The sequence below is a fragment of the Rousettus aegyptiacus genome, unplaced genomic scaffold (genome assembly GCF_014176215.1).
Source record: "Rousettus aegyptiacus isolate mRouAeg1 unplaced genomic scaffold, mRouAeg1.p scaffold_m13_p_11, whole genome shotgun sequence".
NCBI lineage: Eukaryota > Metazoa > Chordata > Mammalia > Chiroptera > Pteropodidae > Rousettus > Rousettus aegyptiacus.
The window spans coordinates 52,050,253-52,194,431 of NW_023416286.1; the positions used below are offsets into that span (position 1 = coordinate 52,050,253).

At 36.8% G+C, this 144,179-nt stretch overlaps 1 long non-coding RNA gene across 1 annotated transcript; it reads right to left on the minus strand.

Annotated features, from left to right (window-relative positions):
- Window positions 1–21,186: 21,186 nt before the first annotated feature.
- On the minus strand, window positions 21,187–112,939 carry LOC107497603. Its single transcript, XR_001593856.2, has 4 exons — window positions 112,761–112,939; window positions 101,560–101,663; window positions 98,498–98,564; window positions 21,187–21,485 (listed from the first exon to the last, which is right to left on the minus strand). It is a non-coding gene; the product is annotated as an uncharacterized LOC107497603 (long non-coding RNA).
- Between the last annotated feature and the right edge of the window lie 31,240 nt (window positions 112,940–144,179).

Consider the following 144,179-nt stretch of genomic DNA (forward strand, 5'->3'; position numbering starts at 1 on the left):
CCAGTACATTATTTTATATTGTATTATAAATTATTGTGTTATTTTATAATGAAAGCTCCAGATCCTTTATGAAATATTTTGTTCTTAGATCATAAACAGAATAATTAACATGACTTATTCCAAAGAAAAGCTGTGTGAGATTGGGTGGGCAATATTTCATAATATGTGACATCTTTATTCTGTACAATTACTGAAAACTCATCTTAAACGTACTTCATCATTTGTAAAAACTGATCCTAAAACATTTTTGGATAGTTACTTCTTCCTTTGGTCATAAACAGAAATGATTTGAAATCCTTCTAAAGGAATTTCAAAGATAAGTGCTTTTAAAAATCACAAATGACTATTAACTGTTCATAAAAAGGAGCCCATATGTCCTGATGAGAAGCCAATCATGTTTAGACAAATTTAGGAGATGACATTCTAGACCTAGCAACACCTAGAAGATCTTTTCACACATCATTTGTTGTTGTTTTTTTTTCTTTTTGATGGGTGGATGAGCAAACTTTAAGGAGTTAATGGGCAGATAAAAGTTGAAATGGGAAAGGACAGTAATGTTAAGACAAGTTAAAAGCTCTTTCTGACACCAGTTTCCAATGAGACCTCCCCAGCTGTTTCCCCTGTGAACTTTTTGTGTTTCATTCATTTTGCTGGAATTGGAAATGGAGAGGCCAAGAAAAGGCCATATCCTGCTTCGTTGACTAAAGCTATCCTGTAAGTGAGTTTAATGGGTTAGAAGTTAATACCATTGACAGTTCTAAGAAAAGTTACCGAGAGTTTCAGTGTCTGGAGAGACTCCCTGTGGCTCTAACTTCTTTGCCTTTTCTTCTGCTCTCTGTTTCTCTTATCTGTGGATGCTTCCAGGACAAACCAGGAACATCTATTAGGAAAGAAATCCAGGAGCTAATAGAAGTGTGCAGAGCCTCATTAACGAAGAGTCTGACAAAGAACTAGTTCTAATTACAACATACTTAAAAGTGGTGGTCACATGAACAGAAGCTCTTTAAAAGAAAAATCAAATTTCCTTTAAATTTACAAACTAGTGTTTTTCTTTATTTATCCTCCAAAACGGAGTCTTTCTCTGCTGTGATATGAGCCCTCTGGGATACACTCACTTTCTCTGCATGCTTCTGTTTTGACCATTTTTTTATATCATTTTCCCATATGATTTCTTTTAAAACATAAAGAAAGTGGCCACAGAGCAGTGAAATTCTGTCACCTGAGCACAAGAAAGGACATCTTCTTCAACTTTGTCTAAGTATATGCTTTGTGATATTTATGTTACTTTTTCGATGTAGTATTATATACAAGAGAAAAGTGTACAACTCAAATGCACAGATCTCTGAATTTTCGCAAACTGAAACTTCTCATACAAGCAGCACTCAGGCTAAGAACAGGACACGGCCAGCACATCAGTTTCCTAAGCCTGCCAAAACAAAGTCGCGCAAACTTGTGGCTCAACACCACAGAACTTTATTTTTTTCAATTTTTGGAAGCCAAAAATTCAAAATCAAGGTGTTGGTAGAGTTGGTTCTTTCTATAGGCTCTGAGAGAGAATCTCCTGGGTGCCTCTTTCCTAGATTCTGCAGTCTTTAGTGTTGCTTGGGTTATAGATGCATCATTTCCATTTCTTCCTCTGTTTTCACATGGCCTTCTCTCCTGGGTATCTTCCCTTCTTATAAATACACCAGCCACATGGGAATAAAAGTCCATTCTAATGATTGGCCTAGACTTGATTATATCTGCAAAGACCCTATTTTTAAATTAGGTAACATTCACAAGTACCAGGGGTTAGCACTTCAATATTTGAGGGGAAGGGGCATCACAATTCAACCCATAGCAATCAGTGTTCCGGACATCCTCTCATCTTCCCTCTAGTCACTCACCCTCATCCCAAAGACAATTGCTATCCTGACTTCTAACAGCATACATTTGTCTTTTGAGCTTTATTTAAATTATACATACCACTCTTTGAGGTTTGATATGATTTTTAGGGTGGCTTCCAAATGCTGATAGTCACTAAGCTTCTCTGAACTGGTCCCACTGTTAATACTACTGACCAACGATCATTTAAATAATCATCAATATATAGTTTTAAACATCTGTTAACCTATCATAAAATTATTATGCAGTTATTATGGAAGTGAGGAGGTTGAGAACGTGTTGCCCCCAAAATATGACCCTTTGGCATATTGAATATGTTAAGCTGAAGCAGTTTGAGAAACTGATCTCCTAGTCTCTTCTATGAAACGAGTCATAAGACTTCCATATGAAAGGTAACTTCTCTGTACCCAGATGAAAGGAGCCTCCTTATTGCTAAGGTGGAGGGATGCAGAGAAGAATCTGAATGAACAAGACTTGTTAAGTTTCCTCCAGTTTACGACTTACCTAAAACACCTTGACCTAGCATATCTTTCCACAACTGTCCACTCTTCATCAAACCTAGCATAAAAACGTTTATGTTTAATCATTTCTTGGGGTCTTTATTTCCTTATGAAGTTTCCTGTGACACATAAAACATATTAAATAAATTTGTGTCTTTTTTCCTGTTAATCTATCTTGTTGGCCTAATGTCACACTCAGCTAAAGGCCCCAAGAGGGTGAAGAAAAACTTTTTTTCTCTCTGAAGATAAAAACAAAGTAAGTTTGTTTATTAGCAATGATTCTACAGCAATAGTAACACTTTAAAGGAATGAATCAGATGCATTCAGGTCAGCTCCCCAATGTTTTTAGTATCAGATATACCAGAAATGCATCTGTCTACATGTCTTAAAAACTTATCTAATTTCTTATTTTGATCTAGTATTCCACCAGAGCAATAGAACCATAACCTCAGTCAATTTATATTTCCTGGAGGTTGAGTCTAAGTTCTGAAGCTATGTGGTGGGAAATCTAGCAAAGTGTTCGTGGATCTCTCAGGTCACCTGTCTGTGCAGGTGTCTGCTGAGACACGCATGGGCCTGTCCGATTGAAAGCTGTTAATCCACCTTGGGCCACGAAACTACTAAACTCTTACAGCCCTCTCCTGTATTACCTAGTTCTCCAAGACTCTTCCTGCAACTTCTAGGCCATGTGAAAGCCCTGAAATCTTTTGGGATCATTTCTTTATTTCCATTTGTTCTGGGCCTTGCCACCTCCTAAAACTCCAGGGGATGGATTTTGTAGAACATCTCAATTCTCTTCCTCTTCTCCTCAAGCCATTCTACACAGCTCGGGGAGATGGGAGGGAGGGGAATTCTACCTTGTTCTCGGTCTTGATGACTCTCTTAACCTTCTTGACTAAGCCTTAACTCCCGAATTCCTTTGAAGATTTGTTTTCAAATACATCCTTTCTTTAAAGTAATGAACATAATGTGGACAACCTGGTTGTGTAGCTTTGGATAAGTTATTTATTCTAATTAAAGATTGCCCTGGCCTGTAAAGAGGAGATAAGAACACTTTAAACCTGATAGATTTTTTTTTTTTTTTTTTTTTTTAGGGAAGGAGAGTTAAATTAATTGAGTTTTTCTGTGTAAAATCTTATAATTATGCCTGGCACATAGACTCTATAATGTCAGTTATTCATTCATTCATTCATTCACCGATTAACATCTTAAATGGGGAGGGAGAGGGGCAAAATAATAGGAATAAAAAAATCTATTTGCAAAATAGAACCAATAGGTATTTTTTAAACTTAGTGAAATCATTCTAAATCCAATAACAAGATAGTAGAAATGAAGAACTGCAGTGAGATGTCAAGAATGGAAATGTGAATTATGCTCTATTTACTTCAGTATGGTAGTAAAGAGAATTGGGGAAAACCTTTGCATGTGTCCTAGACAGAGGACTCTCTTCTAGGAGGTAAAATACCTCATAGGCAAATAAGCCAAACAATAATTATTTTTGGTAAAGTTAAGCCTCTCCAGAAAGATGAAGTTAAGTTACCCGTTTCATTTAAAATATAGAAAAAGAAACAATGGCATCGTGAAAATTATTATTAACTTTTCAAATGACCACAGAATTAGTCAGTGAAGTAGAAGCCATGAGTTGTCAACACAACAATTAATCCTCACTGGCTGAGTAAACACAGATGGGAAAGTAGTCACCTCTAAATGGTTTTTCATTTTATCACTTTCGGTGGTGTCAAATATACTACAATTAAGACTTAAGTAGCACGTTAAGTGACACTGGTCTCACTGACTCTAAAGATCACTTTCACAGTAAACACTTTGTTTAGAGAGCCATACACCCAATGGGGAAGAATAAATATTAAATGGAAATGATACTGACACCTATCATGTGTCTAACATGTTGACGGTCATCTCAGCTGGAATGCATGGAAGCCCAACTGGATGTCTATTCCACTCTGCAAGTTATACTCATTAACAAGTTGAGAAGCACTTTTTTCAGAGAATTGGTGACCAGCTGTTCTTCCTCTGCATTAAAATGAGAGGGGAAATGTAACTGTGATACAGCAGGAAGGATGTAAGTCATACGGGAGATCCAATGAGCTCAAGGACAGTAGAAGCTGTTCAACACAGCCAGGTGCTGGCAAAGGCTACTGTAGCATCTACTTTAAAGAAATTTAAAAATCAGTGACAAAATCTATGAAGATTCATGTATACTGAAGCTTCAAATTAAGATACACAAACTAAAGTGAATAGATAATAGGTGAAGTGGGTGAACTAGGTGCTCTGAAACTTCTGTTCTGGGTACCACAGCAATTTTAAGAATGCAAATATTGAAAAAGACATATGTCACTTGGACTTATCACGAACCTTCTGTAAACGTTAGGAACTTAATTCCAGATTTAATTATTGCAGCTACTTTTTACAGCTACTTTCTGGGTGGGAAGTCACTACTATAAAATAATTTAGCGAATATTGCAGAGACTAGCAATAGAAAAAGTATTTGAAAATTCCAATTGGGACATTAATTTATTACATGTCCTGTGCTGTAAATCATGAATTATCCAGAAAGTTTTTTCCTGATGAGTGACTTAACAAGAAAGTTCTAGTTCATTGTTTCTTTGTTAAGATTAAATGTTTATTAAAATAGAATTCAATACAGTGATTAGTATTGTGTAGAATAATATATAATGGGTTAAGGGAAAGTTTGTGATAAATTTGTCTTTAAAAAAGCACATTACTTAACTATACAATTTTTATTTTTTTAAGAAAACATAGGTTTATGAGCACAAGAAAAATAAAAGAATAAAGTTAATAGATTGTTCAGTGATAAAATAAAGATAGCTTTTCTTTTTTGAGTTTTCTAAACTTTCTATGTTTAATATGTATTATTTTTATAATGAGAAGCAAAAGCCATTATAAAAATAAAGAACATCATAACTTAATAGTGAAGAATAGATGAAAATTGTCAAAAAGAAAATGCTATTGAGTAGCAGAAACGCTATCTTGATGAGTCTAATTTGCACCCATTCATCCCCTACACCTCTCTCTTTCAGCCTGGGTGGAGGCAAGTATATTCTCTGGACTGAAAGGACAGGTGATAATATCTGTTTAAAAATATCAGTTGGCTTAAGCAAATGTTGCAGAAATAGCCTGGCATTTCAGGGTCTGATGAATCATTTGGGTGGGAATGTGCTCTCATGAAATAGAGCTACCCTCACAAAAATTGTGCCTCTACACCTAAACTTAAATGTATATTACATGCTGAAATTTACTGATGTATACTCCAATAATGTAACATTTGAAAACATTGTAATAAGAAATGAGTCAAAGTTTTGCCTTAGCAAAATCTTTCTCTATATTACCCATGAATTATAGGACTAATGTTTAAAATTCATGAAATACGTTTCAAACAGCAACACTTTTTATTTATTAAATCAAGTTACTTATGGAATAAATACGTCTTGACCTAACTTAAATTATATGTACTTTGCAGTAATATATTGTGTTTTCCATTCAAATATAACATAGTTTTTAAGTCATTAATTTACATAAAACCTTCACATTAGGATCATAGTATGACCATATAAAGGTTTGAAAGGGATGTTATTTGCTATTTAAGCATTTTCAAAGATCACCAGCGAAGGCTATCAAACTTCAGCCATGTGTACTTTGTATAACAGAAACTAACTGTTGATATTTATTTTTTAAACTATGGAAAAGAAAGTGGAACGTGATTGAGGTCTATTGCCTGGACTTAGGAAGGGACCAGCGCTTTATTCCCGGAGCATCAGTCTGTGGTAAAAAGCACAGAAATAACAGCAGCTCCAAGGGAAACCTCAGGTTTCCTTTAGGGAAATGCAGGGATGTATGTTTTATTCTCCAGAATTTAATTGCAAGAGGCTGTAGCTTCTTGGAGAAGCCTCACTGCCAGCAGAGTTTCTGAGCTCTAAAGTAGCAGCTCTCTCCAAGGGTGGTCTCCTCCAAGGACATCATCACCTTCACCTCTGAAATGCAGATCTACTCAGATCTACTGAGTCAGAAACTGCAGGATGGGGTGCAATTCTCAGCAATCCATTTAGCAAGCTCTCCTGGTGGCTCTGTAACTTAAGAACCACTGCTGTGGAGTAACAATAACCAAGGGAGGTGTCGAGCAACACGGCTGTGGATGTTAGGAATAATTAACTCTTCCCCAAATATTTTCTATTCTCTTCCTGGGCCTGAAGTGGGATTGTATTCCCCTTATCCCAAAAGTGAAGTGTGGCCATATAATTTGCTCGGACCAATAAAATGTGAGCATAAATGCCAAGTTTCACGTTCAAGATGACACCTGCAACATCTGTTGGGTCCAGGAGGGATGTGGAGCAAGGATATTTTACATGAGCAAGAAATAAACTATTATTTCTTTAAGTCACTGATCTTTGGAAAATATCTGTTACCACACATAACCTAACCTATCAGGACTGATAAATGAGGTCTGAAGACCATGCACACTGCCTAGACCATCCTACCAACATGATTGATGACGCTGCATACATCTCAGGCAGTTTTATCACCAACATAGCATTAGAGCATGAATGTATTTCCCAAGAAAATAAGTACAGGGCAGAGCAGAGAAGAGAAGTAAGCTGAAAGAGGCAAATAGTACATTTGAAGATATTAAAATGTGATTCTCATGACCACGGTTTGCAACAGGGACAATAGGTAACTGCAGCTAATGCAAACACATGAAACTCAAAGGTGAGGCACAACTGAACTTCTCAGCAAAAGAAACTGGTGAGAGGCCTCTCTCCACTGGTGGCATAAAGATGTGAGACTTAGCTGCCACCTAGAAGGAAGGAATGCAGAAAAAAGAATGGAGGCAACAGGAAAGACAGAACATTTATATCAAAATCATAATTGACAGGATTAAACTGTGGTTGACTATATTTCCTCGAATTAGTCTTGTCTACTACAGATGTAAAATTAAGGCTTGTAATCGTGTTAAAGAGAAAGGCAGAAACCTACCTTTGTGCACAGGTGATTTTTATTATAATTTAAAAAATCCTCTGCTTAAGGAAACAAAATATACACATTCATAGTGTCAGAGGTGACAAGGCAAAAGTAACATGGCAGTGAGATAGAGAAGACTGGGGAGATGGAGTCACCTGATAACAAAGGGGTTCTGGAAAGTCTATTTGGGAATTGACACTTTCACTATTTAAACTTTTGAGCTGAGCTCTGATGATGAGAAGCTTTTTGAGGCTCTGGGGGAACAAATCCCCACACAGCAAAGAACACATTCAAAGACCTGGAGGCAAGTATTAGCATTCAGTGGCAAGGAGAATATCTCTATGTCTCCACTTCTTTCTAGAAACTTTTTTCAAGAGAATTGCCAAGAGAATTAAGCCTTATAAGAAATTATCTGAGTGGTAACTTTCTAAATTCTCTCTAGACACTCAGGAGAGACATCCTGATATACATACTTAAGGCACTATGGCTAGTTCTCATGTGGCCAAAGCTGAGAAGGGCTAGATAGAAGGTGGGATGTTGGAGAGAGACTTCGATGAAGTAAGTGAAGTAGGCAGCAGCCAAGAGAAGATTTAGGGTTTTATTCTATGTGTGGTAGCAAGCATTGAGGGTTTTAGGCAATGGAATGCTATATTCTGACAACATTTGTAAAAGATCACTGGCTGCTACTTGCTACTTCAAAAATGGACTAAAAAAGATAAGAGAGAAGGCACTCAGTCAGGAGGCTTCTTTGTTATTCCAGATGAAATATAACAAGATGAAGATTGCTGGGAGACAATGAGAAAAGTCAGATTCAGAATATGATTTTAATAGAGAGCCAGACTTGTTTACAGGTTCCATATGGGGCCAGGTGAGAAAGATGAGATTAGAGAAAATCATGAGTCAAATATGATTCCTTTTGTGATGCCATTAAAGGATATGAGGAAGACTAGAGGAAGAGTAGTGTTGAGGACAGGAGAATTACGTGGTGTTGCCAAGTCAACAGCTGAGTAGATGTATTGGGAGCTCAAAGGAGAGGCAAAGTCTTGATATGTATATAAGGGAGTCGTCAACATATAAAAATATTTAAACCACACAAGATCACCTAACTCTATTAATTTTTATTTAAAAAGTCCCTCAAATTCACCTTTTTCTCTTATTTCTACTGCCATTAATCTTTGTTTTCAGGAACCCCACTGCAATATATCTGTACCTAGTGTGTGGTCTTTCTCTCCTCAGCAGTCCTTCTTGTTCATAACTATACAATTTATCATCCTGTTACACAAATTAGATCATTCTTTTATTCAATAAAAATTGAGTATGCATTATGTGCAAACCTCTCAGTTAGGTGCTTTGGTGACTCAAAGATGAATAAGAAATAGATTCTGATGTTAAGAGCTTGTAGTCTACAGAAATGACAGTTTTGTAAGAAACTATAGTTCAGGGTGGAAAGTGATAAAAGCCTTATGAAGGAAAAGGAAATAATGTGAGAATTTTAGGAGATTGGAGAGGTGACTTTAAGCTTCATGGATCTAAAAAAGTCTTTGTTAAGAAGGTTGTATTTGAGTGGGAAGTAGATACCAACATGACGTCTTGACCTTGTTGACTGAGTTAATGGTCCTCCATAGTTCCTAGTCTTTCAGGATCTCCTTAACAGGTTCCTCTTCTACTCTCTGACTTTTAATGTTGGAGTTTTTAAGTGTTCAATGTTAGGCTATCTTTTCTTGGTGCAAGACTCATTCCCTAGACAAGCTTGTTTATTCTGATGGCAAATCTATCATGTCCCTCCAATTTATTGCCAATACAACATTTTTTAAAAATGCAAATCTGATCCTGAATGTGCTTGCTCAAAGGCTATCAACTCTATTGCAGTTAAAATTAATGTCCCCAAACTGATCCCCACTGCTCCGCCCCATCTCCTGTTTGTGCCCTCTTCACTCTCTGAACTCCAAACACTCCAAGTTCCTCCAGTAAGACACACACACTCCACTCTGCATCAGGGATGTTAACCCTGAGACTTCTGGAGTTTGTAGTTTCTTCATTTCCACCTTCTATATCACCCAGTTCAATTATACTATTTCTCAGATTAAATGATGACTTCTGAAAGCCTTCCCTGAATCCACAGGGGCCCGTGGCAGTTCTCAGCTGGCTTCTGCCTCACCTGAGCCTTTGCCTTTCATGACTAGTCCTGCTGCCTGAACTCACCACCTTCCCAGACTTTTTGCTCTTTACTCAAAGGTCATTCTTTCCTCTCAGCTAACCCCAAGCTGCATTCCTTCCCTTGGTTGTATGATGCTCCTTTATGTATTTTCCCACAGAAATTGCTGTTAAGCATTTCCACAGAGCCTGTATTTTTCTTTCATTTTACTGTCAGAGCTACAACTAATTTATTTATTTGTGCAATATCTGCTGTCTTCCTCTCTATCTCAGTAGTCTATAAACATCAGCATACCTGAAACCATGTTACTCTTATTCAACACCACATCCACAGTACAAACAAGAGCTAAATCATAACAAGTGCACTTTAATTTTTACTAGTCAATGCTTACAGGTATTCCACTAGTTCCTGATTTGACTTTATCCTTCCTCATTTCTTGTACACTCCCCACTATCTACCACTTCAATGCCATTTCTTCTGTAATGTTATACTTCTTATTTTAGAGGGCCATTCTTTTTCCCCCTTGACCATGAAGTTCCCCTGTCTACACCTGTCTGAGATGGTCTTCTACGTGGATCACTACTGCCAAGTTTTGCAATAATTTGTATGCATGTGTTACCTCTGATTTTCATATATTCAAATTGTCAGTGGTAAGGAATATGCATTCTATGACTTTGTATGTGCAGACAGCATCTATCATAAGATTTTAGAATTTGAGAAGTATTCAAATCACAACTTGCAAAATAAATGATTATACCCCCTTAAAAAAAAAAAGGTGGCATTTGAGGCATTAATATTAAATTATTTGGAAAATTCTCAAATAGAGAACACCTCATTTCTGCATGACATCATTCTTACATGTGGACTGTGGGTTCCAAAGAGCTAAAAAAGAATTTTACTATTCTCTGATCTTAAATAACATAAATCGTTGTTCCTAATCCATTTGTTGTCGGGATAATGGGATTTGCTAAAGTAATGACAGCCTATATGCCATCCCATAGCCAAATGGTCAGGGGACTTAAACCATATCATAGAGAGGCCAGTTCTAGGTATGTGGCTGTTTAGTTCATTAGTTCAATATGAAAGAGAAACAGGCATCCTGGTATCTTCAAATATTAGAAAGGTTTTCTGATAGAAAAGGCATTAAAATTAATCTACATAGACCCAAGAAAACTTTCTAAGAATAATAAATAGATATTTCAAGGAGAAGGATATTTACTTAAAATAAAGGTGAGCCTTACGATATTCAGAATTCTGCAATAATAGAATGAATTACCTGTGAAGGTAGTGAGTCTTCTTTCCTTGAGGCATTCAAGAAGTTATATGTTTAAGAGGAAGGTTATAGGAGATTTCAAACACTGCAAAGATGAACCCAGCACCTTTCATACTTGAGATTCTGTGTTTTTTTTTAAATCATAATAACAGCTAAAATGTACAGAGCATTAACCACACGCCACATCTTGTCCTAAGCATTTTACATGTATTATTTCATTTCATTGTCACAACAACTATTATTATGCCTGTGATTAAAGACAAGAAAACTGAGGCACAGACATTAAATAATTTACCTTAGTTCCCACAATTAGTAAGAGTTTGATACCAGGAAAGCTTCCTTCAGAGCCCAGGCTTTTATCGTGCCTCTCATAATCATATGACAGATGTGAGTCCAAAATAGGAAAGGGCTTGCCTTGAAAAGTGAATAATAAGGTAGAGAAGTAGGATGATCTCCAGAAGGGTGTGTTACATCGTCTTATGAAACGATGGCACAGACATTCATGAACAATGAATTCAAAGAACGGCTGGAGGCACTTGCTTAAACTCTCATGATATGAGCACTGACAGGCCACTAAAACACACTGCTTCACAATGTAACCCAGGTTGTATTTTGAGATCATGAAAACAGTTTATTTTAATTATACATCATTTTTTTTGCATCATTAAGACTAAGCTCTGAAGCTTAGTGCCGAGAGAAAAGGTATCATCTAAAACCAAGAGAGTACACAGGTAGAGAAGAAAGGGGATATGATGTGGGGATACAGCAAGGAAAAAGAGCAGAGCTAATAGTAAAAGAAGCCTTATACAGAGGCCTCACATAAGTTCAACCCTGAGAGATTTAGAAACCCCAGATATGTTGAGAAGGATGCTGAACTCAGAAGGTCTCTTGCCCTGCTTCCTATTTTGGACTCTAGGAGGAGACTGTCATACCCAATGTCTCTGTACCAGCACAAGGGCAGGAAAGAGAAACCTACTGGGACCTAGATGTTACTGAGTATTCCTAATGGGGAACATGGAAAATAACCGAGTCAAGAGTCAGAAGGGCAATACAGAATTTTCTATCATCAAGGGTGAGGTTGCCCCCAGAAGCCGAAGGATGAAATGCCCACCTAGAGGCTAGTTGGAGGGCTTAGCAGAGACCCACCAATGATAAATGCCCATGAGAGAGACTAATTGACAGAATAAGGGATTGAAAAAATTGATTACGGTCAATACCAAGATGAACATATTGATCAGAAGGGTGCAGCAGGCTTAGGAAGGACCAGAGATGGCAGGAGCTACTCCATACGTGACATGGAATATATTCAAGGATTCAGAGAAGAATATAAGAACTTGTGCCAGGACCTGAGTCTTATTTAATTACCCTAAGGACATTCAACCAAATGAGGTTTTGGAAGAAGGATCATGTACAAACACTAAAACAATAATAATTAAAAAAAAAAGTCAAATCTGAGCATTTAGACAAAAGAGTCAGAGTTAATCGAGATGAAGTTAATTCAAAATCGACACTGTTCAGTTTAATTGTTGACTTTAAATATTTTCCCTTCACCATTCAGTAGGAATCCACAAGGAAGTTTGGATCAACAGCAGATAAATAACAAAGGATTGCATGTCCCCCCCCCCCTTCAATGTGTTGAGAGTTAAATTGGCCCCTCTAAATGCTCGATTAAAGAAATAAAGTTAAATTTCTTGACTATTTGTGCAAGAGGTTTTAATTTATAAAAGCATTTAATTTATTTGGATATTTCTCACTGTTCTATTTGAAGCAAACCTCGCTGGGGGGGAGGGCGCCGCGGGGGGAACCGGCATCAGTGTGTCTGCTAATGTCCTCATGACATGCAGCCTCCTGACTTGATGACAACACACTGGGGAGCTGCATCAAAGGTAAATTGCAGTTCTTTATGCTTCAGACTTCTAACATTTGCCAAATGCATTCTTCGCTGGAACCTGCAGAGTTGCCCAGCGAGCTCATTTAGGACCTATCACTAAGTATCTTTGAGCTCACATATGGTATTGAAAGTGTGAGACTGAAATAAAGATAACTTTATTTTAATCCTGTAATCCACTGGTGCTTATATTTTGCTGTCTCATTTCAAATTATTGCACTTGCTAGAAAATTGTATATATAACAGTGTAAAATGTTTGAAATATGAACCTTCCGCAAGTACAGTTTAAGCATATAGAAAACTGTTTCTTGTGTTATAATGAGAGATAATATAATTTATATTATCTATATAATTTAGAGAAAATTAATATTATATAAAGAAAAATGATGAGTGAGATATGAATTAAATCCCCATGGCAAGCTAGGTTTTAAAAACATTTCACATTAAGTACCTTTTAGCAAAAAGTTTGAAAAGATCTAATATAGTGTTGCAAGCAACAAGGAGAGGTAACTGCGGCCAGAGGAATGACAGTTCTGAAATGACGCTTTAATCAAACAATCGATTGCTTTTATCCTAAGTGACATTTATAGTAGACAGCTGAAGAGCTATTTTGTGGCCTTACCTGATGAGCATTTTTGTGTCTTGCTGATTTTTCTTTTAAAGAAAATAAATTAGAATCTACTTACAATTATACTGGGTGATGAAATTTTTTATGAAAAAAATGATTTCCTTTTATCGTATCACTTGTGACACCTCATGTATGGCTTAGTTTTCCTGTTATCGTAACTCCTGCATTAGTATTTTGATGTTCTTGTGTGTTGATGTTTATAGAAATCCCTATTTTGAGCATGTTTGTTCTTCCTGTTGAAAACGTTTGCTAAGTCAACTAACACTGGCTACTTTGAACAACTTTCTCAAAAATTATATTTACTCACATGTCAGTGCCTCCCATGTAAACATGAGTGCAAACTCCTTATTAGGACAATAAAGTCACTCATACACCTTACCTCCTCACTGAACTCTTGTACTGACCAATACACACCATGGAAGTTTAGCCACATAGAATGTGTCTTTCTCACCTGTGTGCCCTTGCAATTCTTCCCTTTTTCTAGTATCCCTTCCATATCCCTGGTGAACACTGGTTGATGGAATTTTTTGAAAGGCAAATTTAGATGTTTAGTTAGGTTTCTTTCTATTGTAAGTTACAGAAACTCAGTCTAAAGGGAAAAAAAAATTAAGAAAGAAAACTTTCTGGCTTGTGTAAATTAGAAGGTTCAGAGTGACCCACAGGATTTGAAATATATTATTGGGATTCCATTTCTTTCTCCATCCGTCAGCTTTGCTTGTTCTCTGACTGCCCTAGTTTAGCATTACCTTTGCCTTCACTATCCACAGTTCCACCGAATGAAGTGTTTCTGCTGATAGTACCAGCAAAAATCCTGTGGAAAAACATCGATTGGCTTGATTTGGGCCATGGTCCATCGATTCACTGAGGACAGTCATAAGACACTTCACTTGGCCAGTCTGAGAGCTAGAGACCATCTCTGTAGTGGAAGACAAAAAGGGTAAGCAAGAAATCAAATCACAACTAAACCACATAAAACACGAAAGGAGGGTGTGGTTGACAAAAGAAGGGAGAGATGCAAATGAAAAGGCAGATTAAAAACTATAAAACGCATCAGTGTACTTCATTAGCTAGGCTCTTAATCACATTTAATGAAGTTCTATACTTGAATCCAGAATGAAATAGTGTGAAAACAAGAAAAGGAAAGAAATATGATTTTACACCTAAATGCGTATAAAAGAGGGACATTTTAGTGACTGTGAACTGAATCAGTAGAATCTGCAGTGTATTGCGGCTATAAACAGCAACAGCAATATCTGATTCAAGTGATCTAAGGTTGGGAATTTTCAATGCAAGCGCTTTGGAAGAACAAAAGGAAAGAGAAATGAGGGAGGCACAGAAGAATGGCCAGAGTGCTTGTCCTTGTGATTTACATTGAAGGCTTGGAGTACAGGAAGAGAGAAAAAGAGCTGAGACAATGAGTACCTTGGTGAGGTCAAAGATCTGGAGCCATGGGAGGAAAAAGATGGGAGGAAGAGGGACTAGCAGGGCAAATGGAGAATTCTAAGTTTGAGTTGTAAATTCCACATGTGCAATCATTTGATTTCTGTGTTAGTCCATTTGGGCTACTATAATAGAAATACCATAGGCTGGGAGGTTTATAAACAATAGTAATTTATTACAGTTCTGGAGGCTGGAAAATCCAAAATCAAGGTGCTAGCAGATTCGCTATCTGCAGAGATCCTGCTCCCTGGTCCATAGATGATCATCTTCTGACTGTGTCCTCACATGGAAAAAAGGGTGAGAGAGCCCTCTGAGGTCCCTTTAATAAGGACACCAATCTGATTCATGAAGGCTCTATCCTCATGATGTAATCACCTCTCAAAGACCCTACTTCCAAATACCATTGGGGTTATGATTTCACCAATACTTTGGGAGTCATGATTTTAACATGTTAATTTTGGGAGGACAGGGACATTCTGTCTATAACAGACAATAAAGCCAAAGGCATGGTATTGGTGAAGTAAAGTGAAAAAAAAAAAAATGGTTCAGATCAAGTTGGCCAAGGAAGTTGGATACTAGGTATTGGACTGGATATCCTCATGGGCAATTATTATATTCAGGGCACAAAATATGAGTCAGGAGACAAAATCTACAATGATTTGAGGGCATGTTCAAGACGTTGATCATTGAAAATGAAAAGAAAAGGTGCGTGAGGGTATAGCTTGAGGGCAGTAACCTCAAAGGAGGAATACATTTTAAAAGTGAGGTAATAGACAACCAGTAGCATATTGGTTCCTTAGGGATGGTATATTCGTTCCTTAGGGTTGTTGTAACAAATTACCACAAATTTAGCGGCTTCTCACAACAGAAATTTCTTCTTTAACAGTTCTGGAGGCCAGAAATTCAAAATAAGTCTTCCAGGAATAACATCAAGGAGTAAGCAGAGCTACACTTCCTCTGGAGACTCGGGGGTAGAATCTACTGCTGTCTCTTCCAATTTCCAATTGCCATTGGTGGTCCCTTGTTTCGTAGCCCCTTAACTTCAATCACTACCTCCATACTCACATTACCTTATCTTCTTCTCTCTACACTTTTTGTCAAATCTCCCTCTGCCTTGCCCCTACAAGGATAATGTTTTGGGACCTACCTGGATAATTCAGAACAATCCCTCCATCTTAAGATCTTTAATCGCACCTGCAAAGACCTTCCTTCCCCCATCTCCACCCCCATCCTTTCACCCTCTCTTTCTTTAACCATGTAAAATAACAGTCACGGGATCTTTTGATCTTTGGGAGCGCTTTTGTTCAGTCTACCACAAATGGTGAAGTAGATGTGGCAGCAATGTTCCTAGGAAAGAGCTCAAATTTCAGCAGAGCAGGGAGTCTGCAAAAAACAGCCTGCAGGCTAGTGCCTGTTTTTTGTAAACAAAATTTTATGGAAGCACAGCCATGCTTTTTCTTTACATGTCTTCTTTGACTGCTTTCCTGCCAAAGGGCAGAGTTGAGAAATTGTGAGAGTAACTATACGGTCCTCAAAGCTGAGAATGTTTACTGCTTACCCTGTCACAGAAAAGCTTGCCAATCCTTGGATTAGAACAAGAATGAGATGGAATCGTCCCAGGGAGATGATAAGGTTTTCATTCACAACTGATCAATAGTCATGTGTAGATAAGAAGGTCAGTGGGAGAAAAACAAAACACCATAGAATTTTGCAATCAGACCTTGAAAGTTTGGGATAAAAATATTTTATTAAAATGGTGAACATAGAAAACAGGTATTAAGAAGAAAAAGTTAAGAAAATGGATGTTAGTAAAATAGTTTGCAGTTTGCCTAACAAAATATATTAGTTCATCCTATATATTTATATAAATATACATATATATATTTAGTAATCACATATTTGTTGGCAAAATATACTTCCTTGGAAATATTTTTCAAGAAGTTTGTGTATACAATTAAAGGAAAAAATTAGAATAGGATTAGAATTATAACAGCGTAGCAAGATAAAAATAAAGACAGCCTTATAATATAGCTTGATTTAGTCAAGAAAGGCTTAAAAATGTAGACACAGAGAGGAGGGAGAGATCGAAGGAACAAGAAGGGGGTGGGGAAGATAATGAGTAATGCACAAGCCCAAAGAAAACAGAGAGGCTGGAACTGAGACTTCAGGGAGAAGAATTCGCATGAACAAGCAAGATGGAGCTTTGTTCCTCTCCAGAGCACCAAGGAGGAGGAAATGAATAGAGATACTGAGAAACCTGAGGTAGAGATACAAGCAGAAATGGAATTCTGAAACCTTATAACAGATGGAATGTGTATAATCACAGATTTTAGAAACACAGGGGTCTATATAGGATCCTGATTAAATTGAGACCCTAGAGGATTTGGTGAGAAATTTTATGAGAAACCCAAAGAGTAGGGTCATCTGCTGAATGTAAGGAAGTCAAGACTGAGGCTTGACTGTAGAAAATCTGTTTAACAGCTGTTGTAGGGACTGACTTAGGGATTTCACGAAGGGCTGAGGAATGATTTGAATACCACTGGGGAGCACAGATTTTACCCAGTCAGTAAGGAGGTGCTGGTGGTGGTGGTGGTGGTGGTGTGTGTGTGTGTGTGTGAGAGCGAGAGAGAGAGAGAAAGAGAGAGAGAGAGAGAGAGAGAATGTGAAAGACTGAGAGTGAGAAAGTGAGAATGTATGTGCAAGTATATGTGTGAGAGTGTATGTAAAAAGAGAGAAAGAAAAAGATATACACAGAGAGACAGACAGTGACAGACAGACTGAGAGAGAGAGAGCAAGCAAGACTCTAAGTGCTTTCTGTACAACTGGATCAAGAGCAGCTGATGTATGAAGTATGTGGAGGGAGAACTTCTTTCACTGCCCAGTTTACTGCAGCAGGTATGGCCAAAATTTAAGAGCAGAAGGAATCCTTAGAGATAGGATAGAATTACAATGACTGCTTTTATGTCAGTGAAGCAGAAAGGGGCAGGTGCTTGGGGAAATAAGATTTCTGACAGGAACTCTTTTTCTTCATTTTTGTATCCTTGGTGCATACAACAGTTCCTGGCACATGGTAGGTGCACAAATATTTGGGGAATTAATTAATGGAAAATGAAATTTTTGAGAGCCTACGAGTCCCCCAATAGTGTTATTATTAGCGCACTACACTCAAACCTTACCATCAACTGATGAGAACACTGAGCCCAGATTGGTGACAGGATTTGCCAGAATAGATAGTAAGGGCCAGAACTGGGATTCAAACCCAGGTCCACCTGACCCGGAATCTTTTTCACTCCCTTAGGCTTCCTGCAATAAACCTGCAGAGGTCCAATAAGGCCTACACACAATAGTGGTGAGAGTGGTAGTTGTGAAATCTTCTGTGGTTTTGCAGCTCTGAGTTTGCAAATTTTATGAAAAGTGGTGTCAATATATATATCCTTCCACATTTTGCTACCTACTTGTATAGTTTGCTTGTCCAAACTTCCTGGTGAGCAAAGACCCCAAGGTGTTGCAGTGAGGGCTGCCCCTTGCAGGGGGAAGAGCTAGAAGCCATGAAACAATTGAAACAAAGAATCACAAAGAAACAATTAAAAGGGGCTGGGCAGAAAGTGAAACTCCCATGGACACTCAGGGAGGGAAGCTGGGGATGGCGAAGCCAGTGAGCCTTGGGATATTGAGGTCAATAAGAGGCCAAACATCAAGAACGCCGAAGGCTTCACTCCCCAGAACTAAGCCATCCTGAAGGGGGCTTCATTCTCATCAGTGGATTGGAAGAGGAATCAAGAAATTGACCAAGTCAATTTGGACAATACTAAATGTAGCTCCTCTTGTCCTAGGTGATGCCAATAATTTCTCTGTGCTATAATGCAGTCTTCCTCTGCATCATTTTATAACTCATGACTATTTCTTTTACTGTAACCAGTGTCAGTCTCTGAATGGGTTTCTCCCCTATGAGTTTGTCCTCACAGCTTGCTATCCATTGCTTTGTGGATGGAGGGAGGAAGATCCAGGGTTGTATGACACTTTCCCTTTGTGGTAAAGTGCAATCGACCTGGCAACACTGATTGTTTATATTCCACAGAGCTCATTTAGGGGAGGCTATTGCACTTGACTAAAAGTTGAGTTTTCCAGGAGTGTAATTTCCTCACAAGTATGGCCTTATTGAGTCTGTTCTGACCTGAGTTGCTTAAACAGCTCTAATTATACTGTTGAGGCTGCGAAACTGGGCCTTCTCCACCTCTCACCTTTAGTATTTGCAACAACAAGTTAGCATCATGGTCCTCGTCTGTGTCCATGGTCAACCCTTCCCACCTCAGCTGGCCCCTGCTTTCAGGATGCGTCTGTTTTTGATCCAGGAGAACTTTTGAAAAAATTCAGTAAAGCAGGAAGTTTTATTTATTCTGTTCCAGTCCCTCGTGGCCACTGGATATTGCAAGTCAGCTACACTTCCGAAGAAAATGTAGCTGAACAAACCAATCAGTATCCACATCATAATCATTCACCTTCGGAGTATGCTGCTGAATGTCAGCAGTGTGCACAGACCAGACATCAGAGTCCTGAGTGGAGAAGAGGGAGAAGTAGCATCCACATCACAAATCAATCAACCTAAAGGTTTCTCAGGTGAATAAAAAACACAATCGGCAGCCAGACTCTGATCTGTTTTCTTCTCCACGTCTCCCTGCCCTCCCCTGCTTTCAAGTGTATGCTGGTGTCTCTACAAACAAAAATAATAAGGGCACTCAGGTCCTTCAAACAAAGCAAAATGTGATCCCTTTGTGGCTGCTGCATCAATAAATGAATGGTGCTCCCTAGACTTGAGAAGAGCAATATCAGATGTGCTTGGGGATCTTAATAATACTATTATTAAGGACTAGACCAGTGGGGAAATTTGTTTTTCCTGTAACACCTGGAGCAACAAAAAAAGTCCAGAGAGAGCAGGGGAGGAGGGAGATAGTTTTTCTTGGGTCTGTCTTTGAAATTCATTTTCCTTCTTTAGTAGAGACCTGTCAATCAAATCCCTAAAGTAAGAAAATGGTGTTTTTACTAAAAAGCATCTGAAGGAAAACTTGGAGTTTTACTTAAGTAGAAATCAATGTTTTTACCTACTCAAGAAAAGGGGGAAATATCTTAGTGATGCTTTAGGATGTCTTTTTGAGAAAATTAATATTTTGTGAATGCATAGCTAATCACAGAGTAATAAAGGCAATTTATGTCTAACTTAGGTGCATGCATCTTCTGCTTCTGGGCCGATTCTATCACCTAAAACTGAAATTTCACTGAGCCCTGCTAGAATTTCTGCTCCTAGAAGTTCTCATTTCAGATATAACAGGAGAAAAGGTTTCATTCTGATCCTTTCATGTACAAGGGAAACACCCTCATATTTCCTTCCTCAGTCCCGTGTCCCACCCCCTATCCTTCCTTCTGTCTCTTTCCATTTGATAAGGGAGTTATAGAGTTTTATAAAAACTCTGTATATTTTAGAGAACCATGGAATATTAAAGTTGGAAGAGATTTTAGACATCAAGTTCAGTTCTATTCTTTTATAGACAAGAAAATTGAGAATCAGATACATTGAAACTTATCCAAATCCTACACCTAGTTAGTTGGAAAGCCAGAAATAAAACACAGGTCTTTCAGCATCCAACACAATGTTCTATCCACTACACTAGGGATTTCCAAAATTGCCTGATTATCCAAATTACCATAGGTCCTTGCTAAAAATGCAGATCTCAGGTCTTCTCCAGAGAATCTGGCTTATTGTAATAACCTTCCTAGGTGACTCTTAGGACCAGGCATTGTTTAGGAAATACTTCATGAGAATATGATGCTTTATCCTTTTTCCTCAAAGGGGGATTCTCTTTCACCATCTGCAGTGGATGCCTTACTTAGATGGAAGAACAATGTGGAGAGGGAGGGAAGAGTTTGATTCGTTCTGACTTCTGGCAGCCTTCTCAAAGAGACACAAGCAGGAAATGGAGAGTAACTTCCAGGCATGACCGCTACAGCCCCCAGTGGTTTTTTCCTTGTCCAAATTCCCATAATTTATTTTTTCTTTGGGCAGTAAACATTTGTTGCTTATTATTCAGTTAGTTTTCTATTCATATTTGTATTTGTGGGAAATGTAGAATTTGAATTTGTCCTTGTATTGGGTACATTAATAAATTGAGAGATTATTAAAAAGAGAAAGAATGTCTAATTAATCCTTACTTATCTCTTAGTATGTAACACTATGCCCTGTTAATGAATTCATATAAGACCTATTTTGACTTACAATTTGCAAGACAAAACACAAGACAATATTTCCTTCTTCGCCTGTCATAGTCACCCAAAAGCAACCAGGAGAATTACAAAAAGAAGTGTACATTCCATTATTATAAGAAAAAATACACCTGGAAAATCAATAATGTAAGAGAAAAGGCTGTCAAATACAGTGGAGGTCAAATAGAGGGGCTTGAAGATATAGATGTTTGTAGCTACAAACTTCAGACTCAGTGAGGAGAACACTAATTTTTCTAAGTATCTGTCACATCCATGCCCTGATTTAGAGCACTGCGAAGAGGCTGGTGGTAGGTGTTGCTCCAGAGCTGTTTGGCTATACAGAGGAGCAAGGCAGGAAACTGAGTGGGGAATCCTGTGTGCACGCCATGTTTCCAGGAAGCAGTATGTAGTTGAGGCAGATTGGAGGAAAGAGTCTCTGCGTTGTGGGCACCCTTTAGCTCCTGCCTCTGTTGAACAAAGAGAGGTAAAGGTTAAAATAACCAGATCATATATATATAATCTTCTTTCACGAGCAGAATTACTGCTAGCCTGGAGCTCACCTGATCCAAAGATGAAAAGGAAGTAGAAGAAGAAGAAAGAGAAGAAGGAAGGGGAAGAAAAGGAGAAGGGAGTAGAGAGCTGTACAACTGCAAGAAAAAAGAATAAGCAAATGAAGTCATCAGAAAAACAAATAAATAAACAGATAAAAAAAATGACCAAAATATATAGCCATACACATGCTCAAAACAAAACAAACAAAATTACCTAGATCATGAAATGCTTCTGTAAAACAAAAGTTCCATGTAGTAATATAAAAACTCAGGAAAGACATGTCAGGAAAATAGGAAAAGTTGAAACTTGAGCTAGGAGACATCAGAAAGTAAGAGGAAAATTACAGAATACTGTCTCAGAGGTGAAGGCCATATTAGAAGTAACAATATACCCCATCCAGTTCATCATTCATACCAACATCACACTGAACATTCTAGAACTTAGAAATGATCTAATTGCTCCTGAGCTAAAAGATTTTTCCATATTTTCTCATCACCTACAAATTAAAATCTAAAATTCTTTGTACGGCATACAAATCCCTGTCTTTACCTTCACCTTTCCATGTCCTAGCCACTAATTTTTGTGAATTAATTGATCAAATGCTACAGACAATTTGGTGATTATTTGTAAAACCAAGAAGCTGTTTCTTTGCTTTAGTCTTTGCATTTGTCATTCTATCCTCTCAAAATGTGTCCTAAAACGACTAAAACCCAACTCATGATTGCCTCCACAGTGAGACTGTCCCTCACAAACTGTCTCCTTCACCAACACTCAGGCAGGCAACCTCAGGCCTTCCTTTCTCTATTCTCTTTCTAGAACTTGCTATAAAAATGCTCACCACATTGTTAACGACTCTTGCAATAGGTGTCATTTCCTCTCATGATCAGTTTAAGAGAAGGAATGAATTTGTGTTCCCCAATACCCAGTACCATGATTTGCACATAATTGGAACCTAATAAAGCTTTGTTGAATTATGGAAGGTTCTTTTCTGCTTTCTTGCAGGATTTGGGAACCTACTCCATATACTTTCAACTAACTTGTACTGTCCTCTTCAAATAGCATGCTATCTAAAACTTTGGTACCAATATTTACCATTCTAGAGGGCATGCATACAGGAATATTACGATTAACATGTAAAAACTAAATTCACCACTTTCCAACCAATTCAGCATCATTTCCCTTTCTTCTTCCTTTTTCTCATTAGCATTCCTCATTGGAAGACTTAATATCTTAGGATCCATCAGGTTCATCTTTCTGTTCGATCCCTTCCTTAACACTTATTATTCCACAAAATTTCCTACATTACCTTTTTTTTTCTTTTTCTAGCGTTACCACTATTTGCTCCTTTATTTCAATAGTTTTCGAGGTACTTTCTTTGTCTAAAGTGTCTGTTATGTGATTGACCCAGACAAAATATACTGAAAGGACTCTTTCATAAAGTCATTCTTTAATTCTGAATTTAAACATTTCTATGCATATCTGACATTAAAAACTCTCAGATCTTTTATAATTTGCCCCAAATTTAAAAATTCAACCTTGTGCAATGTAAACCTCCATATTAAAGCTTTCTCTTTTTTTGAGTTAGTCTCATTACCACCCCCCACCAAAAAAAAATACATTTTCACCTGTGTTCATGCTACTTTACTCCAAAATAGCCCACAGCTTCACACAAATCCTACTCAGTCTTCAAGGACAAATTCAAATTCTACATTTCCCATAAAGTCTATCTGAATTCTCCATGTAGCACTGATCTTGACCTTCTCTGAATTCTTGCATCACAGCTTTAACATATATATATTTTATCACTTCCTAAGTATTGTTCATATCTTAGTCTTTCAGGGTTCTACAACAAAATACCACAGACCAGGTAGCTTCTAAACAACAGAAATTTATTTCTCATAATTCTGGAGGCTGGAAGTCCAAGGTTAAAGCCAACATCAACAGGTGAGGTCTCTCTTTTGAGTGCAGACTTCTTGTGACTTCACATGCCGGAAGAAAAGGGACCTCTCTAGAGCTTCTTTCATAAGGGCACCAATCTCCTTCAGAAAGGCCCCACCTTCATAACTTAAGCACTTCCTAAAGTTTCCAACTGCTAATATCATCACCTTTAGGGACGATGATTTTAACATGTGAATTCTGGGGAATGGGGGATGGGAGACACAAACATTCAGTCCATAACAGTTCAGGTGTTCATTGTAGAGGTCATAGAATGTGTGTGTGTGTGTGTGTGTGTGTGTGTGTTGGGGGGTAGTGAGTAGAGATAGTAATAACTATTTCATTGATTAGAAAAAGATAATAAAAGAAGAAGCAGCTGGAGCTGTGTTTATTGTTCCAATACTCTCTTTTAAAGCTGAATCTTCACCATGTTAATCAGAGAGCCACAGAAGTAATTAACACTCAGCAAGTCAGGTAATTGATTCTCAGTAAGTGGCTAACATAAGTTTAGAAGCTTTAGTTAAAATGGATATTGTGTATAAATGGATAACTTTGTGCAGATTTAGCTTTCTATTATTTCTAATTTGCTTTGACATACTTGGAGAATAGAGGGCCCCATCCTCATCCTCAGCACACATATATCATTTTGTGCTGAATGATATTATCATTTTGTGTTGAACGATGTTTTCATTTGAGTAAAATCATTTGAGGGGCAAGGCAAACACTTGTGAAACTTTCATATGTGGTTATGAAAACTGAGAAGACACATTAATGCTGTAGCTATGGTGTTTGGGTTTAGATGGTAAGATACCAGGTCCGGGGAGAGGTCCAGTGTCATCAGAAACAAAGACAAGGTCATAAATCAAATGGATCTGGGTGACAATGGTTAGACTATATGTAGAAAAGGGATAGAGTTGTTTTGCACAATGTCTTGGTGTTACCCAACACACTGGCCAGGAAACATTGCCTGTCATAAGCCACTATACGGACAAATCCCTTGTCAGATTGTCTGTACATCAGCTGCTTCCCAGACTTCTGGGATGGTCCCTTGGGGATATTTCTGACCAAGATTCCCTAATTTCTGTGGGTCTCCTTGATGGTAAATACAGTCTTGATCCTGAGATGTTAATTTAAGTCTTACATTTCTAGAACTCTTACTGACATCAACAGGAAAGCTAAAAGGTACACTTATGATTTGGCTAATAAAAAGTTTCTGCACATCTAGGTGATAATGATGTGATGAAATCAAAATCAAGTTAGGTTAAAGATGTATGTTTCATTGAATATTATTTAATTTTTTCTTTAATCGTGTGATTTTTATCTACTTGAAATGACATCAAAAAAGAAGAAGATACATGGTCCAGTGCTCAGGAGTAGATGCTCTGGGTTAAAATCCAGGAAACACTTGGACTAGCTCTGTGACCTTGGACAAATGATTTGATGACTCTACTGTCTACGCCTTCTCCTGTAAGATAAGAAGGCTATTAGTACTTACTTCTGAAAGTTGTGTCATGAGGATTAAAGAAGATCACACATGTGAAATAACATCTAGAATAGTGCTGGTTAGTTATCATGATAGCATTCTTATTATAGATCTGCTAAATATCTTCCAATTCACCTCTGAGTTTAAGGTCTCATATACAAGATCTCATCCACCACACTACAGATACAAGCTTTCTTCCTTGTTTATAATAGAAGTTCTATCCTTTGCTAAATCTGCATTACTATCTATCTTTCATGCAATATCCTTTTATGGAGCACCTGCTATTGCCAGGGACCCCATTAGGCTGTGAGCACACAGCAATGATTGAAGCCTTCATTGCTCTCAAGTAGCTCAGAGAATGATAGACAAATAAGAAATGCTGAAGAAGTTCTAAGGATTTTGGTGGGAAAATACATAAAGGAGCATCATACAACCAAAGGAAGGAATGCAGCTTGGGGTTAGCTGAGAGGAAAGAATGACCTTTGAGTAAAAAGCGAAAAGTCTGGGAAGGTGGTGAGTTCAGGCAGCAGGACTGGTCATGAAAGTCAAAGGCTCAGGTGAGGCAGAAGCCAGCTGAGAACTGCCATGGGCCCCTGTGGCTGGGCATCTCCTAGTGTGATTGCAGCCCCACCACCAATGCGCAGGCACGTTCAATCACGTCGGAGGGCATCTGTGCTGCTCACAAATCTGTCCTGTGGCTTATCAAAGTTTGATAAACCGCTGCTCTAATATTCTGTTAGAATAATGCAACCATGAACACTTCACTTTAAAAATGTAATTCTATATAAAGAAGTGAGGGATTTATTGCAAAAGCAGTCTAATTTCTAAAACTTCTTTTTCATGGATATGCTGTATACATACTTCTGTATGTGTGAATACACTATACATATATATGTAGAATATATATATATATATATATATATATATATATAAATTATTTAACATTTGCCTATCTCTCAGTCTGTATAAATGTCCTGATTAGTTTTAACAATGGACAGGTGAAAATGATGCAGCTACTCCTTTCTTTTTTGCTAGCATTCATAGTTAAATCTCTTAGCACAAAAGTCTAAACTGTGTAAATACAAGCAGAATTGTCCACCTCTGCATTCCAAACCCAGCGACATCTGTGTTGACAATGGTTGAAGTAAAGGCTATCAACTGGTGCTGTAGACCTAAAAAGATTAGCAGCAATAAAAGTCACCCTTGGATGGAGCACCATCTTGAAAACCAGGCACCACTCAAAGACTGTCTCACTCCTGCTTCTGAACGTAATTGCAGCATCTGTTTCTTGAAGTCGATGAAACCAGTACACGTCTGGCTTCTATTTTGTGAATAGCAAGTGGCTTGTAGGGGAAAGGGACAGGGCTTTGAGCAGAGCCAGCCAGAGGCCCCAGCGGGGCCGGAAGCAAGGCCCAAACAGCTGCTTCTTCAATAGACTCCTCAGGTTTCTCCATGCCCCTTGCACTTGTCCATAAGCGGCCAAGCAGGGGCTATTGTGAGATTTTATGCAGTGAGAACTCGGGCCTTAAAAACAAATGGACAGTTTAACTCTTAAGTGTCAATCAAAGTTGCTGAAGGAGTGTTAAAATTTTAATTAGATAGTATGGTTTTTGTTTTTTTGTTTTTGTTTTCACTCTGCGATCACCCTAGTTTACTTTGTTTAGTTTACTACATTCTGGCTAACACAATTTCACAGGCCTTTTATTGCTGGGTCTTTTTATATACATATATATAAACCTCACAGTGGCCCTGGCAATTATCTCAGGTCTGGGGTGTAGATTCACAATTTCTTGGCACTATACACAAGCACATATTGATGCCTGTGAGAACTCCTTTACCGTGGTCACAGATTTTATATATGGACTAGTCATCAGAACCTAACCAAGCTGGGTACTTTGCTGTCTTCCTGTGCTCTGTAACTAGTTCGCTAATGAGCTTAACTTTGAAGAAAAGCAAACATGGGGAAGCAACTAAGAGTAATAAATGATTTTTAAATTTACTCTTTCTCAAAAAAAAAAATAGGTAAAATTAGGAAGTATACATAGGGAGAATGATTCCTTCAGGATTGCTTCCATGTTTGTCTTAGTTGATGCAGAGAACAATAGGAAGAACTTTTATGAATGAGGCTCTAAAGAACTCTAAGATTTTTAGCTCACCCCAGACCTTATTTTGCATTTCATTGGTTATATGCATAAACTGTGATAAACTTTTCTTTCCTTGAAAGTATTAGGACAGAAATTCATCTCGCAATGGGTCTACCTGAGCACCAGAGAGAAAGTCTACCTGCAGAGCATTTTTCCATGTAGCAAGTATAAAGTCCATCATACCTTCACATGAAGATAGACCCTAACCAATCAGACGTCTCAGTCCCTAATGTAAAATGTCCACTTTTTGTTTATAAAATATTATCTAAAGACAAAAAAGAGGAAAATAACAGGAAAACAAGCATTTTTAGCCCTGTCAGATAAGTGCAAAATTGGCTATTACAAACTGGAAGGAAGCTGCATTCAGGGTGTCTGAGGAAATCTGCACAAGGACAATCTATTTTAGTATCTGCACATTGAAGCTGTGCACCTAAAATAGGTGAAAACAACATCCAGGGTCTGAAAAGCCCACGTGATCCAAATTGAAACTTCCAAGACAACTGTTTAGAATGTATTTGTTTTCACTACAGAGTTAAGTCCAAAATAAGCTTAGCAGTTTGATATTAGCAAATAGAAGAATATAGTGAAAGGGTTTTCAGTGGAGAAATCTGTAAAGAAGAACTCCAGTTAGCAATGCTGGGAGGAGAACATGAAGTTTACTCCAAGGAAAGGTTATGAATTCACTGCCCTCAAAACCTAACCATCCCTCAAACACAGCTATTTTGGCAGGATTAGCATGAAAGCAACTTCCCATTTACTACAAAAAATGTAACCAAACAAAATGGCCAACGACATGGGTATTGATTAAATACATAAATAAATAAATAAGATCTGAGTTGGGAAAATATAATGAAGTCAGAAAGTATTCTTGTAGGTAAAAACAAATCATAAAATAGACTATATTCTAAAAAATACTAGCATCGATAGATTAGTATAGAGCTACTTCAAGATAAACATACGCACAGAAAAAGAGCTGAAATTAGGCAAGCCAAAATGTTAGCAGCAGTAATGAACGGATGATGAGAGTATGAATATTTGTTGTTCTTCTCACTTTTCTTTTTTTTCAAATTTTCTAAATTAGATAAATACCAAATATTATTTTTCAAGTTTCTAATTTTTGCCTTCCCCCCAAAATGAAGATGTTATTGCCCTGTCTTCTAGTAAAATTTATTATGCCAAACTTTTTACCTTCTACTATTTTTACCTTGTAGTTTTCAAATAAACATTACATTAATGTACATAATTACTGTTCTATATTAATAAACAGTAGCTTTACCGATAATAAATTGCTTAATTAGATTATTTTTCATATTAAATATTATGTTAATATTTTTTATGTCTCAATCTGAAAAAAATTTAAGTGAGAATTGGTTTCATTGATGTTTAACAGAGAACTAAAAAGAATTAAATGTTTTAAAACTTTCTTTATGTACAATGTTAATGCAGTTTCATTTTCACATTGAAATAAACACCCCAGCATGCATATCCAAAATTCCAAAAATTTCAGTCATTTCTAAAGACTTATATTTAAAGTTATTTGATTTAAAACTCTCATAAAAGCAACATGTATGGGAGATGAATATGAATTTTCTAGTGAATTAACAATTATGTAATCTGAGGAGCTAAAGCATTTGTACAAGTATGATTTAATCATACATGGCATCTTGTTACCTTACCTCAACAAGTAGCATGTGTAAGAATATAAACCCAAGTGGCCTCTACCTGAAGTATAGAACTATGAGTCACTCACCAAGTTTGAATGAAGAAACTAGATTTTCGAAGATTCTCCACTTAAAATATTGTAGAATGAGACGTAACATCAAGGCAGGCTGAATAAGAGCAAATAGCCTTTCTCCTGCACGCACATGCAGTTTTACTTTCTTCAAATATTTACTTGTTTCCATTTGCCAAGATATTATTTTTGAGGAAAAGAATCTTGCATGAAAAGCAGCTGCAGAGAGTCAGATGAAATCTTTTATTTGGACTATCTGTTAATATCCTAATATTCTAAATTATCAATATTGATTTAATTATGTGTGCAATACTGATCTCGAACAAGAAAATTCTACTTCAACATAGAAATATTTTATTTCCAATATTCCAATTACTTTGCTGGTTTCTACTTTGTGCTTCTTCCCTCAATTACTCCACCTTGATTTCCTCCTATTTTTTATCCTGACACACACACAAATGATTGTTAATATCCTTTCTAGAAATTGACTTCTAGTTATATTTCTCTTCAGTTAATAACTTGGAGTAGGCAGGCATTAGCCCATAAAAATACAATCTTTAATCTTAAGGACTTCCTGTCCAGAAAGGCGTCAGAGCAGACCAAATGGCACCAAGCAAACAGTGTGACCTGCAGTGGCTTCCAGTGTGGATAAACAACACTGATTAAGAGTTATACTCTGTTAGGGATATTCTCAATGTTTCTGCATCAGAAACAGTCATCTTGCTTATGCTGAAATTTCAGTTTGCTTCTCCCTGAATAAAATGAAGCTTGTTCAGAGGCTGAGTGCAGGAAAGTGTTGGATTTCCTTCCCTGGGTCAGAGAAACACAATAACTCTGTTATGGGCCTTCCCACTGGTACCCAGAAACCACCAAAAAAGGGTGGGGGACTGTTTTACTCAGACCCAGCTGTTAGTTTTCTTGTAGCTCCAGTATCCCGAAACATTTGCCTAGTTGCTACCCACCAGATTTTAAAGCTTTTACAATGTCCCTCTGTGCCACAATGGAAATAATTCAACCTTAGTCATCTGCTCACAAATCCTGCACTTTAGCATGTATTTTGAAACCGTGCCAATCTAGGACTTCCCACTTCCCTAGAGCGTCTTACTCTGGATTCTCTCCTGTGCCTGTGAGAAACAGATACTCCCCTGAAAACAATGGGCTGTAAATTGAGAAAAGTTAAGAATCAGCATCAGTTTCTCATAAATCTAATTTCCAATTTCCCACCCGTCTGGGTTCTACGTACAAACTCTAACACACGCTCCCCTGTGGGAAATGCTTGTTCATGTTCATAAGCCTGCCTCGACTTATTCAGCTGGTTTTTCTCTTTGGTGGAAAGAAATGATATAATTCAGCAGAGAAATTGTAGAAGGAGGTTATTAGAAAAGGGTAGATTTATTATAATTTCTTTTTTTTTTTTTGTCTTGGCTGGGTGTGAGAGGGAAGATATACTTATCCATAGCAAATGCACATGAATATTTTTCCATGCTAACTTGTAGTTGCCCAGAAAGAATGGATTAAGTCTACATTTTAACCATTCTATAGAAAAGTATAGTAAAAGTATCTAAAAGAACGTGTGATAATATGAATTAATCATTCATGAGGAATAAGCTGAGAATATTTTACTCATTTTATACGACAGGAAAATATAAAATAAAATTTTGTACGTACAGATATTGGAGCGAATATAGTACAACCTATAAATGAAAACAGTCCTTAAAAAGGTTGCTATCATTGAAAAGTCACATTCAGTGTGATTCCTTTATTTTAGATTCCTTAAACTCAAACTCACTTTACTGATCATAAGTAGTATATGTTACATTTTACTTATCATAAGTAGTATATGTTACAGTTACTTGGTTAAAATTCTTTTCTTTGGTGACAAAGAAACTAAAATGTATGGTGCTAAAAGCTAAGAAATACAAACATCTTCCTTTAAAATTGCTATTTCTTTAATATACCTGTCATCCCATCTTTTTAAATCACATGGCATGATTAATATTTCTTAAAACCTTATGAGGACGTGTCACTATGTAGAACTACGGGCCCAAATGAACTCTCTCCTACACCATCTCTCCTCAGACAGCTCAGGTATGGTGCTTATGGCATCACATAGCATTTAATAATTCATACAGATTCTAGATCTGAGCATAAAAAATTTTGATAATGACTTTAATGAAACTATAAACTTATAGTTGAAAAATAGAAGATATAAAGTGGCTTCTCTGCCAACCTTTCTCTTTAAAATAAATAAAATCTTGTTCATGTTGAATGTGTCCTGGAATTTTTAAAAAAAAGAAAATTTGAAAATTAGTTCGTGTTCTCTGTATTAATCATAAAGAAAGTTTAAAGCTTTAAAAATAAAAATAAAAATAGTGAGGGTAGAGAGAACTCTAGACAGTAACTGGGAGCCCTGGGTCTCCAGCCTGACTAGGCCAGCATGAATCCAATAAACCACTTCCTTACTGTGGGCCTCAGTTTCCACCTGTATAAACCTCTTCTAGACACATGCTAGACCCCAAGGGTAACACCCATGCTGCATATCTAGCACACTCCAATCGCTTTTCCATACTCAGTCAATTCTCCCCCAAACCCCAGGAGGCAGGTACTGTTGGATGAGAAAATTGAGGCCCAGTGAGGCAGAGCTCTGATTGAAACCCAGACCAACCTCAGGACCTAAACTGCTGATCACTGCACTACACTGCCCATTATTCTGAGGCTCTAGCTCTCATTTGAGAGAGAACAAGAAACAGCATTGTTAGCAAGAAATGTCTATAAAGCATGTTTACAAATCAGAGAGACTCACTCTGCAGCAGTTCACACATGGTCTCAACTTACTGAGTCAACCTCTGGGTTTAGACCTATCATATTGAGAGGCTGCTGGTACAGATGGAGTCTTTTGGGGGCAATGGGAGGATGGAATGACCAGATTCTACCATTTTATCCTGCACCTTTGAGCTTCAGAAACTGGATTTAAAAATAAAAATGTATAGAATGCCCAGAGGTGATTATACTTACAACAGCACATTTACATTTACAAGATTGACAGAGAAATTGTTCCATAAACCTGAGAGCCACTATAGTTATCGATAAAAGAGCCATTTAAATTTTCTTAATTTCTGCAGTGGTATTCACAATCTTCTAAAAGATTTAAGCAAAGTAGATATATAAAAAAAAAAGTAACTAATGTGCCTCATATTTTATCACCATTAGTAAGCAAACTGTAACGATTGCAGGTGTAAACCACAGCAGGATAGATTTCTCCACTACAAAGTCCCCAGGAAAATCTTAAAACACCTGATGTTCCCCCCTCAACCCCCACCTTCCCCCTACTCCCACCTCTGCCCCCACTGACTCTGGCCTGTTTTTCTTAAAGATACAAAGTCTTTGGCTTTAAGAAAATCCTACTTATGGAATTATTCAGTATGTTTTTTTGGTAACAGGCTTATTTTACTCATATGAGGTACTTAGAGTAGTCAAAATCACAGCAACAGACAGTAGAATAGTGGTTGGCAGGGGTTGGGGAGAGGAAGGAATGGGGAGTTATCGTTTAATGGGTATAGAGTTTCAGTTTTACAAGATGGAAAGAGCTATAGAGATGGACAGTGATGATAGTTGCACAACATTATGAATAGATTTAAAACTACTGAACTGTACACTTAAAATGGTAAATTTTATGTTATGTCTATTTTACCATTATAAAAAAATTGGGAGGAAAAAGGCTGCACAAAGATACGTCATTTTAGTACTTCTGTTTGGGTGGTAGGTCTGTGGGTAATTTTTCCTCCCTTTTTCTTTCTGCTTTCCTTCATTTTCCAAATAATCCTTTATGGGGAAAAAACATTAAAAATAAAAAGAATAGACAGAAAAAAAAGAAGAAAAAAGAGCCTACTTGTGGACTACCATTATTTTTCATGGATTTTAGAATCTGTGTCTAAAACTCTAGCTTCTTATTTTTATCAATCTGTGTTTCTTTTGGAACATAAGGAAATAGTATTTCAAATTCTCTCTTTTTTTTCAAATATCTTTTTACACAAAACCTTTTATTTTAAAGCCTGGATTAGTTCATTTGTCTGAGTACCTTATAGATGGTTAGGATAATTGCTTAAATATATAAGAATTGATATACGGGTATACTTGCATTATTTTATGTGTTTAGCCATACCTCTTTCTAAAATAGCACGCTGCTTCTGAGATCTATCTGGAGTAGCTGCCCTTCTTTCTGTATCACACTGTGGCTCTCTAAATTAACAAAATGAGCTGTGCTGAGTGACAAAGGGCCCAATGAGTTTTTCAGAAGAGAGTGGACTCCAGACGCTGTTCCTGCCCAGTGATTCTAACCTGGCATCATCCTGTCATGATGATAAATTGTATGTACAATTCATAGTTGGAGCAGATGGGAAAGTGTAGTTTATTAAAATCTAAATCTGTTTCCCAAACAAAAGGAGAATTGTTTACCTCTCAATGAAATATAGATTTCTCATAAAGGAAATTTTGGATATTCCAATTTTAGTAACTGAAGCAATTATGTAGTTAGGGACACCTAGACTATAACAAAATTAAGGTTTGTTCTAAATGAACTTAAATAGAAGGCACTCATTCATTTAAGCATTGAGTTCACTGCATGCTTCCTAGCTTCCAGGAATAGAACACTATACCAGAAAATATGCTGTAAAAATAAATAACATTTTTCTTTCCATTAAGTACTTAATTTGTGGGCAAGTAAACCTTATGGTGTGTTACCTCAGCTCAGACATATAGAGAGACCGTTTTAAGATGTGTTATATGATGGTAAGAAGGAGATGAGACACATTTTGGTTTTCATAACATTTGTAAATTCACTAATAGTCAAGAGTATTCAAAAACCCAGATTTTAAAAGGATAAGCTCATACATGGAGAAAATAATGTAAAAGCTAAAATGAACTCTTCTTATTGACCCTAGAGTTTATTCTAGCCACAGTAAAACAGAATCGAAAGATTTTAGATCTAAATTTATTGATTTATTTATTCACTCTTAATTCAACAACTATTGATTGAGCTTGAGTATGTGACAGAATTGTGGAAAACTGTCATTAATACATTACTGACTCCAAAAGTCATCTTGGTTTCAGAATTCCACACAAGGCATTAGATGTACCTTTGGTAAGTTGAACGGCATTATTCAGCTCCATTAACTAGATGGCTTCTGAGAAAACATTCATTAAAAAAAAAAAAATGTGTATTACCCCACTGTATGCTGGACACTTTTCATTCATTGTCACTTACCTCAACAAGAATTCTGAGAAGTTGCAGATATCATTGCCTCACTTTGCAGTAAACAAATCTGTGTCTTAGGCAGGAACTTCTGCCCAATGTCTCACAGATAAAGTGGCAGAGCTGGGACTGGAACTCAAGTCTGACTGGCCCCCAAGTGTTCTCATTGTACTGACCACACTTTCTTTCAGGGAAAGGGACATAATTCTTTATCAAGGCAAGAATACAATCCAGACCTCTGAATTCTTATAGAAGAAAATGCACTGTTTCATTTCAAGGTTGGCATTGATTTTTCTTTGATGGGTTACAGTTCAAGCATTTTGTTTTCAGAAAATGTAATTGTGAATTCCGATGGGCCAGCATTTACCAAAACTTACCAGACACTCAGTATTTGAAGGGACACTCTCAGGGCCATTCGATTGACTCATTTCTCTAGGTTTTCTAAGCCACATTCCTGAAGAACAATATCATCAAAACCCAAACAACTAGGTAGATAATATTATCTTCACTCTCTTCAAGGAAATTCATTGCACAGGTTGAAATTTAATGTAATTTCCTGGGGTTTGAAGAGATGGTTTTCATTAGAAGAATTTACTCATTCAACAAATCTGTGCTGAGCACTTCCTTATGCCAGCCCTGTATCTGAAATACAATGCTGAACAAAAGTAGATTTGGCCTCTATTCTCACTGAGCTTACATTTGTTTACTGAAAGTTGCATATAATAATCACATATAAATTACAACTCTGCTAAGTACTTTGAAGGAAAGAAACATGATACCCTAAGAGTGAATCATAATGAGGTTTGATTTAGGAAGGAAATTATCCTGCAAAACCATGGTCAAAATTAATCCTCTAGAATGTAAACTATCTATTTTGTTAGAATCCACATATGAAGCATTCTTCATAGAATTAAGTTAATTAAAAATATGTTTCACTACTTGGTTGCATTTTTTTCCCCCTTTCATCTGACAAGGACTAAATCTAATCTAATCTAATCCAATCTAATCCTTTTTTAAAACTTATTTTCTAGAAACTCAAAGTTAAACTTACTGTTCAACATTATTAAGCTATGATTCATTTCTTTCTTTGTTACTTTAACTTTTTCCTCTTTATATATTAATTGCCCTATTTTAGATACTTTTAAATATGTAATATGCTTCAAACATTTTTGGGTATATTGATAAGTATAAATAAAAATAATTAATTAATAGTTTAATCTTAATTGTCATCTGATTTGTCATTGAATAATAATTATTATTATGATGACGATGATGTCATTGAATAATAATTATTATTATTGTTATTATTTTTGTTACCATAGACCTGATTGAACCATAACTAGGACCTAAAAATTCCTTTGGATTTTTCAGAAGATTTCAAAAGAGCATTAGTGGTCGAATTTTTAACAAACCCCAGGGCAGTAAATATTTTGGAAATATTGATACCAATGGTCTTAAATATCCTTCACAATAAAAAGTAAAAATTCACAACAATCTACCTTTCACTCCTCAACTTTTACTCTTTCTACTACCAGGCATAAAATGTGGAATAAAAATGTCTATCCACTTAATCAATGTTCTACTTTATACTAGAATAGGGCAATCTGATCATGAAAAACTGTTTAGTTATGTCTTGCCCACCCAGACTGAGGCAGGATGAGATGAGAGAAGCTAAAACCACAAATATCTATGAAGGTCAGTGGAGACTGTGTCCATGAATGGGCACTCCACTGGCAAAGCAGCATCCTCACCCACAGCTTCCATACAGAGAGCCTGACTGAGAGCTAGCATCAGGTATACATGCTCTGGCCTTAACAGGTCTGATGTCTTTATAGAATGACCTTTTGTTGACTGTGGAATATGCTTATTAAAGAAAAGTCCTTTTCCTTATACAGCAAAAATACTTTAAAACACTTGCTGTACTTGGTAGCTACTCTATTTCAAAGTTCAGTATCAAAATCTCCAAAACTATCAGTAAACTTTTCAATTAAAAAATTAAAGGTATGTCTATAAATGTTAAAGCTCCTTAGTATAAAGTCAGGAAAGTCTGGATAGTTGTGACCTGTCCAATTTCCTACATTTTCCTTCTATGTTGTTAAAATTATATTTTGGTCATTGAGTTGGAGCATTGAGAATGTGTTCCCATTAATCTATGCTGTGTTAATGAATGATTCAGACACAGGACAGACTTGAATGTTTACACAAAATTATCATGGAACCATTTTAAATTAAACCAATTGCTTGTATTCCAATCACTCTTCTCTGTGTCACAAAGCAGATAGCTATCTCTTACTCCCATGTCTATATTAGATATATGCAGGGGCTATTTTGAAAAATGAACTAATCACAATAATATACCTAGTCACATTGACAACTTACTCAAATAATCTTTTCTGTGCTGTTATTTTATACTGTACATACCTTTATCTTGGTTATGAAAGTTTGAAAACTGCAAAGTGAAATACTTATTTTCTGTTTGTAAATTAAACATTAGAAAGATGAACTGAAACCAAATTATATTCAGATTTGGAGAAATTGAGAATCAATGCCTTTCTTGGTCCAGCCTTGGTTCAAATTTTTGAAACAAAGAAACCAATCTACACTAATTCTAATCTGAGAGCTCAGCTTCAGCAGTACTGCACAGCCTTTCATCTTTCCGGCATTAGCGGGCTACAACTGCTGACAGGTACATTACCACACCAGTGAATTTACTAGGGAAATGAGACATTGTCTCTTATGCATTACCTAAATTTACCTCTTTTCTTTTAGGTTATGTGCCTTTTTTCCCCTCAAGTGTCAATTTTGCTTCCAAATGTAGCTACACTTTATAATCAGTTATATATTCTAAAGGATACAAAAGAAATAGTCACTGTGATGTCAGAGGTTAAAACTGCCCTTCCACCCAACACACACGCACACCAGTGACTAACCATATCAGTCTTCTTTGTCTAAATCCATGACGACTTGAAATCAAGTCAAAGGAGGTTTTCAAGGTCTGCTGATCAAGGTCCAGCTCCAGTGCTTGAGATAACTTCCGAAAAACTGCCCCTAGATAAACATCTCTTCAGTTTTAACTTCTCTGTAATGAAGGCATGCACTGCCTGAAAATTTTTCTACTCTTGTGTTTCTCTCTGGAGGATTTGTTTCTCATGTTTCAGGAAAGTTGAACTAATTTGATGAGCTATTCTCTTTTCTCAACCACTCAAGCTTTATTAATGTGATTTTAGCATCATAATGTCATTAGTAGGTGACATTTGAGAAATAAAGTAAGAGCTCTAGGCAAAGCTTGTACTATAAGAGGAGAGGAGCTACTCGTCCATTGATCAACTAAAAAAAAAAAAAGATTCTAAGATTGACAAAACAGAAATACTAATGCTAGGAAAAGATAGAGAAAGGGTACATATGAGAATAATGCAATGTAACTCACTTCTGATAACTAAAAGCTTTCTTGTGTTTGTCTCCAGTTGGAAGTGTCTTTCTATGGCAATCTAAGAAACTGAAATCCACCCCAGATGAATGAAAGATAATACATTGAGAAAAGAATAACACTAAGAGTTAATAAGGAAGATAGACAGCTGTGATGACAGAAAAAAAAAAAATAGAGGTGATAGTGAATAACAAATTGTTTAGAAAGCAGCATGGTGATAAAATGGTAATGAGTAGAGGACTGGCTATGTAGCATCCCATCACACACTACAGGCAGGTGAGAGTTTCTCTTCTCAGGAATGGTATTCGAATATCAAAGAAAAATCAATAAAAGCTCATGGGTGGTTTACTTTGGAATATTCTTCCCAGTATGATACTTTTGTTATGCCTATTTCTCAGACTATCTCACTTTTAAGATTTTTAAAAATTTCTCTGTTTAAATGCATACTTTGGTGTCAAATCTTTTACATTGTGACAGCATAAATGTATTTTAAACATTAAGCCTTCCTAAATGAGATTTCCAAGGAGAGCCACCAACAACTCTGGTTTGGCAAAGTTTATAATTCTTTTATAATTCACTGTTTTTAAATCAAGTAAGGCTTGGATGGAAAAGCCTCACCACTGAAGTTGAAAACTTTGTATTTCTGTGAAAATCTGGAGAGCAAATGAAAACATCTAGAAGGAGAAAAAAATTTACCCCAAATTTTTACCCAAGGAATGCTGTCCAGTTTATTGCAAGCGACCAGTAAATTCTTGCATTAAAGTTAACTTACAGTGATTTAAGAAAAAACGTTAAACTCGTATTAAGCAAAGTGAGCCTTGTTCACCGCTAACAGTAAAATAAAATAATTTATACCCTGGCAGTGCCTCAGATTTGTTAGTTGCTATATAAAGTTAATCAAAAAGACATCAGCCCAGAAGGGCCAGATGATATAAATAAATGGACAGAAAGAAATGCTCCATTTTTATTAGAACACAGAGAATAGAAATTGATGTAAATATCAGAATCTTCCTTTTCTTTCTTTATTAAGTTAATAAGTATTTATTAAGCACAGCATTGAAGAAGGCTATAAGTGCATCCCACCCTTGCATCATAAGCTGGCCAATCATGGGCCCGGGTAATGATGGACATTATCTGAGGGACAGATGTGAAATACATACAATTGTTTTCAAAAGAAAATTAGAAGGAGATATTAGGGCAAAGAAAACAATCAACAGAAGACAAAACAAAAAGAAAACATCCTCTGATGTGAAGAGCGTTTTTGAAGAAAGCAAACTGGAAAACTGAAATAATTCAATATATCCTTCAAATGTAAAAACTGTTTTGTTGGGATGTATTTCAGTCGTGGGTCTTCGTGGGTAATAAAATGCTTACATATCTCAATTTATTTTTATTTCTGTTGAGGATCTACCAGACATCTTATTTCTTTCCTCACTTTTATAGTGCTCCTCAAGAAAAGCATTTAAAAGAAGGAATAACAAACTAGCACACGGAAATTTGGGGTGCAAAACTAATTTCTCTTACAAACATGAAGTTTTATGCTGGCGGGAAAACTAACAGACCAAAGGTTTAAAAAAGTTGGGAATCCTTGGCCTTTTGAAAGTTGAAAGAAAAGATATAGAAATAGGCATAGTTCTTTGTTTAAGTGAAAAGTATTGTCAGGCAGAGCTTCGACCTTTCCAAGTCCTACAGCAAGAGAATTGAGTCTAATCGAAATGGATGGCTTAGTTAAATTAAGGAAAGGCTGAGAGAAAATGGTTTTAATTATTTTTCCTAGTTACAATTCCGAGTATACTTTCAAAGAGAAAAAGCAAACACACAAATAAGACGTAAATGGCTGCCAAATGTAGTAGTGTGTCTTAAAGAAATGTTATGGCATTTTATTCTTCTGATTTAAAATTTGCTGCTTGTCTTAAAGGCCGTCATAATTTCCACAACTCTCTTATTGAGCGGCTGAAATATCTTCAGCTTTATGTTGAGCTGTCTACCTTTGGCAAAGCAAATTTTAAAAATTTTGTGACTTTACCATCAATTCAAACTCTAAAGTTTAATGTCAAATGGAACAGTGGAACTCAGTAGGATTTGTGAAAATCAAAGTACAAATATGAACTAAAGATGTGGCTTCTGATGAGTTGTAAAGAAAATATGAGAAATATAACATTTTCCAGTGTCAAGAGTCTCTAGCAAATGTGTCACTTTTTATTCTTTATTCTTTTTTCTTAAGAAAAATACTATGTATTTGTAGAGTGTGATTATTGCCAGCTGTCTTTGTTTTTGATAATGTGTCAGAGTTTGGTTCCTGTTTACCTAATTCAAGGAAAATAAGGTTATTGTGAAAGCTACCCGTGGCTATTTACATAATATTCCTCGTAATTCTGGAAATAAGTACTGCTTCCTGTTCAAGACTGAAAAAAAGAAATGGGAAATATAGTATGCTTACACACTAAAATAATTACACCAGGTATGATCAATAAAACCTTAGGTTAATGAGAAATATCATTTCTACTTTCCCACATAGCAAACAGTATCAGAATATTCGTTGCTCTGTAAACTCACCATGTATTTTTACTCCTTTCTCTTGCCTAAAATACCATTATCCTTTTCTGTCTTTTTTCCAAATGATGAACATCCATTTATCTTTTAAGCCCTAATTCCAATACCACCTTTTTATAAAAGATTTTCCCTAACTACATGAAGCAAAAAATAAAATAAAATAAAATAAAATATTCTCATAGCATTTTATAAACACTGATCTTTTAACAAATATTATGTAGTATCAGAATGAAATGTTCACATGTGGGATAGCAATGCTAGCTTTTAGGTTTCCCAGAAGCAAACCCTTGACTTATTCATGTTTCTGTCCCTGGACTCTGGTGGTACAGAAACTGACATATAGTGGTCATGAAACACTTGTTTTGAGATGAATAGATGGATGAGTGGATGACTTCATTAGCCTGAATCCATGCTATTTATTTCATCTTGTATCAGAATGATATTGAAATCATAAAATCCTATGGGATTCTTGTGCAGAAAGAAAGAATAGATAGCTCACAAAAATGAGCTGACCTAAAGAATTTCCTCACGCTAACATTCTATGATTTTACATGAGTGAGCCATCTCCTGTATCTCTTTGCTCATGTGTGATATAGGATATATGAAGGGTAATGGAGTTCTGGTATTATTTGAGAGCAATTGTCTCTTCACTACCTTTTTCAAATGTATCCTAGGTATTAGTGAAGCAAATGAACACTTTGTGCTACACAACTCTGTTAAACAGCCCGAGTCCTTTCCTCTCTACCCTATACAGCAAGCATCATGATGTAGCCATTCCTCTCTGTTTATATCCTCCATCTTACTTCAACACACAAAATACCAAATGCTTTTACTTTAGGCTTAATGAAAGTCAACTTTGCGTTGACTATGGTTGTACCTATAGTTTTCAAGATGAAGAACTTCATTGATGTTTTCTTACTAAGCAGATTTTGACATTTATACAGGAAAAGATAACTAACAAAATAGCATCTCTACATAGAAAGGAAATTCATTTGGAAATAAACATAGTAAATTCTGTTAAATGATAAGGAATATATTGACCATCAATACAGTCATGAGCAAAATAGAAAACTTGAAAGAACAATGTGATACACTGGCTCCTACTAAAGCTATTTCTCCAGACATTTCTCTACAAGGAGATGAAACAGCACTTCTCAATACAAGATGACTGATTATAGAGAGAAAAGATTTTTCTCTATCATAAATGAGTGGTTTTCCTATATAAGGATTATCTTTGTATCCAATTATTTATTTGCTGAATAAACATTTTTTCCCCCATACCAGGCTCAAAACAAGGTAATGTACCCCTTGTGGATTATTCATAGATCTCAAGTAAAGGTTCCATAAATATTGGGATGTTCAGACAAGACAAAGGTCAGAGACAGTTTCTCCATTAGAAATATAACCATAGTTTCTTATAACTAATACATTGGAAGAGGAAAGTAAAAATATTTAAGTAATAATGAATAAAGATAAACTCAAATGATAGATTAATGTACAATATGGGAGGGACTTAATTTTTTCAGATGACAATGTGCATTAACTCAGAGCCTTCTTTAGTTTGAATTTTGACTCTGGCTTTCATTAGTAAAGAAGTGCTCTAAAGCCAGCTGTTTTTATTTTTAATTCGTTCACAGAGCTATTGTAAAGATGAGAGTATAGTGTTTAGCAGCAAATTATAGCTATTTTTATAAGTTGAAAGGCTTCCTTGGAGGAGGAGATAGAATTTGAATACATTCTTAATGAATGATACAAGTTGAGTAAGTAGAAAGAAAAGTATCATGAAATAAAGTCTCAGAGGCCGTTCTTCTTATCTTGCTCTGAATGCAAAGGCTCAAACATTTACCTAAATTGTGTTTCACACATTTAAAACTCACTTCCCCCAAAAAATAAAGCATCAGTTGTGATCTAGCAACTAGGTACAAAATAAGAAATCCCGTCACCGTTTTCTTGGGTTTAATGGACTAATTACTCTGGCTGAGTTCTAATCTCAGTTTAGTTGCAGCCTCCATAGGCTATTCTTTACAATCCTTCATTCCAGATGTTATGAGGATCAACCAATCAATGTGAAACATTTTGTAAAAACATGTCAAGCTTTCTAATTATTTTCCAAATTAATTCCTGTTCAATCTACATTTTTACTCTAATGGATTTTAAGCTGCATGTACAACTATGGCACACCTGACCCAGAGCTCTAACATTTCTCCAGCCTGCTTGTCTTGCATCATTTTAATATTGCAAAAGCAGGAAAAACAGTGCTTCCAAATTCTACTTAAGCAAGGACTTAGCGGGGTAAAATTGCTGGGATGATCTTCACAGACCAATGTAGTATTGCCGCTTTTCCATTTAGTCCCATTTATGACCATGTTACCAAAATCTCTAAGCTATGCAAAAACAAGTTAAAATCACAGTAAGAATTAGAGTTTGTTGCTTTACTCATCTTAATGTCCAGAAGAGCCTGGGAGTGAGGAGGTGGGAAGTGGGGGCGGCGGGAGGGGGGTCTCATTTTTTTTTTTTTTTGTATGATAAAGAAGTGTAAACAATCATACACTTATGCCCTGGCCAGACTCCTAGCTATGATACCAGAGAAAGCTGAGCTAACTCGAGCTGCTGCATTGTACGAGCAATCATTCTCTGTCAACTCTCTGAAACTCCAAGGACTGCACTGTAAATAATGCCAACGCAGTATTCTGCAAAATAAGTTCTTCCCAACAGGAATTCACATGCACACATCTCAGGATGGGTGCCTAAACAAAACAAAGACTAAATCCAGCACACTAACAAGTTCATACGGTCAATCGGTCAATCGGTGAGAGAGCATCAAAATGAGTCCCTTCCTTTCTTGCTTGTTCAAATGTGTCTACTTTCAATTACCAAGTAACAAAATTTAGTAACATCTGTATTTCTTTTTTAACTTTAGCTGCAAATAGGAATAATGTAAGTTGGTCATTTTCTAGAAATAACTTTCTCGCATGAAACTTTTCTGTGGTAACAGCTCAAAAGACAATCCCTAATTATTGTTTGTAAAAAAACAAAAACAAAAACAAACAACCTAATAAATTTGGCCTTAAAGTAAATTCTACAGGTATTTTACAAAACAAACTGCATCTCCAAGATACAGCAGGGCAATGATAACTTGTAATATAACTTGAAAACATTATTACAGATAGCTGATGAAACTACTTTTTCTCACTGTTCCTTAGTATGAAAATACTGACAATATGTTAGCAATTTATCATTTAAATAAATTCACTTCAAAATTTATTCCCCATATACATGCCCTTTAATCTTTAGGAAAACACATGGAAATATTATTCCCAGGATAATACCCTATTTACTTACACTGGCACATATTTATAAAATAACTTGATTTATAGAACGCTGTGTATGGACACCCTAGATACAGCCTTTTGGATAAAATCGATGTTTCAAAAGAGTAGAAAAAAAAAGACATGAATCTTAGTAAAAGGATCCCTGTTTAAAGAAGAAAAGTTGTCAAAAGCTTCTGAACAGGATTTCACCTCAAAAATCTAGAAGAATCTCAAAATGGTGAAACTGATCAGGCTGTCGATTTTTAAAGAACAGGCGGTGCCGGCAAAGTCTAGCATGGAAACCCGCCGAGCAACTCTGCCTCCGCTTGCTCTCCTCATGTAACTCAGAACTCTGTTCCATGAAACAGAACTTATCTGACATCTCCATTGCTGCTGCCTGGGTCAGAACGCTCCTTTGAAGGCGTTTCAAAGTAAAACAAGATAAGAAGCACCTTTTCCAAAAGAATCCTTCCGACGGAGTACTGTGATGTGAAAGAATGAAGTGCAAGTCCACTGGTATCTTCGCCAGAGCACTTTTTTTCTCCTTTAAATAGATAAGATAAGTAAACTTGCCAAGGGGTGGGCGTGGGGGAGTGAAGAGAGTGCCACCAGATAAGAAACAGAGGGTGTCTGTTCTCCTTGGAGGGGAACTACTCAGTGGAAACTGCTGTTCTGAATAGGCAGGCTAACAAGTTGCCTGTTCACTCTGTTAAGCCACTGGGAGTCCAGGAAAGAGTGAAAACCAGAAGTGATGATCACCCTCCATCTCTGATTCATAATCAGCTGGTAAAGTGTAAACGAGGGCGAATCTGGCCCAAAGGCTTTAAGCTAATGAATTATGCTAGTTATTTAATATTTAATATAAAATTTTACATCTAGGTTCTAAGCCTTCGAAATTAGAGGCTTAAATGTTACTGGTCCTTAGTCATTACTATTTGAGTTAAGCCCTTCCTTGACCGGTTGTATTTTTAAACAAAAGGTAAGGTAGCATGAAAAGGGCCTGGGAAGGAGGTTCCCTCTTTTAAACTCACTAGCTACAGATCGTTGCAAATCCTTTTCTCCTTGGGTCTAAATTGCTATAAAACATTTCACCTGCCTTTACCAATAAGTAAACTGGAAGAGCTAGTGTCTTGAGATCCTTTAAGCTCCCAAATCTCTGAGCCTGATCCTTCCTGACTATCATAGGTATAACTGAGATATTTCTGCCTCTGAGCCATAGCAATTTTTGTCACTGCTATTAATTTGGCAATTAATCAAAAACTGCCTGTGACATCTCTTTCACAGTCAGCCATGGCTTACAGCCATTGGCTGATTCATAAAAGGAGCATTTGTAAAGAAAACCACATACATGCTCTTAGAATACATTTTCCAATAAAATAAATATAAATGCACTTTATGCTCCCAGTCAGTCCCCTCCCCCAAATACCAATTTAACACAAATTATAATCTAACTCTAAGTCAGCACTGTATTAATATTATTATTGACTTGTCCACCTATTTTTATATCATTTCTATGTGAACATGTCCTTTGATTTTTAATTTAGGATCACAGAAACATGTTGTCCTTGACAAAGGAAGGAAGTACCTTCCCTAAGTGTCTCTAAAGGCTTCTTCCAGGACCCCAGGACTTCATCAAGGGGATTTCAGGAGCCTCTGTGGGGTACCTTCGGCTCTCTGGGTATTTGAGGAGCAGACAGTGCTTTCTACAATAAGAAGACAGGGTTATGCACACCAATAATTTATTAGATGTTCCTAAAATAGGGACAGTATAAATTATACTCTCAAAATGTGACTTAGGCTTCTTATTTATATTTATTTATTTACCTTTAGTATTTATTTTTTGGAGAAATCTTCAGTTCACAGCAAAACTGAGCAAAGGGTACAGTGATTTCTCATAAACTCCCCACTATGAACACAGCTCTCTCACTATGAACGTCCCTCACCAGAGTGGTACATTTGCTATAGTCAGTGAACCTGCATTGATACATCACCATCACCCAAAGCCACAGTTTACATTAGGGTTCACTCTTGGTGTGTACATTCTATGGGTTTAGACAAATGTGTAATAATAACATGTATCCACATTATAGTATCATACAAAATAGTTTCACTGCTCTAAAAATCCTTTGCCAATTTATCCCACCTTTGCCCCCATTTACTGTTATTTTTTCTAATGATTTTCATGTATTTAGGTCTTACTTCTGCCACTAGACTTGAGCTTTAGAAAGCAAAATCTTCATCTAAGCATTGTTTCATCACTCACAGTGACCTAGTACATAATAGGCCTTGATAGATCTGGACTGATTTGGTTTTCATTTGAATCTCATTAGTTTTTTGGAAAACATAATCTGACCTATGACATTATAACAAATGGTTAAATAACAGAAACTATATGTTAAAGAGCTCCCTTGAGCATTGTGCTTCTTTGCATACAAATAAAACAGGCTGCCTTCATGGCGCAAAGCAACTGCAGAATCCAAGCAAAGGCTTGTGCTGCTTCTGTGCACCCAGTCACCCTACACTCACCCACGATGACCTTGTTCGCCTGCCCAGGATGCAGGAAGATGGAGCCCCAAGTTGTGTATGTGTATTTCCCACCTACAACTGTGTTGCAGTCGGCTCCCCTAACAGGCAACTTTGTTTATTCCAAGTACACAGCAGTTGGCCTTTGTCACATTGACTTGTAGCTGTTCCAATTCTGGCTGCCCAGCCTGCCGTAGAACTCTTCCCTCAGGTCAAGCACATACTTCTTTTTTTAAAATTGCATTTACCAAAGTCCCAGTGTGCGATGGGTATTCTGGAGAGAAGAGGGGCCATGCTAATGAGGCTGACCTTCAGCACGGAGCAGACCAGAACTGATGACAATATATGTTTCCATCTCCATGGGATGAGCAACAAATCCTCGCCTGCAAAACCTAAAATTCCAACACAATTAACTCTGCCTTCCAAAATCCATTAAGTTATTGAGAAGAGCTTTAAGAAAATATTTTCAGACTTTCAAATCCTAAATGTGCTTTTTAATTATTATTTTCTCTCAAGAGTAAACATTTTGGATTTTGCATAAGGAGACAATCTCACACAATTTAAAAATTCTATGAAGATTAACTACAATAAGGAGAGTCTGCAAAAGTCTACATAAAGCCCTTTTATAGAATAATGCAATTATGCTACAAAGATGTCCATCTTTGGTATTGCTCAATGCATTATAAATAGTAGCTAATTAAATGATATTTACATGAAGTTTAATAATTCACATTGCTTCTTGGGCATAGCTTCACAGAAGACCATGTAAGTTATACAGTTTCTCCATTATGAGGTGGTTAAAGGTTCCATTTTCTCCAGAATTGCTCCAAGTTTTCCTTCCCTGGACAGGTTGACTGCCTTGCTCAGAATCCATAATTCAGTGTTGTTAATTTACTTTGAACTCCTGTCCCCTTTTTATGAATGTGAAAATCTCATGCATTTTTAATGTTGTTTAACATGAAAATAAATGAGATCTCATGGCTAAAACAATTAAAGCAATGAGACTGCTTTGATATCAATCTACACGCCTGACCCAGACACTACCCTCGGCCCAGTAGCCCCCTTCTGATATCCCTCCCAGGAGGTGGGAAGGAGGTGACTCACTCTTTGCAGTTGAGAGTTATTACCATGCAGGACCACAGTACGGAAACAGGAAGCAAAAAATAATGAAATGAATGATTTGCCTTTTTTTCTTTAATATAGGGCAGTCAACAAGAGGTAAGCCAAAAAGAAAAAAAAAATGGTGGTAGTGGTGAGGGGCAGTTAGCAGCAAGTAAGAAAACAAACAAGTAGCTTTCAGGGGAGAGTCAGGAAGAAGAGAGCACCATTTTCAGGCAAGCAGCCCCACCCTGAAATCTACTTCATATGCACCCCGGCCCCCACTGACATCGCCTAATGCAGATGGTCTTTTTCCTCTCCTTTCCCGTTTTAGTCTTTTTTCTTTCCCTCCTGTCTCCTGCCTGCTCCAGCATCTCTCCCCTCAGGGTCTCCTGCCAGCTACATTTTGCCTATTGCCAATGCAAAACACTGTTGTTAATACGTATTCCTGCCCACTGGCTTCTCCAGCCATTCAAAGCTGATGAGGACTTAGGTAGCACAACCACACGCAGAAGACACTGGAAGGTAATGGGGGGAGGGACCCATGCAGCAGCATGCACACGTGTACGCGCGCACACACACGTACACACACACCCCCACACACATGCCCACATATAGACAACTGTTCTTCCTCACTAAAAGCCCTGGAATCCCATCAAGTACTCACTCACCCCATTTTAAACAAAGAGCTTTGGGGAGATGAGTCAAACGATTTGCTACAAACTCCACAGACCCAGACTGTGCCATGTTGTGCTGAAACCAATGAGTCCCAGATGCTTTAGGGAGATGACTTCGCATTTTATTAAATACATCCTTCTGGGGTTTGAGTACAACTCTTATGTGGGGAAAGAAAATCTTAGATCAGCAGAGTAACACAAATTTTAACTGATCTTCCTACACCCTCCCCAACTTAAAGAAGAAAAAAAAAACCTCTTCCTTGGAAAAGAGTTAGTTGGTAGTGATCAGCCTGCTGCCCCAGGAAAGGGATGAAGGAATGAGCCTGACTTAGGCAGAATCGACCTATAAAACATGATTAAATATTCACAAACCTTTTTTTTTCTTGATTGACAAGATAAGGCTCTGCTTTTCCACCTTCGCTGGGCTCTGAGTGTGAATGACGGATATACATGTGGAGCAGCTCCATCATTGTGGGTGGGTTTTGCATTTGGATACTGCAGTGCTGTTCTCTGTCTGGACACCATTGTTTGGGAGAGAGAAGGCCAACAGCCCAGATGTTCCCAGCCACCCACAGAATCCTGTAAAGGGTCATAAATTTGTGAAGAAAGGCAAAGATTTGCAAAATAATTGGAGGAAGCTACAAGGAGAGGCTTGAACAAAGGACTCTGTTGGTGGTATGATTCCAGAAGATGGATGGTCATATGTTACCTAGAGTAAAGGGATGCTCTCTGGCCATAAGAGTTAACCAGGCATCCGGAAGCCTGTTGTTATTTGCTTTGGCTACTAGGTTTATGGACATAGGGCAGTGTTTGCCTTAATAAGATTTATTAAAATCTGTGCATACAATCCTTTCTGTTGTGTGGATTGTTAAATCAAGAATTTAATCTCTTGAAAATAAAGTTGTTCTATCTTTCTACTTTTTTCTTGTTTCTATTAAGTATTTTTAAAACTGTTAAGGTCATTAATTAAAACCTTGATGTCTCTTCCCACTATTTTTTTTTAAGTTTTCTTTAGTTTATGTTTTCATTTTTTTTTAAGTAGAAGAACCAGTCATATAAAATTTTGAGACCGATTTGTAAAATTGAAACCAATGAGAGTTACTAGACTCTTTGGAATTTAATTATGTAGCAGCTTCTTCTTTTTCTCTTTTTGAAATAAAATAATCATTTTCTGAATAAGGAAATGCATTTTTAATTAGAGTTAAGTGTGAGGTTACAAGGTATACAATTTAATGCTCTAAAAGTCAATCTAAACCACTATTCTTACTTATTCCACTGCAACTTTAAGCCTGGGAACATTTATTTCTTCCACAGTTTTTAAAGATTAATTCTGTAAAATGTTTCTGTAAAAGATTGTCATATTATTAAAACAAATGTTTAAATTGTCAGAAAATTCCAAAGTATATAATGGGTGGTATTATTTATAAGAATTAAAAAAAATTGATATAACAGAAGACGGATACTGGATGATAACCTGGCCAAACCACCGATCCTCTCTAAGCCTGGTATTCTACATCATAAATAGAAATGGTGTTTGGGCAAATAAAAAATAGAAGCTGAAAATACGTAGTTGCACTTAAGGGGAAAGTTAAAAATATAATTTATCTTACATCCTTGCAAAAGTTTCTGAAAAATCAGTAGTTTTAGTAAAATGTCAATCCGACCTTCAATCGTTATTCAGAATAAAATATACCATGCATTTATGTAAGTTGCTTTTTTTTACTGGCATATTAGCATCAATTGTTTCTAACAGAGCTGAGAACTTAGAAATAAACCAGAACACTTCTGACACTCAAAAATGGTATCATAGAGTCAGGGGCCTTAAACATCTTCTTTCACCCCTAAAAGAATCTCTTACAATATTTGCAAAAATATGGCCACAATTTACATATAAAAAGCTACCATAGATACATAGATAAGAAGAAATAACTATAGATAAGTCATGTAAGAAGAAAAACAAATTGCTAGGAAATATATGAGAAAACAACTCAATTTCAGTAGTAATCAAAGAACTACAAATTAAATTAAAAGATATTATTTTAATTGTTAAATAAGCAAATACTTATTTTGAATGATATTCTGTGTGTACAGAGCAAGGTGAAGTCAGCTTTCTTGTATAATGCTGATGAACATGCAAATCTGTACAGTAATTCTAAAAAGTAATGTAGAAGATACTTGTTAAGTTCCTTAAAGAAAGTTATCCCCTTAACAAGTAACTCCCCTTCTAAAATTATATTTTAGAAGAATAATTCAAACTTTGGATGAAATTTATATACAAGAATGTTTCTTCCAGCACTATTTATAATAGCTAAGAAATGGAAACAGGATAAATTAAAAAACAGGTTCAGATTTATGCAGATTAAAATACAGCTATAATTGAAAATCACCTGTAATTTTAATGAAAAAATGTTCTAAAAATAATTAATATCCTATGAAAATGCTCATAGAACAATGCTAAGTGAAGAATAAATAATGCAAAGTATTTTATACAGTATTATCTCAATTGTGTAAAATGATGAAATATAGATTATAGCATTGTAAGTGTAAATAATGCCTACATATTTACATACAAATACACAAATCTGCTTTACATATTTATGTTTAAATATATAGAAACTATTTTAAAGGGGCTCTAAAATAATAGTATCATCTCTGACCAGTTTGCACGTTATAGTGATACTTCTTATTTTTCCAAATTTTTTTACAGTGAGTCTATATTATTATTATATAATCAGCATTATACATTATGCTTAGAAAAATGACTCATTAAATATAATTATTTTTAAATGCTGCTCAGAGCCGCTTATGTTATAAATCCACTTCTTTTGCAGATGGTAATCTGATTTCTGGATGCATAACTAATTGGGATTCCTCCATGAAGAGGCGGAGGGAGGGTGAGTGTTTACTGGCAGGGGTGCTACACACCAAGCCACTAGCCCCAAGTCTGGTCCATCGCACCTGACTGATGTCAGATACTCACTTACTAAGTGTGATCCTTGGCAGACCTTCAGGAAACGGACATGGGGAATGAAAAAATAAGTCCATAAAATGTTTAAAAAGGTTTAAATCTGCGTATCTAAATTGGGCATATAACACGATGGTCTGGCCATACAATCAGGTGAGCTGGTTTTGAACCCCAGTTTAGCCACTTGGTGACTATGTGACCTGGTAAGACATTTAAATCATTTTGGAGCTTAGCTCTGGGTCAGAAAAATGGGAACAGAAAAAGTACCTACCCCATTGGGCTGTTGTGAGTGTTGAATGAGCTAATGCATGGAAGGGTGTAGAACCATGCCTGACAATGAGAGCTGTGGTTGTTTTAATTATGATCATTTTTGAATGATGCTCTTGAAAGCAAGGTTTCTCCAAGTATGGTTCCCCTTACTGCTTGGACCAGAATCAAGAAGGAAGCTTGCCACAGATGTGGATTCAACTCTACTGAGTAAGAATTTTTTGAATGGATTCTGAAAATATATACTTTTGACAAGCTTCAAGTTTGCTCTTATGTGCACTAAACTTTAAGACACACTGTACTAAAAGTGTCATTGCATTTTAATTCTCTTTAAATGTTCCTAAGTAAACAAGTGTAAAATGTTGAGTAATTCTGCTTAGATGTGCATATACCCTTATCAATTGATGTCTAAAAGAAATAAAGAAATAAATTAAAAATATTTCTAAGTTTATTTTTATTTTAGAAAGAAAAGTTTTTATTATCAGGAAAATTTATTTATTTGAAATCTTTCATTTCTTGAAGACGTTAGTTGAAGTGCGTGTTATTGTATTAATGTCTGTTTTGTATATAAGGTATAATTTTACTCATTGTATCAGAAAGTATAAGATTATATTTGCTTTGATGTAGAGTTGAAAGTGTCCAGATTTTCTAAGCTATGAATAGATTATGTCTATCTGTAATCAAGGAAATCTATGCGCTTCTAAATAAAAAGAATATAGTCAGAAGTTACATGCTCAAAATGATAAATGCAGTGTCTAATTTTAAACTTTTTTCTTTGCAACCATTCTTATTTAATCTACATCCCTCATAAATACCAAGATTTTAAAAAGTTAGTGTTAAGAACATTGACTATAATAATAGCAGGGTTATTTGATCTCTATATATTCCTACCACAAGCCCAATACTTTTCTGACCAACTCTATGGGATGACTCTCTCGACATGTGCCCAAGAGCTAAATGTGAGTCCAGCAGTTGTTCTACTCTGGCTCCTGGCATCATTTTGAGGGTCATGTTAGGTCAGGCTGGAAAATTCATCAAACTCTCTCCACACGCAATTCAGATATAAGGAAGGAAATTCTGCACTGTAAAATTCAGATTTATTTCAATACACACACCATAATTACAATTAGAGCAAATTTCTATTCAAACTCCAAGCATTCATAAATTTAAAAGTTCTTCTGTAAAATAAAATAGTTTTACCTCAGTAAGCATTATCAAGACTGATTTCCATGTTAATTTTAAATTTCATAATTTTTATCACTCTCAATGCATATTAGCAAATTAATCTAATTTATAGACTATATCTTACTTAAATAGATGATTTTGTCTGTTTCCCTGAAATAAATGAAGATTTTGGATTGCATTGATCTATTGAATTTTACTAAAGAGACAACCATTTATTTTAAGCTCATGACAGGCTTATTTTTAGCTCATGATAGATATCAAAATATTCATTTAAAAAGTTGAAGAAACTTGTGTTTAATTGGGGGAGGATAAATGCTCATGCTCAGGAAGTTCTTAAAATATGACTACTAGAAAATGTTACTCATATCAGCATCCAAATATGCCTCAAATTTCCATTAAACACACCTCTTGTTTTCATAGACAGTCATTTAATGATCATTACAGAAGACTTTAAAACTTCAGTGGTCAAGATTATTTAGACAATTGGGGAGTAGGCCATTTCGCTCCCAAATAAAACACTCCATTTCAACTAGCTGAGCCATGGTGATACTGAAAATAATATTACCTCCATTAAAGTCTTTTAAAAACTCATTGCCATCTGTCTTGTCAAAATAATATATTAGGAAGCTAACCATAAGTGTGACATTGTAGTGAAGTAGGTAAAGTTTGGAAAGAATGTGATTTAGTAGCAGATGGGCCCCTCTCAATGGGATCAACAAAGGCAACCATAGAGGGTTCTTCATGTGGAATCATGGGTGCCCTGGAGGAACGAAAGTGACTAATTGACCCCAAATGGTGGTTGTCATTTGTCTTGAGTTTGTAGATGTATCCATCTATGAAATATTTTCTCTCTAATTACAACAGACTAAAAGCTGAATAAATACACATGGTGTAAAAAGCATGTAGCTCTCTGAAAAAAAATAATTTGACAGGCATTCTATTCTAATAAAATATTCTAATATTTTAATCAAACCAAACAAAATTTTCTAAACTAAAAAAAATTCAAATTGTACTATATTATTTTTCTCCTCAAAAAAATTAAAGAGTAAAGTTATCAATAAGTTGAATAGAATCAAATTTTTCGATGTAGAAAAGACAAATAAGGAAACCTCCTAATTCAACTATTTCATTCATCTAAACATATCTTTCCCCCAAGAAAAACTCTCAATTCAAATGAATTGAATGTAATTAATTGAATGTTCCTCCAAAATTCACATATAGGATCTCTAACCCCCAAGGTGATAATATCAGGAAGTGGGTTCTTTGAGAGGTGATTGGAGCCTTCAGGAATGGGATTAGTGCCCTTATACAAGAGACCCCCACAGAGCTTTCTAGCTCCTTCAGCCTTATGAGGACACAGCTTTAAAACAGCCATCTAGGAAACGAGTCTTCACCAGTGCCTTGTTCTTGCACTTCTCAGCCTCCAGAACTGTGAGAAATTTCTATTGTTTATAAGCTACCTAGTATATGGTATTTCCATTATAGCCACCCAAACAGAGTAAAACAGTGCCTTTCTCCAGCTCTTAAAGTTCTATAGCTAAGAACAGGTAAGAGATTGGTTTCTACATGTGCCTGCAGGAAGCCAATAAGCTTTATTCCAATCCCCCATGTTGAATGTGGTTGTACAAGACGATACCCCACCCCATCCATGAAGGTAATTTGCTTCTGCTCCACCTTTGAAACTCAACACCTTTCACACACGTTTAAGCACTTCTGCAGACTTTCATTGTTAAAGAGGAAGATGCTATTCAGACTCTTGAAATAGGCCTTCCCCAGAACAATAGTAATGTTTCATAGGCAAAGAGGCTAAGAAAAATACATCGCTTTGTTATTCTATTGTTACCGCATTCTCCTAGATTTTTAGTGTAAATTCAGGTACTTGCTATCTGAACTCTTCCCATTAGAATTCTCTCTGTAATAACTGAGTAGATTTGGAAACATTTGCAAAAAATTCCTTGCTGTCCAAATTCTTTGATTCATTTTCTGAAACTCAAACACCGAATACTTTTCTAAGATTTTCCTAGTTGGCAAGAGGCCTAGGCTCTAGATTATTCTCACCACTTTTTATTATCTGGGAGATGCTGAGCATGACATTTAACCTTACTGGGTCTCAGTTGCTTCATTCAATCTAATTCAGCAAACATTTATCCAGTGTTCACTATCAACCAAGCACCTTGCTCTTTCAAGGAAGGGACCTGTGCCAGTTACCCTCAAGCCCTGAGCTTTCCCTTTTAAGTGCTCAATGGTGTGATTATTAAATATGCAAAATAAGGCTAGTGAGACTGAGAAAGTAAATTTCAAATTTTATTTAATTTCAATTAATTTCAATTAAAAAAACTGATACTTCATTCAGTTATTAGAAAATTTTAGGTGTGTTTGGAACAAGTTGAGGAGGTGATTTGAGTTTTCAACTGTTAATTTTATAAAATTTTAATATAAATCAATTAATTCAAATGAAAATTTAGTGTCCATGTTGGGATGTGCTGTAAGAGTACACATTTTGAAAAGAAAAAAAAGAATATAAAATAAATACCCATTAATTTTTATATTGATTATATGTTGAAATGGTAACATTTGGAATATATTGGGTTAAATAAAACATTTTTTAAATTAGTTCTCTGGTTTCTTTTTGAATTTTTAAATGTGACTTATATGATATTTTTATTGACATCATAGCTCTAGAACTTCAAAATAAATGAAACAATATAACACACATGCCCCACCTCTAACTTCCCATGTCTCATGCAACCTATATCTTTTCCTATAGAAAACCTAACTGTAGTCTCAACTCTTTGTACCATGCTTATGTCTGGGTCTTCCCAAAAAAATAGCCTGTTGCAATTTATTTGCTTAATCTGCTATTTCTTCAATACATTAAAATTTTGCAAGGAAAGAAGCAGCTTGGTTTGCTGTTGCACCTTCAGTGCCTGGCATAGCACAGACAGAGCAGAAAATCACAATAGATGTGTACAAAGCAATAAGTGTAATTGTTCTTTAGAAGTGTCTAAATTTAGCACTTGAAGGTACTGACAAGCTGTTTTTAATATGATGATTCACCTTCAAACAGAAAGACACCTAAATTACTTTAGAAAAACTTTCCAGGTTTTTAAAGAACCACAGTTATTTCATCAAAATCTTAAATGACAGTAAATATAACTTAGTTCTTAAGATTTTTATCTTGATAATTTGAATTAAAATTTGCATACTTTAGAAGCATACAAATCATTTTCTCCACACATACATACAAAAACAGTAAACAAATTAATTTATCCCATTGCAACTACTCCTTAAGATATAAAGGAGTAATATTCAACTCCTCAATAAAACCATATATTAATAAAGCAATTTGGAAATAGCATCATCAGTCCAAGACTTTGTTTCTCCTCATTATAGGCATTCATTTGCACAAAATGGACAGAGAATGTCTTCTCTGGCATCTCTGACTGTCACTTATGGCTGACATAATACATAGCATAAGAACTGCTATTTGTGTTTTAATTAGATTGAATTCCCACTTATAATGTTATATGTATTTGGATATTATTACTGAAATGTAGAAATAATAGAGCAGTATTCTTTGAAAATTTATTTTGCAATTTTTACTCCCATTACTAAATAGCTTTGTTTTCATCTGTCTTTTAATTTGATTATAATAAAAGCAATATCATCATTTAAGAGAGAATGAGCTTCATTCTCCCTCTGGTATGCTCATATATTCTTACTAAGAACCTTATAGATTCTAGTAGAGGAGTACCTGAAAAATAGATAGAGCTCACAACTAAGAAATATGGTCAAGACAAATGTGGTCTTCCTATCATGTTATCCACCAATACTCTGTCCAAAGAGTCAACAACTGATCAGATACAAAAATGTGAGTTCTATGGCTAGAAGCCAAAGTCAAATCTGCTTGCATTTCAATGGGCTTCTGTTTTCTCTCCCTAACTCTTTGCCAAAGAAGCTCTACCAAGAAGCTTTTTACTCAAAATTTCAATACTCGGGAATTTAAAACACAAAAGATCAATTGTATTTTATAGTTACATTGACCTTTTTTTAAAAAAAGATAAAAAGAAGTATTGAACTAACATGTAGAGTGATTTAGTACAAATAAGATAATATATACATATCAGAATACACAAAGGAGAGTCATTTTTGTAATGATGAATAAGAACCTCTGAAAACCTGCTCCTCCATAAATGCAATGACAACACTGACAAAATGATCACAATCAACTTTTTCAAGTTGGCGGAAATTATCCAAAGACTTGCAACAAATCTAAGGAATTAATTTATTCAATAAAACAGCTGAATCTGAGTAAGAGCAGTAAATTTGGGTGCACTTTAACTCATTCTGTTCCCAACCTTGACACTTAGATCTATAGCAATTTTGAAAACCATCAGGTTTACAATCATGAGAGCCATGAAAACCAGTAGCCTGTTAGCCACTAGTGGATGCAGAATTGCCCCAAAAGCCTCTTCCCCAGAGATTTGTCACTTTTTGAACTGTCTGGCAGCTCTATGGGAACTATGACTTACAGAGATTGACTTTATTTGACAATCAAAATAAGCTCACTGCAAACAGTATCTTCCTTAGGACATTAAAAAAAAAAAAAAAGGTCACTGGCAACTGCTTAACATTGCAGCTACCTGTGGCAGTGATATAGTTGGAACTAATGAAAACCTAACCAAGAAACTTAAAGAAAAATCTGGGAATGAGATATACATAGAGTTTTTTTTTAAGGATTCTGATGTATTCTTGGGAATTAAGAAATCCACATGCATGTGCAGGACTGTAGGCAGGCTCAGGAAAGCCTGGAAAAGTTTAAATTTCTCACCTCCGGTGGACCTTGAGCCTCTGCACAAACAAGAAGTAAAAGCTATTGAAGAGTAGTGACCTGACTCTTGGAGTGTTGAAGTCATGTCCCAGGTGTGCACACATAGCCAGTTGACAAAGCCTAGGATAAGTGCTAGTTCAAAGCATTTCAGGAAATCTTGGTCCAATCATTAGCTTACCATTAAGCTAACTGAGCAGAGGCCTCAATGATCATGAACAAAGAATGCAGAATTTACAGCATTTGTTCAGGAAGTTACTAAACAAACAAGCAGCAATGACAACAACCTTATGGTGGGAGATCTGATTTAATACATTATATTATTTAAAATATCTAGTTTTCAATAAAACATTGAGACATGCGAAGAAACAGGAAAGTATGATCAATACATATTTTAAGAAAAGCATTTATTAGAAATCTTCCCCGAGGAAGCTCAACCATTAGACTTACTAGACAAAGACTTTAAATCAGCTATTATGGATGCACCAAAGATCTAAATTAAAACCTGTCTAAAGAACTAAAGAAAAGTATGAGAATGGTGTCTCAGCAAATGAAAAATATAAATAAAAATATATAAACTATAAAAGGAACCAAGTAGAAATTCCAAAGCTAAAAAGTATAATAGCTAAAATAAAAAATTAATTATAGGACGTAACAGAAGATTTGAGCTGGCAGAAGGAAAAAAAATTTAGAAAATTTTAGGATAAATCATTGAGAATATCTAGCTTGGAAAGAGAAAATAATAATAATAATAATAATAACAACAACAACATGAACAGAGCCTCAGAGACTTGTGCAATACAATCAAATCTATCAACAAGTGTACAATAAGAGTGCTAGAAGAAAAGGAGATAAAGAAAGAGGAAGACAGAATATCTGAATAAATAATGGCTGAAAACTTCCAATATTCAATGAAAAACTTTAAAAAACATATCCAAAAGCTCGACTTGCTTCAAATAGAATAAGTTCAAAGATATCCATATCTAGGCACCTCATTTAAATGATTAAACTATTGAAAGTTAAAGACAAAAGGAGAATTTTGAAAGAAGCAGGAGAAAAATGATTCACCACATACAAAGGATACTAAATAAGATTAACAGTTGGTTTCCCATCAGAAACCATGGAAACCAGAAGCAGTGGGATGACATATTTAAAATACTGAAAGAAAAAGATTGTCTACCAAGAATTCTGCATCCAGAAAAACTCTCCTTCAGAAATGAAGGACAAATGAAGACATTCCTGGAATAACAAACAGAAAGTTCCTCACTAGCGTACTTGACATACAAGAAATATTGAAGGGAGTCTTTTGGGGTAAAACAAAAGGAAACTATACAGAAACTCAACACCACACAAAGAATAAAGAGCATCGGTGAAAGAAATTCATAGCTAAATATAAAAGACAATGTAAATGTATTTTTTGTATGTTAACTCTTCTATCTTATTTAAAAGACTGCATAAAGTAATAATTATAAAGCTGCATCTGTGGGTTTCTAATGCGTAAAGATGTCATTTGTATGACAATAATAGCACAAGTTTGAAAGTGAGAACAGAGCTATATAGAAGCAAAGTTTTTGTATACTATTGAATTTAAATTGCTATTAATCTGAACATGATTGCTGTAAACTAAGATGATAATTATAATTCCCAGGAAATCAAGAAAATAATTCAAAAAATACAGTAAAAACAAATAATAAGGAAATAAAGTAGTGTACAAGAAAACATCTACTGAACATAAAAGAAGACAGTAATGGAGGAATAGATGGACAAAATAATCATCAGACATTTAAAAAAAAAAAGAGCAAAATAGCAGTGCTATTTGCTGAATTCTGTCTTCTCCCAAATTCGTTTGCTAAATTCCTAACCTGAAACACCTCAGAATGTGACTGTATTTAGAGATATGTCCTTTAAAGTGTTGATGAAGTTTTAACTAATTTATGAGGTCATTAGGATGGGCCTTAATTCATAAGGCCCTTAATTCATAAGGACTGGAGTCCTTATAAAAAAGTAGAAATTTGGACATACAAAAGAGATATCAAATATGTGCATACACAGAAAAAGACATATGAGAACACAATGAGAAGTAAGCCATCTGCAAGACAAGGAGAGAGGCCTCAGAAAACATCAAATCCTTAATCTTTGACTTCTAGCTTCCAGAATTTAGAAAATTAATTTCTATATTTTAAGATATTCAGTCTGTGGTGCTTCATTATAGCTGCCCTAGAGAAACATTACAAGTAGACATTAATTTTATTAGTAATTACACTGAGTGTAAATGGATTACACAGTCTAATCAAAAAAGATAGAGATGGGCAGAATGAATTGGGGGGAAAAAAACATGATCTAACTATATGTTCTCTCCAAGTGACACACATTAGATTAAAAACTGCATATAAATTCAAAGTAAAAGGATGGAAATATATATATTATATAAACAGTAGCCAAAAGAAAGGTGGAATGGCAATATTGGACAAAAAAAACTTTAAAAACTGATACTAGAGACAAAATAGAATATTCTATAATGATAAAAGGGTCTATCAATCCATCAAGAAAAATTTTAAATATGCATGCTTCTAACAAGAGACTCAAAATACATTAAGCAAAAACTAACAGAAGGCAAGGGACAAGGAAACATTTTAACAATAATACTTGGAGACTTCAACAGCCCACTTTCAATAATGAAGAGAACTAAACAGAAGATAAAAACTTACAAGACTTAAATACACTATGAACCAATTAGACCAATAAAACTTCTATAGAATAGTCCATTCAGTAACTGTAGAATACACATTCTTTTTAAGTGCATATGGAATATTCTCCAGTATAGACCATATGTAAGGTCATTAAATAAGTCTCAATAAATTTTAAAAAGCTGAAATTATAAAATATCTTCTCTAAACACAAAGGAATGAAATTAGAAATAATTAACAGAAGAAAAGTTGGGGAATTTACAAATACATTAAAATTAAACTATACATTCCTAAATAATTGATGGGTCAAAGGAGAAATCACAAATGAAATTGTAAAATACTTTCAGATAAGTGAAAATGAAAATATAACATACCAAAATGTATGTGATATAACCACAGCATAAAGGAAATTTGTAGCTGTAAATATCTATATTAAAAGATAAAGATGATCTCAAGTACTTATTCTAACCTTTCATCTTAATAAACCAGAAAAAGAATAGCAAGCTAAAGAAAACAATAATAATCAGAGCATAAATTATAGAAAATCAATAAAACCAAAGTTGTTTCTTTGAAAAGGTCAACAAAATTGACAACTCTTAACTAGACAAGACTCAAATAATTATAATCAAGAATGAAAGAAGGTATATCTCTATAACTACCAACTTTACAGAAATAAAGAATATTATAAACTATTTTATGCCAAACAAATTAGAAAATTTAGATAACATGGACAAATTCATAGCAGCATTATTCATAATAGCCAAAAAGTAGAAATAACCCAAATTTCTAATGTATGAATAAACAAAGTGTGGTATATCCATATAATAGACTATTATTCACCAATTACAAAGAATAAAGTATTGATACATGCTACAACGTGGATGAAACTTTTCCAAAGTTCACATCATGATAAGTGAAAGAATATAGTCACAAATAATCACATATTGTATGATTCCATTTATATCAAATGTCCAGAACAGGCAAATCCATAGAGACAGAAATTAGATTAGTATTTGCCAGGGACTGGATGGAGGGGAGAATGGGAAGTAATTGCTAATGGAATGGATTTGGGATTTATCTTTGGGATCATGAAAATGTTCTGGAATTAAACAGTAATTATGGTTGTATCACACTGAATGTACTAAAGATTCCTAAACTGTACATTTAAAAATAAACAAACAAGCAAACGAAGAATACAAAAATGTAAAAATAGCAAGTAGAGTGAGAAGTAAATCCAGAGTTTTTGAGATAAATCTTGTAAGATAGACATGATTTTGACAAAAGAATATAACATCGATAATAAAGGCCTGTTGGAGCAGAAAGCATCAGTTAATTTGGAAATTAAAGATGATCTAGTTTGGATAAATTATAGAGCAATTTGAAAAGATAATGCTGAAGAGCTAGGATGAAATGAGATGCCAGAAGCCCCTGAATACCGAGATGGAAATTCTCATCAACTGGAATTAGTGATGGCACAGCCTTGACAGCTTTGACGGATGAGTGCCTTAAGGATATCATTACAGGTCAGTTGGAACCCCACTTTCCACTGCAGGAATTTTAATCACTATTAGAATCACAGAACTTTGTAGCCATGGGGGTCTATGCTATTATCGAGTTTTGTGATTTAAAGAGCAATATTATCGATACATGGAACAGATAAAGGGAAGTGGCTCTGTGAGCCAAACACGGGGACCCTCCCATCTCAGCCACCCTCTGGATACCCACTGAGGAAAGCAATAGCAGCAGCGTGCTCTTCTCATTTTAGAGACATAGGCACTGAAAGACAAAGGTTGAGGTTCCATCGCGAGAACATGCCATTCATTCGATAAAATGTGGCCAGTCTTCGGGGGAAATGACAAAGATGGAGATGATGTGCAGAGCATATTTGGTAATGTTCAGGAAAAGAAGGGCACAGTGGTGTAGGAGCCAAAAACAAACAAACAAAATTCATCTCTGCAATGAAGTTGTTTAGAACTAGCATAGCTTAAATTAGGCTGGGGTGTAACCTCTAATGTGTGGGAACGCATCTTAAACATGTTTGCATCTTTCACAATGACCCGCACATAGTAAATAGCTATGAATCAATGTTCTCTTTGGGTTTGTTCAAGGGCATTTCCTGTGGTGACATCTGCTATGTATCTGCAGGATGGTCAAAGGTGGCCCTCTGGGGGAAGTCAGACACTTCTCTACACCCATGCTTGCCAGGCTACAGAGGACAGCAGAGGGGAGGGATTCCATAAAGCTCCTCTCTCCTCCAAGCTCCAGAAGGAGGGAGGCAAGCTTCCCCTGCATGCAAGGTAGGAAGCAGGGCTTATTGTACACTCTCATTTCTTAATGGTCTGATAACAATATACAAAGTCCACATTTGGGTCTCAACTTTCATCTTTTTGATCTACTACAGAGGCAAAAATGAACTGGTCCGCTCTATAAGTACAACAAGCTGACGTTTCCAAGGGTTCCCCACCAGTTCCACCTGATTTTCGCTCACCACCTCAACAATTGGTACAACCTTCGGTGATGAGTGTCCCTGAACTTAGTTATAGTCTTAGCTGAATGGAAAGAAAAAGCATATGCACTTGTCTGAGAAACAAAGAATGGTGAGAAAGAGACTTCTAACCTGGAAGTATGAGAAACCCTTTGTCAAGACATTTCCCAGTTTTCAATGCCGAATGAAGACATACACAATAGGCAAAACTCAGGCAGCTAAAGAGGAGGAAATCTATTTATTTTCACTGTATTGTTTCTTGCATTAGATCATGATTTCAAGGAAGTACTGTTGTGACTGTTTGAATTCTAATCGTTATAAGATGCAGGTCATGACTCAAGATGCTAATGTGATCACCAACAATAATTTTTAACACATAATCATGCCATTGTCTGATAAAAGCACTATCATACCACCACCTGAATTATGGGAAACAACCACCAGCTTAACTCTGGAAACGGAATCGCAGGGCTAATTTTGATTTAATAATCTCAAGGAAAAAGCCCTAGTAAATGTCTGCTTGTCAGGGTAGAATTTCCTGGATCTTTCTTTGTCAGACACTAAAGCTATTAAAGTGCTTCTATAAATAGTGGGATTTTTCAGGTATATTCTTCTATTATTAAAGTTAATCTGAAGAAAGATTTTCTTTGGGGAAATCTATGCCAAAGTGTCTTTCCTGAGGATGCAACGCATGGAAAAATGTAAAACGATTCTTTTGCTAGAGGGAAAAATACTCCTGACATTAGCCATGATGCACTTTGTTCTCATTATCATAAAATACAATCGCTGCCCATAAACTTTCATAGAAGACATGAAGAGAGTGTCTCTGTCACTAGGGGAATATTACTCATCTTCATTTCCACAAGTGGCTGTCAGTTTTGGCACAGGGGCACACACTCAGAGGATGTTGTTGGTTGATCAAAGGCCAGCTGCCGTGGTTCAACGTCCTCCAGCAGAATGGGTCAGAGGTGTCCCCTGGACGGAAATTGAGTTGCTTCAGTTCCACAAATGTGCCTTGGACTAACACCCCTCCGCTCCTCCAAGGCTGACCTTTACTTCCTCAGTTGCCTTGTTTTCAGCACTGTTTTCATTCCACTTTGGAGCAGCTGCAGAGAATTTCTGTTTAGATTTCTTACCCTACTTTACCTGTCTTTCTTCCCTCCCTCTGCCAAAAGAAGTGTATCCCCTTCTTTTTCAGAGGGTGGGATTAAACAATACAAATGATTTCTTTGGCATCAAGAGCCAAACTTGCCCTCCACCACACCTTCGGCAGAGGATCAGGATGAATCAAAGCATGCTTCGTATTTTCAAAGAAAATGCCTACTTGAATCAGATTGTTGATGAGTTCAATTTTCCTCTTTGAGTCTCCAGTGGAATCATAATTTCCTTTACGTAGAAGAAAGTACATTAGCTCTGTTAACCCAAATACTACAAAGCTGCTGAGTGAAGAGCAGAGGACAGCTTGACAATCAGATGCTTATGTAAAGGATTTTGTTTTATAGTAGCCACTTCTAACATTCATGACTCTGTGCCAGTGGGCTCCATATATAAAGATTGTTATGATGTTATAATGAAACATCCTGGTCCATTAGTCCTCAAAGCATTAGACTTTTTTTTTTTTTCATTGTCCTTTTTTTAGCTTAGCAGACTGTGCTCCTAAAATGTGGTACACTGCTAAATGAAATTAAAGAAACAAATAAAACTGAAACTATCAAGTGCAAGCCTCAGAGATTACCCTGTGACTTCCACATAATCTAATTATTGCATTGATTAACTTTTCTTTTTTTTCTGATCATTTGTGATGAATAAACTTTGATGATTGTAACAATAGCTTAAATAATTTAGAGGTCAACTAGACAGTACCCTAAAAATATAAAGGAAAATGATCACTGTTTTCCATTTTGATAAAAATAAATATTTTTTGTACAAAAATAAACACTTTAAATTAATCAGATACCAATGGATTACTACTGAAAATCTGGACAATGTTTTCCCCTCTGTATGATGGAGGTGAAAAGAAATTTCTTTTCCTCTCTGTTTTTCACATTCTGTGGTCTCACCAAGTGCGGTAAGTTCATCACAAAGCTAGAGGGAGTTCTCTAACTTCGCATATTACAAAGCCTCTCTTATCTAAGATAATCACACTAAATCACACTGTGTTGTTTATTTTGAAGTATTATTTTCACTGCTATTGCTTGTGACTTTGGCTATAAAGGCAAAAGAAAATGGGACAACAATTATACAGATGACTAAGGCCAACACAATGCCCTGTGCTCCTCGAGAGAGTATTGAACACATACTGAAAATTATTGAAGAGTATTGAACACATTGTCTCAGTTTTTCACTCATTTACAAACACAGAAGTGTCTCTTCTGGGCACAGCAGCTCTCATGGAAAGCTTGGCGGTGGATATAAACATCCTTCGCTCTGTTTTTTTTCCCCCCTTGACTTTTACATCAAGCACAGCATAGGCAGCATAGCAAAAAGCATGTTAGTGTTGGGGTCTAACTTTGGGAGCTCAACTTGCATCCATCTTGTCTCTGCAAATTAACTATTTGTGAAACTGGGTAAAATACTTAACTACTGTGAGCTACAATCTAGACTTCTAAAATAGGACAAATATAACTTCAAAACCATGGCATACAGGTTAAATGAGATAGCATATTTAAGAAGAATTTTATAGAGCACGCATTCACTAATCATTACTTAGCTTTAATTCAGAATTAGATCCTTAGGGCAGTATGAGAAAATCATGGATCTACAAAGAAAGGTTTATGCCCTCTCATTCCTTGATCTTATATCCCACTACCACTAAAACAAACACACACACAAACAAAAAAGACATTTGCATTTATGAGATATTACAATATGGTTATAATAAGGCTGAACAATTCACTTAGATGCTTTCTCTTTTAAATTGCTTCAAAAAAAAATCTAAATTTTTCTTTATCTGTGCTTCTCTTTATGTTCTTAAGATGCACAGGAGCATGGATTGTGATGCTGGCCATACCATCAGCAGTTCACTTAGGCATTATTAAAACAAATTTCCAATGCAATAAAGCCTCTCCCTTTTGTAAAAGTAAATTATATTTAATAAGCTTGGGAACATGTAAGGTTGCCAAATCTGAAGCAAGACAGCCTTGATGACTTCAGTCCGTTCTTAGCCCTTGATTACAATTTGATTTCCTTTGGCATCAAAAGACAAACTATTTTAGTGAACAATGTTCTTCCTTTAGCAGGAGTAAGATCTAGTTACTTGGCAGAGGACCTGTTCATTTGCCCGGCAACATGTCCAATCTCTTAGCAATAGCTGAAACACTGAATCTGATTTAAAAGCCACACAAAGCAAAGAAAATAACAGAACATATATGGCCCTCTGAAGTGCCTATGTTGAAGTTGCTGGCTGGTAATTATCAGGTCATCACTATCTTCTCAGGTACATCTTTATTATGAGGTCACATTTAGGAATAAAAGTTATGCCTTTCATCAGCCCCTCAGCTGGACATTTAAGTTAGTATGTTTCAAAATATTATATTCTACTCAAAATGCTTTTTTTTTTTTTTAACCTGGTTCTTCCTCAGAGTCCCTTGTTTAAAGCTACTTGTATGGTTTCAATCCACTAGGGAACCAGCAAGCCTACATCTGACTTCACACTGACAAGTTTCTCTTACAAGAACTTTCAGCTTCTCTCAACCACGTGAATATCTTTCTTTGGGAGTTCATCTGAGGTTTCAACTTGTTCATGTAATCTTACTTGATTACTTGGTGAGTATTGTTAATATTACTGCTAGCTTCATATTAGCAAAATGACCTACCTCTCATTCTACAAAGAACAATTGCGCGCGCACGTGCCTGCGTGTGTGTGTGTGGGGGAGGGGGGAGTCAGCAGCATTTCTACTCTCTAAGTGGGCAGAGAGAGAAGCATTAGGACTCAGAGACTCTGAGTACTGCCATTCACACTATGTATTTCTTATGCTTGAGGAGAACACTGACCACATACACTTGTCCCCAGTACTTTCCACTTTGGACCTATACTGTTCCAAAGAGAGCATCCGTAGCCACAAGGAATTGTGAAACAGCCTACTCTATTAACAAGACAGATAAGTGAACCAATCTACATGCCTGTATGAGATCCAAAATGCTTCTCACCTAAAAAACTATCCTCAAAGTCTGTAACCTAATCCTTTTGAAATTTCTAACCAGCCACGGCCCTATGCTAACCCCTGTCTACCTAGAGTTCTTTCATCAAGCCCACATCATAAGACTCTCCCAATGCCCTAGATCTCTTCAATCCTATCCTAAAACTATATCTGTTCTCTGTCCTATTCTTGCAGAGTGCTGCTTTTTGCTGGTTGATGAGCTAATCTGACATTCATGCCAGATCTAAAATATTAATAGGTCCAAATGTATTAATGGTTCCCCTTTCATGAACTGTATTTACATTTTAATGGACATACTACATACAATTAGTTTAGCAATGGTAAACTAAGTTGGAGGAATTTCTGGCAGGAAGACAGAAACTCATGTGGGGAAAAACAACATATCTTGAGGTAAATGGGACTTTTGGCATTTAGTTAATTATATAATGTAGCCATGTATCAAAGGTGGTTTTATTATTTGTTAACTAACTACAGCACAGAAATAAAATTCTCAGTCAATGCATGTGAAACACCAGAATCGACCATAATTGGGCATACTGATGGAAAAATCAGGATGTCACCTCTTTTCATACTTAAAACTTTTAGAACATCAATTTCACACTAACAATCCAGTAAGAGTTTGGCATGAGTGGATTTTATAATTCTTTTGTTTGTTTGTTTGTTTGTTTTTATAAAATAGTAGAAGGTCCATATCAAGAGATACAATCAAGAGAAAAAGAGATATTTATCAATACTTGAACATCTTCGTCCTTACTCTGACATATTTGAGTGCATCACCCAACAAGATTTTTGAGCATCTCTTGGGGCTAATTCAACAAGAACAGAAGATTTGATTTTTGGCAAGTTATTTCTAATCTAGCAAATAAATTAACCATACATAAGAAAAACAACCTACGTGTTTTAAAAAATATGTTCTGATGAATAAAATAGATATAATTTCTGAGAAATGTAGGAATGACTTAATCTTTTGGGAAAATAGAAAAGATCTCTGTAAAATCATACTCTTTTATAACAATTCAATGTGTCCATCATAGAAAATTTGGAAAATACAGAGTGGTTTATGGAACAACATGTAGAACAGCACCCTCCCTACAGAGACGTAATGAATTCATTTTATTCAAATAGCAAATTTACTGAGTGCTTATATATGTCTGAGGGCATCAGATTTTTAAAAATTGAGATATTATTATATATGATTCTATCATGCTTTTTCCACTTAGTGGAAATTAAATTATTATTAAATTATTAGCTTTTTCCCCACGCCATATAACTTTTTCAAAAACATGTCATATTTTTGTCCAAACTGTCTGTCAACATTACCTAAGTAGATAGTGGAAGAAAACCAAGAGCGAATCACATATAATGTTGCAAAACACCAGATATAGTTAAAGCATCCTTATTTTAAAAAGAAATATACTCAAACACACACAAACCACAAACATTATTAAAATAGAAAGTGAAGGAAGAGGTGAACCCTAATGGAGTCTATTAAAAAAAATACCAGGCAGACAGCATATTGGAACATCATCTAAGGACTCAGAAGAAAACAATATCTCTGAACATTATTAAACAGACCCATAAGAAATGCTTTCAAGTTTTCTAAATTCCTTATAACAATAATATTGTTTACAGCTGTTACTTCTGAACTTTTTTAGCAAAAGAATCTCTTTTTTTCTTTTTCATATGAGGGATAGCAATATAGAAAATTTGATAAAGGGCAGTTTTGGAGCTGGCCAACCATGGGTGGTCAAGAAAAAGCTTAGCTCTGGTTTCAGATCAGTAACTATAACAGTGAGCTCAGTGTGGCACTGTTATTATCCATGAGATTAGAAATTATCCAACCTCCCTACTCCTTCCCACCTAGGGCTATAGATTCCATGTATGTGTGTGTAGTGTGTCCATGTGTGTATGTGTGGTGCCCTTAGCTCTTGTATAGGCAGTATGTATTTCTGGGGGAACTCCAGATGGAGAATTTTAACCATAAATATTTGGTAACATCCTTCCAAGATCCCTTACCAACTTAAAAACAAAACAAAAAGCAGGAAGGTAGAGGAGTAGAAAGCTCTCTGCTGACAAGGTACAAGCAGATTGGAATTTGCTGCCAGGTGTACCTTCACATGTCCCTGGGAGGGGGTGGGGTGTGAAAGAATTAATATAAACTAAGGTTCTCTTATGTCCCAGCTTTGCCTGTAATCCATGTAATTGATCCATTATTATCTTCATTTGATGTAAAAACTGGGGCATGGTGAGGTTAAATACTAAAAAATCCACACAGGTTATGAGCATCCAAAGGAGCATCAGATCCCAGTGCAGTCTCATCCTAGCCTGAGTTCTTCACGAAACGTTGGCCTCATCTATGGGTCCTTTCAAAAGTCATTTTAGGGTAGTTCTCTGAGTTTTACCCATTCATTTTCTTATTTCTTTGGCAGATTAAAAAAAAAAACACCTCATAGTATAAAAATCAGATTTCAAAACAAAACAAAAAAATGTGTGGAAAAATCCTGAAAAGAAATATAACACATTGACTTTATGTGGTGAGGCTTGTATGACGATGGAACAAGAGTGGCTTATTTTTTATTCTTTGTGTGTGTGCGTACGTGTATGTTCACAAAGTGCTAACTAGTTAATAATCAGAAAAAAAACAAGGACTTTATTTGTCACAGAGGAAATATATTAGTTAACTTTATTGTCCTCTATCTACACACACATACATGCAAACACACACACACAATACAACACACAAAGAAATACACATAAATGTTGAGGATTTTCAATTCATTTTTCACTATATTTTTACATTCTTTCAGATTTTCTATAATGAACAAATAGTACTTATATAAGTGAGATTATGATAAATGTTACTTTAAAAAAAACAGCCCATTCCTTTTCCATTTCCTAAGATAAGCCAAAATGGAGCACAATTGAACCAGAAAATAATTCTAGCCAGTATTTACAGGATTTATTTAACCCACAAGTAGGATTAAAGTGCATTAAGTAATAACAACGGTCACCAGTTTTAAGAACTTTCTGTATGCCAGGCACTGTTCCAGGGTTTCAGCCATGTGATATCTTTAATAATCCAAAGTCCTGTGAGGTAAATATAACCATTACATAGAATTTAGATGTTTTCACCACGATGGTGGATGCTGGATTTAAACCCAGACATTCTATCCAGAAACCCTGCCCTAACCATAAAGCCATCCTTCCTTAAAGAGATCATAAAGAGATGTCGGAGATAACAAGTTCTTCCAAGATACATGAAATAGACTTGTCCACAAGCCTAATCCTCCCTAGCAGCAGCATGTTTCGAGATTAGAAGTGTATATGCCTTGGGGTCCACACAAATGATGAGGCTGTTTACAAAACCATAGTTATTCTACTCACTAGAAGGAGGCCCTCAGTGCAAGTAAACACTAAGGGTTGCAGCACATTTTGCGCTAGCTTGCTTTCATAGTTCATTCCCTTCTGTGTTACAAAACAAAAACAAAAAGAAAATGTATGTGCAGTATATACATGATATGTATACACACACATATATAGACACATATACAAACATATATATACATGCTATATATATTCCATATATGGGTCTATATATATTCCATATACATATATGTATACATTTTTCTATTTATTAAAATAAAATTTGACTTAAGGAGGGAGTCATTGGTTGAATCACTAGCATCACTTCCTTCACCATCTTGATAATGATTTAGAATAATTTAGAAAAGGAAAAGGGAACAACGATGTTCTTTTCCATGGGAAAGAAAGATTGAATACCAAAGACCTATTCAACTTGAATGTGAAAACCTATTATTTTCTGATAAATCTTCCATGGTAGGAAGAATTCATAATCTTAACCAATTATTACTGAATAGAATCTGAAAGATTTGTGAAGACTACAGCCTTGACATGAGCAAACAAACAAATCCCTTTATGTGCTTTTCTCCAACAAGCAGTTGTCTTGCCTACAGTATGGATGATGACTCAGTCACTCAGTCACTCATTCATTCATTCATTCATTCATTCATTTATTCATTCAACAAATTTATGTATATCGCATTCTAAATGTCAAGTATTGCATAGAATATATTTGTGAACAAGTTAAAATTTCAGTCCTCGAGGAATGTACATTCTAGTGGGTGAGGCCAATAACAATAACAACAACAGAAACTAATAAAAATATAAAGTAAATTCAGGTCAGTATCAATGCTATGAAATAAAATAAAGTAGGTTAAGAAGAGATAACAGAATTGGAGATGGATTATTTAAGAAAACAGGATCAGGAACAATCTGTCCATGGAGGTGACATTTGAGCAGAGCAATTTGAGGGAATGAGATGTCTGAAGTTTTGGGAAGAGAGGTCCAAGATGAAAGATCTGCAGTTCAGATGCTCTGAGGCAGAACTAGCTTACATGGTCACAAGCAGCGAGAAGACAATTACTGCTATACAATTCTAACCCAGTAGGTAGGTCTCAAAATGGGCAAGGTTACTACCCAGGGTTGGCAATATCTGGACACCCTTTTGATTGTCATATCCAAGATGGTGGTGGGGGTGAGTTTTACTGGCAGCTCGTGGGTAGAGGCCAGGGATGCTGTTAACCTCCCTATGATGCACAGCCCTCAACAAAGAATTATCCACCCCAAGATGTATAAAGTGCCCACAGTTGAGAAACCTTGTTCTAAATTCTCCTCTATAGTCTTTTACAGACTGCTCTATTTTTTCCAGTGATTATGGAACCCCTTGATTAAGGAGAGAATTTAGACAGGATACTAAAACAAGCTTTTGTCCCAGATTGTGTAAACCTTTCCATGAGGAAGAAGGACTATTGAACTGACCGTATAGTCACTGTACTAAATAGATAAGAACATTTCAAAAGAACATACAATAAAAAGTTTAATATAGAGTCATAGTTACTTTCATGAATTCTTTAAGGAATGTAAACAAAATACGGTATAAATTCCTTACCTATTTGAACCCTCTCTACACTGCCTCTTATACCCTAGTTCTATAACATAACTTTGTCTCACATGTTGTAGCAAACCTGCTTCGTTTCTAATCTGTATCCTAAAAATTTGGCAGCAAACAGAGCAGTTACTACTAAAAGGGTTGATTACAACCCAGGAAGAGGAAAGATAACAAGGTGAGGGGAAAAGAGAAAAGATGCAGCCCACAGAGATTGGGAATGAGATGAGGAGTTATGGGGGTAAAGAGATATAGGTCAGCTGGGCTGTTGTAGATGACAGTCACAAAGACAGCTCTGAGCTGTCCTGGCAAGAGTATGCTGGACAAGAACCGACAAATGCTGCACAGAGAATGGAAGAGGAGAAAAGTAGCAAAAGTCAAAGGTTAAAATCTCTGATTTTCATTATACAGTGTTTCTAAAACCTTTCAAGTGAAATCTACTCATTTCTGCTACAAAAAAAAATGTCTAGGATTTTCATCTCATAACTTTTTCATTTGATAAGGAACTGCTGATTGCTATTACTTTTCTCCTCTCTGCTGCTCACATTTAAAAAGTGGTGATCTAAGGAGAGAAGTAATGGAAGTGAAATGACTCCACCATTTTTTCCAAAATGAAGAGAAAAGCTTGCAGGCCTAGAAAGTTGTGTTCAATAAGTTGCATGCACATAAATTAAGTAAAATATGATATTTTGGTACATAAAAATGTTCAAATAACTGTGTCTAGTATAAATGCATAAAATCTATGAGATTTTAAATCTGCTCCCAAAATTGGAAATTTATGATAATTATGCTAAGACTGATGATATGGACCCACCAGTTGTATTTCCCACTAAAATATGTGTATAATTATTAAAGCTCTTAAAAAGTAGAAGATACTCTGTGGCCCATCGGATGAGACCTCTCAGTAATGTGATAGATGACTTCAAATCAGACATTATTCCCATGTGAAACAGTATTATGTATTTATGACTGCATCTGTCTAGTTTCACAGTTCATTAATAAGACTATCCAAGAAGAGATTACACTGTTATTGCTTATTGCATTTATTATCTAAGTGGTTGCAGTAGACACATATATCTCACATAAATAGCATACAGTCCTGGTACCTTCGAAATCAGTCATACATTTTACCTGTTGAGAAATGTCTCTTCACATCACTGGATAAATTTTCACTGTCTAGAGTTAGGGGGAGCTGAGAGCACACAAATATATGAGACTATGGTGTTTGTTTAGAGTGGGAAAAAGAAGAGGAGATGGACCTAGTGAGTACTGCCTTTTCCCACCACCAGAGGATACAGGCTAATGAATGTGGGAAGGCTTAAGACACATCTGGTGCAAGGTTTAATGCTGGCCACAAATGTTGGGAAAATAAAAGCTGATAACAATCAATTCTAGATCTTAACAGAGAGATTAATCTTGTTTCTGTTTGTAATACATGAATGGGGTGTGTGTGTGTGTGTGTGTGTGTGTGTGTGTGTGTGTGTTGGTGGTGGTTTTGTTTTGTTTTGTTTTGTTTTGTTTTGTTTTTTTAAGAGTAGGTTGCCTGGGACATAACTTAATGTGGACTGGGTGAGCCCCAAGTTAATCATCTGTCATCTACCTTGGGTTTCAGGGATTCTTCTACGTAGCTAAGAATCCCTGAGAACGTTACAGGAAATCGCCTTGTGGGCGTAGCTTCAGGGGTTTGGGGTGGACAGTGAACTTCATTTCTTTTCCCATCAGTGTCTAAATTTGTCTCCATTGTTTCTTTCTTTTTTTTTTTTTTCTCTCCTACTAAAATGGGACTTGAGCCCAGTAGGGGACAACAATATCTTAACAGAGAACTCTGGACATCGAAGGCAGGGTCATCTGCATTGTCTGAGCTCCATGTGCAACAGAGATTACACTTGGAGAAAACAAAAGAATTACGCAACAGAAACGGCCATAGCCAGTAAACAAGAGAAACGTGACCGTTGGAACAAGCGTCTTCCTGCAGCGGCTGGAGTCGGTGAAAAATAATAGTTCTTCTCCCACCCCACCCCCGTCATGAGTCTAATGCCTTCAAAAAAGAATCCTGGCAGCAAGGTTTTCCTAAGGCTCAAGCTACTCCTCAGGAATGAGTTAAAGACTTTCAAAGCTTCAGGGGCGGAAATTCAATCAGCACAGCCTCCTTGCACTAAAGAGTACCCCTGTGTCCTCCAAGTATTAATGCAACTTACAGTAGTTCTATTATGACTGGGAGAAATGTGACTCAACATATAATAGAGGACAGTGCAGTCCAATCTTTTTCATTTATATGAGATATTAGGCTTTCTAAATCGCTGGCACATAAGTCGATGATCCAGATGATACATTTATTTTAGTTTAATATAGCAGGTAACATTTCAGTCATTCAACAAATGTTTCTCTATGCCAGCTTTTTAACTCCGCAGTGGGCTTAAATTCTAGTGTTAGATCTCTCCGTACCTTTGCAAATATGATTACTTGAAGCTTTAAGAATCTCATATCTAAAAACATGATATTCATAAAAGTTTAAAAGAGTGCACTATTTCTTGATTTCAGAACTTTATAGAAAACAACAACAAAAATTGTGTGTGTGTGTGTGTGTGTGTGTGTGTGTGTGTGTATACCCAATGTAGAAACCTTTGGTGATTATATTTTACAAGATCAAAAAGAATGCAAATAGCCACAGTTTTGCTAAACAGGATCAAAGTAGTCTCCTGGTACTTTTAAGACAGCCATACATTTGAATAGCCTCTATCACTATTTCAGCATCTTGAGACTTAAAGACCGGGACCACAGAACTGAGGTTGACTCAGACACAGCAAATGAAACTCTCAATATCCTGGCTCCTTACAGCTGAGCACATCCTAACCCCATTCTCCTGTGTTTGCTGATGCTATCACTCCTGAAATTGAGTTATGCATGACAAGCTGCTCCTAAAGAGCTAATGGAAAATTGGTAAGTTAAAGACAAAGAAGATGTTTATACTCTTCCCCAAAGTAAAATTCATAAAAATTTTATTATTGTTTTTGTGGCTATTCAATTCCTTTCGTTTGACTTATTGTGCAATATAATTTATGAACTCGAACAATGAGGTTGGTATCCAACAAATGGGAGAATTGAAAGAAGGAATAAACGTGTGTGCAGAAGTGGTGGTGATAAGTGAGAGGACAAAAGCTACCAAGATATGCTTTTTCATAATGTTATTATGACTCGTTTTAAAATCCCTTAATCAAATTTTCAATCTTTTTATCATTATCCTTTGCTGGATACTATGGATGGAAAATACTTTGCAATAATGGCCTTTGGTCTTTTTCCATCCACTCATGTGACTACTGTTTCCCTTTGATTTTTGCAGAGGTATGTTGAACCTGTCATCTTTAGGTATTTGGAAAACAATTTACAGTCTCTTGACAGTTGATCTGTCTTCGAGATCTAGAGGGGTGTGTATACAAACATGGATCGATGAGGCCCAAAGCAAGCAGAGGACATGCTTTCAAACTACAGCAAAGTACACATTAAAGTCATTTTACATGGGTGTCGAAATTTAAGAGATATTATCAGAAAACAAATTTTACTGGTATCTTAAAATCAGGATTAAGTGGTTTAAGTGAAATGAGGATTAGTGGAAATTGTACATGAACCCCTCAGAGCCATGATGGATTTTTTTCTTCCTTCCACATCAACTTCATCTCAGGACTAAGTGAAATTGAGACTTAAGAGGCAATGAGAAAGAGAAAGAGAAAACAAACAAATGAAAAAAAGGAGAGAAACACTTTAATATTCACCTGATCTTGGGGTTAAAAAAATACTTTATTAGAATAAAACCAAGAAAAAGTGACAAAAGAAAAAAACGTTGATACTTTTGCTTTCAGTGTACTAGATACTGTTGTACGCACTTTCCAAATACCAACCAATATAATCTTTCTAACAAAGGTATGAGATATTCTGTGAATTAATTCCACTCTACAACAGAGAAAACTGAAGCTGTGAGAGATAACATGACTTGCTCAAGATGACATCACTCATAAAGAACTAAGGCAGGTTTTTAACCATGGAAGTATACCTGCCGAGTATATACTTTAAGTTTTCTGGAACCCATGCTTGGACTTAAAAAAAAAAAGTTATTTTTTTTAAAGTAAACAAAAAATATAACAAGATAGCAAGCACATATCCAAAGAGTTTTGATCAGTGGACTCCAACACTGGGTACAGAATTACCTAAATAGCTTAAAAAATTCCAGTGCTAGTACCCCAATCCAGGCCAATTAAATCGGAATCACTGGGTAGGAGCCTGGCATTAATATCTTTATTAAAAGCACCATGGGTGATTTTAATGTGCAGTAGATCAGGGGAAATATATATCATCATTTTAACAAACAAAAAACAAAAAACAATAAGCATCAGTAAATGAATCACAGAAAAATTTCAAGTGGATGATGACAAATGATTACTCTCACTTGTGAGCAGAGATATATGGTTTTAAACAATGGGACATCATTTAGTTCCTATCAAATTAAAAAAAAGTTTTAATTTTTTTGATAATGAAAATGATATTCTTTTAGCAAAAGAATCATATTATTATATCTATAATTTGGTACATCCTTCCTAGAAGTATTTAATGAATATGCATTAAGACAGTAAAATTGATTCCACTTCTCAGAATCTATCTTAAGGAAATAGAGATGGGCATATTCAGTTACAAGCATGTCTGTAACAATATTATTTATAGTAGTAAAAATGGAAACATTGTTAATGATAAACATCATAAGAGTAGACAAATACATTATTTGTACATTACTGATACGTTGGTAGACTAGAGCAGTGTGAGGCGTTCAGAGTCCTCTTCATGAAAACATGATATGTCTATGATGCAATATTATGTGAAAAAAAAGTTAAAACTCTGCACTATGTATTTCCCGTGTTGCATATATGTAACTGAAGGGAAATAAAAACATTAACAATAGTTATCCCTAGGTCAACTGTTTCTTATAATGTCTATAAATTACAATGGATATAAATGGGAGTGTTCCAACGGGGTGGCTGACCATTAGTGTGAGAAAGCACAGAAGTCATTCAGACATAGATCAGATAATTATGCTGAGAGATGCCACCTATTTCTGAGTCCCATAAAATGTTACGATAGCCCCAAATTCAAGGACCTGATACACAATCAGATAGGCAGAGGTGGTATTCATCATGCCACAACCTTGGTGAAATACTTACTTGCCTGCTGTGCTTTAACCTAATGGGCCACTTTCAGCTACTCATACCTGCTTATTGGTGTCATATTCGTGCTAAAGTTGTAAGAAAACATATGTAGATATTTTCAAAGGCCTAGAAGCAGAATCTATGTTATTGGATCACATTTCCAAACAACTTTTAACCTATTCATGCAAATTATAAATTTAAGACAATTAGCATATATGAATCAGCAATGCATTCTCAAGCTACTTATTAATTCCACTTGTATGTGAAAATGTACAGTCATAAATTCTGAGATTTGTTCATGCTTCAAATCTGTGGAGTTATAATGTCCCCTCCTAAATACCCTCACGTTTGAGTCTCAGCTGACACTCATAACCTCTACACACCGAGTATTTTTGTGTCCCTCACATTTCAACCTGGGTAAATCTATGTCTCCCAGAAAAGCCCAACTGGAAACAAACAAAGAGAAAAAAGAGTTGTTCTGAGTTTAAGAGACATAAGGAAATGAGACACACGTATGCATACACACAAACACTCTCTCTCTCTCTCTCTCTCTCTCTCTCTCTCTCTCTCTCTTTCTCTGTCTTATGTTTTGCTGAAATTCACCAGGTAATGAATCTTTCCTCTTGAAGCTGCCATTTCCTGCCTGAGCCTGTTCAGCCAGTAATAATATCCCATCATAATTAGAAGCCACTACACAATTCAGGAGATAGGATCTAGGTAAAATGTTTCACAGTGGGAACAAAATCCTCCTTTTCAACAGGAAGCTAGAGCAAAGGACAGAGTGAGAGACTGAACTTCTCTATTTTTTTATGTGTTTCTTCCACATTAAAAAGTGTCAAATGAGAGGCAGCTAAGAGCCATCAGGATTAAGAGCCCAGAGGGTAGCATGTTACCACAGGCAATGGTATATACACTTATAATAACGTACCTGTGGCCTGACTACCTTTTGAGAACTTGGACTCATTTGTATAGTTCGCTGTGAAGACACGGGAGGCTTTCACTCTCCTGGCTGCATCATGGCCCTACCCTGTTCCCCTGTATGTTATTCTGTGCTCACAAAGCTGAAAGGACCAATGAAATGATGTAGAAATGTCTCAGTGGGCAGCAAATATAAGGGCACAATCACACATCATCATCAAAATAAAGCCGCCAGTTCCCATTGCAAGTTGTTGCTCTTCCTACTTCAGTAAATGAGTCAAAAGGAAAGCAAGCCCATTCCTACTGAAAAGAACATGCAGTGGATTGGAGAGATGTTTTGAGACAGTCAAGCACATAATGCTGCCCAGCTGTGGAATGCTGAGAACGACAGCAGAGGAGTAACCTGACACATCGCAATCTGGGAGGCTGGCTCTTTCAAGATGTGATGCATGTGGCTTGTAAGTGGTTTGTGGAGTTTAAAAAAGTCAGTATGAATATGCTTTACAGGATCAAATCTCCACCTCACATAGTAACCTACAGTATATGGACTGCTCAAAAATGAGTTCTGCTTTTTGGAAGATGCCAATGAAACATAAAATTATTTCTCATCCTAAAGAAGCTAGAAAAATAAAGACAACACTAATGACAGTACTGCCAGCTTAGATATTTCTGCATCCACCATCACCTCATTTACTTCAGTCTCAAAGAAAAAGAAGTACTTTCATTCTACCTGTTCAAGACTGACACCCCTCTCCTGACCTGCGCTTCACACATCATCCAAACACACTGGGCTTACTCCCCCTGGTCCCCTTTCTTTCCTCTATATCCAACTTCTCCCCCTCTATTCTATCTGTTCCCACTACAGAATAAGAGCATGTGTGTGAGCTGGTTCCTTTAAAGCTAAAATTCTTCCCCCCATCCTATACTCCTCTCTTCTTACCACCCTCTCTCTCCTTTCCTTCACAGCAAGCACCCAAAAGAATATTCAACACCTGCTTGCCCCAACTCTTTCATTTTGTCTAGAACCTTAAATAATGTGTCTTCCATCTCTACCAATCCATTTCATCTGCTTTTGCAAAGCAGAGTTTGATGGTTGTCACATGATTCGACTCTTGTGTTTGCACCCGGTATTATTATACTTAATATATCAGATGTCTTATCTCCTTAGTGTAGATTCTCATCATCTCTAGCCTCAAGCCTTCTATAGTTACTTAACTGGGTCACTTGGTCTCCAGGTTTGTACTACTGTAATCCATTCTCCAGGCTTCTAACTAAAGATCTTCCTAAATCCCAGTTCAACCATTATGATCTTTCAGTGGTTCACTACTGTCAAAAGATAGCATAAAGAGACGTTATTCTTGCTCCATGGAGCTTACAGTTCAGAGAGGGAGACAATTAAAAAGCCAGTGAAGTGACAAATGCTACAAACTCTTATGAGGGTTACCGAGGAAACAAATGCTATTATAGAAATTTTTTAAATGGAGGAGATATTTTAGACAAGGAGGTGAGGAAACTTCTCTTCGAGAAGGTGGCATTAAAGCAAAAACTAAGATCTAGGTGAGGACTCAGGGAATACATGATCCTGAACAGCTAAGACTTTGATTCAGGATAGCACTTGGCATATCCAAGAAAGGGAAAAAGATTAATATGACTGGGCAGTAAGAGGAAAAGAGACAAGAAAGGTTACTGAAGTAGGCAGTAACCTTTCTGGTCTTATGAGCCAGAAAAAGAATTCAGATTTTATTGCAAGTGCAATGGAAAGCTTTTGAAGAAGAATAAGTGGGGGAGACACACAAACTAATTTTGTTTTTAAAACAGCCATCTGGTTGCATAGTGGCAAAGAAGTGAGGAGTAGAGAAGGAGCTAGCTAAAAATTATTATTATAGCCCAGGCACATGGCAATGGCCTGAACTATGGAGGTATCAGTGAAGATGGAAGGAAACAGACAAATTCAGAGGAAGGATTTCAGGTCTTGCTGAATGAATGTAAAGAAAAAGGAGTAAAAGAAGGCAACCAAGTTATGGGTCAGGATGGTGTTACTGAGATGGGGAAAATGGAGAGAAACAGATCTGGGGAAAAAATTAGGAGTTCAGCCTCAGATATGTTAACTTTGAGATGTTTAGAGACGTACTATAGGTAATTAGAAATATGAGTCAGAGGAGAGATCTGGCTGAATATATAAGTCATCATTACATGAATTGTATTTATAGACATGGGGATGGATGAGATCATCTGGCAAAAGGGTGGCAAGTGAGAGGAAAAGAGTGTGCTGAACAAAGAAACCTCAAAAATCCAAGGTGCACGGGAAGGAGGTACGCCAAAAAGAGATGGAGAAGGTGCCAATGAGAGGAGAAAACAGGAGAGGTGAAGCCAAACGAAGAAAATGTTTCAAGAAAGAGAAATAATCAAACGTGTCAGTAAAATGAGAGTTGAGAGCTAATCATTCAAGATGGGAAGAGAGGTGTTGAATAAAAGACATCTGGAAATGCACAGCTAAATAAGAAAGCTTGTGAATTGGCAATTCAGGAAGGTAAAGCTAAACTAATAAGTTATGTGGGAGACATATAGACCCTTACACATAATCAGATATAAAGATTAAATAATCAACAATAAATTAGTAATTTGGTTTTTAAATTTATAAAAAAATGTCAGCCAAAATGTAGTAATATTGATATTTTATATATTACTCTTGGCATTATAAATTAATGCAACTCTTTAATGGGAAAATAATTTGGCAGTGGATATACTAAGAACTTCGACCCAAGAATTGCACTTATGGGAATCTAGTTTAAAAGATTAATCTAAAATACTTGCATGCCCCAGGCTGTTTATTCCAGCATTACTTATAACATTAAAAAAATTTTTTTACATAAAACGTTCCTAAATAGTGAAATGCTTAGGTAAATTATAGTGTATTCACTTAAAGAAATAGTATGTAGACTAAAAGCAATATAAAAAGTGTTTATGTTATAATGGAAGGTAAATAACACACACACGTACGCATACAAATGTTTAAATTCTGATTACAATGTAAAAGTTAATCTGCACTTAAAGAAAAGTGCCTGGAAAGAAAGGCACCCAAAAAGCTAGGAGTAGTTTTATAAGGGAAGTGGAATTATAGATGATCGTTCTATTATTTTCTATTAGCTGTAATGCAGTTTATATCACTTTCATAATAAAAATATTTTATTTAATATTCTGGTGATATTCTCTTGGACTCATGGATAACAATAGTTATGAATATTTTGAATAAAAAGGAAAATAGTAATATTTATGATCTTTATAGCACAGTTGTAGGTATTTCTTTTGAATGTAAGACCACCGCTGCTGACATATGTGAAACCCAAGCTCCTTGGTTTATTCCATTTATAAAGATGGCCCTTTGTGAGTTGTAGTAAACATGAGCTGAATCTGCTTGACCAGCGGTTGACAATCTCTTGAAAGATCTTTTTTTTATTATTCTTACTTTGCCTAGTCACTAGTTTTCACAGCAACTGCCCACTCCATGAAACCCCCACCTCTCTAGAAACTAAGACCCTAGATTCTTTGGGACATGAGCACAGTCCCGACTAAGTAAATATTTTCAGAGCACAGGGGCCAAGAGGCTGTCAGCCCCTACCATATTCCCAAGAGTAATGATTCAGGTGACAAACAGATGGCTTTTCCAGTTTTAGTGAGGGCTCTGGTCTGGGGATACAGGGCCTTTTCCTGTCTTGTTTTCAAAAGGACACACCACAAACTGTAGTAAACTTTTTCTGAGAGACATTCCATCTAATTATTAAAATAATAATAATAATAATAAATATAAAAGGATGACGGAAGGTAGAAAAAAATTAAAATACCTTTAACAATGACAGCAAATTGTCCAAATCAATCACTAATTTTAATTTTAAAGGAAAAAATTTAATAATGTCAAACAAACATTATTAAATTTTTAGCCCTCTTTATCTCAACAGACTATCAGAAGCAAGGAGTGGGGGGAGAGGCCTGAAGCAATGCTCTATATTTCATGTAGGAATCGTTCAGACAAGGGAGAGAAATTGAGGCATATAAGAAAAAGAGCGTGAGCTGTAGCTCAAAGAACTTGGAAATAGTAGGAAGAAATCTATTTTTTCAAGTCTGATTCCCAAATAGAATAACAGATTTTCTACATTTTAGTTAAGGTGCAACATATTATTGAAAACCCTTATACATAACTCTTTTTGGTGCACAAAACACTGTAATGCAATTTTAAAAACATGCATTCTCTAAGGTGAAGGCTGACTAGCCCAGTGAATAGAATGACCCCAAAAATCTGATTGAAGCTAAAAATGACATAAATCACATAGAACTATAATTTGCAAATTCATTGTACTAAGTAATTAATCAAAGCATGGCTGACTTTTAGGAGCTAGACTTTGATCTGACAAGTAGAAGAAATATAGTGAAACTAGTGGGGATCAGGCTGCAGCGTTTAGACTTTAAATGGTTTTCCATGCCAGTCACAAGTTTAATTACTTCTTCCCTCCCCGCCCCCCCTCCTCCCCCACCCCCCGCTGACAGTCTCAAATTAAAATAAATGGACCACATCGAGACAAATCTTGGATATATATATAAAGATACAGGAATAGCTTGAAACCCGTGAATACGTTTGCTCCCTCAGTTTCTCTTAAATGATAAAGAGGTAGAGAGAGGGGTAAGATGGACCATGAAAGAAGAAAACTTGGCTAATCCTAAACCACAAACTTACATGGGCTGCTGGGGGGAGGTGGGAGTTTTGCTTGTTGTATGCTCTCCTTTGCATGTCAGTGTGAAGGTTTTAAAAGAAGGGACAGGCAGGGGAAGTGGAATAGACAAATGCCATGTGGTCACGCAGTGTACTGAGCCAATTCCTTTCTAAGTGCAGGTAAATCGTTTTATATTTAGTGAAAACAATAGACTCGATTACAAATTAATGAGGGGTCGGAAGCTCGATTGGGGATTGTCTGCCCACACATTTGCCATCATCTTTTAAAAAAAAATAGACCGCTCATAACTTGAAGCAGGGAGATATCTGAAAACATTAGCTGTAAAGTTCTAGTTACCATGCACTGGCCAGATCATTTCAAGGAATCCTTTTGAGAATTTTACCCGGAGGCTCCTCAGACCTTTCTTGAACTCCTAGTCAGCAGTCTCACTTTCTCAGAATCCAGCATTTAGAGAGTTCTCATGTCCCCCGACCTTCTTGTTTTTAAATTCCCAGTTTCCTAGTATTTTCCCCAGACTCATTAGAATAACTCGGAACAGGACAGTAGTATACCACAGAGGTAAACAGGAAGAGAGCTGACTCCTCAGAGCCAGAGGCTACTGCCCAGTGGTATTTAGGCTTGTGAAGCACAGATAAGAAGGTGAATAAAAACAGTAATGTATTTGCGACAATTTAACCATATGCAACCAACTCAGTGAACAGGTTCAACAAACATTTCAAACATGTTTAATTTAAGAAACAACATTCTTCCTGCCAATGCCACATTTCATGGGAAAACCATGGAAGGAACTGTACGGTAGTATAATCTTGTGTCAGTTACTTACCACCGACATTAAACAGCACTGTAAAAATTTGGCAATTCTTATGATCTCTTCCCTCTCCGATTCACCACAGAGGCTGTTTGAAACTTTTTAACTTTCTACAAACCTCTTCTGGCCCATCCTCTCAATAACCTCTCTTCTTTCTTCACAGAGAAAATGGATGAAAGTGGATATTAACTCTCCCAATTTTTTATTACTAAGCCAATTTATGTATAGCGGCACCCATCCTTCTCTCTCTTGTCTAGTCTTCTTGTGAGATGCGTCCCACTTCCAGAGTCCCTTGTCCTGTTCTTTAGACTTCATTCCTTTCCATGTCTTCAAGACCTCATTCGGTCAATTACTACATACCATTCCCCTTCCCCGTAGCCCCTGCTAGCACCCAAGGTACCTTTTGCATCTTTGTGAAAAGGTAATTACGAAAGGGCATCACCACTCCCTCTGGATTATACCTCTTGGTGCTACACCAAGGATTACTCCCAGCATGTCCCCTCCCCAGGCACCTTTGTGTGATACAAAACCATGGCCCTGCCCTCTCCCTTCTATTATCAACACCACTGCTAGCTATTCTGTTCCTTCGACCCCTACTGTGTACGTGGTTCATGCCAGCTACTTTTTAAAAAATGTAACACTTTAACATTGAAAGAAAAAGAGGAAAGAAAGTAGACCTAACCTCAAAATCTTCTTTCCTAGAAAATTCCTATTTTTTTTTTTACAGATAAACTATCTGAAAGTATTTTCTATATTTATCTAGTCATCTTCCTCACCTTCTACTTAGTCTTCTGACTGAAATCTGCTATTCGCTTTGACTTCTCTGTTGAAATCATTTTCACAAACACCTCTGTTCTGTTCTATGGCACCACTGGTATAGTTGGCTGCTCTCTCTTCTCAAGGTTTTCATATCCACCTCACCCCCACGCCCCCACCCCAGAAAACACTCCTAGATTTCCTTCTACTTTTGATTGTTCCTTCTAAATCTCCTTCACAGCAACTCTTCTTCTGCCAGTCTCTTGAATGTTGGAATCTTTCAAGTTTTGGTCCTAAAGTCTTTTCTCGTTCCACACAGTCTCACTGGTTTATCTCATTCATTGCAAGTTTTTTAATAACTATCTTTGCCAGTGACTGTCTAAACCCAATCGGCATCTAAAGATCTCCCAGACGTCAAACCTAGATATGGCCAAGTGACCAATGGACAGCTCTACTTGGATAGTGCCCTAGACCTTACAATTCAACAAATACCAACACAGAATTTGTTCTCTCTGAGTGAATGATATAACTATTAACTCAGTTACCATTTCCCAGAGCCAGAGCAGCACGTTGATTCTTTGTTCTTTCTTTCCCTCTCCCCGTATTATCCAATTAACAAGTGATATCTATTCTGTTTCCTAAGTGTTTCACACTTCTGTGTAGTGTCCTGCTTTTGCTCACTACCTCCCTCTCCACAATCCTGAGTGCTCTAACTGCTTTTCCAAACTCTCTTCTTGCCCATTTTCATTCCATTTTCTAGAACTATCGTTCTAAAGCACAACTATGACTTTGCCCTCTGCTGCTTAAAATTCCTCAGCTGTTCCTCGTTATTCAAACATTCAGTCTAAAACTCTTTCAAGTAGCTTACAATTCTCTATGTAACCTGACTGCTATTCTCTCTGTTCTCATCTCTCACCATTACCTCCTTATACTAATGTCCTTTGGTTTCTAGATCACATCATACTTCATACTGTTAGACATAATATTCCATCTACGTGAGGCATCAGCTCTCTGACTCTCCAAACTATGAGGGGTGAACCCCTGCCCTTCCTTCATGATTCAACCTGGCCATCACTTTCTCCAGAAAAGCTTTTACTGGTATACCCAGCATCCCACCACCTTTCAGTGTGGGATAGGTGCTATACAAATTAAGGAACATTATTGAGTCATATAAATTATAAATTCAAGGATGAATCTAGCTTTAGTCATATAAGATCCACAGCTCTGTTTTCCATGTTTCAGAAATGTTTCACTCTGATGTGGATTTCATTTTGTGTGAGCTTTCTTCTAGAGGCAGGAATAATGCCAAGCTTACATCTTTGCAGCCTGCTGTCCCAAGAAATTAATGACAATAGAAGAATGGAATATCAGGAGGACAGGGAACAAGGTAAAAACATTATTGCCCAGGCAAGTACCATTTAAGTTTAATAAATGATGGTGAAATGTATTATGCACGAGGTCCTAGATCATCCTTGAAGCTGCCATCCCTCCTCACCCCAACCCTAAAATAACCATTCGTTTCTACTAATCATTAGATGGTTTCCGAGTATTTACTATGGACTACACAACGAGCATGGCTCTGGGAATACACTGTTAAATAAGACAATTTTCATCTTTATAGAACCTGGTTGGGGCTATACATAAGTAAGCAGGGATAATACGAAGGTTAGTTTTATAGTAGAAGAGTGCTGGATACTATGGAGGTCCGTGGAAAGAGCATGACTCCAGCTTTGCAGGTAGAGGTGAGGCTGGAAGAGCACATAGATGGGCCATTTACACTTGTTATATGTTTGGAATTTATCTTTAGACCAACGGGGAGCTAACAAAGAGTTCTGGGACTAGACAACAGTCAGGTAAGTCCATGAGATCAAGGAAGAGGTAAAAGTGTCATGGATTAGCTAAGTAAGGGCAGCAAAAATAGGGATTGAGTGGAGAGATTAGATCCACCTAGAAGAGTGAGTAGAGAGGATTTGTGGTTGACTTAGATGTAGGTAGGAGAGAAAAGAGTCAACAATTCTCAAATAATTCTATCGAGTTATGCACTGAACTGAGGAAGAGGGTGTGGGGGGGCAAATTGCCTGTAATCTTTACGGTAATAACAGAAATTCTGGCCCTTGATTAGATAGAAACTATAAAGAAAAAAAATAAAGGAAGAAAAACTCTAAATCCTGTTAGTGAGAGTGACATTTTTATTACAATCTATGATGCTACTAAGGAAGACAATTAAGAGAACAAAGACTATCAAAGAAGCCACACAGATTCTACCTTGGGCTTTCTGAAAGTCAGAATGGAAAAACATGTGGCTAATGCTGAGGCAGAGTTCTATCTAGCATTAGAGCACCATTTTTAAAATTTCCTTTCTAAACTGTTTGACTCAAGAACTTCACAATTGTATTAGATGGCAGAGACCCTTGAGATGCTCTTTAGATTGAAGTGTTTTATTTTATTCAAATTCTTATTCATATCTAGCATCATCTTCTTAGGAACTGAAACTATGTATTTAGGATTTTTGTATTGCCAGTTAGCAAATTAATGAAGAAAAGTAAAAATTATAAACAGTCTTGATGATGATCAAATCAGATCAAATACTACAATGTATGCATTTCTCTTAAGTATTTTTAAATCATTTTTTTTTAAAAGTCACAATATCTGAGAGTAGCAATCAAACTTTCCTTCATAAAATGAGGGTGAAACTGCTTACATTAAAAAAAAAAAGATAGGAAAGTCAAAATGAAGCTAAAGAAAGTTACTTGTCTACAGACTAAAAATTAAATTGAAATGGATCCTGAGAAGGAGAAAATAAAAAGTATCGTGTAAAGGTAACTAAATTCGGTATCTTCCTAACCCAGTTGAGTCAACATTTCCTCTTCTCTTCAATAGAAAAGCTACTTAAGAAAAAGTTTTTTAGTGGTAGCTTTGCTATTTTCAATCAGACTGCCAGTTAAGTATAAATGAAAAATGTATTTGTTCAAGTTGCTGAGAAAAAATTGGGGATAGGATTGGTAACCTGACAAGAGAGAATGAATGGGGATCAGAGAGAAGTATTGAAACTAACAACAGACTATTTGTCTTGTCGCTTTATTGTCTCCATATGGAGCTATTAAAATAAGAACAACGCAGGAACAATACGTTAGGCTCAATACATTGAGCTATGGCTCAAGTTCAATCTTCAATTATACGCTTTTTGACTATGTAGAAAACTGTATTTGAATTGTCCCTCCACCCAATTCTTATTATTTGAGTTGAGGATTTCTGGACAGAATCAGAAACTTTTTGGAGTGACCACTTATTCTAGAAATCCTTGCTGGGCCCACTCAGTTTTGCAAAGCTGCCTTCCTGGTAGCTCAGCTCTCCCATCTGGTTTCACCCTGTGCGAATGTTTAATGGAAAAGCTTTTAAGTGGGAGAAAAACAATGTGATAGATGTCTTATTTTCCTCTATTGCTGGAAACAAAGCTTTGTGACACATTTGCTAAAAAGGGCAGTTTATCTAAGTGTGTGTGTACATGTGTGTTAAGATTAAATAGAGGCTTAGAAGAATAAAATATTATGTCTTCTAAATATCAGAATTACTGGTGTCATTCTTAAGTAAACATAAAGCCTGGCTGGTAAGTGACCATAAATCCACTTTTCCCTTGCTATAGTTTTGAATCAATAGTTTACAATAACATATTAACATCTTTTCAGGAATATCAAAATTATTCATTAAAAGAAAACGTGCAATTAGGTGGGCAAGTGGGAAGGTTAACCTAACAACCACAAACAACCATATTTTTCTCTTTGAATTAACTAGATTTTTAACTGAATTAATCCAAAATAAGGTTTGTAGTTATGATAGCCTCATGTAAACTACCCATTTGTGTCCTATACAAGAACCACAGAGACACCCCCAAAACAAATATCACTATCTAATATGTATTTCAAAATGCTTTCCTTTCTAATTTATTTTATGTTATTCTTTCTTTCTTTCTTTCTTTTTTCAGAACCATTCTACTTTGTCTTTCCATCTCTATTTTGGAAAGGTAAAAATATGTTTCAGAAATCTGGGAACTGGTTAAATTTCAACACTGCACATTGGAGGTAAAAAGACTATGGAAGTAAAATAAATGTATTTTACAAAACTAATTAAAAGGAGATAATCAATTTTAAGTACAAGTAAAAAATTCTCCTAGAAAAGGAGCTACATACAGATGTGAGCATCTTGAAACACAGCAGGAAGATTCTTATTAGGGTTAAGGCTTCAGACAATAGAAATGAAGGTTCTTCTAGTTAGACGTTATATGGGGCAGCAGTCTAGAGAGGTGAAGTTTAACCTTTGAAGTGCATAAGAATCACCTGGAGGGCTTGTGATAACACAGATTTCCAGGCAACACTTCTCAGAGATTCTGACTCACTTGGTCTGTGGTGAAATCTGAGGCTGCACTTATGAGCCTGCAGATGATGCTGACATAGCTGGTCTAAGGCTAGAGACCTGATGGACTGCAGGACGACCTTCAGGATCTATAGGAAGCAATCCCTTCACCCTGTTCTTGAAGAGCATTTAATCCTTTGGAAAGAAGGCTGTGACATAAAAACTGTTGTCTGCATCTCCTGTGTGTCTCTTCTTGTCATAATGGGGATGTTGGATACATTAATTTTCTGTAACAAAGTTTCAGAAACAAAGTGGTGTTAATAAAAAATAATACGTACCTCTACAAAGTCATTGTGAAGATCAGTGAGATAAAGTGAAAGCCCCTTTGAAGCTGCAAAGTACTTCAGACAGTTATTATAGATTGCTGAAAATATTGTTAATAAAGAAAACAAGACTCTTTTGGAAAAGACAGAGAAAAAGAAGGCTTAAAATACATAGTTACATGGAAAGAGACTGAAGTAAAGCTGAAGTAAAATGTTTCAATAAGTAAACAAATACCACATCTGGTTATCTGAGTGTTTGCTTTTTGCATGGTAAAGAGAGGCAGAAACCTAAAAAGGCAAGAGAAAGAGTGCATGGAAAGAGAAAAAAGGAAGGTCTGATGACAAAAATGACCAATCTCACAACTCTGCCTGAAGTCCTTAAGCCTTGGGTGGAGTGAGAACACAAGGCTCCTCCTTTCACAGCACCCCATGAGTGGTAGAGATCTTCATGTGTGTTTTTTGTAGATTTTTTTTTTTTTTTTTGCATTACAAGTACTTGATGTATAGAAGTTTAAAAAGAGTTTACAGTTATTTAAATGTTCTTCTTATAAAACGATGTCCTCATTCTTATATAGGGTGCAATATTTACATAAGACATATATTGTTTTTCATTTTAATGATAATATCCATTCTGCTGTTAAACTCAACCTCATAGAACTGGAAATCACAGGAAATCATTTCCGTTCCCACCTCTATCTCTTCTCAGTCTATGAATTTTGTGTCTCAGATGATTCATTAATAATATTTATCTCAGAGAGAGATTAGCTTTAGCCAATATTTGTATAATATTCGGAAAGTCCTTACTATAAGATTTAGAAGGAAAAAAATGATACTAATATATTACAAATAACCAAAACAGTAGCAAAAGAAATGATTGAATTCCAAATGTTTCCACTACTTTTTAAAAAAAATTTTAATAAATTAACTCCTGCTAGATGTTTTCTTTCTTGAGAGATAATCTTTCTATTAGTAGAGTAATTTGCAAAGCAAAACCTTTGTATTTCCTCAGGTTAGCTTGTTTTTCTTCTTTTAAAATAGATAAAAGTTCTGTGAAAAGATTATTAAGGGGCCGTTTTTCATTTGCAGAACACGGGAGGCTTGGGCAACAGAGGGAGAGGAACTTGTGCACATCACATGTGTGTAGTTTTGCCAAGAGAAGAGACCCCCTGAGACTTCTATCACGGTCTGGCTCTGGGATCAGTTTAACAACTTTCTTTGAATGCATGTGAGTCCTGACTGCTAAATTTGCAAATGCCTCTCTGTAAAGGTTATGCACCCACTGTAAATGCAGCATCTATTCAAAGAGATGGCCAGGTTGGTTGCTAGGAGATGGTGGGATTCTCTCAGAGAAAAATCGGTCCTCACAAAAAAAAATTTTTTCCATGAAGACCTTTTAAATATAAATACCCTTGACAGCAGTTATTATTATTCACTGAGTTTCTTCACATCTGAATAAATGGCAGAAAATGATATTATTCATATTTCATTGTACACTAAAGTATTAAAATAGAAGCATCTTCTCTCTTTCTCTCTCTCTCTCTCTCTTTCATTCTCTCTCTCATTATTACTAAAGAGAAAGGAGAAACCTTTTTTTGTTGTTTTATTCTCCCATTGGATTTCTCTGTTTTCCTTTTGAGATTCTCAGTATAACAGACACCTCTCAAAACCTGAGACCAATGATATGGATTACTGCATTTTCCCTCCAGACCAAAATGCCTAGTTTTAAAGGATAGTTGAAATGTAGAAGAGGGAAGAACCAGCAAGACTGAGAAGACTGCGACCAACTTCCCCCAATGGAAGCTTCCGAGAAAGCAGGTGGGATGCTGTGCTCCTCGAAAGCGCACACGCAGCAACCATCCATCCAATTTTATTTCTATAACGTTTGCAATTTTCTCCCTACTGGGTTGACTGGAGGCACAGTTGCCCAATATGTGGGTCTGTGTGCCCAGCTTTTGCTAATAATGACCCTGACAAAGAAAACGCAAAGCAAGTAATAATACTGTTCATAAACTGTGTTGTTGATAAATGAAGCAGCAATCTTTCCTAATTTAGTGTGCCCTGCCTGTCCATTGACGACCTGAGAACCTCCCAGCTGAAGCACACAAAAGCACGCTAGGGTCACAAGCTGGCGGCCAGTGGCCACACCTCCCCCTTTGACTAGAGCAGCAAGACATGTTGCCCCAACGCTCATTATAAGGGATCAGTGTTGAAACACATTTCATTACCATGAGAAAGGCCACCCCCAACTCTGAGTGTATTATTTTGTTGTTATTGTGAATACTGTACAAAGTTTCTCAATTTTTTTTTTTTTTTGTAGTATGCCTCAGAATCAGACTGAGGCATGTTTCCTTACACAAATATTGACATGAATCCCTCCATTTATTTAGCATTTTCCTGTGAAAGACTCAGTATGGTAATGTCCCTTTATCCCCTTTCACACTTTTGTTCTGACTCTTGGCACCAGGAAGTTCTTATTGTTCTAATCAATGCTTACTGGCCTAATGACATTTTTCCCCTTCTAGTGACAGACATGGCATGTTTCCTTTCTTGAAGTTCTCATGAGAGTTTCTTGTACTGTATTCCATATACAACCAAAAGAAAGACAGCATGTTTTCTAGTTCTTTCTTGCTTGCCTCTTTTGTCAAAGCCTCCCTAGCCAACACCATTACTAACTGTATAAAATTGTAGAGTGCCAAATAAGAAAGTCCCTCAAAATTCCAGTGCTATATGTCCAATTAGGTATTTAGTTCTTTGCACAACTAAGTAAACATATTCTAAATTCATGAATCCACTGCAGAATTATGGTAGTATCCCATTGTGAATAAGCCAAGGAGGTTATATTCTGCTTTTTGATAAAGAACCTTACTTGAGCATCTAGTTTTTTAGACAACTGTAGTTTTTCTTATGCAGTTTCTCAGTTATATCATTTACTGGTCACATAGCATTCTCTCTGTTTGCAATATGAATTATTTCAATTTCAAGAGTGAGTTAGTGAGCATTTCTTATGAGAACGGAATTCATTAATTGACTTTTACATCTAAAAACATACGGAAGCAACAGGAAAGTGCCTGAATACAAAGGCCCATCACAGTAGGGAATGAACAAGTCGGGAGGAGGATCATTTGACCCTCCCTGTTTTGCCACTTCTACCAATTCTAGTACTTTTCCTAGTGGATGAGAATATTTATAGACCTATTAGGTAGCATGTAGACTATGGCTGACAATCACTGTTCTAAATTCTCAGTGGGAAAAGAGTCTTTAAGGAATCTGAGAAGCTCTGGGGCTGACTTCAACCTCACAGAAAGAGCTTTCACATCATGGCTTCCTCTTAGCTCCTTTTTCTCAAAAACATCAGCTCTGTTGGGGGAAGCTGGTTTGATCAGGAGAAATCCTTGAGGTCAAGACTTAGACCAGTATAGATTCTGGACATGTTAATGGAACCAGAGACATGTCAGGTACGAAGCATTGTGATGATTCCGCCTGGTTCACATGGACTTGGGAGCCAGGCCCACAGAAGCAGTTGTGCCTAGGAGCAGGGCCCAGGAGAGCTCTCAGGCTTAGGAAATGTGTCGTGGGTAGCTTGGGGAGGGCGAGGACAGAATGAATCATAGAAGGGTCAGGAAAAGGCTTTTAAGGAGCATTATCCAGAATCAGCAACAGGATTCCTCATTGCCCCGCCCCCATCAACTGAGATCTACTCCTTCCTGCATGGTAAACCAACAGAGTTGTCTGTCTTCCAGTGTGAAGTTTCCAAGGCACGATGCCATCATCCCTCCTTTGGGCTATATTCTTATGCAAGTTACACTCCAGGTATGATTTATTTCTGGTTCATTTCCTGTGACTCAGTTACACAGGATACAAAATTATGATAATAATGCTTGGCTCCAGATAATGAATAAGGGGTTTGGGTTTCTCATAGCAGAGATATTATACAAATGCAAAGTATCATTATAGCTAAAATCCATGACTAAAGAAATTAAATTTCCTGGAATGTTTTATATCAAACAAGAATGTTTGTAATCCTCTGTATTTACTGCTAAATGAGGTGGACTACAAGAAAGAAGATATTTAAAGGAAAGGAATGAGTTCAACGGGAAAAATTAACAAATGGGGAAATTGCAGCACTGCATTTTGTACTTTACGGAGAAAAAGGGTTTGATAAACATGCAACAGGAACCTCTGATTTCTGCAAGGAAAATTTAACCAGCAACAGACTCATCTAGAATCTTCAAAGGAAAAGTTTCTATACTTGTTTACCTTTTGATATGCAGCTGAAAAAGAATACTATGTTTCAGCTTAAAAGAAGCCGTATCATGAATAGTTTACTTAGTTCAGCAAAGAACTAAATACCTAACTGGACATACAGCAGACGAAAAGGTCCACTAAAAAACAAAAACAAAAACAAAACAAAACAAAAAAAAACTGGAAAAAAACTGGATTTTTTGGAGGGTGAAAAGGTTTATACATATCTTTAAGAATTTCCCAAAATTTAGTTCCCTTTATTCTTTCCTAAACACATGAGGCATTTGAATTCAGGATTGTGTTTTATTTTTGTTTTTGTTTTTAATGTCAAATGTAGTTTGAGAACATAACCCATTGGTTATTCTCCATACCTATTTCTATCTCCCTCTTTTTGGTATGAAGTACCAACTTCTGGCTATAGGAAATCAGAATAATGGGAGAATCAGTATTTCATATATTTATGGCATCGTGCACTCCAATTTAGAGGTGTTTCCTTTATGTAGGTAATAACTAGTATTATCTCAGGCCATGAACCCAAGAAATTTCAATTACCCTATCCATCTTCACCAGGATTAAGAATTCTTTTGAGCCTCCACCAGTGCAACTGCTAGAACCATTTCTGTGCTTCTTGACAGACAAAGAGGGGGCCGTGAGGTTGGCAGCAAGGCAAATTTTACTTGAAAATATACCTCATTCCAGCTTCAGCTCTACTACTTACCTCTTGTCTTTCAAGCCTGGGGCATAGCTCTCTCAAGGCCCTCCCTGTCTGACTGCACTCTAGTTGCAGGCCATCTTTGATGGAAGCAGTGCTCCGTTATCCCCGGTGAAGTACTGTTTGCAGACCTGAGTATCAGACTGTGCAAATGAAAAAGCTCAATCGCCTCTCCAGCCTGGGCTGGGGTGCGTTGTGCCTACATCAACTTTCCCGGCCCTGTAAATTGTGCAGACCCTAAGGTCAAACACCTTCACTTCACACAGGTGTCCTCACACGCTTTCCTCTCTGATAACCTTCTTCCTCAGACAGATGTCTCTCAGGATGTCACACAGGATCTGCAGACATCTCACTTTGCTTATTCCTTTGGAACTCTCTTCGCATTTGACATATGTGGACAGATCAGGAGTTTTCTAAGGGAGTCCCAGTGACAAGAACACCTTGATGCATTTGCTCAATGGCAGCAAACACATAAACTACATAATCATATTAACATGAGATTTGCTTAGTATTTACTTTGAAAAATAAGCAGAATGTGAGAGTTGAAGAATAGAGGTGAAGCAATATATTTTAGCATATTCAGCTTGAAGGCATGTTCAATTAGTTATAGTTTTAATTTTTTAATTATAAAATATTTCAAATGTATAGAAAAGTACCAAAAATATAGCACACACTATTGGCCTAGCATAGACATTAAACAAATACTATCATCTTGCAATATTTGCTTCAAATCTTTTAGTTTGAAGAAATTAGAATAAACATTATAAATTCAAAAATGACCTTCTTCTCCCTTACTCATCTCTGTCCCCTAAAGTAATTTCCAGTCTTAAAGTGGTGTGTATCATTCCCATACTTGCTTTTGTACCTCACCAGTAAAGGAATGCATATACAAAATATATGTACCATTGCTTCCGTGTTTTAACATTTATATAAAGTTTTTCAGGCTGTTTAATTCATTTTGTGGCTTGTTTTTACATTTAATTATATTTTTCCATTTTATACATATAGTTAAACATACGTCTAGTTCTACATATGTTGTAAACCATTCTGTTCTAATTAAATCATAATTTCATTACCAATTACACTAAAAAAGAAGGTGTAAATTGTTTCTACTTTTTACTGCTATATACATTGCTGCAATGATCATCATTTTACACATCTTCCTCACTGACATTTGTGTGAAAGTTGCTCTAGAATAGACACCTAGGAGTGGAGTTGCTGGCACTTTCCACTTTCCCGATATTGTTCAGTTTCTCTTTAAAGAGGTGATACTAATTCACGATTCACAGGAATGTATATGCATTCATGTTTTTCCACATCCTTACCAGCCTACAGGATACATATGAAACTATTGTTTTATCTTGCATCTCCTTAAATGCCAGTGTGGCTGAGGAGTCTTCTGCTTCTTTTTTCATATTTATTGCTATGGTTTTTCTATTAGGTATCTAAGCTTTTTCTTATTGCTTTGTAAGAATTCTTCTGTATGTTCTGGATATGAATCTTTGCTATGTACATTGCAAACATCTTCTCCAGTCTGGTTATCCAATTAATAAGAAAAAAAGCAGAGCTTAGGATAAGATTATGATGTTAATATTAGCAACATAAAAATGTCTAAGAATAGTTCTTCTTTAGATAAAGATTTATTTTCAGGACTGAGCATAAGGCTACTTCTGTTTATCTGAAACCTACGTTATATATACTTCTGAATATTTCCAAATGATGTGAGTCTTTAATGTTTATGTCTTGGGATTAATTTACTGTTTATAAATATTGCTAAAATTGACTTACACAATAAAAAACAGATACTAAGTCTAGTAAGTCTGAGTTTGAAATATTATAGAATGCCAATAGAATATCCTCTAGCAACTACTTAGAAATCATTTTATAAAGTAAATCCTGTTCTCAGTGGCCTAGTTTGTTCTCTGCCCCTAGTACCAGAAAGAGCTTCATTAGAGGTGAATGTGTATCTGTGTACATATGTGTATATTTGTATATGTCTAGGGAGTATCTTTCCTTTTAATCTTACACTCCAATTGATAAATTAAACTGAGGAAACTATGTTTTTATGGCACCAGTGCAACATATGCATCATGGAAAAGTAATTTAGTTATGTCTTAATTCTTCACTCATTTCCACTAAAATAAATACAGAACAGATTCAGAAAACTGATGCTGAAGACAGACTTAGTGAATCTGTAAGTCCGTGGCTGGAAGCCTAAAATATTATTTTGAATTAACCTATTAACTCATTTGAGATAATTCTATCCAGATTTTAGTCTGTATTTATTCAACTGATTTATTGTCTGTTTTTCTTTCTCCCAAATGGGACTCATTATGTCTCTTTAAAGCAATGTTTTCCATGTTTCCACCATTTTTATTTTTCAGGGTACTTTATATCTTAATTATTGAGTTATGTATCATGTAGTCCTAATTATAAAACTTGGATTTACTGTGTGTCCATTTTAGCAGGTAAGTTTGTATGTATCTACATATATACACATATACATTACAAAATAGCCCTTTTAAAAGATGGTGATTACAATTTTAGAAGCATTGTACCCCTTTAAACATTTCTATGGATTTATGGAGAACTCTGATGTGAAAATGTATTTCCCCATATGACTGGAAATACTAGAACCCATCATTTTATAATTAATCTGCCACAGAGAGAGAACTAGATGAACTTTGCTTTTTCAAATAACAACATAGGGAACTGAACCTGGGCAGTCTTGAGTTGAGAACGTACTTCTGAACTTGGTTGGGATCCTGATAGAGTCACTTAGTATTTGTTAATCCCTCTGTTAAAATGAGAATGTCCATCTTCTGAGGTTATTGTTAAATTGACCACGCTGGCTAAAAACAATATAAAATAATAAATAAATACTAATTTCCTTCTTCCTCTAACATATCTCCCTGACTTCTAAGAATATCTTCACTAACGGGGTTCTCTCATAAACTGGAAACCATTCCAAAGTAATAAAAATATTATACTGATTAGTTCTTATCAACTCTACCAAAGCCAGGTATACTGATGAGCCTTCTGAATTCTGCCTAGATGAGGAGATTATCTGACATAAATCATGGGTTATAACATTCTCAGATAAACTTTGATACCTTCACAGCCTCACATGTGCCATCAACTCCAGAAATTTGCCTATGTTGCTGGGAAGATCATCCTAAAAATCTGTAATGTGTCGGGGAATCAGACCTTCCCATTAGTAATGCTAGGTGACATTTTTGAAGAGCCCAATAGTTATAAAGGTTTTAATGTGTTTGATTTTCTTTCACAATCTATATATGTGAATGTTGGCTAGATAGTTATCCCTCTCTTTTCATTAAAAGGAAACTGAGGCTCAAGGAGACCAAAAACACAAAGTAATGAGTGAAGATAGGACTTTGAGTCTTTGACCATTTGAATTTTCTATTATTTTAGGTTGAACTCTATGAAATTGCCATTTCAATAAGTAGAATCCATAAGTAGAATCTATAATTCATCTGGTTTTCCCTAGATAGTGTGGTCTTACTTAGAAACAGGCAGCAGCAGTGACACACACTAACGTAAACTAGCTTAAGCAAAAACGGGAAATCTGTTAAAGGGATGGAGAACCCTGTAATGTGACTGGCATTAGGCAGAGACTGATCAGAGGCTCAAATATCAGGACCCATTTCTGTCTCCTTATCTGGGTGTTCCTTGTGTTGGCCTCATTCCTGAGCAAGCTCTTCTCATGTGGTGCAAAGGTGACTACTGAAAGCTCCAAGTATCTCTGGTCCTTACAGCCAGAAACTTCAGCAAGTAGAGAGCTCTTTTTCCTCCTGCAGAAGTTCTGGTTTGAGTCTGTGGCCCAGCTCAGGTCCAAGGCACTGACATTGACGGAGGTTTGGGGGATAAGTGATTGACAGCTCAACAGTAATAGAGAGGAAAGTTTCCAAATTAAAGAGGACTTCTGTTCTCAGAAGAAAGGCAAAGAAGTGCTGCTCAGGCAAAAATAACACATGTCCGTTGCATGGAAAACACACATATCTACAGAGTCTAACATCCTCTCCCATAAGGCAGTTAGACATGATTGAGAAGATAAAATCAAGATAAAAAGAATGAGATAGAGAAACTAACCAATCAAAAAACAAGGTAAAAACAAAACCAAAATATGGCCAATCTAGTTAACTAACATTAGAATTAATTCACTTCGAAGGTTTAAGAAATGTATTTCTTTAACATTGTTAACATTTGTATCTATACAACAATAAAAATAGTCAAGTTTTATAGAAAGTTTTTAAATATCAAAGTTTGCCTTTTTTTCACTCAAACAAAATGCTTGTTATTTTATCTATGACTCCCTTATGATGACATTTGAAAATTAAAAATTGTCCATCTACCGGACCAAAGCTCATTGTTTCACTCAGGTTTAGACTTTTATATTCCTGTTACCTCCATTGCCCCAAATTTCAGTTAAGCAGGAAACAGAATTGATTTCAGGTCAGAAACAAGAAAACTATTTACATCTATCCTACAAATTATATTGGCAAAAATAAATAAGAAAAGACTGAACGCATGGTGGAAAGGCCACTCTGCCTTCACAATACATTAAGGGCTACACACAAAAATCACCATCTAGTGTAAGCAAGAGAAAGTTTTCAGTGTCTATGAGTATATTCAATACAGATTTCTCCCACTCTCCGAAACTAGATAGTGCCTATAAAAAATTTCATAAGCTGAATTGATGGAAGGTTTAGAAGTAATTACCATTAATTTATATAGAAAAAATTTTGAGTTCCTAGAGCCAAAACATAACCTACCAAATCATGCTAAATCATGCATAAAACCTAAAACAGCACCAACATATAGTCAAAGCTGGATTTCACAAAGTAAGTCAAGATAAAGCACAGATGCTCACAGACACAGTTCAAAGCTATAATGTTTGATGCTGAGATACTGAGTGTTGGGGAAAGAGTTTGGAAGTGACACTATCACTGCTCCAGAATGTGCATTGCAAAACAATGAACACTATTTTCACTTTTTGCCTTTTTTCCTGAAAGTAAAAACTTTCTTTGATTTTTTTTCAGTTGTGAAAACAGGTACTAATGGAGACCTTTTGTAAAAACAAAGCGAACTTGAAAAGCGAAGACGCTCGATTTTTTTCCATGTTTAAGTAAAAAATAGATTAGATGTTCTAATATTTTCCTCCAAGACACCACTCAGCTACTAGGCATCACTTGAATACATACCACGCTCGCGCAGTCACTGGCAGGAAAGTGTGATCTCAGTCAGGGCTGGCCCAGTGCTCTGCAGTCCCTGCAGAAGACAGTTGTGCTCTCAGAGTTTAAAACACGATGGTGAAGCAGCAGAAGAGCAAGGGGGAAAGTTCAATGCTGAGAGTTTCAATGACTTTTTTCAAACTCATAGACTAGAATTAATCAGATGATACATCGAAAAGTCATAGTATTCAAGAATCGCAGCCTGATGTCTTAACAATCACCTTAAAAATAATTTTAGAAGTATTTTAGCATATCATTTTAACTAAATTTGCTATTTTTATCCCCAAACCTAAGTTGTTTCTTTGATCAATGACTAATTATACATAGCGAAATTCATTTAAATGCTATGACATCTGATTTTTCTAAAACTACACCTGAAAAAAAATATTGGGGCATGTTTTCTTTTTCATTTTTCATAAACCTTTCAAAGGTTCATGCTCCTTTTTGCAGTATATTATTACTTAGGTGAACTCTTTGTTTTACCTGTATTCTGATCAAATTTTGACATCTACACATTTCATAGAGGACAAATTGAAGAATATCTGCCAGTAAGTAAAGAGAAATTTTCATTAATAAATACAGATATGTCTCCATTTTCAAACACAAATGGAGTTAACTGTTGGTTTTTAGACTTGAAATTATTTGATTAATTTCTATTTTTGTTAAATAATGAATAAATTTTATTTTAAAAATAGAACTGCTTTATTCTTGTTACAATGACTTCTGAAGTCTCAAAAACGTTCTAAAGCATTTACCTCACCTCTCTAAAGATGGCTATAACTAATTATTTTATAAACAGTAGTAATTTTTCGAGTTCTCATGCGATGCCCTTGAGAAATAGGATAGTCATAAATTACTGCAACTACTAGCATTTCAGGACACTCTGCAGAATAGCTGCTGCAAAGAGAATTCAAGGTTAGAAAAGAATTATAAATGACTCAGTTTGATTTTCTGTTGATTCAAAATCTCAGTGGCATTTGAGTTTACTGATTATTTAATCAGCATTAAGGGGAAAAATGACATTACTTTGCCATGGTTTTGTTTTTCATACTGAAAGATAATATTTAAAAATAGCATAGTAAATACCAAAGATTTTTAAACATATTTATTTATAAGAGCTATTTTCTTATTTCAAGTATTTTTAATTTCAAGAATTTATAGTTTGGACATCTGCAATAATAGTGTTTGCTGTATAAAAAGAACAAATAGAGAGTACATCTGACATATTAAGTTCTATTTCAGGGTTTGGTTATAAGTAAAGAAAGAGAGGAGAAGGAGAAAGTGGTAAAATTACAGAATAATCATGTGTTCCAAAGAAATCCATCATCCAACTTTTTCTGCAGGATATCAGTTGATAGCATCAAAAGATAAAAGTCTCATTTGCCAATCACATCTCCTAGATAGGAAAACATTTTAAGTGCCAGGCAACTCCAGTTTATAGATGTTCAGATGTGCTCCAGATTATGTCCTCAGGAAATCCAAGTTACGTGTTCTTCTAAAGGAAATCTTAAAAGGAATAATTATTGAAATGATATTACTCTGAGTTTTTCCAGACTATTATTGTGCATACAAGATTATTCTGTGGACTGTAGTCCCATCCTCTACTGGCTACTTAATGCTAGCCCTACGGTTTTCTTTTCTTTTCCTGATATCTAAGTCGCCTTAATTATACAATGGCTTTCATTTGCTTTCCATGTCAAATTAAAATCTGAAAGTCTTCCAAGATTTGCCTGAAGGATTGTCCAGTGAAAAAAAACATTACATTAATTCCCCTCATCTGTAGTTTCAGTTAAATGAGGTCAATCTTGGTCCAAAATTATTAAATGAAAAATTCCAGAAATAAACAATTCCTAAGTTTTAAACTGTGTACCACTCTGAGTAGCGTGAGGAAATCTCATGCCACCCTGCTCCATCTTGCCTGGAACATGAGTTATCCCTTTGTTTAACATATCGGGCACGCTCTGCATGTGCCCCTCCCATTTGTCACCTAGTAGCCATCTCAGTTTTCAGATCAACTGTTCAGGTATTGCAGTGCTTGTGTTCAAGCAACCCTTATTTTACTTAATAATGGCCCCCAAACAATTCTAATATTCTGAAGAGAATCTGTAAAGTGCTTCCTTCAAGTTAAAAGGTATGTATGTATAGGAAAAATCATAATATACATAGGGTTTAGTACTAGCCATGGTTTCAGGCATCCACTGGAGATAAGGAGAAACTACTACATATTAATGTGTTAACTACAGATATCTCGACTAGGACCAACCAGGTTTTAGCCGGAAAGAAGGGAAAAGATTTGAACAGTTGCACTTGTTCAAAAATAAAATGGGCTGTCTGGTAAAGCATTAAGCTAAGGCTAATTAATTGTCTTGCAGAAAAATAATGTAAGAATATCAGAGTTGGAAAGAAATTTATTAACCCAGATACTTGCTAAAGAATGTTTCAACTCCAAAAGTCTTTGACTCATCAATCTTCCTCCAGATTCTCATCCCCCTTATTTACTACCTGACTCCATCTTCCAATCTACCCTATCTGACAACGCAGTTTAGTACTTTTTGCTCTTGTTTATTAACCACCAAATTATCTCCGTTCCAGAGAGCAATAGTCTCCAAACTACACAATTATAAGAAAATTATTAAACTGCTCAGATCTACAATTTCCTATCTACTATAAAGAGTGGTTGTGAGGAATAAATTAGGTCGTTTATGTAAAGCATTTAGCATACCTTCTGGCACATATAATTACTAAATAATATTTGCTATTATTAGCCATTATTATTGTACCCCAACTCTCAGATAACTTTCTTCACAAGGCATGCATGCACTAATCAGACCCAGGTTTGGTGGACTCACTGAAGCAATTTCTCTTACTCTTAGCCATGCAGTTATTTCTAGCTGTTTTGAATTTGCTTAGACACTTTAGGATAGAGTGGTAGACTTGCAAGGGATCCTCAGATGAGAATCATACCTGTAAAACACAGAAGTCTACCAAACTTGGCATCATTCTAGAATTTTTCAGAAATATAAAATACTCACTTGAAGCAAAGGGAACAGTAGTCAGTCTATGGATAGCCCAGTCTCTGGCCACGTTTATAACTAGAAGTCAAATCAGGAAGTGGCAAAACGCTGACAGGTTCCATCTTTAAAAATAAAAGAACAACAAATCCAAATTGATGACATTCAACAAAATAATGGACCGGTCTCCTCAAAAGTGTCAGGATGTGAAAGACAAGGAAACTGAGAAATGGTCACAATTTAGAGGAGACTGACAAGACAGGACAACTAAATGCAATATGGAATCCCGGATTGGCTCCTAGAGCAGAAAACAGACATCACTTGAAAACTGGTGAAATTCCAATATGGTTTGTAACATAGCTAATGTATCCTCATTAATTTCCTGAGTTTGGTCATTGCACTATGACTATGTAAGATGCTGACACAGAGAAAGTTGAGGAAGCTGGCTGAAGAGTATAGGGAATGCTGCACTATTTTTGTAAATTTTCTTTACATCTAAAATTATTTTAAAGTAAAAAGTATAAAAATAGCAAAATGTAACATTTTTAAAGGATAGTTATTTTAAAGATATTATCACAAGTACTAATTACTCTTATCCCCCCACTTCCATGAAACAAATACATACTACACTGAAATAAAATAAAATAAACAGAAACTTTTAAAAATTGTAAAATCAATTGCTATAGACTGCATTTTGTCCCCCAAACTAATATGTTAAAGGCCTAACTCCCAATATGATTGTCTTTGGAGACAGGGCCTTTAGGAAGTAATTAAGGTTGGATGAGGTCATAGGGTGGGGTCCTGATCAGATAAGATTAGTGTCCTCATAAGAAGAGATATCACAGACCTGTCTGTCTATATGTCTGTCTCTGTCTCTGTCTGTCTCTGTCTGTCTGTCTCTCTGTCTCTGTCTCTGTCTCTGTCTCTGTCTCTGTCTCTGTCTCTCTCTCTCTCTCTCTCTCATAAAGACACTGTGAGAAGCCCGAAAGCCAGCAAGAAGTCTCTCACCAGAACCCCACTCTGCTGAACCTGAACCCTGGACTTCTGGCCTCCAGAACTGTGAGAAAATAAATTTCTGTTGTTTAAGCCCCAAGTCTGAAATATTTTGTTATGGCAGCCTGAGCAGATAAATACACTAATGTATTAGTTTTCTATTGTTGCCATTACAAATTCCCACAAGCTTAAGGGTTTAAAACAACACAAGTATTACCTTACTCTCCCACAGGTCAGGATTCTGAGACAAGTCTCACTGGGCTAAAATCAAGGTGTCAGCAGAGCTGTATTAACTTCTAGGAGCTCTTTTCTGGTTTCCAGACACCCTGCATTCCTTGATTCATGATCCCTTTACTCTACCTTCAGAGACAGACACGATGCATCTCTCTCTGCCCCTGCTTCTGTTGTCTATCTATTTCTAGGACCACGGCTGTGAAAGGCTCTGCTCTTTTAAGAACTCCTGTAACTTGATGGATCCACCGCCCCCTACCCCCGCCACCCGCTGATAATTCGGAATAATCTACCTGTTTCAAGGTCCATACATTTAATCACGTTTGCAAAGTCCCTTTTGCCACATGGTAACATATTCACAAGTACCAGAGATGAGGGAGTGACCATCTTTGGGTGCCATTATCTGCCTACAACAATTAATCTCTGCTGACATAAGAAAATTGGCAAGTGTGCAAACTCACAAGACTATTAGGAAGATATAAAACATTTTAGACCAAATCAAGAAGGTAATTGGGCACCCACACACCACTTCCCTGACACATGAGCGAGAACAGTGTAGCCAGGAAAACCTTAATGATGTGTATATGCTCTAGCCTGCCATGCGTAACTGGAGAAAGAAAGAACAGAAAACAAAAAATTTACTTTTCATTCCCAGGCCACATATGATGCCTTGAGCTTCTGGGAAATTAAAAGAAAAGAGAAAACTCTGAAGGCGAACAATACCTGCAGTTTTCCTTCCGATAACAAGCCTCCTACACTGAAGATATCAGGCCTATGCTTCGTAGCTATAGGTCAGAGGTGACTGTTAAGAAAAAAATTCTGTGCTCATCCACAGAACTGAAAAACAGGCTTACAAATCAATTCAAACTCGCCTTCTCATTAAGATGATCAACTCAGCCCAAAAGGAGAAGCAAACCTAGATATAGAAGGGCAACACAAATATATAAAAGTCAACAATTCCCCAGAAATAAACCAATTAGAATATATAATGGAAAAAAATTTTGTATTCATAAGAATGATGAGAATCATGAAATAACTAGAAATGTATAAGAAAAATTATAAAGTTCTACCAAGGGACATGGAGCGATTTATGTCATCCTTGGATAGAAATGTTCTTGGACGTTGGTTCTATAGTCTACTTTACACACAGAAGATCCTACATTTGTGTCCCAGCAGAGCCAGAGTCCATGGTCCATAGTTTATGGCCATGCCACCTTGAACAAGCCCAATGTCTAATCTTGGAAGCTAAGTAGGGTCGGGCCTGGTTAGAATTTGGATGGGAGACCAGCTAGGAAGACCAGGTGCTGTAGGCCTAAATAATAATAATGAAAAATTTTTTTTCTAAAATTTTAGCCTCGTGGAAGAAGGGCGAAAGTATGAAAGCTATAGAATGGGTAGAGGAAGCTATTGAAGAGAAAAAAGCAGGTTAATACCCTGGGCTGATTGGTGGAAAGCCTGTTTAATTTTTTAAAAAATATTCATCTCTATTAACTACGTGTCAAGTACTTTGTCCAAACGTTGCATAACTGATCCCTTGAACACAGTCAGAGATAATGTAGCCCACTGCATTACTTTTGTACATGAAGTTTTTGTGTATGAATCTCAGGTCTCTCCATATTGAAACCTCAAAAAAAAGTACTAATTTTTATAAAGTCTCATGATCCCTACTCCAATTCCTATTACTTTATTTACTGATATTGAAATACTAATGTTCTAAATTATTTGCCAAGGAACAACTAGTGATAGATAGGAATGATTTTCCATTTTATAAGAACTTCTACCCTACTGTTGCATAACGCATTATAGTATGTTCAAAAGGATGAGTATACTTACTCATTTGCCTTGATCTTTTTTATTTTTTAAAATACTCACCACATGGAATTTATTATCATGAAATCTGTTTCACATTATTAAAACCAGCAGGGTTAGGTACCGATAATCATAGAGCAGTTATATAGTTTATTTTACAGTATTGCTTAAAATACCATCTTAGTCCTTTACCTCTAATATTCTTAAAAATATGAGGTTCTCTATAATATTGAAATCCTAAGTACAGTTACTGTATATTTTAGGTTTCTCTTCAGATAAATATGTCTAAAATGATAATTTATAAGCCTAAATAGCAAATATTTCATGTTCAGAGATTTATGACTTCATGTTCAAAAATTAAACATGTTTAGAGATTTATAATGAAAATCATTAACCCTAGGTATTACAGTATCTCAATAAAAGGTGCTCGAAAATCAGAAACAAAATATATAAAAAGTAATTTTTATTATTTCTTTGTAATTTGCAATTCTTCCATATCTGTGTCATCATTTACCCATTCTGAAAAACATTATAAAGTTACAAAGATGTTTACTTAACATAATTCCTTTAACATTTTAATTCTCTCTCCAGCTTTTTTGTTATAATGATGTAGTTAAATTGTAGCATACTTGCTTCAAATATTTTAATTTTGATGATTTATTAAACCTGCCCAACTCTTCATTTAGTCTGGAGCAAGACCCCACAGGGCACGGATGATATAGGAAGGAAAATCATCAAAGCATGTATATTGAAAAAGCAAGAGGAACTAAAAATGAGAGACTAGACATCAGTAGCTGGGAGAGTCAAGAGCAAAATGGGACAAGAAGAAAGTGAAAAGTTGAAGAGATACAAGCTTGAAAGCCAGAGTCATTTTCAGGTTAGTGTAGCCAAGCTATGTCATCACGGGATTCATGTTCCTGACTGAACTAGAGCTATTTAAACCCTTCACACCCTCTATCCAGGTGTAAAATATGTAAAAGAAATAAAATCAACATTGTCTTCCAGTATTTAACTCTAAATATGGTTGAGTTAATCCTGTGCCCTTTTTATTTTACAGTTTTTGTTGGTGAAACCTTGTTCTTTTCTGTATACAAATATTTTAAAGCTGTTTAAAGAGATAATCATATGTCTAGACTGTTTTTTACTTCAAAAAAATAGCAATGCAAGCTGACCAGTGGTGAGGAGCCTGAAGTCTAGCAGGGAGTGAGATCAGAGTCCAGGTATTCTTCTGGCTTTCTAGAAAGCAATATTTAAAAGGGGAAAACAAGTGGTGCAAGTTCTCACACAGGATGCTGTGTTCTTCTTTGCTTGCCAGGACCAGAATGACCAGTCTGAGCAAAGCCAGGTGCAGCTCACCTGGGCATGGGGAAGTGGAATCACCCACCTTTTCTCCTTCTCCTTTCTCAGCACCCTTTCTCCAGCTTGCTTCTCTGGAGATTTTAGTGTAGTTTAGAGTGTGTGTTGCGAGGGTGGAGGGCGGGGGGGGGGGGGGAGGGGGGAAGGGTGGAGGGGGAAGATGGAAATTAAGATTCAGAATTAATTCAGTGGAAATGTTGGCTCTGAGAGTTTGTTCCAGCAGTGTTTTTGGGGTCTACATCAAGCAATGTGGACTTAAATGAGAAAGATTTGGCCATTTTTACACAACACACTACACCCAATGTCCAAAGAAGTGAAACCATTGGCTAAAGCAGTTGAGCAGGACTGGGTTGACCCAGCTATGGTCAAGAAGTGTAGACATGGACAAGGTACCTATGTCATAATCTAATTCAGAAAGGCGAACACATTGGTGCAGTCTGTGGTAGACTGTAAGAAAATTTGGTCTCAGAACCGAGGACTTTCATTGACCAACTGATATTACCCAACTAATATCAGTCCAAATAGTGTATAAAAAATCCTGAGAGCTACTTGAGGGAAATGATTAATTAGAGGAAGAAGAGAAAGAAATGCTATCGAGAAGTTTCTATTCCTTTATGGATTTAAAAAAAAAAAATAACAACAACAAATATGTTACCTAAAATAAAAATCTCTGCGTTTCTAAAAAAAAAAAAAAAATGGTAAGACCTAACAGAGTATATCAAACAAAAACAGGAAGGAGGAATGAAAGGAAAAGCAGACGTCTTATTAGACCTTTTTCACCTTATAGACAGTACCTCCTGGACACATGCCTTAAGAAATTACTCAATTTCTAGAATAGTTCCTCAGTCCTTAAACCCAGAAAATGATTCTACAGTCGATGGATTGAAAACAAGCACCCAAGACCCCTGCCCTGGACTCCATCTGTCAGACTGTGCTCTTAAAGCCCTTCTCACTGAGTTCAAGGAGGCTTTAGCCAATAGCAGCATTAAATCTTGATCTCTCCCAAATTTAATTCATTGCCAACACTTTTGTCCTTAATCCTAGAGCCCAAGTAGCATAATTTTTTAAAATCCTTTTATTGATATCCTTTTAATTATTATTCCCAGAATAGGAAAAAAAAAATCAACCACTATTGAACCACCTCTCACCTTGGCTCTTTATTCTTTTTCTTTTTGTTCAGCAAAAAATCTTGAGGTTTTTTTCCCTTCCATTAGACCATTATTCGTGTTCACCACCAGGCTGTATTCCCATCTGTATGTGACACAATGTGTTATTGTCCAAGAGATACCTACATCAGTCTGCTCTGGGGGAAAAGAGCTTTTGCTACACACACACAAAAATAAATCTGTTCAAATCGCCCACTTTAATCACTTGATTAAGTATAATGCAATGAGTGACAACTCTTTTTTTTTAATTCTCACAAGGGACAGAATGATGTTTAATTAGGCATTTAAAAGCGACTGTTAACTTATACAGACCTCATCACAAATGGTTTTTCAACCAGCTCAGTGATCTGAAACACCAATTAGTTTCAATTCACACATATTATCTGTCCCTCATTAAAGCATTTAGTTCAGAATCTAAATTTCTTCCTATTAAAGAAAGTGTTGAGGATAAGAGGAATGTGTGTGTGTGTGTGTGTGTGTGTTTGTGTAGGCATATGCATATGTATATGTATAGGTAGATATATATGTGTGTGTGTATGTGTGTGTGTGTGTATAGAGTCCTTTTAAAAAGGCATCTTGCACAATATCTCCTTATATATTTTTTTTAAATTATATAAGTATGAAGAGCTGCTCTTCCTGAAAATGCCCTTTGTTGAGATTGCTGTTCTTATTCTGAAGTACTATTAATTTCTTTAAGGCCTTCAAGGAGGTTACTAGTGACCTCTCTCCTGAGGTTGCTGCTCCCATGAGCAGTTGCATCTGTCATAGACCCACAGGATGTCAAGGCTGTGCCACCCTGATCCTTTGTAATGCATGGCCTCTCTGAATGCCCGTCTCCCAAATTAAGTGGACAGATCCATAGCTAGTCCTCCTGCACATGCATGTATCCTGCTCACTCGAAAATCCAGAAAGTACACAAAAAGAGCACAGAAGGAGTTAGATTTGGGGTTTCTGGAGAAACAGAACCAATAGAAATAGGGGATAGATAGATAATAGACAGATATATGATAGACAGATCAATAGATAGATAGATAGATAGATAGATAGATAGATAGATAGATAGAGATTTTAAGGAATTGGCCTACGTGATTGTGAGGGCTGGTTAGTCCAAAATCCATAGACCAGGTCATTAGGCTAGACATTCAAGAAAGAGCTAGTCTTTCTTGTAGTCTTGAGTCCGAACCCCATAGAGCAGCAAGCTGTAAATGTAGGCAGATCTTCTAAGTTGAAATCTTGAGAAGACTTCTTTCTTCTTTGGGAACCTCATTCTGTTCTTTTAAGACTTTCAATTTAAATTGATGAAGCCCACCCATACTATGGTGGGTAATCTGCCTTACTCAAAGTCTACTGATTTAAATGTTAATTACAGCTAAAAAAAAGAAAATGCCTTCATAGCAACATCTAGACTGATGTTTGACCAAATAACCAGGCACCATAACTCAACCAAGTTGACATGTAAAATTAACTGTCACAAGAGGAGACTGCAGACAGGAATTTGAATGAAAGCTCTGCCACATACTTACTCCAAGACCTTCCTTAACCTCAGTTTTCTCATCTGTAACATACTTTCCCAAATGAAATCTATGAGAATAAATATGCTGTAGGAGTGTCTCAAGGATGAGGAGCATTTCATTAATAAAGCTGTATTTCCTCTTAATGATTTGCCACCAATAATGTATTAAAGAGACATAAGTCATTCTTTGAGTCACCTGAATCTCAATTCGGATAATTATCGAACCAGTAATATGAACAAGAAGTGCTAAACAATCCTGTTTGGCAGTAGGGTTCAGTTAGATTTTAGCTGATTCTGTATTTTGGGGACCTTAAGTCTTGAGGGTCTGTATGAGAATATACAGAACTCATTGAGTTAACTTAGACCACTAAAAAATCCAGTAAGATTGCTTTGTAATTTATTGATGTTCGACTGAAGTATGGCTATATGGTACAAAGAACACTGTAGTAGAAATTATGTACCTCAACTGTGTGACAATGAATCAATTACTTGACCTCTCTTGACCTCAATTTCCTTTCTAGAGACAGGAAATTCAGACAGAATAACTTTAAGGTTCCTTCCAATTTCAAATTGAAATCTATTAGGATTCATACTTTCTTTCTGAATAGTTTATATTCATTAAGTGGTATTTGATATTAGTTAAGTCAATGTTTTAAGCTTTTAAGTTTATTAAGGTTTAAAGATAATCTGAAACTTCAAGACTAAAAGATTTTATTTTCCTAGACTCCAGGTCACATAGCATAATAACTGTTCATACTAGCTACTGCAATGAAATCCCTTAATAGTTCTATTTTTACATTATCTCCTCAAACTTTTTATTCTCAAAAGATCTATGACTAAATCTTCCTTAACCAATTTGGTTTCAGCTACTTTTCTTTGACATTATCTAAGGTGATATTTATTAGATGCGTTCTTTCTCCAATTTAATACTATTTCTCAGTGGAACACTCCACTTTTAGGGATTAATGGTTAAATTATTACACCTTTTTGATCAGTTTAGATTCTTCTTACTATTTTTCACTACTCGGTCTTTGCTTCTAAACTACAAGGTACATTACAGGATAACATTTGCAACAAGGCAATTTTCAGAAACAGAACTCAATAGTAATCCATTCCTTGTAAAAGAAACAACAAATGTTTAAGTGGATAAATAAGTAAATTAACAAAGAGGAACAAAGAAATACTCCAAGGACTTCAATTCTTCTTGTTCATTGTTGTGTGCCCCATAGTGCCTAGCACAGGGCCTGATCCACACAAGGCATATTAAAAACAGGTTGAAAACATTAGAGAAAATATATACAAGACAGAAGAAAAAATATCGAAGTGTTGACTACACAACAAATGTTGCTCGAACATCTGCTAGGTGTCCGGCACTCTGTTGGTCACTAAGAACATAGTAGTGAGCAAAATAGGAGGGATCCCTGCCTTCCTCACTTCTTTTGAAACCACACAAAAGGGGCAGCAAAAAAAGATGATGCCTTAATTACAAACTAAGAAATTAAGGAGATTTTTTAAAGTAGAATCGTGTATTTGATATTTGATAAAGTGTTCAAAATATAATTCAATCACCAGGCCATCATTTTTATTTTCAACATAAAGAATTTGAACCATTCACTGATGCACAGCCAAAATTGATTGACAGCGGGAAGGAGTCTTTCTGGGCATTGTTATTGAAACTCACCTTGGGCCCATGAATAACTCAGAAGACAGGCATCCTTCTAGGCCCGTGGCAGTGATGGGCATCAACCTTTGTTCTGGCAGCTTCAGGCTGTCCTACAAGTCTGTAGGACATTGGGGGATAGGACATTGCTGCTACAGTTCTCAACATGTAGACATATTCACTCACAAAACCATTTATCTGGTACTGATTTTCTTCCTCTTTTTCATTCTCATGTATATTGGTCCCAAAAAGAACTTTAAGAACAATTGATTCAAAGGCTTCATAAATACAGTGTCAAAAAGAGATAAAATTCAAACTACTCCATTGAAATAGGTATTGAGTACATGAATAAAAGATTTAGTAGGAAATGTGGTTAGAATTACTTGCTGGAATCAGGCTTGGGGTTTTCTATGATTTAAAATTATTTACGCTGCTTAGCAATCGTTGATGGAGCTCCTGCTATTTGCCAATGCAGTGCAAGACCCTAGGGACACAAAGATGGATAAAGGCATAGCCCCTGCCTCATGGCTAGGCCTCAAACCCCAGTCAAATCTGGTTATGCATGCTGAGATTAACCATGGAAGCATTTGACATTTTTGAATTCCAGAAAAATGTAGGCTTGGTAATTATGACTACATTACTGTTCAACATTTATGCTTCAGAATATATAGCTATGTTTATGACAAACATTCATTAAAATGCTTAACACATAATCTTCATTTTCTATTACTAATACTCTATTACTAAGGCTATTTTCTCTGTGAAAATTGGTTACTTGTGATTGGTGTTAATCAGAACATTAAATTAGCCACATCTTCCCTGGCAGTTTTAATGACAAAAGAATACTAAACTTGGAGAAGAGACTTATCATAAATGTTATATTACATAGAAGCTTTTCATCGGAGAGAATTTCCAAGCATATAATTTGCAGGCTGCTGCCATACCCTCTTCAGTCCTGAAATGAGGACTGTTGTCCAAATTAATTTTTTATGCACAGAAATCCTGCACCATCATCCAGTCCAGCATATAAATGCAGATCATTTACTTCTGTCACGCCTGCAACCCTCTTCTCCTGATTACATCAGTCAGATGAGAGAGCTGACAATCCTCATCTCAAAGATGCATCTAGAAAAATGATTTCGAAGACACTTGATAAACTTCCTCAAAATTACACTTACAACTTTAAATATTAGGTGCTTCCCTTTTATAGAAAAGTATAAAGTATGAAAATTCATTAAAATTTATCCCAGTTCCTCTTTCTTATTTCAATTCACAAGCTAGCTAGACTATAAGTAAGATTTAGAAAACTTCAGGACTTATCTACCAGAAGGAAAGGTCTTGTGCTAAGCCTAGCTTAAATTTTGTTTGCTATCATTTAAATATATTTTTCTTAGTTTATTATCTTATTATATTTTTCTGTCAACCATTATACCTCCACAAATAGCCATGGAAATAGCTTTCCCAATATCAAAGAACACACCAACTTCTATAAAGATTAATATTAATGCATCTGCACAATTAGTTCAAATGTTCTTAGCTCCTTCCTTGTCATGAGCATAGTAGAATAGAACAAGTGAAAAAACAGATTGTCAATCATTTAAATGATAACAACAGGTAGAATTATGTCAGCAGACAGTATCATTTATACATGTATTTAGTGTTTTTTTTTTACTCTGTTTCAAAAAGAATTCAGATGGCTTCAGTAATATGTAAAGTATCTTCAATTTGCTGAAAGAAAATTTTTAACTGACTATTTATGTAAGTCTCGGGTAGAAAATTAGAAAAATTATACCCAAGGCACTTAGAGCAAATTGTTTAACATTTTGCACAGTAAAAAGGATACCCTGTATGGACGGGAATCAATGGACTCTAGATATGGTTTGAGTTCCTTCAGACTTCCGTCTTTCAATTGCGTAGTTTTCCTGACATTTGATATTTCTTAAGAAAGACTCCAAAGCAGTTAGCATTACGTAACACTGAGCCAATGTAGTCACTAGGCAAGGAATGTAGCTTTCTTCCCTCCCCTCCAAAACGTTAGAATCACGAGGAAATATTTCCTTCTCACTTTATACATATTTGGAGACTAGCAAAGAGTGACCTCAAAACCAGGCACCCACTTCTATCAAGCTCCTTAGTTCTTTTGCAACATAGGCCAATGCTGTCCCTTTCATTTTATTCATAAACACTAAAAGAAACAGAAGTTAACACCAAGTCATACAATCTATGTATGAGTGAGAAAAAAGTAATAAACCACTGACTTCCTGTCTTCCATTCTCTTCAACAATCAATACATCCAGCTCCCCATCAAATATATTGATGGAGAATAAAAGAAATGACACAAATCTTTTTGAATCCTTAGGAAATTCAACATCTCTTTCCCATGACAGTTTCATGTTTCTTCCTTATCACACATTTTATAGGCAAATAGCACTATGCGTTCGAGCTTTATTTTCTCCCCATTCCCAAATCGATTTGTTAAAGAAGCAAATTTGACCTTAGAAGTTCCAAGACTGATCTTTTGAAATCCATTTTCTTTCTTCCTCGTCATTTTGGTCCCTCTTCAAGTTTTGAAAATGTATCCTCATTAAATCCAACGTTGGGATTGAATATGTCAATTTCTCATAACATAGATTTATATAAGTTGATATCATTGTGCTATCTCTCCCAAGTAGGTTTACTTTAGAGTTCCTTTCATTGTTGATAAAAAAAAATATCACCATATGGGATCAACAGGGAATTCCAGGCAAAGAGGCAGGCATGAACAATAGTGTAGTGATGAAGAACACAAAACATGTTCAGGAAATAACAAGTTTGTCTACATTTTAGGAAACACAGAACAGTGTAGATGAGCATGAATCTAGATACAGACTGCCCAGGTCCTAATCCTCACTGTGACACAAGGCCTGAAATTAGGACTCAATATTAAGCGCTACCTTGAAACCTGATAAAGTTGTGAGGGTCTCAAATAGCCTAACCCCAAGTTCTCTTCCTCACATTTCTCCTGTGGATAAGGCCCCACAGCCAAACACAGGGACTGGGCACAGTGCCTGCTTCCCCCTCAGTAGCGAATTTCATTTCCCTGTGGGCTCATGGAATTATTCAAACGAGCCAGCCACATGCACCACAGGAACCAGAGTTCATCTCACCCTCTTGTTACTACAAAGCCTGTCTCCTACAGAGTCTGCTCATTCACTCTGTTCTGGAACCACTGTGTGGCCCTACAAGGCATGCAGTGTCCTCCTTCCCAAGCTATGAGAATATGGGACAAATAGACTGTCCGTCCCATCTGTCCAGTGTCAGGTGTCATGTGTTTGGCCATTCTGAAGGGTAGGAACCCCTTCCTCACCAACAGGGTAAAGAGGAGGCAAATAAAACAAATACTTCTAGCTGTGTGACTTTGGGGAAGGTACTTCACCTCTCCATGCCTTGATTTCTTCATCTCTAAAAATGCAGATGTAAATACTACCTGTTTCGTAAAGGTGCCATGTCTTCATGGCAGTGTCTGCAACAGAGTAAGCACCATAAAAGTTTGATGGTTGTTAATTAAGGGTGTCTTACATGTCCGTCACTGTCTCAACATTTTACATGTTTTAACATATTTAATCTCACCACAAACCTACGATGCAAACCTATGAAACAAATATAGTTACTATTATTATTTTTTATCGCCAATGAGGAAATTGAAGCAGAGAATGGGTAAATCATATATTGCAGATCACCCAGATGACAAGTGGATAATCGATAACTGAGACTGAGGCAGCCCTGTGGACAGGGCTGACAGGTCCCCAAATCCACCAATCTGATATTGTAGACAAGGATGCCCTGCAAACTTTTTTCTACACCACTCAGAAGATTGAATTTTAATTCACTGTTAATTCGCTATCACTATCATTAGAACGTGTGCTCTCTGAAGGCAGAGAGAATATTTATTATTCATTATTGAATCTTTGGTCTCATTCCTAAAACAGTACACAGCCAGTTTGGGCAGCTTTTGTTCAACCAAAAAAATGAATGACTTTGTGGGCCAGGCTCAGAGGCTCCTCACATTCCTGCTCTGCCTTATCTCACCACCTCATCTGACTGAAGACAGTACTGCCCCTTTAGAAACCAGTTCCGGTCTCCGGGATTCTGGATTTTTCCTTCTTATTCTCCTTTGAGGACCTTCTCCACCTGTCTGTGGAATGTAAAATTTCTCTAAAGCTTTGTTCTAAGCCATCTTCTTTTTATCTATAGGTACATACTACTTAAGGAAACTCAAGAGATACCCTTCCTGAGACTCCCTTCTTTTAAGTTTGACTTGAAAGTCTGTATCTTTAACTCTCAGATCTTTGTCAATTTCTGCATTCAACTTTTGTTTCCCATCATCTGACTATCCCCACACATTCAACATGTTTGAAATTAATCTCGCCATTAATGGCACCTCACCTGCACTCACATTCAGATCAAGATATACTCCATCCATAAGTAGCAAGTTCCTGTAGATTTGCTTCCTGAAGTGTGTTCTATGCCCCAGCTCTTCTATCTGACACTTGACACATTTCCAACGCAGATGCTTCTTGCTGCCTTTTGTTATTGCCACTAACAGGTTTCCCCGCCTCCACTTTTTTCTGCCTTTTCCACCTCCACATTGCTGCCTGCTTAATAATAAGGCAGAATCTCAGCTCTGAACATTTATAAAAGAGTCTGGGTGCCAAATGAGACTTACGGTGTGGTTGAATAGAGAACAGGAGATATGGGAATAAAGAGAGAACACATAGGTGTCTTTTCCAAAAAGGAAATGTTTGGCAGTAGAAGCAAAGAAAGTGATAGAGCTGTACTTCAAGAGTCAGAGATAGGTCATTTTGTTTATTAAAAAAAAAAAAAAAAAGATTTGAATGCATCCCTTATTTATAGATTATTTTGTCATTAACAGACAAAAGAGAAGAAGCTAAAAAGAGAAAGTAAAGGTGTGAAGTGGTGAAGAGTTAAGGAAGGCTATGGGAGGAGTGAGATCACCCGCGCAGGTGAGTGGATTACCTCTAGAACGAAAAACAATGCTTGTTCCAGTTTAGACTAGAGGCAGGAGCAACCTGTGGAAATTCTGAGCTGGATGGAAAGGAAGCTGAGGAAAAGCTGGTCAGATGACCTCAATTCCTACAATGAAGTGAGAGATCATTTATCTTGTGAAATGGTGGAAGGTGTGGGTAGAATAGAGGACTTGAGAAAAGTGAGGGGAAAAAAATGGTACAGCTGCTTCGAGGAATCCAACGAGAAGTGAATATGAAAATGATCCTGGTGTAATCTCTTTTCCAAATTATTAAGCTTAACTTGGTGGGATCAGTCTTATATTCCAGGCCAATCCTAACGACTTCATTCAATCATCAAACACTCCAGGAATGCTCACTATATATCAGGTTTATACTAAGTCCTAAAACACTGGGTTAGGCTCCTGCCAGAATTTTCATGGGAAAAGACTAGAAGAAAAAGGAAAACTGTAGTGAGAATTGTGTTTGACGTAAACAAGCAGTTTGCTGTTTCCCACATATTAGGGAAACAGTTGGATTACACATCAGAGTCTGGCAACTTCAAACAATACCACCAGGAAGTTAATGGAACTGGGACAAGGAAATTGCTATGACTCCACACTCCATAAAATAAAGGAATAAGTTAAAGTACAACTTATCACTTGAGAAACAATGGAAGCTGAGCTGATAAAATAACCAAAGAAATTATATGAACGATGTGATACTGCTGAAATGAAGTAGATCATTTCTGTGTTTAGGATTAATACTATTCTCGAGGACTGCATAGGCAATCCAAAATTAGTGGGAGGAAATGTCGTTTTATAGCACACTTCTGACTGTAACTCAGTCACCATGTGTGTAGGTGTTACGGTTTAGAGAGTAAAGACATATGTTGTCACCTTTAAAAGGACCACTTTATGATTTTTCACGTACCTTTATTGAGCGTATATAAATGTAGGTCGAGGGAGTTAAATAACAGTCTGCCCAGGAATTGGGTTTTTGTTTTTGAAATTGTATAAAATAAACTGTTTTTTCTAACAGATAATTAACATTTCACGGAGTCTGGTTCCCTGCTCTGCAGGGAGCAGCTGACTCACTGAACCACAGTGGTATCACCAGTCTCCTTCTCTCCCTCCCACCAAGAGTGGTTTTGTGCAAAGCTAAAGAGGTGGCCCTCAACTAAACTGCAAACTAGGCAATTTCTCGAGAGCTCTGAGTCTCTCTGTCCACTCTTTTCCTCATAAGATGCCCAGTACCCTCATCCTCCTCTGCCCCAACAAAACTGCCCTGGAAGCCATTTCTTCATGCCACGGCACGTGCAATATGGCCATCTACGACCAAGAGAAATCATTTTTAACACAACAGAGCTTGAACATTCAAATGATTGCTGAGTCCTTCTCCAGAGTCATCTGAAAGGCTCTTATTCCCAATGCATCTGTGACTGCTTTGGAATTTGGAACTACTTTCAAAGATCACATCTCATTCGTTTAAACAGCCTCTGAGACAGCAAGACCTACTCCACTGTAAGTGATTTTGATTTCTGGAAATGAATAATAGTCGTTGTGAACCGAGTCCACTGAATAAGTTGAGAATGGCATTTTTGGTCCACGACGATTTCATAGAAATTTCCTTGTGGGGGAAAGCACTTCAGGATTATGGAGTTAACCAGGCACAAAGGCCCAATGGGCTCCTTATAACTGTTGTTCTCTTAGTCACACCTATCTTGACCAAGGTTGGAAGTCAGATGAGAACTGCAAAAGTATTATCCTGAGAACAGGCCAACGCACCTGTCACCAGCATTCCAAGTCTTCTGGTAAAAAATATCAGGTGACATTCCAGTTCAAAGGCCAGTGAAGGGCCTGCTGGCTTCACCCTCCCGGCAGTGCTCGCCTCTGCTCCCCCACTCCATGGCCATAGTTCCTTGCTGAGGCAGCAGCCCCTGCTATTTCTAATTTCTATAGCTCCCTCTTTCTAATGATGGCTCCACATACTCATGGGCTAGGTGCTCCTAGGCTAAAGAAAGCTTTCGCTCAGAGAAATTGCAATTATTTTCATCAACCTTAGATACTTGGTTATAGCCCAAGAACCTATACAGCAAATGCAAAAACTCAGACCTCCACCCCACACCTACTGCATTTTAACAAGATTAGGGAGGTATGCAAATCAAAGTTAAACACACATGGCTTAGATCAGGGTTTTCAAAGTTTAGCGAGCATCAGCATCACTGAGGTTGGGTGGGTAACGACAAGAGTAACAACACAGATTGATGGGTCTGCCCCAGACTTTGTAATTCAGTAGCTAGGCCCCAAACTAATCTGAATCCTTTTAATTTTTGTCCCCTCTGTTAAAGCACTTTGATAAGTTTTCCAGATGGTCTGGACATTTAAAAAAATAGAGTTGTTCCTTCCCACAAATTTAGTGACCATCAGGCCCAGTTTAAAGTACTTCTTTTCTCAGCAAACTTTCACTTCAGCGTGATTTTTCTAACTTTGTTCAGCAATCCGCACACCTGCAGATGTTGAGTCTTTTTTCTCAAGCATTGACAGGAGGGTTCCAAAGCCCATCCAGAACTTTCAAAGTTTTCTTGCATTTCTCCTCAGTTTTCAGGACTGCACACAAAAGTGATTCCTGGTGGGCAGCCCTGATACACCAGAGCAAAGTTCAGAGTGAAGTCTCGCTTAACCTAACCGACCACTTGAACTTGGGAGAAGAAATCTCCATGCCATATGTACCAAAGAAACAAATCAATTTTATCTTGATTTTTACTTATGCCAAATGCAATTTCTTTGATGCTTACATTAATATTTTCCATTCTAGACCTTATGCTTTGTTTGTAGTTTATATTTCAAACAACATATTTTATCACTGGCTACCATTGTCCTAAAAGAACGGGCAACAATTTGAAAGCAATGGTAACAGAGGGGTTTCAACTTGAATACTAATTCTGAGATTTTTGGTAGCAATGCCTGTAGTCCAGTGTTGATACAGATTACTGAGGCTGACATCAGACTCAGCAACAGAGTGCAATGATTTAGCGATGTTTGCCACGGGAAGGGGCATAGGAAGTGGCAACGCCATGTTGTCATTCTTGGTTTTCCAACATACATGTTACAGAATTTTTGGCAGGAATTTATACCTGAAGCTTAAAGATGCACCGAGATGAAAGTAAACTGGGTCTTCTGGAAAATGTGACCATCCTAGATTCCCTATAATCTTACAGAAGGTGTGAGCACCTTCAGCTCTACTGTATATGGAAACATGGCTACCACAGTCCATTCTGGAAGTCATGGCGATTCTTTTGGTGCCCACTCACAACATCTGCTCAAATGGGACATAAAATTACTCTTTTGCTCTTTAGTAACTCCCACTCATTAACATTTAAGGAAGTTCACTGAGTTTACCTGAAAATAAAGTAAATTTAGAGGAGTAATTGCCAGCCGAAGATGTCTCTCCCTCCCTGCCTCTTGCCAAGAAACAGATTTTTTTTTTTTTTAATTTTTACAACTGGGGGTGGAGGTTGGGGAAGATGTTACTTGGCTTCCAGTGAGCAGAGGGTAGAGATGCTGCAAAACATGCTATGTTGCACAAGACAGCCCCACAGCAAAGAACTATTGGACCCAGAATGTGAATAGCACACTGATACAGAAGATTAAAATTCAAGTCTGAGTGTCTGATTCAATCAATATTAAACTCTTAACTTATAACTCACTAAATGAAGAATATAATTCTTCCAATAAGAGGAAAATGAACCAAATTCTTGCTTTTGACCTAGGGAAAGTGCTATCGATATGATGTCCATATCATATTAGAGGAAAATGTCATTGTAAACTTCTCTAGCCGTAGTATTTCTGCAAAACTGGACACATGACTTACACTTTTTTATATGAACACAACACCTGTGGCCACAGCAAATTCGTGCAGGAGAAGTGGCTGGGAGGGTGGCCTGCCATTCCCCTCACCACTAAGAAGGATCAGACTAAACAAAGCACTCCTTGTGCCCTCCTGCTTACTTGCAGTAAATGGTAATTGTAGTTTTTTCCATCTTTAAGATCAAAATATTTTAGTGACTTGTGATTCCCACACCTACGAAAGTGATGTGCTTAAAATACTACAATGTTAAAAAATAAATATTAAAACCTCAGTTCACTTAAGATATCAGGGGAGAAAAAAGATTTGTAGGATTTTTTTTTTCTTTCCTGATCAAATAACGAACCAAATCAGCTACAACACTAGACTTTTAAAACATTTTAACTGTAGCATTTTACTGTAATGAGTCTGTGGCTTTGCAAGGCAAGCTCAAAAGTTATGACAATCAACAAAATCCCAGAGGGAAGAGTTTAGTTGTATAAGCACTTGTTTGGGGAGCACATATTCTGCAGAATCAAAGATTCCAATAGTAGCTGGGTTTTCTCAACTCCAAATTCTTCTAAGATGCATAATTGGATATTATACAGTTAACTGAGAAAGACCTTTGGAGAAAACAAAAACCGAAGTTCTTTTAGATCTTCACAAACATTAAAAGCTAAGCTTTTAACTCTAGCCAAATGTCATTACCATGAATTTCTTCCAATATATTGTTTAGTCACAATGCTTTATCTTTGATATTACATGTGGTCCTGAAAGTTCAAAATTATAAACCAAGACTCCAGTACTTGTAATTCCAGAGACAGACTGTGACCAACACATAGCATATGATATGTATATGTTATAAAATGCTACTAATGATAAGGTCGAACTGTGTGGATTTGCTCAAAGTCTCCACTGAGAGGTTTGTGAAAGGTGGCATGGATAAAAGTGGTTAGGTCCCCCAGAGTGGATTCAATAGAAACCTAAGTAGGAATGGTTATTATACAATTACAAGAAGAGTAGTGTGTTTACTGTTTAAAGCCTCCAGTTTTTAAAGGAATTTTGGACTCTTTTAGGTTCCAGAATAATCTTTTCTTTAGAAACTTCACACCACAACCTCAGACTTGGCTACTCCCCATCACTGACAAATGTTGCGGGGATCAATTAACAATAGTTTCAGTGTTATCTAAGACAATTCATTAAAACTGGTAATAACTGATACCAATAGCTTGCACACCTTCCCTACACAACCTTCATCCTGACCTCAAACCCACTCTCAATTCTCTACCACCCCTTGTATCACTAATTTCACAAAACATTCCATCCTTACATTTTGTTCACAGAATGCCCCTCTTCTTTCTCTACCAAGGTTTTCTTACTACAAAGTCATCAAGCCCTCTCTTCGGTTCCTATTGATGCTGACATAAGAGGACCTTCATTTTGGGGTGTGGTCGGTGACCAAATGTAGGTGTATTTCAAGCTGGATCACTTAAGCACCCAAGCCTTAAGGGGTAGCTTGATGAGGAAGGCAAACTTTAGTTTGGTTTTGAAAATTTGGTCTGATTGGTATGATGGAAAAGAAAAGAGAGTTGGTATTTTGTTTGTTTGTTTGTTTGTTTTTCTGCATGAAAGAATAGGAACAAAAATTCAGAGGTAAAAATGCCAGGGTATTTATAACAAGCAGTTTGTCCAGAACCACAGCAAGTAAGCTGGAAGCAAAGGTCAGTACTACCCTGAAAGCAAAGCTAAAAAATTTGTTTTGTCCAATAGGCCAGAGGAGTTATTAACGTTTTGAGGTCAGAGTGGTTACATGATCAAAGTGTTTCAGGAAAATTAATTAGATGGTGTTATGGGTTGGGGCTGAATGTGGGTGGAAAAAAGTCCAAAAAAGAAAAATCAGTTAGGAGCTATTAAAGTGATGAGAAATGAGGTGATGAAGGCCTGAGCTTGGGTGGTAAAAGAATGGAAAAAAGTACTAAAGAAAGAATCAGCAATAGGCAGAAATATACCTGGTCATTCACATATCCAGGGAGTGGGGAAGGGGGTAGGGAAAATCAGAGATGACCAAGAAGGCTTCAAGTCTCCATTTCATCATCTGCTTTGACCAGAATGTGAGATGTCTCTATTCTACTTGTGAGTCCCACAATCATAAGATGAAATTGCATGGTGGCACCCATAACTAAGTGTGTGGTGTCTGAGGAGATAATGCTTCTCTGATTCTCAATACACCCTGTCCCTGGTCTGAGGCTGCTCCTACATGCCACCCCTCGAGTCTGATCAAATTAAATACAACATTTTAGAGCTAATCTCCCCTCTGTTTTTGAAGCATAAAATCTTATTTTCTGAAACAACTGTGAAGACGTTATCCTTCCCCAACACTTTATTTCGAGCCCTTCAAGCCAGCTTAATGAGCATGGTGAAACAATGTGATTTTGTGAACCAAGATTAAACCCCGAACTTTTCACTTTCTGACCGGATGATTTGAACAAGTTATTTAAACTTGCTGGGCCTTAGTTTTCCCATTTAGAAATGGGGCTGATATATAATAACCATGCAGGAATGTTATAAAAATTAAATAGTATGTGAAAGGAACAAGCACACTGTAAAATGTTTTTACATTTGGTTATAAAATTATAATAATTAAATGGGTGTTTTGTTGTTATTGTGACACATGCAGAACACTCTAAAGTAAATATTCTCAACTTGACTATACCTAAGGAGCTCTGCAACCACAGATAAAGCATCCTGCTCTTTAATCCATTATATAAAGTCTCAAATACATAGGGGCTTAGTTAATTCAAATGTCATTCTCACTACTAGGGTCCCAAACTCCACCAGTCACGAACATGCCCGTGAATTTAGAGGTTTAAAAAACATAACAAGTTAATTTATCCTAATACCAGTATAATAAAGAGTTTTTAAATGGCAATCTTTTAAAACAGTTAAGCTAGTATTTGGCCTTTGGGTAAATTAAAAAATAATGAAAGTTTGTTTTTGTTTTTGTTTTCAAATTAACTCCCTTCTTCACAAACCCTCGATCAACTTTTCCTTGCACTTGGGAGAGTCCTATATATCACTTTGCAGCACAACCAGCCCATTTAACCAATGGGCCCGTTTCTGAAAATAGACCTTAACATAAACACAACTACTTCCCAGAAATCAGAACTTAAATAAGAAAAACAAGTCTATTTGGTAGAATTTCTTTGGCTACTCAGCTATTCCTTCTCCCTTTCAGCTCGTTTGAGGAAATGAGTTGACTATGAGGAAACCACAATAGTTTAGTGTTCATTTACCCTCACCAAGGAAAATGAAGAAAACTCAAGATGGTGATTTTTCATCATTTATTTACATAGAAAGTGTAAGTGGGGAATCGGAAGGGGGGACTGTGTTTACAATGTTTATGATTGTTTGTATATCCGTGGTAAACTTTTGATTTGCGCTTGCTCTGTACTTGTAAAGCCCCCTTCAAAAGTAGGCTTACTGGATATAGCTCTTTACCCCTGGCTAAACAGAAAGCTTTCTTCCTCATCAAAGTGTGAAGCTTTTGATCTCCCTAATCTCCTGCTTGTTCATAGTCTATGCATACACAAGTAAGTGATGTTCTCTTCAGTGTCTATTGAATCTCTTAAAACTCAAGGAAATGTGCTTTTTTATTTCATCCTTCATCCCTAGGGGCCGCTGATAGTGATTGAATTCTGAAGAGATGAAGGTGATGTAGGCAATTCATGCCCATTTTTATTACTGCTTAAGTTTTGAATTAAAGATTCAGTATTTCAGAAAAACAGCTTGGTATATTAGCATCTGACCTGAATTTTTATGGTGTCATTTAACTGCTTTATGCTCAGCAACTCTATTCACCTCAACCCAGCCCAATATAGGCAAGTTTCAAAGGAGCCTTCTTCAGTCCTGATCTTTGGACATCTTTCACCATGATTATTGGCAGTTGATTTGGTTTTGCAGAGAAATGTGATAGCAATCTTTTTAAAGTTATGTGTTGATTTTAAATATTGATATTGAATCTTAATCCATTTTTGTACAGTAGAAAAATTGGAAGATACATCATTTTATCCCTCACAAATAATTATTCTTAACATATGAGCACAATTTATTCTGGTTATATTCATGTTTGCTACATGGTTGAGATCATTCTTTATATACAATTTTAGATCCTGCCTTTGTTTTGCTTAAAAATCATATTATTAAGTAAGTCATTAAACATTCTTTAAAGCATTTTAATGGTTATATAATATTTCCTCATATGAATATACCTTATGTTAATTATCCAAGGTGGGCATTTGGGTCATTTCCTACTTATATTATATACTGCTGCAAATATCAGTCTTCATAACTCTCTATCTGCACTTCTAAATATTTCCTTAGGATAGCATCCTGGAAACATAACTTCAGGATCAAAGGATCTTGGCTTTTAAGCTTATTTTCCCCCACATGAAAAAATGAATGACTTCTGAGGTTTGATAAAACATGGTATTTCCTAATTGTAAAGGTGAATACACAGATCTCACAGTTAGATCGTGAAAGCATTTAGACCTCGATCTGAAACACTAAGTTCTTTTTAGGGAGCCTGGCGTCTTTGTATGTATGTTTCTCTCTTGTCTACAAGTGTCTCTTCATTTCTCTTTGTCATTCCCTTCATACAATTGTTCAAAACTTTCTAAAAATATAAGTTAAAAAATGTAATTTTTATTGAAATGGCTCTGAAGAGTTTAACAGAGCATGGAAAAATGAGAATTTTACTTTACATCTTTCTGTACTATTTGAACTTTATAACTAAGTGCATGCATTATATTTTCTATATGTCAACAAGGGTCATCTTCATGGTGTGATGACAGCTTTTTTTTTGTTTTCTTATTTAAATAAAAGATAATTTTTGAAGAAACAAATGAAAGGGTCTATTATCTAGTTCATAATAAAATTATTAGTAGAAAAAAATTGACAAAAACTTAAACTGTTGACAATTAAAATTATACACATAAAATATATTATTAGATAAACACTGATGGAAAAATGGAATCTTATTAATTAATTGAGATGCAAAATTTGGCAAAGGAAATTTGCACTTGGTTGAACAAATGGCCAAGAAATAAAGCTCCAAGCATATAACTGGTAAATTTCTCGTTTTTTATATTAGATACAGCTGAACATTTTCATGCCTATTGGCTCTCAAATTTCTTCTTTTAAAAATTGTTCATGCCCTCTGCTATTTAAATATTAGGCTCTTGATGTCTTTTCTTATCGATTTGCATTATTTTTTTTATATTGCAAATCTATTAACCATTTATTTGAAATGTTTATTACAAATTTGGGGGGCCAGATAATTTATGAAGTATTAAAATGGCTAATTTATCGCATCATTGTCAGAACTATACCTGCTAAAATGTTTAAGACTTTCAATCACTTTCATTTATTTTTAATTCATAACATTTACTTAGCATCCACTTTGTCCTACGCAGATATATGATACTTATAAAAAGTGCACATCTGAATCCCCCTCCAAGTTTTGCCATAGCCCATTTCTCAAACATAACAATAGTTTCCTAGGGCTGTGATAACAAAGTACCACAGACTGGGTGGCTAAAACAACAAACTTTATTGTCTCACAATTCTGAAGGTAGAAATCTGAAATCGAGCTGTTGACAGGGTTGGTTCCTCCTGGGGCTGTGAGAGAGAATCAGTTCCAGGCCTCTCTCTTAGCTTCTGGTGGTTTGTTGCCAATCCTTGACTTATAAATGTATCGTCCCAGTCTGTGTCATTTTCAATGGCATCCTCCCTGTGTGCGTCTGCCTCTGTGTCGAAATTTCCCTTTTTATAAGGACATCATTAATATGGAATTAGGATCTAACTTAATGACCTATTTCCAAGTAAGATTACAGTTTGAGGTACTGGGGGTTAAGACTTCAGTATCTTTTTTGGGAGAGACACAATTCTCCCCAGAACAACAAGTTAACCGAGGCTTGACTGAATTGGTCATGGTTCTTAGGGCAAACAACAGAATCCCCTCTAGCCATTTTAAACAAAAATAAATTTATTTTAACATATTTGGCAACTCTCATAACCTCTGAGTGAGTAAAGAACTACATTTAGATGCTACGCAACCAAAAATAATCTAGTAGAAAAAATATTTAGTATCAGGGCCACGTGACCTGTGCAATCACACAGTGTCCCAATGCTCAGAAAGGCCATTGCATTTGGGTTAACTCCTTGGTCTTGCTATCTTAAAATTTTAGTGATTTTTATCTTTAAACTTGTGTTTTGTAAGTGAAGTCCAGATAGAATGTGCACGTGCAGAGGAGATATGTAACATGCCTGTGCTCTATTATCGGCCACCTGATTTGCAGGTAGCCTCCCCCATGCCTTATGAGCACAGAATTCCTGTAGATCCACAATGCCTGGTGATTCAGGCTAACCCAGACAAGCCAGGATAATCACAACCCTCATAGTATCTGAAGATCCAATCGGCCAGGCACAACCACCTTCAGGTCTCATAGAAGGGCAAGACTTAGAGAATATGTGGAACCCTTGCAGTAAGAGAGTTAAGAAAACATAGTCTTTAGTTTTCCAGGCTGGGACATATAGGAAGGCAAAGCAGACACCAGGTGAAACAATACATGTAAGCATCTGCAACAGCTACGGCAGAGAGAGAAATAAGAATTACAGGAGATGTTAGCTCTAAAACCACACCATATAATGCAGCAGAATAGGTTGAAAAGGCATGGTCTGCCATGCCTACATTAGTGCCATAAGCCCTCATGCTGATTTTAACAAAAATAGGTTTATAATCTCTAATCACACTCTAAATGGAGTAATTAACTTTGCTTATTTTCTCTACTATTGTCAGATATATTTTTCTTTTGCCTTACTACATACCCACAATAATCATATCAAAGAGAGGTTGAGACACTATAGATAACACGAAATTCATATATAGCTTTTGATCTAAGTCAAAATGAAATTTTAATATCTAGTTATTATTTATGGTAATTTTACATTTGGTTATTGTTTAATGCAGTTTAAATTGCTATAGAGGCATAAAGCGACAACAACATAAAATGATTTTAGTAACACCTAACAAGTAGGCAATATGATTTAGGCTAACAGCCTAAAGCTTAATTAACTCTGCTGTAATATAGCAAAGGCCATGCACCATGTATTAAAAAAACCAAAAAGAAGCAGGAGAAATTTATGCCTTCATCAATAGCAATAGAATTTTTATATTGCTGATTTCTGAGTAAGCAAAGCATTAGAATCAGAGAGTACATTCATTTTAAATTTGCACATATTTCTTGAAGAAATAGAATATTTCAGATATAAAAAATGGTATGCAACAATTTAAAAAGAAAATGACTCAAAATGCTTTCACGCAAAGCCCTAATTTTCACACAACAGAGATGAGCTACACACACTAAGAAAGTTATAGTAACAAACCCTTTATTAGGACAGTTGGTGAAGAGAGAAGGAGAGAGAAAATTGGACAGTATGGTAAATTTGGTTAGCTGTTTGGGAAGCATACATGGGACATAAAGTATCAGAATCAATAAAGAAAAGAAATGGAAGGTGGACTTACAACATCCCCAGGCCATAGGGAAATCATGGAAGTAAATTTTATTTATATGTTAAGACAAATTCTGTCCTGGGTTTATGCTTGAGTAAGTCAGCATAAATCCTTGTATTATCCTGAGAGGAGAATAAAGGTGTTTTCTTATCCTAGTTGGGAGATTTTATAGATAGATAGATAGATAGATAGATAGATAGATAGATAGATAGATAGATATATTATACAAAACAAACAAACAAAAATCCATGCTCTTTGGGTTCTCAGTTTTGGACTGCCTGGTGCAGCCTCCTGGAGATGAATGTCAAATGTGTGAGGCTGGAGGGACATGGACGCAGCCATCAGTCTGGGCATGTTCCAGCCCCATAAGCTTCTCCCAACTGAGCTTTAATCAGATGCTAAATTTTCATCATACATAAAAGCTCTTGATTGGCCATCGCACCATGAAGATCAAAATTTTTATATAACAAGGAAGCTCCATGGGGATCCCTAAGAAGGGGCTGGAGATGAAAGGAAAGAATGGGATGCTTGGAGGTCAATCATTTTCTCTTTGTGGACGAGCCATAGTATTTTGATAGAGCACATACATGTGCGATATTCCAAAACAACTACAAACTAGAGAAGTACTCCCAACCAAAATGGATGATTGTATAACCATAGTGCCACAAAGGGTCCTGAAACCCTTGTTATTTTGGAGATTTTCTCTGTTATTCTTTATTTTAAACTTGACTTTCTATATCCCCCTTCTCTCAGAGAACTGCTCTCCGCTGGGAGATAACAAATGATAAGATGCTATCCTTCCCAAGAAACGTGTGGGCAATCTGTATAAAAGAAAAGTTTCCAGAGGTTGTAAGAGATGCTCCTACAGCAGAATTTCAGGGCCCTGGGGCAGATTAGTAAGAGATCATTTTCAACCAGTGATCTTTTCAGTGCCCCCTCAAATTATACTGCTAAGTAATAATAATCATCATTTTGTCTTCTGCTTTGTTGCTTGTGATGCATTTATACACACACAGTTTTGTTTGACTGGATACTAATGCAGCAGGTCTTTATCAAGAACCAAGGAGGGTGAGAGGAAACAGACACCATTCCCTCCTTCAAGAATACGACTGTCTTGCAGGGGAAGCAAATCTAAGTGGTTGTGATATCAGGTTGAACGAAAATATGCATATTTAAGTTCACTGTGTAATTGTTGTTGAGAAAGCAATTACTCAGTCTGGGGTAAGTATGGGGGAGATGAGAAAAAAGATGGCAGGAAGGAAGCGTAGTGCCAACTGCATTAATAGCTTAAGGAACTGCAACAGCCAAGGAGCGATGATGTCAGTCACACAGTGCATTTGGGGAAAGGCAAGCAGCCCTGTGTACCCGCATCATAAATAGTGCCTGCATCAAAGATGACACAATAAAAGTGATCTGAAGCCAAATTTTGAAGTTCGGAATATGATAAAAAGTAATGTGATTTGATCCACACGACAAATATCTAACTGGGACAGACCCCGCCACGCTCTCTTATAGACAAGGAACCTGAGAGGCCAACCACACAGCTACTGAGCAGTAAGTATAGTTCTCAAATTCAGATTTCTTACCTCCAACATGCTCCCCTCTTCACATGGACTAGACATGCATGCAATCTTCTGTGCTTCTTACTCTCAGGGCTAGAAAACTGAATTCTATATATTGTGGGGTGAATTGAGTCCCTCCAAACAAATGTTGAAGTCCTAGTCCCTGTTACCTGTGAATGTGACTTTATTTGGAAATAAGGTCTTTGCAGATATAATTAAGATGAGGTCATACTGAAATAAGCTGGGCTATTAATTATATATAAGAAGAGAAGATATAGACAAACACAGAGAAGCAGAGGTTGGAGTGATGCAGTTGCAAGAGGAGGAAGAGCAAGTATTGCCAGCAACCACCAGAAGCTAGGACATAGCCCTGCTGACACTTTGATTCAGATGTCTCATCTCCAGAACTGTGAGAAAATACACCTCTGCAGTTTTAAGCTACCCAGTTTGTGGTAGTTTGTTATAGCAGTCCTATGAAACAAAAGCCATATCTGAAGCAACTCTGGAGCACACATACTGCTCTCTGAGTGGTTCAAGGATAGAATTTATAGGGACTGTAAGGATGGGCCGGGCTTCCCTACCCTCAGGCAATTCAAATCTGGAGGTCATCTCGCCTTCCAAAAGAGCCAGAGCTTAACATGCTGCCTTCACCTACTCCAAGGGCCATGGTCCCTGTTGGAAGAATACAAAATCATCTTGCCCAGAGAGGAAAAAAAACTGCTTTCCTTCCCCAGTTTTTTCCATTCAGAATAGGATAAAGGTGATCAAAATATTATCTAAAATGATAAAATTGGGTCAATCCCAGGCTCATGTAATTTGTTAAGAGCATTTGAAACCAGAAAGAGAAACGTTTGACTCGAGCTTTTGAAAAGAGGCTAAAAGGCATTCACCCTCCTTGGCCCTCTCCTTCCCTTTTTCCAGTGAGACAGAGACTCGGTGATATAAATTGCCTGGTGTTTACACACAAACTTTATCCCAGAAACACACTGTGGAGTCAGTAAAACTTTAAGGATGCCAGGACAGAAAATTTAGAAGGCAGAAAGTCAAAAGAAAAAGGCTGACTTTTCTAAAAAGTAAAGAAACCAAGACCAAATAACAAGGATTGTTCTAGAATTCAAAACAGCTTGGGGAAAAACTCCTTGCCAACAATGGAAAACTCAGTAAAGAAACAGAACAAAGGAAAACTCTAGCCAAATGAAGAAAAGAATGAGAAGGAGGAAGGTGTGTAGATGAAATATGTACTGTGCCCAGCAACACCCAAACTGATCTAAATGTGGTATCTCATTTCACTCACAGGAGGAGCCCATGTGATAAATATTATAACCTCATTTTACAGATGAGAAAATAGAAACACATAGAGTTGGACTTAATTGTCCAAGTCACAGAGCTAATAAGTGAAAGAGTTGCATTTCAAATTCTGGAATGATAATCTAGTATTTTGGTTTTGTATTAGTTTTTGGTTTTGGTTTTGTGGGGGGTTTTTTGTTTGTTTGTTATTGTTTGTTTATTTGTTTGTTTGTTTTTAATTCTCTAGCCAAGGCAAGAAGAGTGAAATTTTGGTATCCTGATTAGATTAAAACATATTAGTACATGAGATGAAAACTCAAAAGAATTAAACCGAAGACTGTATACATTGTTTTTTTGTTTGTTTGTTTTTTGTTTGTTTTTTAATATGGATGATGAAAAATGAGAATTTCCCAGTGAAAAACAGAAAACTTAGTTTTGGTCAAATATCTTCGTTCTAAAGCAAGTGTGAATAAACCAGGCAATAATGCAAGAAGGAAAAATCTGCTGAGGAAAATGACAATTTTTTTGTCTGCCTTCAAATCGTAAAATATTTGGCACAAACCTTGAGAATAGTTCAAAGATTTTTCCTACCAGCTGTAAGTTAAATATTGGAAGTGAATGTCCTCATTGTGAATACAAACATAAATGCAAGAACATAAAACTGTCAGTTTCAAAGAAGATTATATTTCTTGTGCAGCTGGTATTTTATAAAGGAAGCTCGAGCCCCATTCTTTTCTTCATTCTCATATGTGACCCTTGTGTTGGGGTACCCACGGCCTAAAGAGAGATGATACACTTTGGAAGGTTTTAGCTGCTTGTTTAACTCAAAGCATGGGGTGAAGGCAGGACATGGGCCAGCAGGTCACAAATAGCAATATTGGAATCCCAGCTCTGCCCCTCTCTAGTATAAAATACCCAACCTCTTTTTCTAAGCATCCTTATCTATGAAATGGAGCTATTGCAGAGCTGTTGTAAAGACTAAATAGATACTTTGTATAAAATACTTGATATCCTGATTGATTTGTGGTCTCCCAAAAAGATATGTCCACTTCTAACTCCTCGACCTACAAGTGAGAACTTATTAGATAAAGGGATCTTTATGGATGTAATTATGTTAAAGATCTTGAAATGAGATTATCCTGGATTATATGGACAGGCCCTAAATCCAATAACAAGTGTTCTTACAAGAGGTCAGAAGAGGAAATGCGAGTATAGGGGGCGGGATTAAACCATGTGAATACAGAGGCAGATCTTGGAGTGATGCAGCCACAAGCCTAGGAGCGTCCGGGGTCTCAGAACTGGATGAGGCGAAAACGGATTGTTCCTGGAGCCTTTGGAGGGAGTGCAGCCCTGCTGACACCTTGATCTTAGACAGCTAGACTCCAGAACTCTGAGGGAATAAATTTCTCTTGTTTCAAGTCACCCAGTTTACATTAGTTTGTTATGTCAGCCCTAGGAAACTGATACGCCTGGAAAATCCTGCAGAAAGGTTTATTCTTTCTTCCCCTTCCTCCCCCTTCTTGAGTAAAGCCCCCACCCATGGGACTAGGGCACAGTCCCCTAGGCAGCAGTCCCCAACCTTTTTGGCACAAGGGACCAGTGATCTTATGAGAATCTAATGCTTGATGATCAGTGGTAGAGCTGAGGCAGTGAAGCTAGTACTGAGGAGCAGCTGCAGATATAGATGAAGCTTTGCTGGCCTGCCGCTCACTTCCTGCTGTGCAGCCTAGATCCTAACGGGCCATGGACCAGTACCAGTCTGTGACCCAGGGATTGAGGATCTCTGCCCTAATGGACCTGTCATGCTCCCCTACCGTGAAAAGGAGAAACGAAGTGTCCCCCATTGTACTGTGGCATCACCACAGTGAGAAGCCCCACTGTGCCTTCATGTGTGTTTCTCATCATTGTGTGTGCTTCTGTTGGGGAAGAGAGGCAGGCTGTGATGCATAACTGAGATCATCTGTGGAAATAGCCAAGCGAGGTCTTCTCCACGCCAAGCACTATCTATGTGCTCTCCATACATCAATACATTTAGTCACTGTAATGAGTTTATGAAGTACGTCCAGGCCCATCTTCCAGAGGAGAAAACTGATGCACAGGGAAATTAAATATCTTGCTTATGGTCACAAAGCTAGCAAATGCCAAGGCTGGGGCATCCATGGCCAGCCATTCTAATTCCGAAATTCATGTTTTTAACCACTATTTTAGTTTCCTGTGACTGCTGCAACAAACGAGGTGGATTATACAACAGAATTTTATTGTCTCACAGTTCTGGAGACTGAAATGAAGGTCAGAAATAAAGATGTCAGCAGAGTTGGTTCCTTTTGACCTTCATCTCCCTGGATCTTCACGTTGTCTTCCCTCCGTGTGTGTCTTCGTGTTCAAATTTCCCCTTTTAATAAGAACACCAGTCATCTTGGAATAGAGGTCACCCTCATGACCCCATTTTATTTTAATTACCTCTGTAAAGACCCTATCTCTAAATAAACTCACACTCTAAGGTATTAGGAATTAGGACTTCAACATACGAGTTTTGGGGGAACATAATCCAATCCATAACAACCACTACACCATATGACTCTAATAAATAGAGAATGAATGATTGAATAAATGAATGAGGAGGTGAATGATTACCTTTCTTGCTAGAAGTCTCTAGCTCTGAAGCACACCTCCATTACTAGTTCTGCTCTCATTTTATTGCGTCAGATCAACACCATCAGATCAGGCAATAGCATTCAGTGGATGTGAGTATAGACTGTCGGAATAAAATCTTGGCTCTGACATTTCTAAACTATGTGACTCTGGGGAAATGTTCAACTTCTGAGTTGAGACTCTTTTGATGAGGAAAAAAATGTGTATGTGTATCATATAAAATATACAGTTTCTACCTCACTGGGCAGTGGGAGGATGAAACGAGAGAGCCCAAGTAAAGGAGAATGCCCTTAAGGGCTCTGTGATGGTTCTGTTTTTGGCTACTGCAGCCTCCCTCTTTCTCCCATGGCACGCTCTGTTCCTGTCCTTTGCTGATCTCTTCCCTGTGCACTGCGAGAGACTGCCGTTGGAAAGGGGCCCTCCTCAATATCCTGAGCCTTGATTTCCCACAGCATTTCATCATCATCCTATCCCTCCCTTTTTACCATCAATGGGAATTAAGACTTTCTCAGGAACTGGTCTTTGTGGGACAGGGTGACACCAGGTCTGGGCATGCCCAGGACTGACCAAGCGCCGGCTCTTGGGTTTCAGGTTATCCAAATTACAGGGTCCAGAAAGGTAGAGAAACTAAAACTTGACTCACACCAGTGTCTGTATTCAAAGGGATAAAATTCAACTGAACATCTGGGCTCTTCATTTGATCCTCAAAAATTCTATGATACTGACAAACCAGACAGTCATTTTCAACCTAGAGAAAGTGCAAGTGACTTGTTCAGAGCCAGTCCAAATGCAATTGCCAAAGTCAATGACAGTACAAATGCCAGGGAAATGGGGAGCCAGAGGGCACCATTCAGCTCAATTCGATTGATTCAGTAAACATTTACTGAGAATCAAGTAATCATTAGATCGAGTGCCAAGAAACAAAGGCACAGAAATAAACATGGAGATGTGCTTTTCCCTGCTATCCAAGCACTCACAGGAGGAGGGGAGCAGACGGGTGGACATTGCAGGAGAGAAGTGTACATATGGTTCAATGGAAGTCTTAGAAAGGAAGTGACCAACACAGTCAAGGGCTTCAGGGGAAACTACTCAGGATCATTGGCAAGGTAGCAGAAATATAAGGAATGAAATAATTTCTAGACAGAAAGTGGAAGAGAGAAATGGAGACGGTGGTGTGGTTAGCCTTTGTAGGTAGAGGAAGGAGCCAGAAGCTTGAAAAAAAAACATGTGTACGGGAAAATCATTCCTTTCTACTTATTGCAGGACAAATGTGGGTCAGGGGAGCATGGCAGTAGAACCCAAGCTGTATAATGGAGGCAGGGGCCAGATGGCAAAGGGTTTGGATTTCATTCTTCAATGTGAATGCTATCTCGTGAGTCACAGGAGGTTTGTAAATGTTTTAAACAGAGAAGGGACAAAATCAGCATTGGATTTGAAGAACATCTCACAGCAGAGGGTGGACTAGAGCGTTGGTTCTCAGCCTTTACTGTTATAGAAATTAACGAGAGGGTTTATTCAAACAGATTGCCGGGCCCACCCCCAAAAGTAGATTTGAGGTAAGGCCCAGGAATTTGCATTTCTAACTAATTTCCAGCTGCTGCTTTCTAGCAATCTTGCTTTGAAAACCACTGCATGAGATAATGGTAATTCTGAAGTTTGGGAGGTCAGATGAGACTCCTGCTCACCAAGACTGAAGAGTGTCCTGAGGTAAGACAGTGTCTGTGGGGTGCAGAGGCAAAGTTGGGTCTGAGCAACCTTGGAAGGTAGAGTCTGGTGACCAGTGGAATATAATGAGACAGGGAAGAAGCTTGAGGCAACTCCCAGGTTCCTGGCTTGTGAGATTGGGTAGACTGGGGCAAACAAACACATGAGCCAGTGAGGGTGGGTGATGGAGAAGAAGGTTCTGGGAGCCCGAAAGGGTGAAACTATGACAGGCTTCAAATATCTTGCATTAGAGATGTTTTTCATAGAAATGGTGAAGCTCTCTAATTTGTAGCTCAAGGAAGGGATCTGCACTAGAGAGTAGCTTGGTTTTATAGCCATCTTAGTGACTTGTATCTGTAGCATTATTTACTTGATCAGCCAGGTAATTGACTGGAAAATTTTAATCTATGTTATTGCTTTAGAATCATATTATAAATTATCAATACCTCTTAACATGTGTTTTAAACACCAACTTTTCATGGTGACTCCAAAAAAGTACAAAATAAGATACTCTAAATGCTGCACTAATTTAATAATCATCTTCTTAAAATATTATTTGTCAGTGAATTTAAAATACCTACAACATGGTCTGTTTTATGCATCCAGGCTTTATCTTAAGGGATAAATTAGGCCATCCACTTTAAGCACCAGAGTGAGAAATGTATATTTGTATTTTATTGTTTTATTAAAAATATATTCTATATGAACTAATTTTAAAAGGATTTCAGTAAACAAATTATGATTGCTGTCATTGACTGAATGTTTTTTTCCTCCAAAATTTCATGTATTGAAGCCCGAACCCCCAATATGTGGAATGCTTGCGTCAGGAAAAGGCTGAGGATATAACCAGGAAGAGGGCTCTCACCAGACCCCAACCATCCATGCCCACACCCTGATCTTGAACCTCCAGTCTCCAGAACTGTGAGGAATAAATTTTTGATGTTTAAACCACCCAGCCTATGGTATTCCATTATAGCAGCCTGATTGAACTAAGATAGCTCCCTTTGAGTTCTCTGACAATCTGTCTCATCTCCATCATGGTCTGAGGCACTCACTGCTCAGTCCTGCTTGCTCCCCTCTTTCTTTACACAGGTAACTAACCTGCATTGAAATCCAGAAGATTCCCTGTCCAATCTTGCACAAGTAGTACCCCAAAATAAACTTAACCATACTTCTCATACCTCCCCTTAAAACATTTTAGCAACTTTCAATTAGGATGATGATCAAAATCCTTAATGTGTGCTCTAAAGCATGGCAAGTTCTGGCTCTCCCTCTCCTCTATATCTCCCCATCTCTGTCCCTCTGTTCCGACTATACCAGCCTTTCGTGATGTTATTTTTAATACACACCGCGCAGTCCTTCCCTCTCCTGGAACCCTCGGCTTCTTGTCATTCCTTTTTCATTAAGTTAACCTTCACTCTTCCTTCAGAGCTTACCTTGAATTATCCTCCCTGAAGAAAGCTTATCCTGACTTCCTTAATGAAACGATTTCTCCTTTTATTCATTCTTATAGTGCCATTTATCTCTTCCTAGAAATACCCCAGTTGTTACTTTTACATTTGTCATTATAATAGATTTTATTAATATATGTCTCTCCCACTAAATCGTAAGCTCCATGAGGGCCTGAACCACGATGACTCCTTGGTACTGTTACTGCCATTTTGCTCACTGTGTTTTCTCCAACAGGAAGTGCAATATCTGGCACAAAGGAGACTTTCAAAAAGCATTCGTTGAATAAATGAAAGAATTAACCTTTCATGATCAACGTGAAAAAGCTGAGGTTCTCCCATGCCTTGCTCCATGATTCAAAGATGAGAAAATGTTAGTTCTCTTTCATTGCTTTTTGCAATTCTTTTTCCCAGTTTCTCTTCCTGGAATCAGTTAATAAAACTAAAGCATATGAGAGCTGAATTCTGAGATTCAGCCCTAAACAAAGTGCAGTATTTATAAACATTTAACTCAGGACACTCTGCCAAAAAACATTATGTCGGAGTGAATTGCAGCCATGTGGCATGGACCTATGGAGAGTTTCTTTGTGGGTTTTAATTAAATTGTGGGGTATAGGCCCTTGCTGGAAGGCCCCTCCTTACCAAAAAATAAAAATGTTTTTTAAACCTTTAGAAAACATCCATGCTTGAACCAACTCTAAACTTTCACCTCTTTCTATTGCAAAGTTCAAAAGTTGGAAGTTCCTCTTGCTTAACTCTCAAAATTCAATTCTATTGTAAGCTGGGCTTTTTTTTTTTTTTTCTTCCAGTATGGTGGCTAAATAGGTCAGCCATTGAGTTAAACTTCCAATCCCCAGTTCAGCAATGTTGAACTTATAAATCCTCAAGGAGCATTAGCAATACAGAAAGAATGAACAATTTCAATAGGAATGCATTTCTTCCTTCAGTTGCAGCTAGTAATCAGAAACGCCAAACATCAGCAAAGTTAGTGAGGCCCATACAGCCCGTAACCTGCACATCTTTTCAACACATGAGAAGTGTATGGTGTGAAAAAAGGATAAAACTATAAAAAATATTTATAGCTCTATGCCCCTATTAATAAGCTCCATGCAGGTAAATATTTCCACCTGTGCTATCCATAGCCTAAAACAGTTCCTGGCACATAACTCAATAAATATTTCTTGAATAATGAATGAATGAATGAATGAATGAATGATAGTGAGCGAATTGAAAATTTCTTAAGTTACAAACAATTTTCTAAGTACTTTCTTTACATATAAGAATTCATTTCATCCCGATAACCACTTCATAAGGTGGTAATTACTGTTATGCCTGTTTCTAGATGAAGAAAATATAGAGAGATTAAGCAATGCGTGCAAGGCCATCAAGTTTGACAGTTACCTTTCACAGTAGGCTTAATCCCCTCTTTGCTCAGACCATGAAGCCACACTCTCCCTGGGCAACAGACCCTGATTCAACTAATGTCCCTGAATACCCACACTTCCAATGTAACTGTGGCTTCAAGCCTACATTTCTATGCCAGAATTGTCACTCAACCCTATATATCTTCCCAGATTTCTAGGCTTGGAGTATACCAGACTGGCATATCCCACCATCACCCTGATTAAATGAGAGTTTGTCTACTAATGTATTTTATGCACTAAGCTGAGTTACCCATCTATGAAGAATATTTATTAAGTAGAGCGAATAATTGGTAGGAGCAACAAGTTTTTAAGACTGAAGGAGAGGCTGTGCTTTGTTAACATATATTTTGCATACAAATCTGACTTCACTAGCTTATAACTATGAAATGAGATCACATTTATTTTTAATACCTAAGTATGTATGGGCCTGCGTGCCTACCTGGATATGGTTCTTTCATCCTGACTTCTTCCTGCAGCCATGTTGTTGCCTCTGCTCTCCTGGACACAGCATCTCCTAAAGATAAATGCCTCCTGATACTCCACACCATCTCAAATAAGAAATTCTGCTCTCCTAATCTCCCAGCACAAATAACAGCAACTGTGACTTTTCACAAGAATGTACAGAATGTTTACGGTTAACGGAAAGACACTACCTTGTGACACAGTTGCTTCTAGAAGAGGCATTTTCAGAATCATAGGTCCCAATCACACCTCAGCAATTCTGCCTAGCCTCCCCAGACCCGAACTCCCACCTGGGGAAGTCATCTCTTTCACCATCATTGGGAATCCTGCTGGCTCCAAATCTTCTAATTCAGACTTAACTTTCTCCTAGTCCCAGAGAGCGTCCCTTCTCTCACTCTCTGGCTCACCTCAATGAGGACAGCCACAGCTATTTCCTTCAGGGTGGATCCCATGTCCCACCCTTTAGCATCTAACTCAGAAGGCATGTACCAAACAATGACGATAATTCACAGAGCAATACCCAAAGTTGGGCTTATTCAGTTTTAAACAACACCATGTGTGGGAATCCAGCAGCCCAATTGCAAAACCTCTTCACTGAGTCCACTTTCATTGACTTCTATCCCACACAAAGAAAGAGAACCTCAGGCCTGCTTATCCCTCATGCCACAGTCCAGTTTTCCAATTTTCCATCTAAGAACTTAGGTAAGAATTCACAACACACACACCCTCTAAGAACAAGCAATAATTTTGAAACATGGAACACTTTAAATCATGATTCAAGAAAGAAAAAGAACATTGTGTATAATTCTACGGGAACACACCGTTGGTAAAGCCTACAATTTGTTACTCAACAAAACACTGATCAGCCCTGCATGACACATATACCTTTACATTATGCCGCAGTATTCAGGGCTGTGCCACATAGCTCCCAATTTTCCCTCTCCAACCCACTCCCCCTCCCCGCTCACCATGCTCTCTGCTAAGGGAAGCTGACCTGTTTGGAGTACAATGGGCTCCCTTGCCCTCTGAATTCATTAGTCATAGCCAATGAGAAGTCCTGATGGGAGACTGAGAATAGTTAGAAAGTTTATTCCTCCAGCTCCTTCCCTGTGCGGTTCCCTGGAGCTGGCTGTGTCCTTCCATCCTCCAAAGGTGGTCCTCTGTACATGACTCTCCCAGGTCCCAATAACTACTCCCCTCCCTTGATCCTCTGAGTCCAGGAGTGGTAACAGCTCTGTTTTATTAGCAGGACTTATTGCACTATTATTTGGCACATCTCAGTGCCTCCCCATACCTTTGTAAATTGCCCTTTTATTCACCCTCCCTGAATCATCCTAATTTGAAATGCCAGAGACTTCCTGGTGGAATGCTGATTGATACAAGGGCTTTTCCAAGCATAGAGTTGCATGACTGAAAGAGCTAAACACAAGCCCATGTTTGAACAAAGGAAGGGTCTTCTCTTAGTTTCTGAAACTACGAAATGTTTCACGTTACTGTAGGTAGTGTTCCTGTGTCCAGTTCTTTTCTCTCCTATCTCCATTCAACACTCCCTTCCTCAAGCTAGAGCCGGGCTTTGGTTCCCAAACACAATCAAGAAAAGTGTCTGAAAGTGAACAATACAAGTCTTGACACCTATAGACAAAATATAGTCCATTTGCCTTCATGTGACCTAAAAAGAAACAACATGAGAAGAAGAGAAATTTTATTGTGAGTTGAATACCTCCATTCTGGACTTTCTAGGCTAACATTTAGGACTTTTTGCTTTAAAGTCTATTTTATAGGGAACATTGGCTTCAGGCATATTTTTTTTTCCCCTTTATAACCAGTGGCTTTTTATATATTATTAAGCATTTAACACTAGACTGAGATTCTACTAAATTTTTAAATTTTAACATTTCTCAAATGATTTAAAAATTTCCACTTAGAGCAATGTTAAATGTTATTCCATGAAATGCCTACCACTCCTTCAACAGACATTTTCTGATATTTGGTCTCCCAATGCAAAGACTAGAATAGAGCACCCTATGCGGGCATCAATACAGTTTCAATGAACAGTGACAGGGCTCCTGGGGAGGGTTTCCACTCTGTTGTCCAGCAAGCACTATATCTAAAGAAGAATGGCAAGGCTAGCATGACTGAGACTATGTAGAGGCCCTAAACTACTAATGAAAAATAGAGGCTAATTAGTCTTTAAAAAAGAAAATTCTAGGGGAAATTACTAGACACCTTCAATAGTAATAATAATGATAATCTGTTATTGAGTCACTCCTGTATGCCAGAAACTGTGCTAAGTGCCTCCTTATACACATTTTCCTGAATCTTCACAACCACCCTGGAAATCAGGTTTCATAATCACCATTTCACAGAAGAGGAGACCTAGAGTTCGAGAGAATAGGACCCTGTCTGTCCACAAATCCCTTTCACTCTACCCACTGTCTCCCTTCTGAGAGCTGACTTGCTAGCATAGAATGGAAAATAGGCCTGTTTCTTTCTGAGACTGAGGCATATAACTAGGAACAATGGGTGGAAATTACAGGAAGACAGATTTCAGCGAGATAGCAGGAAGAACTCCATAACACTGGAGTTGTTCACAGACGGACGGTGCTGCCTTTGGAGACAAAATTTCCCATCGCTGGAAATATTTGAGCATTGTTTGGAGGGGTGGGGGGTTGGGAGAGGAGCACTGAGTAGCAAGAGTACATCTGCAGTAGATGATTTTTAAGATTCCTTTCCACTCTCCTAAAATGTGTTCAGCCTGTTAAACAATCGTTTCCTAGATTCAGAGGAGAGAGGGACACTTCTGCTTTCCCCTTTTTGTTCTCTAACGACTGAGCAAAATGCTCTATAATATCCAAGTGCTTTACAGGAGAGCTTCCCCCATGTCCACTTCCAGCTCATCCCATCAGGGCTCTTAGTTCAGGAGTTGGAAAGAAGCCCTGAAACCATTCCTACCCTCTCTGCATGTGTGTGATCTTAGCTTGCCAGCATCCTGAGTCCTCACCCACAAGAGCAGTACCACGGTCCAGGCTCTTTAACCCTTACAAAACCTTAGCAAAACAAAATGAAACAGAAAACATAAAATAACACAACTTTCTTTCATACAAAGCTTTAAAGAGAAAGTCAGCAAATGTGTTTTAGACATCTCACAAAGTTCACATTGTATTGCGAAATTATTTTTAATGAAGCTGTTATTATGCTACGAGAATGCAATAAAACATCTGAAACCTGAAATTTCCTATTTTTATCACCTCCTGTAAAATTTTCAAAAAAAGCCAAAATGATTTGTTTCAAAATGTGTACAGGAATAATTGGATTGAGAGTTTTCATGCCAACTTTCCATTTGGAATGAAATCTAGAGATTGTTACTTCATAAACCACTGAAAATATGAGCGCAAAATGAAAAGGGTAAAATATTATGGAATATAAGTGTAATCAAACAAAACAGACCCTGGAAGGAACCGCTGATTTACCATCTCCCAGAGTGTGGTTCAGCACAGGGACCTCTTTTATGTAACAAAGCATTCACAAATAATTGGTTTTACCTGAATCCCATAATGACTTCTGGGAAGAGAAATGCAATACACATGAAATTCTGTATGTGAACACATAATGCAAAATGCTAATCCCACACTGGTTAGTTTTTAAGCACAATACTATTCTGGATTGTTCATAAAGATGATATACCAGCTCCCTTAATTTCTCCTTTAGAACACAAATCTCAGTTGTTCCTTGTTACTGACTCTGACAAAAATCTAATCGTTGGGTGCTAAGCAAGTGCATTTTAGCACACAAATCAAGTATAAGAAGTTTATTTCAGATTGTGATTTGTTATAGCAGTTCTGCCAAATGACCAGAGATGAATCATGCGCCCAAACGTGTAAGTATACAGGAAGATGTTACTTATCTCGTGATTTCAGATTTAATTTTCCATTCACACCTTTCATTCTGAAAGCTCTGTCACTTAGGGAACAGACAAACCCTCCTCCATTGCAAATCAAGTTTCTGTTTTCAGTGGAAGTCCTTTCCAAACCATTCATCTCTGTCAGTGTTTCCAGTGCACACTCTTTCATGAACAGCTTCCAGAATTAAGTAGAGCAATTCTGTCTACCATCTGGCTCTGTGAGCAAAAGTTGTTTTCTATGCGAAAATATAAAACCGACCTGCCCTGTAGTCTAGACTTATAATCTTTCCAAGGATATTGTCCATCTCCTCATCCATTCTAAATGAATGCAATTTTAGCTGGACCAGTAATCAGAGGCAAAAGGACTGGAATCTTATTTCATATGCTTACTTAAGTTGTTTTTAAAGAACATAGAAGCTGGAATAACTTTTTTAAGAGTACCGCTATCCCTGGGAACCAGCCCAATATTTACTTTTACTATGTGACAATTGAGTATATTTTCAAAAATACAGTAGGAAACATTGCATAACAGAAGCGACATGGGTCTTATTTAGCTGTTGCAGATGTCGGTGGTTAAAACTACCCAGCTTTCACTGGCTGATCTGGAATTAGATGACCTACCCTTGGTAATAATTCTAACCACATAAGTTTATGCTAATGTACTAGATAAAATCACAGTTGGGAGAGAAAAAAAGCATAAACAATCACTATAACGAAAATGAGTTTGATCTCTCTTTAATTGTCCTTTTAATTCAATGGATTGCCTACATACGCCAAGTAAGTTTGGGTTTCAGTCATGAAGTTGTTTTTTTCTCCACTTTTCTTTGGCCCCACCAGAACAATAATTGTCCACTGACAAATATGGTCAAGGCAGTTGAGAATGAGTCCTCTAGCATCTATTGCTGTGAAAATTTTAAATTGATCATTTAAAAAATACCTGAATCACCATGACAAGATTTTCTTAAACAAATCTTATTATCTTTGTTGTACAAAAAGCAATTAATGAACTTGGTGTCCATTGTGAGGAAAAGAGTATTCTCATCTCTATCATGCAAAACCACAGAAGTTGAAGCCATCTGGATTCCAACTCATCAGTACGGAACACAGCTTAGCATCCCGAAGGATATGATATAATTCTGCATACTAGATTAAGTAAGCTTCAGACATAATAAGCACTGATAGTCAGTCAGTGTTGTCTGAAAGATCTTGGGAGATCCACTGCAAATGCCTGAGTCAACTGGCTGAATGTCCTGCTATCAGAAAAGCTCATGCTTCCCAACTCCAGTCACTCACTTCTCCAGCTGGATGAGCAGCTCCAGTGCCCTGTGCTGGCCAGATTGCCGGCTGGAATCTTCCCCCTCTCTTACTCGCTAAGTGACTCTAGGCAAGTCTCAGTTTGTGCAGGGAATGTTATAACCACTTACCTACCTCATAATGTTGTTGAAAAGATTTAATGAGTTAACAGGTAAAATAAAGAATGAAGGTCTTTCATTCAGCCCCTTACCTATACCACTGACATTTGGGGGAGAGAAATTTTTGTAAGGGCTCATGAAGTATCCATTTTAAAAAGCAGTGCCCGAAGAGAGATGGAGTAAAGCTACACGCTCCCTATTCACACTCCTTTCCGCCTCCTAGAATGCTCCCCTTCCTCTGTCCCCACTTCTCATTCTGGTCTTTAGCTTCTCTGAGGCACGAACACTGACATAGCTCCTTACAATACTGTTTTTCCACTTCCTTCCAGTGTCTCAGAGTTGGGTGTTGAGGATTAACCAGAGAAAGGAGAAAGAGCTGGTAACTAACTTGAATAACATCTGCCTATAGGTACGAATATTTGACTTTAGCCCAAAGTAATTGTATCATTTGGCACAGGATAAAATTTTTAGTTGCAGAAGTATTTTCCTAGGCTTTTTCATATCATATGACTCACCCCACCCTTCTTAAGACTATTATCAGCCTCAGAAACATAGGCATAACCCTAGTGTTAGACATTTTTTTCCAGCAAAGCATGTTGATTCCACTCAAAGAGGCAATCAATGTGACTAATATCAATCTTACAGAGTCACTTATATTGCAATTCAGATATAAACGTTCAGACAAAAACAATTCTCATTTTTTAAAATTACTTTTTATGTGTAATCATAGAAAAATACCTGAAAGGCTTGACTATATGTTATAAAGTCTGATTTATATAGTTGTAAACTTTTGTGTGTATATTGTAATCAATAACAGATAAGTATCTCACAATTTATGATGGGACTGTCTGTTGTGGTTAAAAGTGGAACCTCCCCTGACTGATACGTGTTTGTCTACTCCCATTTTAACATCTTCTCAGTCTGCATTAGAGCAGGTAAGCTAGAGCTGTTATAAGCCACACTCTAATGGGTGATTTGCCATACTTGCCGCTAGGGGGAGGTGAAGCTAAGATACTGACCTAGGTCTGCAAAGGGAGAAGTGGAGTAAAGGTAGGTAATGAATGAAGACCATGCTCAAATAAAGGGGGAAAGAGAAGGTGCAAGGAGGGAGGGAAGCTCCAGCTGGATGTCAGGAGTATTTAGGGAATCAGTCAGCAATTTCTTCAGATTAATGATTAGATGCCCTGATAAATAAGCAAAGGTACAGCCTGCTAAAGCAAGATTGCCAGGAGCTTCCGTTTCTAAGGGAAGGGGAGTTCCAGTTCCCTCTTTCATCTCTGCAGGAAAATGAAATCATGCGTTCCTGACAAGAACCGGCATTTTTTGAGGAATTATCAGCTGTGACATGGAACCCACTGATAACATGCTTGGTTTAGTTTGGTTTTTGTTTAATTTTCCTACATAACATAAGCTTCTTCCACAACCTCAGTGAGGGGACAATGCTAAGTGTGGGAGAAGCTCAGTAAAAATGAGCACCTCCAGGTTAAAAAACCATCTCTCCTCTGAAAAGTCCTGTTGCACTCAGCATTCCTCAAAAACAATGGCAAAAGTCACCATTGAAATGGATCGTTAATTGTCTGGTTTCAGTCACTGCTAAGGGTAAACCTGCTGAGGCCAGTAGGGCTTTCGTCACTCTGGCTCA